Source organism: Spermophilus citellus (assembly GCF_964194105.1).
Source record: "Spermophilus citellus genome assembly, chromosome: 19".
NCBI lineage: Eukaryota > Metazoa > Chordata > Mammalia > Rodentia > Sciuridae > Spermophilus > Spermophilus citellus.
The window spans coordinates 14070660-14192555 of record NC_138201.1 but is presented as its reverse complement, the minus strand read 5'-3'; the positions used below and the strand labels follow the sequence as shown (position 1 = coordinate 14192555).

Sequence of the window (121896 nt, the reverse complement as noted above, 5' to 3'; positions counted from 1 at the left end):
CATTTCATGCCTTTGGGGACTGTGTGGGGGCACCAGGTTGGTCAGGAGGTAGAGAGAGTGAGGCGGAAGCATGCACATGAGTCTTTATTGTGAAGAAACGGGCAAGGCAGAGTTGGCTTGTTTGAATACTTTGGTAGGCTCTGGGAAACAGGAGTGGCACACAGTTGCCTGAACCCTGGTTCTGGTGTGATGTTAGGCAAGTGATAATACTTCAGCCTGCAGAAACTTTATAAAGGAGGTCCTGGAGAAATACAAACGGAAGATTTGTGGGTCTGCATGCCAGAGACATGGTGACTGGCAAGGTGTTGGCCATCTTAAAGGATTGGTGAGCCCTAGGAGGGGGCAGTCCCTCTCTCATCAGCAAGGATCCAGATGCAGACCCACATGGAACAGAAGTGAGCAGCTTGCTTTCCCTGCACCAGCCTGGGAGCCTCCTTGTCCAAACTGGTTCTCTAGTGCGTGGCTCTGTTTCTAAAAGATCTCTCCGGCTGGGTGAAACCACCGAGGCCTTTCAGGAAAATGGCCCCACAAGAACCTTCTTAAGGACTTACAAAGCTCTGCTCTCACCTCTCCCTGGGATGAGAGCACATGGTGGAGAGTTCTGGACCTTGAACTTCCTTTTCACTACCATTTGGGTGAAACAGGAACAGCACTCCAAGCCCCTCCAGTAGGTGCCTTGACTCTGGGTGACTCTGCCAGGGTCTTGTTGCATTTTGTCCTGACTCCTGTCACGAGTTCCAGTCGGAACATATTATATTGTGTGAAATGCCGAGGCCCCATCCTGGTCAGTAGCTTCCCGCCATTGGCTTTAGGCTTCTTACCTTTCTGAGCCTCATGGGCAAAAAAATAAATAAAGGGCCCTAGTCACACCCCTGCTTCTGCATAAGTCAAAATACTGGGCCGGGGCAAGGTGCTTGGAACACACTATTTCTAGGCTGTGACTGTCCTGATATATATTTTTCCTATTCTAATTTTCCTTTGTGACCTGCTGAATATCAGGTCATCTGTGAAAACACCCAAGGAAGCGACACTGTTGTATTTGGAACAACAAGTGCTACTGGGAATGTCAGACTGGGCAGAAAGCAGGAGCAAGCAGGTGCCCCCGTTGTCGGAGCCCAGGCGCCGCGGTCACAGTTCATGGGTTCATTGATGTCATTTCCTGCTCCATGGTGGTGGTTGATGGTGCAGAAAGGGGCCACCTCAGGGTGGACTTTGGTTCCTTCCCTGACCTCAGCAGCTTGGGTGGGACACACGCCCCACGTCTCCCATCCACACAGCTCTGGCATCTGCCATGGGAACCGACAGCTCCCGGGAGGAAAGGTCGCGACATCTGTCTGGGGTGGGTTAAGAAAAACAGACACAGGGCAGTGTTTCTCTGGCCTCCTGCTCATCACCATGTGGATTGTCCAGACAGAGCGTGGGTGGTGATTTTCTCTCACATCAGACATGGGGGAAGGTGGGCTTGGGAAAGCCTCGACAGTCTCTGCACAGATTTCCAGCCTCTTCTATAGCCACTGGAGTTTTGCAGTCCCCCATCCCCAGGGACACCCTTTTCCCTCTTCTCCCTGAGTTGAACCTTCCTGTCAAAATGCCTCCTCTTCCTTCTCTCTTCTCTCAGAGTTTTTCCTTAAAGGACTTGCTGAAGAGTGGCCTGGACAATCGGGAGGGACAGGGACCATCTCCTCCTGTCTCAGGTTTAGGATGCTGTCTCTAGGATGAGCCTGTGGTTTAGTAGGTCTTGACCCTTTCCTGGCTGATCTCCAGGGTCCCTGGGGGTCTGAGAAGGGGCCTCAGAGGCTGCCACGAGAGGCAGGTGGCCGTGTCAGGGGGCAAATCTCTAACTCCCCTTTCCCTAGTTCTATGTCCTGCTTTTATTTATTTCAAGAACACTTCACAAAACTATTTGAGCCTGCCTGAATCTGCCCCTTGGGTGTTGCCAGAAGAATGTTCCTCTTAAACCAGATTAGGGGAAAGCCCCTACCAGGTTGTGTGTGGCTAGGACTCTTTGTCATTTACACAGCTCACTCCTCTCTGCTCTCCCATTTACTCCACCCGAGATGTCATCAGCCCATTCTAAAGGTGGCGATCAGGGCTTAGGGAGGTCTTGTGTCTTGCTGGGGTGTGGTAAAGCTCAGGTCTTGGCCAGAGCTTCTTTGTTTTTATGTGTAGAAACCACGAGAGAGGAACTAGAGAGCCCTAGGCTGCTGTGAGAGGGCCCTGGTTAGAAAAAGCCTAAACTAGCTGGGCACGGTGGCACATGCCTGTGATCCCAGTGGCGCAGGAAGCCGAGGCCGGAGGATCTCAAGTTCAAAGCCAGCCTCAGCAACAGAGAGGTACTAAGCAACTCAGTGAGACCTTGTGTCTAAATAAAATACAAAATAGGGCTGGGGATGTGGCTCAGTGGTTAAATGCCCCAGGGTCAATCCTTGATATTAAAAAAAAAAAAAAAAAGAAAGAAAGAAGGAAAGGAAGAAAGAAAGGAAAGGGGAAAAAAAAGGCCTAAGTTACTGAGCTGCAGTGCCCTGATGTCAGGGTAGCGATAGAAAGATGCAATGAGAGAATTAGAATGTGTTGTTGCCCTCAGGAACCTAAGAAAGTTAGGTTGACCCAGGCACTGATTTAGGTGGGTCGTTTGGTGCAGGGTTATAGTATCTGCTGTTTTCTCCATTCTCAAACCTTTTCCTGAAACCTTGTCATTGAATGTAGGAGAGAACAGCCCAGACGTCTGGGCTCAAGGGGTGTATACGTGTGTGACCCCCTTTTTGCCCTTCACAGAAAGAAAGTCTGACACTAACACCAGCTGGTTACTCGCTCACGTCTGGGCTTTTCAAATAACTGCCCAGTTGTCTGCTGATGACTTGGTCATCTGGAAAATGCAATCATTGAAGAAAATAGCTCTAATTCTGTATTATGAATGACCCAGACAGGATCCAGATTAGCTCTGTCTTTTAGGTTTATGTTTTTCCCTTTGGAAAGTTTCCTAGTGTGGAAGATGCTATATTGTGTCATTAAAACCTTCGTCTGGAGCTCAGTTTGTTTTTGAACTTGGGAGTGAAAACAAGTTTCTCAGAGCCAACAGTTCCCTGACCCTGAAGCAAAATCAGTCCCCAAGTCACTCTCCATAGGAAGTTAGGGCCATCAAAAGAGTCACATGTGCCTTCTCCTGAGAGGGAACCCTCTTCAAAATGGTAGAGGGCAAGGGAAATGTTGGCAAAATCTGAAGAACTGTTGGTTCATCATTCCAACATGAGGCATTTTCATTTTAGGCTGTAGGTAGGTGTTTCGTCTAGAACTTTTGGTATTTTCTTCCAGGCCCCTATTTTAACAATGCTTTGTTTTAAAAAATGCTTTCTTGACTGGGTGCAGTGGCACACACCTGTAATCCCAACGACTTGGGAGGCTGAGGCAGGAGGATTACAAGTTCAAGGCAAGCCTCAGCAATTTAGTGAGAAAAAAGGGTTGGGGATGTGACTCATTGGGTTGAGTGCCCCTGGGTTCATCCCCAGTAACTAACTAAATAAATAGTAAAATGAATTTTAAAATGCTCTCTTTTAAAAATATGAATGTGGTGCATTCTCTCAGACTGACTGGCTAATTTGAAATTTGGGACCATTCAGCCATTATTGAGTAGGTTTCCTTAAGTATAGTGACACTGGCTGTAGATGATATTTAACTTCCAAAAGGAAAGAAAGATTTTTCTCCTGCTGGTTCCAAATGGATCAAATCCATTCACTAAAGCACACCATGAAGTTTCTAGCAGGTGGACAGGCACTGGTTGTGCTGACTTTGAATTTCTGCTTGCCATCTCCTGTCGCTGTGAACCAAGGAGTCAAGTGATTCAGTGTTTTAAACCAGCACCCTCCCTGAGGCTGGTATTTTGAAAAGAGCTGCTTCAAGTGATTGATGTCCCCATATGCATGGTTTTCCTCCCTGTGCATGCCCCCTCCTTGAGGACAGCCTTGTGAGGTGCTGGGGGAGAAACTGCTATGTTAAGTGAATCCCCATTTTAGAGAGCTAAGAACTTCAATTTTGTATCCTTTGGAACTGAGGACACAAGACAGTAACTTCTAGAATATTTACTATCTGCTCTAAGGTTATAGGGGATGCAAGGCCAGCCTAAAAGCATTGAATAGGTTTCCCTAAGTATAGTGATGATGTTTTAAGAAATAGAAGAATGAGTGTGTACAGAGGTGCATGCCTGTAATCCCGGGAACTGTAGAGACTGAGACAGGAGGATTGCCAATTTGAGACTCACACTTGGTAACTTAGCAAGGCCCTAACTAACTTAGTGATACCCTATCTCAAAATTTACAAAAGTAAAAAAATGTTTTAAAATTGTCTTGGGATGTGACTCAGTGTTAAAGCACTCCTGGGTTCAATTCCCAGTACAAAAAAATAAAAATAAAAATAAAATCAACAGACATTGTAATTGTAAGGAAAATGATGATAGTCACCATTATCTTACCAGTTGGTGATAATTGTTAGCATTTTAGTCTGAAGACCACTTTGAAATGTTTATTGACCATTTATTTGTATGCTGTGTGCATGTGCATGAATTATCTGTTCATAGTCTTTGTTCATTCCCTTAGAAAATTTTTATTTTTAATTGAATTCTAATACGCATTAAAGAGCATTGACTCATTGTCTATAATATTTATGACAGAGCTTATTCCAGTTTGTTATTTACCTTTTAAGTGGATATTTTCTATATCTTTGAGGTTTCCTTCAGTAGTCAAATCTATCAAACTTTTTTCTTTAACTTCTATGTTGCTTTTATGTTTAGAATCTTCCTTATTCAAGTGCTAGTAAAAAAGTCATACCTGTGCACATAATTCTATTTCTATAAATATATCTTTTCTCCACTTAAATTTTTCATTTAACTCTTCAATTCATTCAAGTATTTGTAAGTTTTAGTTGCCAGTAACTCTTAAAAGAGGAATTTCACATCATTACCCTAGGTACATATGTAAAGACAGGAATGGTATGATTCTACTTTATGTACAACCAGAGAAGTAAAAAAAATTGTGCTCCATTTGTATACCATGAACTGAAATGCATTCTGCTGTTACGTAGAACAAATTAGAACAAATTAATTAATTAATTATTTTAAAAAGGAATTTTAATGGCTAATTTTCCTATCTGTCTCCCCTATTATATGGGAAGATCCTTGAGCCAAGACATGCTTTTTGTTCAGCTTTTAATCTCAAATCTCTTTTATGAGGCTGGCATCTTATTTTCACTATATGTGTGTGTGGGTGTGTTTAATTGAACAATGAGTATAATTATTAGAATAAGTGGACTACTTGCTACCTTTTAAAGTTAAAAAAATAAATAAATAAAGTAATGAGCTTAGTTCCAGCTGCTGGTACCTGGGCTTCTCTGTGCATTTACCAAATTGTGTGGCTCCTGGAGGTCCGGGGATCTTGTCGTGGGCTTGGCAGATTCAGAAAGGCTATTGGTGTGGAACTAGAGAGACCAGGTTGCAGTCTCAGCTCTGCTTGGAACTTGCTTTGCGATGCTGATAAATCTTCTCTCCTCTGGCCCTCAATTTCCCCACTTCTTGGGGGAGAGGCAGACCCTGGGGCTCTCACCTGTCCTTCCAACACACCCCCACGATGCTCCTCCAAGTGTGGCCTCAGACCAGGAACGATCGGGGATACCGAGTCTCAGGCTCCAACCAGCCCCACAGAACCAGATCTGCATTTTAACGAGCCCTCGGGAGGTTTGTCATAAACACTCAGGTCACCATCCTGGAGTGACATGAGTGATAAACACTGGCTTTCATTTTGTAAACTTGAGGCCTTTGGGGATTTCAGTTCCTGAGTTTTAATCCTGCTTGGAGTGAGGCGAGATGGAGGGGACTGTGCCCTCTGTAGAGTGTTCCCCAGCCTGCTCCCAGGTGGTCTCTTGGGGCTTTATGGGGACCCACAGTGAGTCTGAAGGTCCATCCTGCTCCTTGTCATTCTTAAAATGAGTCCCCCACAAATCCAGGACAGGCAGTGCTTGGCTGTGAAATGGCAGGAAGGTGTCACCAAAGTGAAGTGACTTTTCTACCAGCGTCAGGATTGGAATTCAGGTTGTCTAGTGCTAAAGGCCGTGTGGCTAAGGGCCATGCTGAGCTGTGCGACATGCCGGGTCTATATGGGGGGTGAGGGGGAAGACCAGGCCTGGAGGATCCCTGGGAATGGAACATAGTCTAGAAATGTGCTGGGGTTCAGGCATGATGGAGTGGACAGTTATCTGTCAGTTCCTGCTCCCATCCGAGAGACTGCAGCTCCTTTTAGGCAAGAGCCATATCTGCTTTGAAAAAAACTCCACCAGAGTGCGAATGAGTTGCTCATTGTTTGGGACACAAACTATGGAGTGTTAATACAAGTACAGCCTAAACCAGGGCCACGTCTATCATACAGTTGGTTGAGACTCTGAGAGCTGTTAGGAACCTCTGGAGTAATCCCTGAGGGCTTCCTGGAGGAGGGAGCTTTGTGCTGAACATTAAAAACAAAGGCAGCTGTGAACAGGCTGATGGCTCTGTATTTGCAAGGTCTGGTCCCAGATGTCACAGACACCTCCCCTGTTGACTGGACCACACAGGCAATGTCCTAAACAGGCAAACATCTTCCTGCTTGGGCCTGGGGCTTGGGTCGAAGCATGTCCTTCCATCCAGCTTTGGCACCTCGTGGTCCCAAGCTGCCTGCCCATCTGCTCCTTCCCTCCTGTTCCCTTATCAGCTGAAGACGGACTCCACAGAACTCTTCTGTCAGCTGAAGCACAAACCATTCCCTTGTAGGGCAAAAGCCTCGCAATTCCTTGTAACAATATTTCATAATTTATATATTTGATTAAAAACCGGAGCCCGTGCCAGAAGCCTGCATAATCTAGCATATTGGGATCATTAGCTGTCTGTGTCACTCTTCTATTTTAAAACTTTCCATATTTGAACACATGGAAGCCCATCCTTCACATTTATTAAACTTTTCCCATAAAACAGTTTAGTAAGGCTCCATCATCTTTCACAGGATTTAAAAGAAAAAAAGAAAAAGAAAAAAAAAGGACCCCTATAAAACCCTCTCCATAATTCCTTCAGGGAATGCCATTTTATTTAGGCCTCTTAAAATACATTTGTCTTATCTTGCCAGTAATTAAAAAAAAATCAAGACAAATGAGCGGTTTAGTGGTGTTGTAATTACTTTAAGATGAGCCTCGTGACTTGTCCTCCTTCTGTGCTCCGGGCAGGAGCTTCCCCAGTTTCCTGTGAGCCTCTGTTCCCAGACCTGGGACAGGCTTCGTCTCCTTGAGTCTTTGCCCCCCTCCAACATTTTGGATTGTTTCTCTGCTTTGCTTCTGTTTGATTTACCTGAAGTTCCCTGCTGTTCTTTGGCAAACGGTGCCAGCTCTCCTTTGCCCAGAGGACTTTCTCTTCCACCTCCACCTTCTGTGTTTTACAAGGAGCCTGTTGCTTGTGCTGTGCAATATGGCTGCCCCTTTTAATCCTTCCCTCCCTTCCTTAGAGGTTGGCCAGTTGGCCCATTTCAAGGCAGGGCCATTCAGAGCAACCCAGAGCTATGGCACAGACATTAGGCAAGGGATGGGCGCATGATTCTGGTTGGGTCAAAGTCATTCCTGAAAAACAGACAGTCCTTTGCCCTTGGGCTTACTCTACCAAAAAGGACCACAGGCCTAGCTGCTGGTGGTGGCCAAATTTGCTACCATCTGTGTGAGCCTGCCTCAGAGTGAAACCAACATGGAGGAAAATCTCTCTTTTCCTCGAGAGAAAAGAAGCCAAGTTGTGACTCGTAACTTGATTTCCTGGATCTAGTTGTTCCTGAAGCTGGAAATTCTTTGACCAGAAAGTAGATTCTAGAATGTAGATCCTCTCTCACGGTTTTCTGTTTGAAATGGACTTCCCTTACTTGGCAACGAGAGAGAGAGAGAGAGAGAGAGAGAGAGAGAGAGATAGATAGAGATAGATAGATAGATCTGGAAGTCCAAGTTTCTGGAAGTCCAAGTTCTTTTCTGTCTTTTAAGAACCAACGCTGTCCCAAAGTCAGGACAAAGGAATGCTTTATGCCCATACCTTCAGTTTCTATTATTATCAAACCAAGAAAGTCAGCCCAAAACTCTTGTGCTTGAAACTAGTAGAATCTGACCAAATACAAACATTGATTAAGGAAAAACAAAAACAAAAACATAAAAACCCCACACACCTCCTTGCCTCAGGAGGCTGAGGTAGGAGGATCTCAAGCTCAAGGCCAGCCTGAGCAACTTAGCGAGGCCCTAAGCAACTTGGTAAGTCCCTGTCTCAAAATAATAAAAAGAAAGAAAGAAAGAAAGAAGGCTAGGGATGGGGCTCAGTGGTTAAGCACCCCTGGGTTCAATTCCTGGTATCAAATCAAAAAGAAAAGAAAAAAAAGAGGAGGAGAAGGAAGAAGAAAAAGCAGATGGTGGCAACGACCCACACAGGCAGCCTTGTCTCCGTTCTTGTCTTGTCCAAGGGCAGGGAACCATGTGAATGGCTGACCCTCCTGCTGCTGTGCAGCCTCATCTCTCCTGTAACTTTCTCACATTGGAAGCCAGACTTTTGGAGCCAAAGCATGATAACCCAGAGCATGCGGCTTTCAGTGTCACTATGGCTAGTGTCCCCAGGGGACAGACTGGATTGGACGTTGCTAAGGCAATAGACTCAAAGTGTTCTCACCACGAAAAAATGGCAAGCACGTAAAAATTGCAAGTCTCAGAGATGTGGATGAGCTTGATTTAGTTGTCCCACGGTATATGCGTATGCGGCCACACGTTGCCTGAGGATGTCTCAGAGAACAGCAGGCCTCATATAGGATAGTGGTCCCGTAAGATGGCAGTGGAGCTGAAACAGTCCGTGACCTAGGGATGTGGCTGCCATCGCATCATAGTTGCATTACTCCTATGTTTGTGGTGACGCTGGCACCAAACAGCCTACTGCCTCACAAGTCACATGAAAGAGGAGCACACACCATTCTGTACATACTGCTTGGTAACAACTCACGCTATCATTGGTGTATGTATTTACATTATTTTAGAATGTACTTCTTTTACTTTTTAAAAAAAGTTCACTGTAAGCTGGGTATGGTGGTGCACGCCTGTGATTCCAGCAACTCAGGAGGCTGAGACAGGAAGATCACAAGTTTGAGGCCAGCCTCAGCAAAGTTGAGACCCTGTGAGACTTAGTGAGACCCTGTATCAAAATGAAAAATAGAAAGGGCTGGGGTATAGCCCACCTGGGTTCAATCCCCAGCACCACTACCTCCACCAAAAAAAGAAATTTATGTTAGGACACTAGGCATGCTACACTGGCCGCAGCCTCCTGCATCTTCTGTTGACCAAGTCTCTTGATTGCATCTAGAGGGTCTGGGCCACCTTGGTTTGTGTAAATGCATTCTATGTTTGCACAGCTCCAAGATTGCCCAACAATGCAATTTCTCAGAATGTAAGCCTGGGTTAAGTGACAAGTGACTGTATCACAATACCACGAGAGCATCATAAAAATTGATGATTTTTTTTCCTGTCAATTAAAAGAGTCTAAATGAACTAGGAAAATATAATGACTTCAGAGATGCATCATTCACACAAGCTACAGTGTGAAACATCTCGGGTGTCAATCACAATTCTTTTGGCTGCAATGAACAAAATCCCTACTGATTGGGCTGGGGTTGTGGCTCAGCGGTAGAGCGCTTGCCTTGCACATGCAAGACCCTGGGTTCGATCCTCAGCACCACATTAAAAAAATAAGTGAAATAAAGGTGTTGTGTCCATCTACAACTAAAAAATAAATATTAAAAAAATCCCTACTGGTAAAAAACTATATGAAGAAGAGATGTGGAGTGATGAGAAAATAAATGAATCTTCTCCATTGAGCAGGGATTTTCCTGTACAACAAGACAGGAGGCTAGTTTGCTGTCTTGGTGTAACTGAGGACCTGGATCTGGGTAACCCCAAGCCCTGGCCACCTCAGCTCCTTGGCATGGTTCCCTTGTCTTCTCCAGGTTCTGAGATGGTCTCAGGACTTACCACCCAACGACACCCAGCTGAAGAAGAAAGTTCTAGACTTTTTATCACAAAAGATGTTACTGGGGTCATTGGTGACCCTCTGAGTTCCAGAGCTGGGGCAAGGAAACACCAGATGAGCCTGCAGCACTTTGTTAGGCCAGAATATCAGGTGACCAAGGCATGATGGGGACAGTCACAAGGCAGAGCAGATGATGGGAAGGTGCTTTCTTTGGCTGCATTTGGGATAATTTGAGAATTAACTCATTCTGTTCCACCAACCCAACTGTGGACCAATGGCTAACTGTGGAACCCCTTTAAAAACTTAAATGTAGTATATAATGTAATTATATAACAATATAATTATAATAACAATATAATAATTCTTATACCAATATTAATGTAAATATAATTAACAATGATTATTATATTGTTACTATATATTAATTATACATTATAATAAATTTATATACAAAACATCACATAAATATTTTAATATAATGAATAATAATGAATTAATAATTATTAATGTTTTATTTTATTTACCTTTCTTATTTTATATCTTTTATGTGTTCCTGAGGACCGAACCCAGTTCCTTACACTTACTAGGCAAGTGCTCTTCCACTGAGCCACAACCCAGGCCCATGATTATTGATATTTTATATCAATAGAGCTCTAAGCTCTAGATTATGATTTCCAATCTCCTTTAAGGTGCCTGTGTCGATTTTGTTGCAATACTCGCAGAACTGAAAACTTGGGACTTGATGGATTGACATAAATAGGAATAGTAATAGTCTATAATTGATATAATATATGTATTAAATAATATTTGTTATAAATAATATATATATATTTTGTTATAAATATAATAAAGAAATTCATAATCCCAAACCAATATAAATAAATGAATTAACAAATGGGGAGTAGAGCTTTTTCAAATAATAGAATGTTAGTTAATAAATGTTAAAGGAATGACTGGATTAGAAATATCAGCATTTGACAGCTGGCCTTAATCAAGAAACAGCAGTGGCCAGGTGTGGTGGTGCACACCTGTAATCTCAGCAGCTCGGGAGGCAGGAGGATAGTGAGTTCAAAGTCAGTCTCAGAAACTTAGTGAGACCCTATATCTAAATAAATAAAATTAAAAAGACTGGGGATGTGACTCAGCAGTTAAGTGCCTTGGATTCAATCTCTGGTACCAAAAAAAGGAAAAAAAAAAAAAAAAAAAAAGAAGGAACAGCAATGGATACTGAGAGACCCTGGAACCAGTGGGTGGACTTTTTACGAGGACGAGGATATTGACATGGTTTCAAAGATCTCCCTACAAAAAACTTATTAAGTGCAAAAGGAGAAAAAAGTAACTTTCTGTGGAAAAACTTGGCAGTTACTAGCATACACAGTGTTCAAAGTTAAAATTAAACCTGTGCTTTCTGATTTGATGCAACAAAAATTCAACAGCACCACTTCTGCAATATTCCTTCCCCAAAGGAGTGACCTGAATCTCGGGATGAGCAAATATCAGACAAACCCAACTGATGGACGTTCTACTCATTAACTGGACATCCTCACATGAGTATTAAGGAAAGAACTGGGGACCAGTGGCTAAAGAGCCAAGGCAAATAAATGGAACGTATGAGAATCTGGACTGGACCTTTTTATCATAAAAGATGTTACTGGGGTCATTGGTGACCCTCGACTTGGATCTGAAGGTCACATGGTAGACCTGTGTCAGTGTTGATTTCTAAATTTGATGGTTGTATTGGGGTTACAGAGGAGAATGTCCTTATTTGTAGGTATGACACATGGGACTATTAGGGGTGGGCTGGGGTGTGACTCAGTGGTAGAGTAGCATGAGTGAGATCCTGGGCTCTGTCCCCAGTACCCCTCCCATAAATAAAAATGAAAAAAGAAAATATTCAGGGACGTTGAGGCACCATTAGCAATGTCCTCAAATGGTTCTTTGTTCTAACTTTCTTTTGCTAAGTTTGAAATTCTATCAAAACAGAAGGTACAGGGAGTTGTGGCTCAGTGGTAGAGTGCTTGCCTAGCATGTGTGAGGTACTGGGTTTGATTCTCAGTACTGCATGTAAATAAATAAAGGTTCATTGACAATAAAAAAAAGAAGGTAAAAAGATGAAAGCAGGTTATTACCTCTCTTCATTAAGGAAGAAAATGTTTCTAAAGAAGCACCTGATGGAGAAGCCCCTGACCACTGCTGAGCCCTTTCTCTCACTGAAAAGGATGCTGGGAAAGCAATGGGAAGTGGGCCTTTCCCATAAGGGAAGGGGAGCACGAGTGTAGACAGGCTGCACACAGGCAGCCACCAGTGTCCCCCCTCAGTCTGGAATCTTTATGTTTGGTCTTGACCATCTGGGAATACAGCACCATTAGTATCACTATGTCCACCTTATAGCATCCACCTTTCTCAGCTGTCCTTTTCTCCTGTGTAAAATGCAGACCCCGATAGTCTGTCTCTGGAGGATCATTGAGAGATAATAATGGCACATTATGCCTAAAGTACGGAACAAATTATTATATATATATATATATATATATATATATATATATATATATATATATATAATTAGTTTTAGACGGACACAATGCCTTTGATTTATTTTTATGTGGTGCTGAGGATCAAACACAGTGCCTCATGTGTGCTAGGCAAGTGCTCCACCACTGAACGCCAACCCCAGTCCAACAGAGGGAGCTATTTAAGAAAAAGATCCCTGGGGTCTGGACTGAGCATCTAGGACTCATGTCATTTGATCCTCATATCCCCAGTGGAAAATAATTTTTTTCTTTTTTTTGGTACCAGGGGTTGAATCCAGGGGTGCTTAAGCACTGAGCCATTTCCCCAGCCAGTTTTAAAATATTTTATTTGGAGACAGGATCTCACTGAGTTGCTGAGGCTGGCTTTGAACCTGGGATCCTCCTGCCTTAGCCTCCCAAATGTGTGCCACCACGCCTGGCTGATTTTTTTTGTTTTGTTTAGTAATTGTCGAAAGGAAGGAAATTAGATCAAGGGCTGAAAATACAGAGACCACAAGAGAGAGGTTAAAATCTGGCCTCAAGGTCTCTGACATTTGCTCACTCAATCAATGATCAGTTGGCAGTTTTTAAAATTGAGAGGTTTCTCATAAGTCCCTATTTTTTAAGAGCTATGCATACTGTTCCCATGTCCCCTGTGGCACCCTATGGTTGGGCTTAGGTGGATTTGTTTGAGAGCTGCCCACACTCTCTGGGTCCTACTTCCACAAGGGTTCAGTATCTGTCTAGGCTCCAAGGGCAGTTGGGTTGGGTCCCCGGCTAAAGAGAAGTTCCTCAGTTCCTGGGAGGCCACTTTCTGATGTGCCAGGAAATGGGAAGCTGTTTTCCATCCGTGATCTGGAAGTTTCTGTGATGGCAGGACAGGAGGGGGGGTCTCTGTCTGGGGAAATGTACATCCAACGGAAGTCCCGGGAGACACTTGATGAAGGGGCTCATGAGCATTTACCGCATTTCCTGCTAGCACCATCCTTGAGGAAGATGGGGTTAACTAGATGTTGCAAAATCACTGCTGTGTTGTAAGTAATTGGATAAAGGTATCTGTAGACTTCATAAAACTTTTATTGATATGTTTTTCAAGCCAAAAATAGTTGTTTATTTAAAAATCCAAATTCCACTTGAAAGAAAGAGACAACAAGTGACAGTTGGGATCACAGCCTGTTCCCAGGGGAGCTCCCATGTCCAAAACACAGCTCGCATCCTACAGCTACGTGACGGGCTCACTAGGGAGAGAACTGCATTCTGGGAAATTCCCCCTAGACTCCCTCTCCGGGTACCATCTATGTCTTTAGGAGGCTGTAGCTGGGAAACCACCACCACCACAAAAACAAACCATTCTAAGAGTTCTTAGAATATTTCTGGTTTTGCAACTACTGACCCTCAAGGATCCATCACCACTCAATCTAGAATATTCGTATATTCCCACTGGAAAAAAAAGAAATCACTGTTTATGTTTCTTCCTGGCTGTCCCATCTGCTCCTGAGGATGGCCTCGGCTTCTCAGAGGGACCTGGTGGTTTCTGGCTGTGGGCGGGCTGCCCCTCAGGAGCGTTTGGACTTGCTGCAAGTGGGGCACAGGAGCTGGCCCTTGGTGACGATGTAGGCCCGGCCACTCAGCAGCTGCTCACAGCCCTCACAGACAAAGTGCTTCCGGTGCCAGGCCAGATCCTCCACGCGCTGGTAGTCCTCTGAGAAGATGATCTAGAAAGGGAAGCAGAAGACACACGGATCAAGTTTTGTCCCCAGGTGGAGACAGTGAACCCAGGGCCTGTTTGTGGGCTGGTGGTGCTTCCTCCCATCCCATCTTGTTTTGACCTTTAAGTGCCTCAGTGGTGAAACCTGGTGCAAATCTGATGTAGTCAGGGTACTATTTGGTGGCCTCTTAGCTTCTCAGATGGACAAAATAACAAAAAACTTTCTGTTAGAGACAGGTTTTTATTTATATGGCACCTGGGATGTTTGTGTGAAAGTGCAAAGGCTGGTTGAGACTGGATTCTACATCCCCCGTGAGGATGAGGACAGTTCATGACAAATAAGCTGCCACTCTTCAAGAGCAAGAATCCAGAGGGTCACTTGGGCTTGCAATAAAGTGACACTCTGGAACAAACATACTCGAAGAGACCTGAGGCCCAGGAAGAATGGAGTAACATGCTTAGAGACTTTGGTGTGAAAGAGGAATCAGGAATGAGCTTTCATATAGACATTTACCAGCTCCATGACTTTGTCCAAATTACTTTCCCTGAGCTTTAGCTTCCATGTTCGTAAAATGGGAACACATATATTTCCCATGCCTAGGGTTTGTGAGTGCAAAATGAACCATGATACACGGAATGCTGAGGGAAGGGAGTGGCCCAAAGTTTGACTTCTGTCTGGGTACCATCCACCTTTCTCAGCTGTCCTTTTCTCCTGTGTAAAATGCAGACCCCGATAGTCTGTCTCTGGAGGATCATTGAGAGATAATAATGGCACATTATGCCTAAAGTACGGAGCAAATTATTGACACCATTGTAAGTCTTCAAGGAATGATGGAGGGCTGGGGTTGTGGCTCAGTGGTAGAACACCTGCCTAGCATGTGTGAGATGTTGGGTTTGATCCTCAGCACCACAAAAAAATAAATAAATAAAGGTATTGTGTCCATCTACAACTAAAAAAAAATGCTAAAAAAAATAAAAGATGATGGACAGCTGGGTGTGGTGACGTGGGAGGCTGAGGCAGGAGGATCAAAATTTCAAGGCCAGCCTCAGCAATTTAGTGAAGGCCCTAAGCAACTTAGTGAGATCCTGTCTTAAAATAAAAAAAATAAAAAGGGCTGGGGATGTGGCTCAGTATACAGTGCCCCTGGAGTGCATCCCCAGTACAACAACAACAACATCAAAAAGAGAAGAGGGAGAATTGAGATTTTGAGTATCCTGTTGTCCCCTCGATAATGAGGTGATGGGGTGCGCCTGCCACAGCCCTTTTCCTTCTTCATGTCACTCAGAAACAGTGCAAGCTTTTCCCTTCCTGTTGGGACCAACAGGTAGAAGGTGGCAGGAGATGGCAGACTTTGGCTCAGTGTGAGAAAGACATCCCAGACCCTTGCCTGTGCCAGAGATGAGGGGAGTGCGTCTTCTGCCTCCAAAGAACATACTGCTATTGTAATCATATAATTATCATGATAGTTGTCATTATTGGTATACTGTTACGGCTCCTTTCATCTCCCCTACTGGAGACTGGACTCTCTCCGACGCCATCTTTACATGTGGTGTTGTGTTCCAGTAGTTCTACCATCTCACATCCCATCACGTTCTATCATATGTCATGGTACTTCATGGTGAGACCAATAGTGGCTACCACTTATGAGCAGCCAGGTCAGGCCCTGTGCAAGCATCTTCCTGAATTATCTCCTTTGCCCCCATAGGGAAGGTCCTATTCTCATTTACGCTTTATAAATGACAAGGACCGAGGTGCAGGTGTTTGGGAAGCACAGGACTGATTTGGCCCTGGGGCCATCTGCCTCCTGTGTACCCCACAGCGTTCTTCTGAGAACTCACTAAGTGCTGGACGGTGTGCCCAGGACAGGACCCCACAGGACTCTGTGTGACCCCTCCCAACCACCCATGGGAGGGAGCAAGTGTGAGTCCTGTTTGGCAGAGGAAGAAACGGGGGCCTTAGCGGGGGTCTACCTCGGTTTCCCAGTCTGGAGAGTGCATCCCCAGCAGAGCCACCAACCCCCAGGCCTCAGGTTCCCTCCCTCAACAGTGAGCATCCCCTCTCCCCACCCGGCCAGCTGGTGCCCACCTCATCGCAGCCAGAGCACCGGGGCCGCAGGCTCTCGCAGTAGTGACGGCCACACCAGGGTGCACCGTCCTTCCAGAAGTAGATGAGGTCCACCAGCGGCTCGGAGCACTTGACACACACGAAGCAGGCTGGGTGCCACTGCTTGCTGTAGCCTGCCCTGTCTGAGTAGACCACAGGGCTGTCGGCCGGGGTTGCTTCCTTGCAGAGCTCACAGAACTGGAAAGGTAGGAGAGAAGCACAATGATACAGGTAGTCAGGAAAGCATGGTGACAGTGAGCTTGAATCCCACCCCTCGCCTATTTCCTGTGCAACTTTGGACAAGTTCATATACCTCTCTGTTCCTCAGTTTTATCACCCTCAAAGAAGGATAATTACATTGTCTACCTAATAGGTTATTTGAGAGGAGTAAATAAAATGCTGTAGCCCAAGAATTCTCAAATCATTTGGTCTCAGTATTCTTTATATGGCAGAAATTATTGAGAGGTCCCAGTACAGTTCTTGTTCATGTGGGTAACAGCTATTGCTATTTATCATAAGAGAAATAATAACAGAGAAACATTTAAATATTTATCCAATTAAAATGACAACCATGAACTTAAAGAACATGCTAACGTAGACATGTATTACTAAAATAACTGGGTCTGGGAGTGCGCTCAGTGGTAGGGCGCTTGCCTTGCATGAGCAAAGTCCCTGGGTTTAATTTCCAGCATCACAAAAATAAGCACCACCCCCCTACCCAAAGCTATGTTTTCCAAAACTAAAAATTTTAGTGAGAAGAAAAATTTAAAAACATTGTTTGGACTTTTTGCAAGTTCTTTTTAATGACTTAGGTAAGATGGCTGGATTCTTCTTTTTTTTTTTTTTTTTTCAGTTGTACTGGACACAAACCTTTATTTGATTTATTTTGATGTGGTGCTTAGGATCAAACCCAATGCCTTACACATGTTAGGCAAGTGCTCTACCAATGAGCCACAACCCCAAGATGGCTAGATTCTCAGAGCTACGGTGGTGTTCCGGCTTTTGTTTTACGTTCGTTTTGGTTGAAATATATGAAGGCTACCTGGCCTGACACTGATAGAAAGTTGGAAAAGGAAAAGAGGTGCCTTTTTGTAGCCTTCCCAGATAACTGTGGATAGCATTCTCTGGTAGCATGTCAGAATCAGACAGGAGATGGTTTCTCAAAAGTCACTTGCAGCTGGATGAAACAGCACACGCCTGTAATCCCAGTGATTTGGGAGGCTGAGGCAGGAGGATTGAGAGTTCAAAGCCAGCCTCAGAAACTTAGCAAGACCCTCAGCAATGTAGGAAGACCCTGTCTCAAAATAAAAAACAAAAAGGGCTGGGGCTGCGGATCAGTGATTAAGTGCCCCTGGGTTCAATCCCTGGTACCGAAAAAAAAAAAGAAAAAAAAAATCAGTTGCAATGTGGAATCTGAGGCCTCTCAGTAGACCACTCACACTTGGTTACATTCTAATCTCTTGCTCTACCTTGCACCATTATTTTTTTTTGACAAGCTTTTTAATTTTTATACAGTTGTAGATTTACAGGGGAAAAAATGGTAAAAAGAGAGGATTCTCATACCCTACACCAAATTTTTTTCTGTTCTTTACATTTTACATTAATATGGTATTAGTGACACAACTAACCAATATTGTGCCACATCAAGTGCAGTACAAACTTTATTCAGATATGCTCTGATGTTACAGGTTTCTCCACTGTAAAGTGACTCAGTTTCCCCTCTCTGCACACTGTCCCCTTTGGAAGGAAGTCGTGTACTGGAAATAGTGCCCCACCTTCTCGAGTACCTATATGCTGCGTGCTTGGGTGTCTGAGGGATGTGTATCTGTCTCCTCCACCTAGTGATGGACTGGCCACAGGGGGTTGTCTGAAGGGCTAGGAGAGCGCATTCTGACCTGGCAAAGGAAGAGCTTCTGCATGGCTCAGAGAAGCAAAGCAGTTTCCCAGAGGCCTCGGGGCCCTGGCTCTCTCTGGTCCTCTTTGCATCGGGCACTCTGCCTTTCATTAGCAGTAACATTGCCACTGGCTGGCTCAGGAGCCCTAGTAGAAATCGCCTCCTGCTGCTCCCTGGCTGCAGTTCCTGTAAAGTTCCTGGGGAGGGCAAGAGAGCCCGGGAACCAGACTCCAGGACTCTGCCCTCTCTCCTGCCCTCTCTTCCCCAGGAGCAGAGAGAGCTAGCTACCAGAGTTCCTCTGTTGGTTTACTTCTTCACATGTTCATCCAACACACATCTCTAAATTGCCTGTTTCCATCCTCTAAAGAATGGGAACATGACAGTTTTATCCTATTAAATCTTTTTCTTCTTCTTTAAATTTTATATTTTAATTTGTGCTAATTAGTTACACATGACAGCAGAATGCATTTTGACATACTGTACACAAATGGAGCACAACTTCTACTTCCTCTGGCTGAATATGGTGCTGAGTCGCGCCAGTAGAGTAATCATACAGGTATATAGGGTAATAATATCCATTGCATTCCACCATCCTTCCCTTCCCCACGCCCCTTTCCATCTGCTCACTCCCCTTTGCACAATCCAAAGTTCCTTCACCCCCATCCCATTATGGATCAGCAACCGCTTATCAGAGAAGACATTTGGCTTTTGGTTTTGGGGGTTTGGTTTATTTCTGTTAGCATGATATTCTCTAGTTCCATCAATTTACCTGCAAATGTCATAATTTCGTTCTTTTTTAAGGCAGAGAAATATTACACTGTGTATAAGTACTACATTTTCTTTATCCATTCATCTGTTGAAGATTGGTTCCATACTTTAGCTATTGTGAATTGAGGTGCTATAAACATTGATGTGGCTGTGTCACTGTAGTATGCTGATTGTAGGTCTTCTGAGTGGGATAGCTGGGTCAAATGGTGGTTCCATTCAAAGTTTTCTAAAGAATCTCATCCCTGCTTTCCAAAGTGGTTGCACCAATTTGCAGTCCCACCAGCAACGTGTGAGTGTGCCTTTTCCCCCACATCCTCGCCAACACTTATTGTTGCTTGTATTGCACATAATTGCCATTCTGACTGGAGTGAGATGAAATCTTAGAGTAGTTTTGATTTGCATTTCTCTAATTGCTAGATATGTTGAACATTTTTTTATATATTTGTTGATTGATTTTATATCTTCTTCTGAGAAGTATCTGCACAGCTCCCTTTAAATCTTTGAGCCCCTCTGAGTCCTCTTCTGCTCCTGAAAGGCCCGGCAGTGATGACAGATTCCATGCCCTTAGTTCCCATCTGGGACCAGTACTCAGCTCAGGACTTGGCCCTCATTGCTAATACCCCAGATGCAAATCAAAGAATTATTTCTCCTCCTAGAGTTATCTCCACATTAGGAGAATCATTATATTCCCCCTTAGAGATGGCAAAACTGAGGTTCAGAGAGATCCAGGATCAGATCCCTAGCACAAGGGACAGAAGGCAGAGCTGGGGTTGGAGGGCCACGTCTGCATTCCGTCTTTTGTATTACATTGGTTTTGGGTGAAATAAAACCTGACTCCAAAGCCAAGTTCTCTCTACCACATCTCGTGGCTTTTACATCCTGATCCGTAAATGACACCCTGGCACTCTTCAAGTTAGTGACACATTTTCTCCCCCCCCAAAAGAATTTGGCTCTTCTCATTAGTAGATCTAGATTTCCAGACTAAAATACATTTAATGATTGCTGTATTTTTAATTTCATCTATAAAAATCTTGTAGAAATTTGTTTTATTATGTAAGGCGCTTACAGGATGCCATTAATTTGGGCTGGTGACTCACAGTGCCTGAAATATTTACTACCTGACCATCTACAGAAAATATTTGTTGACCTTGGACTTGAGATGATAATTTTAACTTAGTAAGCACCAACTATGGTGTCAGCCAAAATAGAAATGGTTATTATTTTTCTTTGTGCATATAGGGAGGTAAATGTTAAAGAGTTTGCTGAAGTTCCGATTGGGAGTGTTCCCTAAGGACGAGTGTTAAAGGCTTTGTCCCAACCTGTAGTGCCACTGGGAGGTGGCAGAACCTCTAGGAGGTAGAACCTGGTGGACACAAGTTCAGTCACTGGGGAGGGGATATTGGGACCACAGTCTCTTCTTCTTTCTCTGTTTCCTGGCTGCTGTGAGGTGGGAAGCTTTGCCCTGTCACCCATTCTCGCCCTGATGTACTGTCTCACACAGACACAAAACCAGTCACACTGACCAGGCCTGAGACGTCTGAATCCAGGATCCAAAATAACCCTTTCCTTCTTATAAGTGGATTATCTCAGGTGTTAGTGACAGTAACAGAAAGCTGGCTTGACACAGAGCACAGACGCTAGCCAGTGTTCTCACCTTGTGTCATTTCCATGTTTAACATACTTGTGTATATGAAAGAGGACAGAAAGATTAAAATGGTGGAAATCGGGGCATGAAAACCATGTGACAAAGAGCAGCCTTGTACACCCATCTGACCCTGAGCCGAGTAGCAGCCGTAAAACAGATGTCTAGACACGGAACGTGTCTGCTGAGCTGGGAGGGTCCTTGGCTCCATCCTCTCTGCCTGATAAGGCCCCTCAGAACATGCTAGACTTGCGGTTTCCGTTCTGCCCACGGGAGCAGAGGGCGTCCGTCCCTCACCTAAATGAAATCTCTGTTGCTCCTGCCATGACTGAGCCCTGCCGGCCTGGAACTCGTCAGAGGGTGTGAACCAGAAACAAGTGATGAGTCAGCACCCATTCATGGCCACCAGCCCCGCCGCCGCCAAGCTGGGGATTGTCAACGATTTGGCAGGGACGGTTAAGAGTACAAAGTGAGCTTTCTGTCTGTCTGGCTTCTAAGTTTCACAGAGTGAAGTTCGCAGCCCTTTTCCTCCTACACAGAAGGGACTCACTGGCCCACGAAATTACACCCAGGTGGTAGCACTCCAAGTCTCCAGATGTGGCTGAATATGGAAGTAAGTAGAAGCAGAGGGCCATGAAAACACCTGGATTTGTCACCGTGGCACATTGACAGGCACCCTTAGAAGGGAGTCCAGGAAACAAGGCCCAAAGACAGCCTGGGTGATGGCAGGTCAATTAGAATCCATGGTATTGGAACTTCACTCTGGAGGCAATAGGGAGCCACTGCAGGTCTTTGAGGGGAGGAGTGGCTGGGAGAGAACTCTGGTGGTAGCTTGGATGAAGGGAGGGAGATTCTTTCATGGAGCTGAGTCTCCACCTTCTCAACAGTCTGAAAGTGCTTCCTCAAGCTCCTCTCTCTCTCTTCCCTTGGGGGTCTCCCTAATATATCTGGCTCTTAGCTCCATTAGCCTTTTCAACAAATGGTGTCAATGGTTGTTTCATGAAAACATTTTGGGTGCTGATTGTCACTCTGTCTCAGCAAACAATTTGCTCTTCTTACCTCTGAGCTGTTTTCTGGGTCCTTTCCCCGGTCATCTCAAAGGATGAGAGATCTGAGGTGGTCCTAGGGCTGTCCATCTGGTGGCCCCTCAGCCACCGGGAACAGGCTGGCATCCCAGAGTTAGAACCCCCAGCTTATTTGGGTCCTAGGATCCTGGTCCCATCTGTCTCTGCACAAACTTAATTAACCTCCTACCATGATTTTTTGTACTGAGGTTCACTATTTCTAAAAATGCATCGGGTGGTCAAGAAGGGAGTTCTCAAGTCAGACTGTCTGGACCCGTTGCTGTGTAACCTCGCAAGTTACCTAACCTTTCTATGCCTTGGGATTTTTTTTTTAACTTGCCAAATAGGGATACCAGTAACAACAGCAGCTTAGGACTGTTATATGGCTTAAATGAGATAATGAAATCATTGGACTTTTTAAGCAATCAATAATGATTAGTTGAAATCACCTTTTATCCAAGAGAGGGAATTGAGCTGACTATCTGTTCATCATCAGCCACTACCCAGGTCCACAGCAAGCCTCCCAGCTTGGAAGGTCTGCTTCCTGCCTCTGACTCACCCCTCCTCCACCAGAACCCAAGGTGGTGGTTGTAGGCTTAAGCCTGCCCCAGATTCCTATAGAGGGTTTGTTAAAACAGATCATAACTCTCCTTCCTTTGCATGTCTGTTCCAGGAGGTCTGAGATGGGGCATGAGAATGTGCACGCTCCCCAGGGACACTGGGATAGTGGGGCCTGCACCCTGAGAACCACTATTGTTGAGTGCTAAAACACTATTTTATACATATGTTCAGCAAAAATGATATCACCTATTTGGCTCAGTTCCCACAACGGTGATTTTGAATCCTACAATGTTCCAATCTGGACTCGCTCTGAGCAAGCCACGTGACCTTTCTTATGCTAAGGATGTGGTACAGGCAAACACCTTTAGGACCAGTGTAAACAGTGTAGAGGAGAATGATTCTTAACATATTGGCTGGTTCTTGGCTCCCAACTATCTTAAACCAGACTTTGGCCATGAGGGATATTTTCACCACTTTCCATAGAACCTTGTTTGCAGAGTATTTTTTCCTAGAGAGAGAAAATGTGGAGGAAACCTTTCATAAATAGAACATTGGCCTCTGCTGACCTCAGTGCCAATGAAATTTTTCTGTCCTGTTCCTATTCAAATGAAAGAAGATTCCTAGTTGAAATTGTTGAGGTGAAAGGTGTTGACTGTTCCATGCGTAGGGCCTTGGAGATTTGTAGATAGTGGCTGTCAGCAAGATGAGATGTGGATTTGATTTGTTGCCTCCAAAGCTGAGCCCCCGTGGGGTTGTGGGGTTCCTGCATTTCCCATGTTTCCAAGTCCTGTTGGCAAATCCTTGGGTACGTTTCCGACCAACCTGGAGTTGAATTCCCTCTCCCTGAAAATAGTCCCAGCTTGGTGACTAAACTGAATGGAACAGAAAGTGGAGGAAATAATGCTTCATGGTGTCCCAGATGTCACAAGGCAAAGAAGTTGCTCCTAGACTTACAATGGGCTTATGTCCTGATAAATCCATTGAAAGTCAAAAATTTTGTAAGTTGAAAATGCCTTGACGATTCCTGACCTACGAGCATCCTAGATTACCAGCACCGTCCTCGGGAGTGCTACAGTACATCGACTGACTAATGTCATAATCGAGTAGCTGACGGGGGCCGTGGGTCTCAGTTATTGCCTGAAATCACAAAAAAGAGCAGTTCCTATTCCTGTCCCCGTAGATGATTGGAATTTGAAGTTCAGTTCCTCCTTGAATGTGTGTCATTTTTGCAGGACTGCAAACTCAAAACAATTTTAAGTGGAGCCACTGTAAGTCAGGGGCCGTGTGGGTAGCTATTCTCTGGGCCCTCTGAGCACTCACCCTGGGGGAGCCCTGAGCAGACAGGAAAGGAGGTCCTGGTGTTCTGTGGCTCCTGTGCTTGGGAAATCACATGAAACCACCTTGCAGAGATAGAGGAAGAGATGCGACGATGCTCTGCCCACCCAGCCCAGCTGTGTCCAGCCCAAACACCTCCATGATGAGAAAAACACACACTGGCATCCCTCGATAAGCCCTGCCCAAGGGGACAATTTGTGAGCAAAATCAACACTGTTGATTTAAGCTACTCGCCTTGGGATAGAACCCTATGCAGCATCAGGTAACAGGGGCGTTAAATGTCGACACGCAGAATTATCCCAGCTTCCGAAATGAAGCAGCCAAGATACCATGTGATTCAGGCCTCAGCAGATTCAGGAAAGTGGCCAAAGCATACACGGCTGAAGAACCATCCCCAAGGACTGAGCCATGCTGGCCTTCAGAGAGCGATCTGCAGATAAGGAGAGGCCTCCGACCCCAGTAATAATCTCTCCCTCGGGCTTGCCAGAAATCCTGTCTCAGTCATGCTGTTTTCTTCTGGAAGGTTCTTATCCAAAAGCCTACCCAGTCTAAACCCAGAGCGCCTTGTGAAAATCTCACCATTACAATACAGTAAATATTAACACAAGGGCCTTGAATCCAGGCGCTGGGTTCTTTCCAACACAAATACTCACAATTTATTTATAAACAGCATCTCCCCAATTCCTCTTATGGTGATCAGGCACCATTTTTGCTTTGTGGCTTTTTGTATCCCAGAAGGGTTTTTTTTTTTTTTTTTCCTTTTCTGGCCTAAATCATTTCTGCAACCTTAGCTCCCTTATGTTTTGTGTCCCCACACCACAGCCTTTCTGAGGTTTCTCATGGTGCAAAAGGAACAGGCTCCCCATTCTGTGGGTAGGGCCACAGGCTTTGGAATGTGGTTCTCTGATCCAGCTTTGGCCGGCACGGGCTCCACGACCAGCCAGCAGGATGCTGTTTGGTCCATGGTTCAGTAGGAAAGTCTTGATGTGTCCTGCTCTATTGGAGCCTCCTGGGTGCTCTGGAGATGGGAGCTGCTGTCATTTAGGGTCTGGATGAAGTTTGGGGTGAGGCAGGTCTGGGTTCTAATTCTGGCTTAAGTGATCAACAGCAAAGTGACTAGAGAATTTTATGCTTTTCAAAATTTTTGCTCTTGTCTGTGATACACAGTAGAAAATACACTTTATATCCTAATCTGATCATATACATAGCCCTGAAATAAATGTTTCTAGAAAAAAAAATCTTTACTACCCCGACCTACTCTTTCTACTTTAACTATTTAAAAAGAAAAGATTCTGGTTGTAACACGCTGAATTGATGGATTGTATCCTCTAATGGATTGGAACCTGAAGTTTGTAAACACTGTTAATTTTACCAAGAAATGTCTCAATTTCCTTATCTGTAAAAAAAAAAAAAAGGAGATAATATACTTTTTAGGACAATGCTTGGGATTAAATAAAATGAAATGGGAAGTCTCTGGAACACAGTGCCTGGCACAACCCAGGTGGTAAAGAATGGCAGGTGATGACATCATAATCAGCACCAACATCACCATCACCATCATAACCACCATCACCACTTCATCACTATCATTATCATCATCACCATCACTGTTATTCTCACCATCATCATCACCACCATCAAGACCATCATCACTATCACCACCACTACCCTATCATCATGATCACCATCACCATCACCACCACCACCATCATCATCATCATCACCATTATCACCTTCATGATCACCTCCATGGACCAAATCCATCTCCTTGCCTGTTTTTATAAATAAAACTTTATTGGAACACAGCTACAGTCATCTGTCTAGATACCACCTGCAGCAGCTTTAGTGCTAAGTCTGCAATCCCTGTTTTAGTCAATGGAATATTATGTAGCTACTCAGAAAAAGAAAGGAGAAAAAAAGATGCTTCTGGAAGCCACCTGGAAATATGGAAAAGTATTTAGAGCATAAAAAAAATGGGATAAAGGAAATTTTCTTTAGAAAAAAGACCTCCTTTGAATGTCATTAAAATACCTCCACTAGAAAGAAAGAAAGGGAGGGCGATGCTGAGAACTTGGTAACCATGGTGATTTTGCAGATGGCTCCCAGGTCCATGGGTACCTGGGTTGTGGGTGGGAGAAGAGAGGGTACCAGGGATCCCTCTGGCTGAGTGCCCACCAGGTTTGTCTCTGCACCTCTCATCCTCCTGTCCTCCAGCTCAGAAAGAAGTGGCTCACAAAGTGGGTGGGGTGATTTCAGATTCCCCAGTGGGGCTGGCAGGAACGCCCGTCATTCAACCCGCAGAGCCCACAAGCCAAACATCTGCTCGGACAAAGACTTGGAAGTCCCTTGCCCACAAATATGTCCCTCTGTTGGGGCTGGAGTTGGGCTGAGCTGCCAGCTGCTGTAAGTTTCCATCTGAGAATCAGCCCTGTGGCAGGAGGGGTGGGGGCCAGGGCCTCCTGTTCCTGCCCCCCCCCCTTTGCATTTTTTTGTGGGAGATGGAGAAACAGGATCCAGGCCTGTTCTCCATGGCCCAGCAGGGAGCTTGGAGCCCTGCGAATACCTTTGCTTCTCTCAGTTTACTCTCCTCAGTCTCTCTTTGGGACAATCCCTTGGCCTGAGATGATGTAGCAAGGGGCAAGGTGGGGACAGGCCCCTGGCAGGAAGGAGAAACACTGCAGAATGGAGATTACATTTAATGCTATGTTCTGGCTTTCTGTCCCCTTTCTTCAGTTACAAGTTTGGGTTGTGCGGAAGGGCGGAAATTCCTGGGCAAAACGACCATGCCCAGGAAATCTGTATATTTCATTTCCAAGAAAAAAAAAAAACATCCACAAAGCTCTCTGAATGCAGGGAAATAACTTGGAGGAGCCTTTACAAGTCAGAGTATTCAGATTGTCACCCACACTGTGCAGGTGCCTGTCAACCTCACTCATTGGGAGGAAGGGGAGAGCGGAGGGCTTGGGAGAGGGTGAGGACCTCTGGACCAGACTGGGGTGAGAAGGTGCAAAGAGCAGGGGCAGCCAGCAGTTCTGTGGCCCTGCAGCCCTCTGATTCTCCCAGGTCCCAGTACATCACGTGGGGGCCAGAACTGGGTGGGGCAGGAAGCCCTGCTGTTCTTGGCAAGCAGATAAAAGGCTCAGATTCCTCAGTTGGCTGGACTGTGAGGGACACCAAATGCTGTTGTGACCCCAGAACATAAACGCTCTCAGACACACGCCTGCCCTTGTGTGGTTGGAGGCCCTGCCAGGCTTCCCCAGGGCTGCTGGACCCTCAAATCCCTGGCGAAGCAGAAAGGTTGGAATTGGAGCCTGAATTGGAGCCTGTGGCTCATCAGCAAGTGGCTAACCTGGCTGAGCTGCAGGTTCCCTGCCTGTGAAATGGGTATGACAACCCCTCTCATGGTTGCCACAAAGACAAAGAGATGGAGATGCCACCCAGGGCCCCTGAGTAGGACACAGTGGGGCATGAGAGAGAAAGAGAGGGAGGCTTCATAGTCTTGCATGTAGAAGGCTGTGTTTCTCCTTTGGGGGTGACAGTGGGTGAGTTCCTATCTGCGACTGGGGTTTTTCTGCTCTGTTTCCTCATGGGGAGGGAGGACTCTGGCGCTTAGTGGCTGCAGGCATTTCCCATGGTGTCCCACCTCTGCTGACCTCAGTGGTGTGATCATAACACTTTGAGAAACTGCTCAGAGTCAGGCGTAGCCTGCCACGACTCTTGGATTTACTGTTCAGGAAGATGGACGTACCATGGCTAATTGTAGGTCTTCCTGACTGTCCGTAGCACCTCTCTGCAGGTGGCTGTTTGCAAGCCGAGGGTGTGGCAGCTCCAGCCATTTGGATGAGCAGGGGTCAGGGAGCATTGTATCCTGCCACCTGGCTGGCCCACTGTTACCCAGTTCCCTCAAAATACCAGCCCATTTAGGAAAAGCTGTGGCAGTCAAACTCTCCTGCCCTGGATAATACTTTCCACTGGGAAATATTTGGTGATGGGTCAGGGGTAAGGAGGCTGCAGCAGCCCAATTCCACCATACCTGCGTCCCCCTGAGATGTGGGAGGAAGAACACCACTGTGGGGCAGGGCTGACAGGTCAGTACACAGGGCCATTTGAGTGCATGGCTGCATGCATTGTAGACAGAGGCAGCTCGTGAGCCTCAGATGGCTCAGATGTAGTATCTTCAAGGACAGGAGTGGTTGGGGGTGGTGCCAGGTTCCATTCCTGTGTTTCTATAACCACGGACAAGGCAAAGGAACCAGGACACATTCTCCAAGCGGGGCTCCCTTGCAGTGATTCACCAAAATGAACGTAAAGCCAGGAGGCCATGTGAATTTAGAAACCTCCCAGGTTACTTACCTCTTGGATCCTTACTCTTTACCAAATTAGTATCATCTTTGCTGAATTTGCACATGAGGGAATTTTAAACACTTTTTCGCAGGGCATCTCAAAGTGTGGCCCCAGACCAGCATCCATTTCAACTGGGGACCCGGTAGAGATGCAGATTCTCAGGCCGTGCCCCACACCTACGAAGATGTGGACTCTGGGGCTGGCACCCAGTCTTCTGGAAGACTTAGGTTTAAGTACCATTGCATTAGCCCACTAAAGTCCTGGTATAAAGAGGCCCAGGTAGTTTACTGCCTCTCCAACTTCCGTGGCTGTGAGACCCTCTTATGGCATGACATCTGTTTGCCCTCCTAGGAATAAGGTCTGGGAAATGGGAATGAATTTGGCCTTGGAGTCTGGTCTCACTTCTGAGGCCAAGCAACCTGGGGGTGGGGGAGAAGCGAAAGCTCTTCGCAGCAGTAGGGGGTTGTGGGCTCTGTATTGGATACTAGTGTCAAGTCCAGTCCTTGAGCAGAGAGCAGTGGCTGCTAAGCTGTAGCTGCCAACATAATCACCCCTGGGGCGAGGATGGTCAGGTGCCACCAGTCTAGTTCCAGTATGTTTCATATGGCTTCTTTTTGCCCTTCATATTTCCTCTTGCCCCTGCCCCATAAATCTCTGCTTTGGGGATGTCCAATTGTCTTCCAATTTCTTCTGCATACTCTCACCCTCAAGGTGAATACCCTGACCACTTATTGCAAAACTCATTGCCCTGCACCCGAGGAACTGGGATCAGGCTTCTTTCCTCTGTTCTTCAGGACAGGGGTTGTGGCTCAGTGATGGAGCGCTCATCTAGCATGTGTGGGGCACTGGGTTTGATCCTCAGCACCACAAAAATAATAAACAAGTAAGATAAAGGTATTGTGTCCACCTACAACTAAAAAAATAATAAAAAACACACACAGTCGTCTTCTTGCTATTCTTTTTTTTTTTCTGCAGCTAATAACAAGTAAGGCGCTAAAATTCAACATCATGCAGATGCTGGAAATAGTGGGGATTTGGAAAAGAGTCTCATTGTCTCTGATCCTCAGATTCCTGCCCTCTCTGATGATTCTGGTGAAATTCACCCTAGCAGGCAACTGTGAGAATTAAAGACGGACTCTGGACTTGTGAGCCTGGGATTTGGCATGGACCAGATGCTCAATCAATGTGGAACTGGAATCATACCACCTTTTAGGCAAAATTGCCATGCAAATTGTGGCCATCTGTCAGGACTCAATTGAATTCAAACACTGATTTTATTTATCTGAGGAGCACATGTTTTTCTGAGCATCTACTATCTATATCTATGACATCTACTGTAGATACAAAGATGAACAAGACCTCAGTATCTTGAGGGGGTGACAGACATCAGCCCCCTAATAACATAATTGGGTGTTGAGTTCACATTGTGGTTAGGACAAGAAAGGAGAAGTCTATCTTTTATAGACAGCCCAGCCCAGCCCAGGCCAACTAATAACTGCTTCCTTTGGATAACCTGCTTTTTCTCTTTTTGGTACTAGGGATTGAACCCAGGAGCACTTTAACATTGATCCACATCCCCAGCCCTTTTTCTTTTTCATTTTGAGACAGAGTCTCCCTAAGTTGCTGAGGCTGGCCTCCAACTTGTGATCCTCCTGCCTCAGCCTCCCGAGTCACTGGAATAATAAGCATGAACCACTGCACCTGGCAATTCTCTGCTTAATTTTCTAACTGTGGATCTGACATTCATTGTCTAGCAGTGTTATTTAAGCAATTCTGAAGTATCACAAGTATTTTCTAAAGTTAGCTGTAGGCAAGGACCCGGAATCCCAGGCCACCTTTGCCCCAGTTCTATGCTGAACAAATGAGGGGAGCTCATTTGATAGTAAGATCTGCTCTCAGATCAGCCTTTCTCTCCTGGGAATGGCAACTTGGAAGAGTCATGACAGCCTCAAAAAAGTTTCCTTCCAACATGGAATTCTCTGGAATTATGCCTTACAGACAGCTATTCCGAGGGTGGACAGAGGGCAGAACTGGGGTGGGATGAGGAAAGACCAGTTTACAAAATGTGGTAACTGGAGCTAATTTTTTTAAAGGGCTTAGGACCTGTGTTTCTCTTGAGAAATGGGTCTTTAAATATCATGGCCAAATCTGTAGTGGAAGAGACAAATTTTGTTCTTTCATCTTAGAATTCTTGGCTACAGCATTCTGAGGCCACAGTTCTTGGATGGCAATCCTAGATCATGCTAACGACATGGAGGCTGGAGATAGAGGGCACTCAGGGGAGACAGTGTCCTGCTCTCTCTGGTTCCAGCAATGGCATTGTCTGGGTGGACATTTCCCTGGGTTGTTGGATCACGGCTTTCAGCCTGTTCCCAGGGAAAAAGGTGATGAGGACCCTGCGAGTTGGAACTTTTATCTCAAATAGGGAAGGATAAGGTCACAAGGCTGATGGGTGGAAAGAACTAAAAAGATGTGAGGGGCACTAGGGGCTGGACATGAAGTGAATGTCCATTAGCCCCATGTGGTCTCAGCTTGTCCTTTTGCCTCAGTTTCAGACAAATCAGGCTAGACGCGTTTGTGGTGCATGCCTGTAGTCCCAGGGTTTGGGAGACTGAGGCAGGGGGACTGCAAGTTCAAAGCCAGCCTCAGCAAAAGTGAGGCACTAAGCAACTCAGTGAGACCCTGTCTCTCAATAAAATACAAAAAAGGGCTGGGGATGTGGCTCTGTGGCCGAGTGCCTCTGAGTTCAATCCCCAGTACTCCATGCCCCGTAAAATACAGACAAATCTATGAGGTTTTCATCTCCTTAACACTGGGTTCTCCAAACATCCCCCAGTGCCTCACTTTCCAGTAGCACTTCTGCTCCTTGCTCTTAGAGAACACTTTCTAAAACAGAACTGGGCTCATGTGCACTCTCTGACTGAAAATCTGCCTGTGACCCTTATGATCCATGGGTTTCTCCAACATGGGGACAGTGTCCTCTGTTCATCTGTCTGACTCCCTGGGGCTTGGCAGATAATACAAGGTAACCAGAATTTGATTGACAGATAAATGGACAGCATGACTCTCCAGGAAGTTCCTACTTACTGACCTCCCCAGCCTCACGTCCCCCATTCCCATTGCACGCCATGCTGTGTCACATGAGAACAGGAGACTGCTTTTAGTCCTCTGACTCATCTCTTGAACTGATGATTTTTTTTTCACGTTAACCTCCTTAAGGGGGCACACACTGTCCCCTCAAAACCTGAAGACTTGGGTGGCTCCAAGCCTTCTCCAAGTTATTCTCTCTCTTTTTTTTTTTTTGGTACCAGGAATTGAACCCAGGGTGCTTTACCATGGAGCCAGCCACATCCTCAGTCCTTTTTCGTATATTATTTAGAGACAGGGGCTCGCTGAGTTGCTTAGGTCCTCACTAAATTGCTGAGACTGGCTTTGAACTCGCAACCCTCCTGCCTCGGCCTCCTGAGCCGCTGGGATGATAGGCATGTGCCACCAAGTCCGGCTGGCTACTAGTTATTCTTCAACACCAGCTTGTGCCTCATCAATGTCTTGAAGTTTACTCTCATCCTCAAACTTGGTTAGATGCCCTTTCTTTAAGCTATAGCAGTCACCTTCCCGTGGACTGTGACCTTGTATTATTTCCCATGGGACAGCACCTGGGACAGAGTAGACGAGCACCAACTACCTGCTAAATGAATGAAGGTACAAATGGTTACATGAACAGTGTGGCACGAGGGGGCCCTGGCCCTGCAGCCCTGCGCCTTGGTCACTTCAGCCAGGCCAGAGGCAAGGGGACACTCACGTATTCCACCTCCTTGGACGGGTCGCCCAGGCTGCCGTTGGTGGTGGGCGCGGCCTCTGTGCCCTCTGGCTTTTCCTGTTGCTTCCCCTCCTCCTTGGGCAAGCCGCCCTGGCCCGGGAGGGCCACTTCTCCCACACCCAGGGCCTCGCTCTTATAGTGCTTGACAAATTCTTCCATCACTTTCAGCTCATTCTCCAAGAGTCCGCGGCAGCGAGAGGGGTCCTGGTCGTAGATGGGGAGCTGGTGCATGAGCTGGCGGCGGCGATAGTAGGCACCCTCGGTGCCTGTCACCGGCTGCTTCTCCTTGGGGATGAGTTCCATGTACTGTAGGCCCTGGGGGAGGGGGAGGAAGAGACATTGTCACGTGGATGGGGCTCCAGCAGTCAGAGAAGCTATAACAGAAGCCACCTAAAGTGCCAAACGCAGTGTCTTTCAGTGTTCTTGGTGACTAAGCATGCACAGTCTTTATCTTTTAAATTTAATGTAGCTTTTTTTTTTCTTCAAATGACAAAAGCAATACCTACCTGTCTGTCATCAACAGTTAGGAAACAGATGAAAGAATCATACAAGAAATGTGCATCTTCTAACTTGTGTGTCTAAGAAATATTGTGTATCTTACTGCTGGTGACATGGAACTGTGGAAGTCTGTCTCAGAGTTCACCAAGTTGTAACTTCGGGATGCCTGCCTTTACTAAATGCACTCTGGACTGAGAGTTAGCATTTATACCTGGGTGTGGTGATGCATGCCCCCAACCCTGGGGACTTGGGAGGCTGAAAGCATGAGGATTGCCAGCCTCAGTAACTTGAAGCCTAAACAACTTAGTGAGACCCAGTCTCAAAATAAAAAAAAAAATAAAAAGGGCTGGGGATGTGGCTCAGTGGTTAAGCACCCCTAGGTTCAATCCCTGGTACCCACAAAGAAAAGAAGGAAGGAAGAAAGGGGGGAGGGAGGAAGGAAGGAAGGAAGGAAGGAAGGAAGGAAGGAAGGAAGGAAGGAAGGAAGGAAGTCCTCTATCAGTAGGTTTCGGTTTTCTGATGATTACAATAGACCATGTTCACACTATGGGAGAGAGAATAGTTTATTTATTTATTTTGTGGTGGTGGGGATGGAACCCAGGACCTCACACAAGATAGGCAATCCCTCCACCATTGAGTTATCAGTCTCAGGAGCTGTCTCGTGTGTAGAAAACGTTCTAGATCTTGCTCTTGGTGAGGGTGTGGTCAGGTGAGAAAGAAAACCTTCTTTGCCTCTATTAATTTATACTCCATCTGCTCACTATCTAGCCACTTCTCCACTGCTAATAGTAACTAGTAGCATTTTATTATTTATTCTTCCCAAATTGGAGCTGTAGCTTTCATTTTTGGATGGCCCCGGGAAGAGAAAGGAATCTATGTCTACTCCTTTATATTCTCATCAGAACGGTCAATAAAGACCATTTTGCTTTGTTCTCTGACTTGCAAGCAATGGTAACAATTATGATCACCACTTTTGTTCCTGTCTTCAAGTTGCTGCTTTAAAGCCTGTTTTCTGGTATCACTGGATGGACAGTAGTCAAAAGAGAAAACTCTTACAGTATAATAATTACAGTCGTGCGTTAATAACCGATCTCATATAATCCATACCCACCCAGGACTGTCTCGTCACTCATCCCACGATTGATGTCCTTAATTTCTGCCTCTGCTCCTAGAGGTGCCCTTCATGGAGAAAGGAAAATCCTTCTTTCCTCTTGCCCCTTCTTACACTCAGTACCATAGCTTTGGCCACTCCCTCTTCCTTAACCATTCCTGGTATGTTCAAGTTCACCCTCTAAGGGGACCGTCCACTCCCAAAGGCAGGCAGTATCCTTTCTACTTTAGTAGCAAGAGGGAAGGTTCTAAAGATGGCCTGTCCTGAACCAAAATCCCAGTTCTAGGCATGCCTGCTGTGTGACTACAGCCATCTCACACCCTGTCTGTGCACAGGTTCCTCAATTGTAAAAGCAAGGATCATAAAACCTAGGGTGGTTGAGGGGTTCGGTAATAGAGCATCTACACTGGGTGCATTATTGATTTTCCCCTTCCTTTGCCTTCCTCTCTGTGTCTTTTCTATCTTTTTAAAGTCTGTCACTGCAGTCAGAGGTACCAGGAACACCCTTCAAATTGGTTTTTCTCAAGAGACACAGTGTTTGGGAACCATGTGAAAAATTAAATGCAGATTCCCCAGCCAAGGCCTCAGTTTAGTAGGAAAGCTGTGGGGTTCGGGAATTTGCATGTTGGAAAACGTCTTATTTCAAAATGGAGATTCCCTAGGAAGAAGTGTGAATTTTATTAACAGCCAACAAGGTTCTAAATGAGCTCTCATTCTGTCCCAGGCTGTAGCCACAGATTCATGTTCTTAATGAGACTAGTACAATCTAAGTAGGGGTTCATTTCGATTTGCTGGCTCTGCAGTATGGATCTTGTTTCTTTCAAAGAAGGATATTTTTTACTTCATTTACCTCAAGGGCAATGCTCCTAATTAAAGGGAATAAAAGGCAATCCAGTTTAAAATTGCTTTTCTTAGAAAAGTGTAATTAGATCATTATGGGCATAAGGTATTTCACGGTTTATTAATTTTAAAATATGCAAAGACACCTTCTCAGAGCAGAATCCACAACGTCTCAACTCAATAACATTTGCATATTGAAATGACTGGTATTTATCGGAATAATAAATATATTAATGTGTTCACAGACAACTGTCTGATTTAGCTTTGGGGTGTATGTGAGTGTGTGTGTGTGTTTGTGTGTGTGTATTTTAAATCTTTCCCTTGATGAATCCCAGGGATGAGATGCTGCAGGGAAGATGAAGGTCTGAGGTCACAGTATGGGAAACCAGGAGACAGAATATTTATCCTGGATGGTGATTTCCCATTTCTGCACCTGGCCTTGAGTCTAACCCTCACCACCAGGTGGCCTGATTCCTGTCACACAGGTGAGAGCAGCCACATTGCTCCTCTGTGATCCTGCCTGCCCATATCTCATCACCTGGGGCTGGACTCATTTTGGAACTGGGGGAATCAACATGAAAATTCAACTAAAGTCCATCAAGAACAGTCCCGGATGTTGCCTGATTTTAGAGCACAAGGATGGTATAGTTTGGGTCTTCAGTGTCCCAGCATGGAGCTCTTGGGAGGTGGTGGAACCTTTAAGAGGCGGGGCCTAGTGGGAGGGGTTTAGGTTATTGGGGGCATGTCCTTGAAGGGGATTGTAGAAGGCTTGCCTCCTCCTTACTCTCTTGGGCCTCCTGGCCCAGGTGAGTTGAGTGGTTTTGCTCTGCCAAGTTCTACCATGATGTCCTGCCCAAAGCGATCATGGACTAGAACCTCCAAAATCATGAGCCCAAACAACCTTTTTGCCTGTATAAATTAATTATCTCAAGTGTCTGTTACAGTAACAGAAAGCTGACCAATACAAAGGAGGAAAGAATCTGGGAGTGAGGCAGGTATGAGTCCAGAGCCTGGTACTTGCCAGATTTCCTAATGAATGAATTCTGGAGAGGAACATTCTTAGAAGCAGAGAGGCAGGTGCTCTGGGTCCCTGTAGGAGTCAGATGGAGGGTTGCTCACTCTTAGCCCTGAGGGCTCACAGCATACCAGTTAATCAATCCCAGGAGCATCTGTGTACTCCCAATTACTTTTCCAGGACACAGGAGACAGCCAGGGCAGGGGACAAAGCCCTGGGGTGGGGGTGAGGGTGTCATTAACTCTGAGTTCACGTCAAGTCCTTCTGCTCTGTGTCAGACTGAGTAAGTATCTAATCCTCTGGGCCTTAATTTCCCTATCTGCCAAGTTCAGGGTACACTACCTGATCATTAGGGTTCTGAGCACTGTGAGAAGCTTGTGGCCTTTTCTCTGGATCCATCACAACAAAGAACAGCAACACTGCTGACTCAAATCCACAGCCCAGGGAAGGATCCAGTGGTAGATCATAATCTGTTTCAGGCACTTCCCAAGTGCTTTACATATGTTTACCCATTTAATTCTCAGGGCAACCTTGGAGAAAGAGCTATTGCTACTCCTTGGGAAACTGGAGCTCAGAAAGGGTATGTAACCTTCCCAAAGCCACACAGCTAATATGTGACAGAGACAGTCTTGAAATCAGCAGCTTGGGTCTCATGCCCTTCTCTGCTATGCCACCTGGGCCAGGATTGTCAATTTCCTGAATGTGTCTGTTTTCCTGACCTTTAAGGATACACACCCCACCATGCTCAGCTTTATAAATAGACTGTCAGGAAGCCTGGAGCAGTGGCCCAGACAGCCAAACCATTTCTTGAACGTTGCACTCACGGTGTCTATTCACAGCTCCGTGTGGCCCTGGGTGTTTTTGTAGCTGCAGATGGGTTCCTGGCTGGGGCCTGAAGAAAGGGAGATTTCCTTCTCAGGGCCCAGTGTTCCTGGTGCAGCTCAAACCCCCAGCTGAGGGCTGGCTGCTTGTCTTTGCCTTGTCAAGGTCACACATCTAACTGCCACTGGCCCTGCCTGGCTGGTCTGAGACTCCTGTCCTCAGTACCTTTCACACCCATGCAGACATTGCTAAGGGATCAAAGCTGAGGATCTCAGGGTCTCCCTCCATACATCCCTTCAGGCAATTATTGATTGGAATGGACTTGGGAAGGGGATGTTAGGGACAGAGCTTTGGGTCCCAGTAGCTGCCTGGTGCTGCTGTGACACTGTAAGCAGATTGCTAGGAAGCTAACCTCATGGGCCCAAAGTCTTTAGCAAGAAGTGTTTCCTCAGACCAGTTGGAAAGATTGCTTCAAGTTTAAATTTTCCCCAGGGACGTGTGGCATCTCGTCCTCTGCAATCTGGTTGGGACATTAGGGTGGAGAGGTGTCCAGAATCTCTCTGTGTAAGGGGACATATCACAGTGCTAAGAGGAAAGTGACAAGGGGCCCTATATTTCAGTTTGGGCAGTAGGTCACATCAGTCCCGAGTCAGGGTGCTCTGCCTGATTCTCCTGTTGTCAGCTAATGACGGTCACTGGGTTTCATGGCACATGTCAACCGCAGTCAATTCCGGCTACCTGGAACTCTGGTGTTAAGAAGGATCCCGAGGCTAGGTAGGACTCATTGGGGACAGTGCTCTCAGTGGCCATGAATGTCTACCACGGGTATGGGAGTAGAGGTGTGAAATCAGTGCCACCCTGATGTAGGCTCTTCACGAGCCTCTGGTTGCTCCTCTGTGAAATGGGTCTATAGCATCGTACTCAGCACAGGGGGATTGATGGTTGGTCATGAGGTACATTTGCAAAATGTTCAGTAGAGGCTGGCTACCTTCATCTTCTCCCTCTTGCCTCTCCCCAAATCCTGTGAGCTTGTCAGACCTTCTCAAATTCCTTTCTTATCTTGAAAACCTTCCCTAAAAATGCTCACCCAGGGACTTGTTCCTTCCTGCCTCACCTCCCACCTGTGAGCTCTCCCCATGGTCCGATGAGGAAGCACTGAGTTTGGGAGGCAGGGAGGCTGGAGCTCAAGGGCTGACTGTGTCATTTAAATCATGGGCGGAGCATTTGACTAGTTATCTCCTGAGCCTCTGTTACCACCTCATAGATGAGGGTCATGGCATTACCTTCTACCAGAGCTGGGAAATTAGATGAGGTGGTAGGCAGAAGGCTCTTAGCATAGAAACTGGCACAAAGTAAATCCTCAATAAACAAGAGCAGTTAGGCTTATTGTTTCCAGCTTCTGAGGCTGATGGATTTCTCTGGCCTGCCTTCTGGTTGGGAGGGCCGACAGACAGCAAGGTTCTGTTCCATTTCCAAAATATAATCTGTCCCCATCACTTGGTAATTAGGGGGGAAAAAAGTTGGAAGAGGTAGCGGGAAGGGAGAATTGGCGAGTTTCAGACATGTGCCTTGCCTCGGCAGAGCAGAGGCCCGGCACACAGAGGGGCTCTTTATAGCCGTGTGGTTTTACGAGCTGGCATTAATCACCGCCTCAACACGCCTAGCCCTGATTACACTGGGGCCGAGGCATTCGGGGTTTTCACCAGCCAGTTCCTGACACCTACAGCCACTCTTTTATGAGCTGCTTGCTTAGTTTCCACTGACATGTTGGAGAGCCACTTGATACCTCACCTAGACCGGGAGCGGGCCCATGTTCCGAGCCACCTGGCCTGGCCTGCTTCTGCTATTGCTCCAATGCCACCCTCTAGGTTTGGGGATCAGCCCCTGCCTAAGCCCCACAGACATGAAAGGCCAATGATTTATTTTTTTTTGCTTCCTCACATGTAGGACAATTCCCACCTTGCAGGGGGGTGAACAGTGAGCTCATGAATGCTTAAGTATTCTTTTAAATCGTGCTTCATGCTTTTCAAAGAGTGCAGTTAAAAAAGAAAACAGCAGGGGCTGGGGTTGTGGCCCACCGGTAGAGCGCTTGCCTAGCATGTGTGAGGCACTGGGTTTAGTCCCCGGCACCACATAAAAATAAACAAAATAAAGGTATTGTGTCCATCTACAACTAAAAAAATATTAAAAGAAAAAAGAAAAAGCAACTTAGCTTCTCTTCACTCTAGGAAGACTCCTCCACCCTCCCCTGGGGGATAGAACTGTGCTTTTCAAACTCCTTTCGGTGAAGGATCATGGCGTGTTTGGTTTTTCTGCTCACTGTAGAATGATGTGTGGTCTCACTGCTTGTGATTAGAATGTGGCTCATGCTGCATGAGGCCCCATGGGGGTCACCGAGATGAGTTTTCCTGTGATCACTTGGATGTCAAGATGCTTTCAACGCTTTCCACCATTTATTCTTAATTTCTGTACTGTTTTCATTGTGCACCCATCTTAAGGGGCTTTGGGAAATGGTTTGGAGTATCGCTGGCTGGAGGGTGACCTTCCAACAATACACCTATCACGTACCCTGCTGCTGAGGTTTACACCTTGAATGTCACCCAAAGACCTATATTAAAGGCTTCATCCCCAGAATCATGCTCTCAGGACTCATGGACCTTTAAGAGGAGGAGCCTGTTGGGAGGTCTTTAGGTAACTGGGGACATGCCTTGGAAGGGACTATGGGATCCTGGTCTCTTTCTCTCTCTCTCTTTTTTCTCTCTGGATCATGAGGTGAGTAATCTTGCACTACCACACTGTCACCATGATCTGCAGGCTCCAAATCAACAAGGTCAATCAATCAGGGACTCAAATCTGCAAAACTGTGAGCCAAAATTTAACCTTTTCTCTCTGTAATGTGATCATCTCAGGTATTTTGTTGTAGCAATGGAAAGCTGGCTAATACACCTGTACTGTATTAGTTATGGGGATGTCCTGGTGTGACAGGATGCATGCCCTTAGGCACTTTGCCTCACTCCAGGGTGGAGAATAGGGGCTAAATGAAGCACTGAGGGATGCACAAGATCTTTACAGCTTATAATATAAGCTTCTAAGGAAGCAGGCCCTGAGAATGGGCCACATCCACTGTAAATTGGGCATTTAGGGAAGGCCTGCTTGACCCCTGCTTGTCTTGGAAAGAACTTGGCCATGCAAAGAGAAGGGAAAGGACTTTTCAAGCAGAGGGAAAAACAAGTGAGAAAAATAAGTTCTAGAACTGGAGAGAGGAAGTCACTGTGGAGGAGCCGTGGAAGAAGCAGGCAGGGATAGAACATGCAGGACTTCAAAGCCTCTTCTTTTCCTCCCAGAAAGATTTAAGAAAATGCCAGACTCAAATCTCTCAAATTATTGAGTCTTTTTTTTTAAGTACCAAGAATTGAACCCATGGGCACTTACCCACTGAGCCACATCCCCAGCCCTTTTTATTTTTTTATTTTGAGACAGGGTCTCACTAAGTTGCTGCGGCTGGCTTTGAACTTGCAATCCTGCCTCAGTTTCCTGAGCCACTGGAGTTACAGCCATGCACCACCCCACCCAGCCTAGTGAACACTTTTGAATCTCATTCCTTTGTAGAAATCATCTGGCCTCTTGCTGTTCCCAGAGAGGTCTGGGGACCAGCAGCCTCAGCATCACATGGGAGTTTGTCAGGACTGCAGAATCTCAGGAGGGGACCTAAACCTACTGGATGTATTTTCATGAGCTCCCCAGATGATGTATGTGGATGTGGACACTTGAGAAGCACCACTTGGGTGCTCTGGTTCTTGAAGGGGACTACGGGTTGAGTCCCCTGGAGAGTCATTTCCTAAGCTCCCACCTGATGACTACTTCTTGCATGTGGAGGGCATATCTCAGGCCACAATGCTGTGAACACCTCACAGATAGAGATAAGCACTCAGAGAATTTTAAAATTTCCTGTTCAGAAGTAAAGAGCCCCTAATGGGACAATGAGTGCCCCTGTGTTACAGCTGGAAGGCCCTTCAGAGTTCATACAGATGCCTCTACCTATTACACTGATGAGGAAAACTGAGGCCCAGACAGCCTTGACTTCAACATGACATGGTGTAGGAACAGAGTTGAAACCAAAGCTGGTCCTACCATTTGGCAACCTTGCCCTCTTGCCCCCTCATCTTTGAAATTCAGGAACCCTCAACACAGCTCCTATTTACAAGGGCAGGAAAACAGCCATTTGATTGGAAACAGCTGTCTTACCAGTTTCTGGGTGACTCCAGGGGGAGCCCACTCATAGGTGATGGTATCAAAAGTGGGATCTTTCCCGGTGGCGATGGGGTTGGTCATGATCATCCGGTTCCTCTTGTAAATCCGGATGCCATCCCCGCCTTTCACCCGGGCAGTGAGGGTGGAGTACTTGGAGTCCATCAGCAGGCGGCCAATTTTCCGGTCATCTTCTAGGTCGGAGCTTAGGCAGTGGTCCTCCTGACTGCATTTGCACGACTTGCATATTTTCCTGGGGAGTGGGGACAAGTGACATCAACCTCTGGGAAAGAGAAGCAGAGTCTCCCCTTGGCACAGCAACTACCCTTTTGAAAGCAAGCACCAAGCTTAACAGTAGTACCTGGAAAAGGCTAGCAGCAGAGAAGCTATAACCTGAGACAGAAAGGCCTTTGGGATTTGGATTTGTGTTTGGGAAACACCCCTCTGTCAGTCAGTCTGTGGGAACGTGGGGTGTGAATGTTGTGAAGCTTTGCAGTCCAAATTTGCTGGTAAGAAGAGTAGCCCATTTTCCTCCTGGTGGTTGCCATGGCAAAGGCTAATTCATTCATTTGAGATGCTGTTAGGCTAAAGTCTCTGCATTCCTGGACCTGAACCTGGCCCACAACTTGCTTTGTATAAATAAAGTTTTATTGGAATACAGTCGTGATCATTCACTTGCATGTTACTGAGGCTGATTTGGGGTTGGAATGGTAGACTTGAGTAGTTACAGTAGTGATTACGTGACCCCCAAAGCCTAAAATATTTACTATCTGAACATTTATAAGAAAGTTTATTAACCCCTCCTCTGAAGAATTGGTCTCTCAGGCTGGGACTGTAGCTCAGTGGCTTGCCTAGCCCATGTGAGGCACTGTGTTGTATCCTTACCATCACATTAAAAAAAAATGAAAACAAATAAAATAAAGCATGCTATCCATCTACAACTACAAAAAATTTTTTTGTTTTGAAAATGGTCTCCTATTATTCATGAGCCCCAGACCTCCAGCAACTTTCAAACTCTTTAGCACGCACACTAAAGTGAGACTCCAGTGGAAATTTTCTTTAAGAAATGTGATGACAGCCAGGTGCGGTGGCTAATATCTGTAATCCCAGTGGCTTGGGAGGCTGAGGTAGGAGAGCCTCAAGTTGGAGGCTAGATTCAGCTTCGAATTTACTGAAACCCTTAGCAACCTAGCAAGACGTCGTCTCAATAAAAAATAAAAAGGGCTGGGGATGTAAGCCGATGGTAAAGCACCCCTGGGTTCAATCTTGAGTATCAAAACAACCAACCAACATGTGCAAAGGAGGCTAAGGGAGAGATGAGCTGAGAGACTCCCTCCAGTTGGGAGACTGATGTTCTGTTCACTGGGAAGACTTTGGCAGGAGTCTGGGAGAAGAAAAGACATCTTGGGGAAGGTTCAAATTGCCTTGAAAGTCTGATGCTTCTTTCTGACAATTAAAGAGTGGCTGCTTTGTGTCATGGTGTTAAAGTTGAGAAATCCAGAGTTGCATAGTGTGAGGGCAAAGGTGCTCCCATTTTATGGGCCTGTCACCATAAATGTGCTGTGCTGTGTCTCAAATGTTCTGATTAAAAAAAAAAAAAAGCATTCGATTTAAGAGCTTGTTAAGCAAAGTAAGCAATGTCAAGACCAGCTGTGGGGACAATGAAGGACTAAATAAGGGAGCTTTGCTGCAGTTGGGTCACAGCAAACCAGCCCCTGGGGCTCTCCTTTTTTTTTTTTTTTTTTAATTCACTGTTTTTTTTTCACTGTTTTTTTTTATTGGTTGTTCACAACATTACAAAGCTCTTGACATATCATATTTCATACATTAGATTGAAGTGGGTTATGAACCCCCAATTTTACCCCAAATGCAGATTGCAGAATCACGTCAGTTACACATCCACAATTTTACATAATGCCCTATTAGTAATTGTTGTATTCTGCTACCTTTCCTATCCCCTACTATCCCCCCTCCCTTCCCCTCCCATCTTCTCTCTCTTCCCCATCTACTGTAATTCATTTTTCTCCTTGTTTATTTTCCCATTCCCCTCACAACCTCTTATATGTAATTTTGTATAGCAATGAGGGTCTCCCTTCATTTCCATGCAATTTCCCTTTTCTCTCCCTTTCCCTCCCATCTCATGTCTCTGTTTAATGTTACTCTTTTCTTCCTACTCTTCCTCCCTGCTCTGTTCATAGTTGCTCTCATTATATCAAAGAAGACATTTGGTATTTGTTTTTAGGGATTGGCTAGCTTCACTAAGCATAATCTGCTCTAGTGCCATCCATTTCCCTGCAAATTCTATGATTTTGTCATTTTTTATTGCTGCATAGTACTCCATTGTGTATAGATGCCACATTTTTTTTATCCATTCATCTACTGAAGGGCATCTGGGTTGGTTCCACAGTCTAGCTATTGTGAATTGTGCTGCTATGAACATCGATGTGGCAGTATCCCTGTAGCATGCTCTTTTAAGGTCTTCAGGGAATAGTCCGAGAAGGGCAATAGCAGGGTCAAATGGTGGTTCTATTCCCATCTTTCCCAGGAATCTCCAAACTGCTTTCCAAATTGGCCGCACCAATTTGCAGTCCCACCAACAATGTACAAGTGTACCTTTTCTCCACATCCTCGCCAGCACTTGTTGTTGTTTGACTTCATAGTGGCTGCCAATCTTACTGGAGTGAGATGGTATCTTAGGGTGGTTTTGATTTGCATTTCTCTGACTGCTAGAGATGGTGAGCATTTTTTCATGTACTTGTTGATTAATTGTATGTCCTCCTCTGAGAAGTGTCTGTTCAGGTCCTTGGCCCATTTGTTGATTGGGTTATTTGTTATCTTATTGTCTAATTTTTTGAGTTCTTTGTATACTCTGGATATTAGGGCTCTATCTGAAGTGTGAGGAGTAAAAATTTGTTCCCAGGATGTAGGCTCCCTATTTACCTCTCTTATTGTTTCTCTTGCTGAGAAAAAACTTTTTAGTTTAAGTAAGTCCCATTTGTTGATTCTTGTTATTAACTCTTGTGCTATGGGTGTCCCGTTAAGGAATTTGGAGCCCGACCCTACAATATGTAGATCGGAGCCAACTTTTTCTTCTATCAGACGCAGAGTCTCTGATTTGATATCAAGCTCCTTGATCCATTTTGAGTTAACTTTTGTGCATGGCGAGAGAAAGGGATTCAGTTTCATTTTGTTGCATATGGATTTCCAGTTTTCCCAACACCATTTGTTGAAGATGCTATCCTTCCTCCATTGCATGCTTTTAGCCCCTTTATCAAATATAAGATAGTTGTAACTTTGTGGATTAGTCTCTGTGTCCTCTATTCTATACCATTGGTCCACCCGCCTGTTTTGGTACCAGTACCATGCTGTTTTTGTCACTATTGCTCTGTAATATAGTTTGAAATCTGGTATCGCTATACCGCCTGATTCACACTTCCTGCTTAGAATTGCTTTTGCTATTCTGGGTCTTTTATTTTTCCATATGAATTTCATGATTGCTTTATCTATTTCTACAAGAAATGCCGTTGGGATTTTGATTGGCATTGCATTAAACGTAGAGAGAACTTTTGGTAATATCGCCATTTTGATGATGTTAGTTCTGCCTATCCATGAACAAGGTATATTTTTCCATCTTCTAAGATCTTCTTCTACTTCTCTCTTTAGGGTTCTGTAGTTTTCATTGTATAAAACTTTCACCTCTTTTGTTAGGTTGATTCCCAAGTATTTTATTTTTTTTTTGAGGATATTGTGAATGGAGTGTTTTTCCTCATTTCCATTTCAGAAGTTTTGTCGCTGATATACAGAAATGCCTTTGATTTATGCGTGTTGATTTTATATCCTGCCACTTTGCTGAATTCATTTATTAGTTCTAGTAGTTTCTTTGTAGACCCTTTTGGGTCTTCTAGGTATAGAATCATGTCATCTGCAAATAGTGGTAATTTAAGTTCTTCTTTTCCAATTTTTATGCCTTTAATTTCTTTCGTCTAATTGCTCTGGCCAGTGTTTCGAGAACTATATTGAATAGAAGTGGTGATAGAGGGCATCCCTGTCTTGTTCCAGATTTTAGAGGGAATGCCTTCAACTTTTGTCCATTCAGAATGATGCTAGCCTGAGGCTTACCAAGGATAGGGGGCTCTCCTTTTTTATACCCAGCAAATTAATATGTTTGGTCATATATCACAAATACCAATTGTGGGGCTGACGGAGGCTTGCTTGCATGGATGGTCCACATCAGTAGTTCCCCAACCTAGATCAGTTCTGTTCCTCAGGGGCCATGTAGCCCACGTAGCCCATGCCATAATGAGGAACAAAGGGTGCTATTGGCATCTAGCAGACAGGAGCCCTAGATGCTGCAAAACCTCCTACAGTATGTAGCATGATCTCCAACCACAAGGAATTATCAGACTTAAATTGGCAATAGGGCTAGGGTTGGGAAGGCTTCATTTAATTGCAATCTTTAAGGAGCTTGAGGAAAGAAAGAAAGCGAAAAGCATATGGAAAAAACTGAAAGTCGGATGGGTTGGGCTATGACCGAGTTGCATGAGACCTGGGATAGTTTTGCTGGCCCCAGCCAGCTCCCCAAGGTGTGACTGTGTTGCACCTACATAAGGGCTCAGTGCTAGGTGGTTATGAGTTTGTAGAAGTGTGGGTTAGAGTAGGTTAAACATCTTTCTTTGTGAAAGGCTACTGCTCCCTGTCTTTAATACACCACTATGCAGGGTGGCATTTTGGTGCTATTTGAGAAGCTTGCAGCCCAAGTTCACATTCAGCAGGCTGCAATGTGAGAAATGCTAAAACCATCAATTTCAAGGCTTCCTTCCAGCAGTTCAAAAGGGAAATGACCCTAAGGGTGCTGCAGGATAAACAAGAGAAGTCTTTCCTTTTGGGTCTCTTAAGAAGGGTTTGCTTGTTGTACAGAATAGGGAATGTTGGTTTTTTTTGTTTGGTTGGTTTTTTTGGTAGTGAGGATTTAAGCCAGAGGTACTTTACCATTGAGCCACATCCCCAATCCTTTTTATTTTTTATTTCGAGACAGGGTCTCACTAAGTTGCTGAAGCTGGCCTTGAACTTGGGATCCTCCTGCTTCAGCCTCCCGAGTCACTGGGATTATAGGTGTGTGCCACCATTCCCAGAAGGGAAATTTTATTCATGATCCATATTATACTCTTCCCTCTCCTTGGAGGAGCTGGGCAGAGACTAATTCTCTAAGAGTGCAGGTGATGGCTAGCACTAGAGCTTTACATGTGACAGTGAAAGCAACGGAATTGGGAGGGAGAGGAGGAGGAAAAAGGGAAGCAAAGGAAAGCCCAGGGTGGAGGGACATGGGAGTAGCCTGGATACCAAGTCCTCTGTGTCCTCTGTGACCCTCTTCTCTTCCCCATATCTTCCCTCCATGAAACTGGAAGAGGAAACCGCCCTTTGCTGTTTTGGTTAACATAGAATCCCAGGACTCTATTGGAGACAATGGGGATGCAAAACCGTTTCAAGTGGAAAATGTTAACAAATCTGCGACATTCTTTGAGACTGTGTCCACCTTATTTCTCCTTTTCTTCATGCTCTTCACTTTACCAAGCAATGAGGAAGACTCTCCTCCCACCCCACCCTTGGTCTTTGCAGCCACTCAGACTGTAAGGGACACAGACACATCCCCAAAGAACCTTGGTAGTGTTTGAAATCTGCAATCTTCATCCACAACCTGGGATTGAATCCCATCCTATGGTGACCAGCCAAGAGGCTTCCCTTCTAAACCAGGCTGGCTGGAACCTGAGCTATTGAAATATCTTTCAAACAACTGACAATATGAAAATGTTTGACAGCATCTCCCAACTAAGGTTGTTCGATATCACTACTTCAATAAGGGTGGAATTCAGGTGCCTACTACCACGGTGGTAGCAACCAATAGACCATCTTGATATTCAGGACCCACAAGATGCCATCTGTATATTCCAAATACAGATTCACTTGATGTCCGAATCGTTTCCAGGGTAAGGAGGCCACAGATTTACACAACAGACTTCTTCCAGCCATGAGGAACAGAGTCAAGAACTATTCTTGCATAAACCATTGGAAGAGCTGATGAAATGCATTAAAAGACTGTTTTTAGATGATAGGTAACAGGCTGCTCAGGACGAATCCCTGAGATGAGGGAAAGCAGGATTCAATTCACTTGCTGGCTGTAATTTGGGGAACATTCTCCATCTATTCCAAGAACTGTACAAAGAGACTTCCTAGCCTTCTTCACGGAGCTGAAAAGAACTGAACCTTGTCCGAGACCCTAAGGAAAGAAGCTTTGGTACCAGTGGCATTGAGATGATATGTAAGCTGATTTTTTTTCAAGATCAGGAAGAGCCCAAATGGCCAAAATGGAAATGCAAGGCTCTGTCCCTCCTGGGATGTTTTAGTTGTAGGAGGAAATTTTTCAAGGAATGTGAGCCAGGATGAGATGACCTTGAAGACCTTTTCCATCAGAAGACCTAGAGGGCTCTCCAGGAATGCAGTCCACAGATGGCCTCCTGCTTTGAAAGCTCCTAGTCCACCATATTGAAGACCTGAATTCAAATCCTGCCATTTAGTTCCTGTCTCCCCATCCACCACCCACAGGATCCTGATCTGTTGAATGGAGAGAATAACATCTGCCGCTCAGGGTTATTTCAACTGGGGAGATTTCACTCAGCTCATTTCAACAAGCCTCTTTCAGGAAACACCTTATAAATGTTGATTCCTCCACCCAGTGTCCAGGGTGACACGATGGCTTTGATCACAGAAACTCCTTGCTTGTTACTGTCTTTCACAGAGCTTAGCCTCCCTCTCTCAGGGCTATAGGTGGTCACACAGGCTGTGCCCTGCACAACTCCATCCCTATAGATACTGAAATGAATACCACTGGGGCCTTCTGCAATCTGGCAACCTCACCCATGTTGTCAGAATCTTTGGTGAAAAGAAAGAAAAAACTCTGCAAACCCAGCTGGATCCTGTGGGTCCTCCTGCACACATGTGAATACCAGGTCCTGGTTTTGAAGTTCTGTGGGCAGAATGGCTTTTACTTCCTGCGGGGGCCACTCATAGACCCAAACTTACCAACCAGAATGATGGTGTAGTGGAGTCAGTGAGATTAATCCCCTCCATCAAGCCCCAGGGCAGGCAGCCCTACCCTCTAAGTCTCCCCTGGCCCCATCTTCCCAGATCAGTCCTTGCTGGGCTGGGCTCGGTGGCCTCACCCCTTGAAACTAAGCTCCCCCTTCAGATCTTTGTTCCCCAAGGCTTTTTTCTTGTTCCTGAATTGGGACAGGCAGGAGAACCTTCCCTCCCCAGCCATCTTTCCCCAACAAGCAGTGCACCCTAGGCTGTCCCAGCAGAGAACCACCAGAAAGGACAGCCAAGAAGTGAAGGCAGGCAGGGTCCCCCCAACAAAATCTGTTACCTCCATGAATGTGGCTCGAAGCCTGAACACATCCCCTTACATCTCAGACAAGTCACGCTTCGTGCCGCCTGCTGCTGGCCCAAGGACATCTGGAAAAGGAGAGAGAAAAGAGGGTGTTTTCCTCCCAGACATCTTGGACTGGAGGTGCTTGACCTCTCAAAGTCTTGGCATGCCAGCAAAAGGACTGAACGGGGTTCAGAGGACACCAGATCAATAAGCCATCACTAGCTGTTTACCAAGGAGAGGGAAGACCAGCTGGGAACAGGGCCACAGGGCAGGCAAGTGTGAAGGGTGAGGATCCTCCCAAGAAAATTGCAACTGGTGCTCATTCCCAGGCTCCAGGACAGTCCCCGAACACCAAGCCTGGCTGGAAAGGCTGTGCCATGAGTGACCATCTGCTGCTCACCCACCCGCCCACTCCTTGATCCACTTTTCACCAGAATGACATCTTCCCACTCAGTGCCTCCTCTTCCCCATTTACTTCTGATTTATCAATAAAATTGATTAAACCAGAGCTACAGGCTTAAGTATACATGCTGCCAGATGTTTATGGCTTAGAGCAAACCTTAAGTATTTTGTTAACACACTGAAAAATCTCCCGAGCATTTACCATAAAAATCTCCTTTGGAAGGAGAACGATGCACACCACAGGTTTGATCAAAGTGCGTTTGCCTGCTGCTGCTGCTAGGTTTGGACCTGAATGGGGTCTTAAACAAGCAGCCTCACAAAGAAGCTTGCTAAAAATGGTAGACCTGCATGTGCTGCTGCCATTTATTGAGCATCTACTGTGTATCAGGTGCAGGAGATATAACATAAGCTTCAGGGGTGCCATAGAGCAACTCACAGTCTAGGGGGAAGCGAAAAGGGAAACATACTTGTCACCTTGGAAGCCCTGAGGAGGAGGAAGGGAGGCTTCTCCTCTTGCAAGCTGCAGGCTTCAAAGACTGAGATACCAGAATGCAAATCTAGCTTTTGGGTTGCATGTAGCTTATTGGTTGCACGGTGTTGGAAAAACTGAGCCTCAGTTTCTTTACCTATCCAATGGGTTTAGAGATAATATACATGAAATACTAGATCATATTAGGCACGAGAAATGGTCACCACTATTAGTTTGCACATAGACTTCAGAAGTGCAGAGAAAGGTGTCAATAAATCCATACAGGGAGGATCAGGGAGGCTTCTTGACGTGACTTTGGATTTGGTCTATGCAAATGAACAGGCAGAAGAAGAGACCAGAAGATGCCTGCAGAGGGCAGAAAACAGGCAAGGGCCAAACAGTAGCAAAAAGGTACAGTGGGAGGGGTATGGCGATCTGATCATGCTCTTTGCAACACTACTTTATTGGGTTTGCTTTGAAAGGGGATAAAAGGCATGCTGTGAAATTCATGAAGCCTTCCTCATGGTTAGTGCTAGAATCCAGAGAGAGATGTAAGAACTGTTACCCTTCACAGTACTTCTTTTCTGCACCCTAAGACTCCCCATGATAATGCCAAGCTGGACACCCCTACTGGCTACCTGCTGATTGTGCCATTTATCATGCTGCGCTCTTCTGTTGTGCACATTCAGGCTTTAGGGAGCAAGACCCAGACTGCACATATCTGGAGTGGAGTGTGTTCATGCTTGTCTCAGTATTAGATCCACATTAAACATGAGAATTAATAACTTAAAAAAGCTGGGCACAGTGGTGCACACCTGTAATTCTAGCAACTCCGGAGGCTGAGGCAGAAGGATCCCAAGTTTGAGGCCAGCCTCAGCAATTTAGTGAGGCCCGAAGCAACATAGTGAGGCCCTGTCTCAAAATAAAAAATAAAAAGGGGCTGTGGATGTGGCTCAGTGTAGAGTACTCCTGGATTTCATCTCCAGTACAAAAAAAAGCAAAACAACCCACTAACTCCTCATTACCCTAAGTGGGGGAGCCTCCATTCATAGGCAGACTTTTACTCCCTAAGGGCTGGGGTTGTGGCCCAGTGGTAGAGCACTTGCCTAGAATGTGTGAGGTACCATATAAAAATAAATAAATAAAATAAAGGCATGTGTCCATCCACCATTAAAATACAAGAGTCTTGTTTTCTAAAGCCTTTGGAATCTAGTGTTATGAGCTTCCACCTCTTCTTCTTGGCACCTTGAATTCTACTCATTGAAATGCATAGATCTTTCTACACTTAATCCTTGAGAGATTCCAAAGTTACTTTGGGAATTACCTCATTTACAAATAGGGCTTCATAACAGAAGAGACCTGGAAGCATTTTGTGCGGCCCAGCCCCTGGCTTGCCTGAGCACAGTTGTTGTTCCAAGAGGAGGCACTGAGTCGTCCTCCTAGGAGGGGATGGGTCATGATGCTTGGCCTGGATTGCTGCCCTCCGCTGCCTCAAGGTTTGATTGAGCAAGAGTGAGGCAAGGAGGGTGGTACTGCAGGCCCTCAGCCCGTGATGCAGGGCACCAGCCTCCAGGGCCGACACTGGCATTTATTAGCTCTGCAGCTAAAGGCAAAGGCACATCTTGGCCCAAACTAGAACTTCATAAAATGAGAAAACTGGCCTGGTTCGGAGTTGCCTAATTCTATTCTGAAGGGATGCTCATCTCTGATCCATTGACTTATCTATTATTTTTAGTATGCAATTTTATGATTTTTTCCATATTTTTTTTATTGGAGCATGACTGTTGTACATCATGTTGGGATTTGTTGTTACATAGCCGTACAGGCACACAATCTCACAATATAATTTGGCTAACATCATTCCCCGGTATTTCCCCTTTTCCCTCCCCTTGGTCCTTTCCTCTACTGATTTCCCTTTGAGTTTCATGAGATTCCCCTCACCTTCCTCTTCCTATTTCTTCTCTAGCTTCTGAATACAAGAGAAAACATGACCCTTGACCTTCTGAGTTTGGCTTATTTCACTTAACATAGTGTTGTCAAGTTCAGTCCATTTTCCTGCAAATGATATACTTTTGTTTTTCGTTATGGCTGACTAAAACTCTGTGGTATATCTATATCACATTTTCTTTAACCATTCATTTATTGATGGACACCTAGGCTGGTCCCCCAGTTTGGCTGTTGTGAACTGTGCTGCTATAAACATGGGTGTGTGCGTGCACCACTGTTGTCCGATGACTTTAATTCTTCAGGATAAATACTGAGGAGTGGTAGAGCTGGGTCCTGTGGTGGATGCATGCCTAGTCTTTTGAGGAACCCCCATACTGAGGTCCATAGCAGTTGTACTCATTTACAATCCCACCAACAGTGTAAAAGTGTTTCTTTTTCTCCCTGGCAGGATGCTTAGTTTGTGAGATGTTACAAAGTGGTTCCTGGTTGCAGATGGGAAGGAGGATTACACCAGCAAATAAAAGTGGCAGCTCTAGCTGAGCAATGGCTTCCCAACCTTTGGGGTGCCACCCTGTGCTTCTAGAAGCAAGGAGAGAGGTGGAGAGCAGGCAGCTGTTTCAAGTGGGAAGACCCAGGCTCTGGTACCAGGCTGCTCAGGGTTTCTGCTCTGGCTGAGCCAGTGACTAGACTTGGTGATTCTCTGTGTTCTCACTGTGTCATGGAGGTGACAGGAACCCAGCCTTCCTTTGAAGGTTTCATGAAGGAAAGGACTTAGCACACACTTATTATGCACTTGGTGTTTATTGTTGCTGTTGTTACTGCTTGTGAAAAATGGTTTGAGAGACCTTGAACTTGATGTTCTCAAAGCATCCCCCCCACCCCAGCTTTATATTTTTTAAATAATTTTTTTTAGTTGTGGATGGACACAATACCTTTATTTTATTAATTTATTTTTATGTGGTGCTGAGGGTCAAACCCAGTGCCTCACATGTGCTGGGGTAAGTGTTCTACCACCGAGCCACAATCCCAGCCTCAGCTTTAGTTTTCTAAGGAACTTCAGAGGAAGTTGTTTTCTAACTGCACACTCCAGTTAGACAATATTTTACTATCTTTCCCCCTGTATATAAGTTTTGCCAGCAATATTTTACTATTTTTCCCCCTGTATATAAGTTTTGCCTCTCTGGCTAGATTTTTATAAAAGCAAAAAAAAAAAAAAAAAAAAAAAAAAGGCTTACACACATTCTGTAATTTGCAATTACCTCATTAACAAAGCTGTCTCTAGCCTTTGTCCCGGTAGTGATGTACTACTCATCCACCTGAATAAAATCAATATGACAAATCCCCCAAACACCGAGAAAGCTCAATGGAGTCAGGCAAGTGACAGTCAGGAGATCCAGCCTATTTGGGCCAGATCCTTAAACTAAATGTGGGTATAGGAAGCAGAGAGTTGGTCCTAGCATACATCTTGCTAATGGGTCAGCTTCCATGCCAATAGAAGTCTGTAGGAGAGAAAAATAAATGGCCTTACAAGGAGAAATAGCTTGGGCCATCAAGCCACACTTGCAGCCAGTTTGGGGCTGTTTAACACAATAAATAGTCATTTATTCATTGCATGCCATTTATCCAGGAGTCAGGCCCAACTGTGTTCAGTGAAGAGAAAAATGATGATCTTATTTATTGAGGAAGGGAAAAAAAATCAGCCAGAAGTAGTATTCCAAGCAAGACCCTCTGTTAGTGGCTTTCTCTGATGTGGACTCTGTTTCTTGCCAGAGAGCAGACACGGGGCCCCCCAGCATCTCCCAGTAGTTGACTGAGATGAGCTTAAAAGGAACCATTAATTCTTGAGTGTGGTGATGTACACCTTTAATCCTAGTGACTGGGGAGGCTGAGGGAGGAGGATCACTAGTTCAAGGCCTGCCTCAGCAACTTAGCAAGGCCCTAAGCAAATCAGCGAGACCCTGTCTCAGAGTTAAAAAAAAAAAAAAACTTAAAAAAAAATCAAAAGGACTAGGAATATAGCTCCATGGTTAAGTGCCTCTGGGTTCAATACTTAGTAGCTTAACCCCCTGCCCCGCCCCTCCCCCCAAAAAAGTGGTCTTGAAATGTAGCACCTACTCTGTCCTTTCTCCTGAGAGGCAGAAAAAGAAATGTTCTGACAGTTTTTTGAGGGACTCATGTAGATAGGATGTGGGTTCATCTGATGTCACCAAACTGAATCATGTCAGAGGACTTAAATCAGATGGGTGAGTCCTGGGGATGCAAGGAACAGGGGCAAAGTTAGGAGTGTTCCTTGGACAGTGGCTTAGGGGACTACATGTTGAAAGTTCCTTCCTAGAAATTATAAAAATTAGAACAACACCCAAAATAACCAGAAAGAAATCATTTCTGGTTTGATTCCTAACTGTTAATAGTTTGTCTATATTAAAGATACTAGTGTCCATTTCATTTGGAAGTTGGGCTGGATCACTTTTCAAGTGGTAGGATCATGGGGTTAAATGTCATTAGGATCCCCTGATAGAGTGCACCTCACCTGTCCAAATTTATCTATTTCTATTTCCATGATATCTCCTGATTCTATCTGGATTCTCTCTCTAATCATCTGGGTCTCTTAAAGTCTTCAGGGAAAACACCAGCTTTTTGCTCTGGCTTGCGTAAACCTCACAGTGCCACAATCCCATAATCCTTTAGGGACCAACTTAAGTCCCATCTTTTCCATAATAAAAAGAAATAGCATCTGTAAAACAAGTACAATCAGCTCTCCACCCCGGCAGTTTCCACAACCACACATTCAACCAACCTTGGATCAAAAATATTACAAAAAAGAAAAATTTTGTCTGTACTGAACATGGGCAGACTTTTTTTCCTCTTGTCAAATTCCTTAAATGATACAGTGTAACAACTTATTAAGTAGCATTTACATTGTATTAAGTTCAGTAAGTCATCTAGAGATGATTTAAAGTGTATGGGAGAATTGCGAAGGTCATGTGCAAACACTAAACCATATTTTTTAATATTTACTTTTTAGTTGTAGTTGGGCATAATACCTTTATTTCACTTATTTATTTTTATGTGGTGCTGGGGATCAAACCCAGGGCCTTGCACGTGCTAGGCAAGTGCTCTACCACTGAGCCACAACCCCAGCCCCAATACTAAGCCATTTTATGAAAGGGACTTGAGCCTCTGCAGATTTTGGTGTCTAGTGGGTCCTGGAACACTCCCCTGCAGATACTGGGGCACCACTGAACTAGGATTTGTGGTTTTCCAGGCTTCTTGCTAAGCCTAAGCTCACGTACATGCTACATTTGAGGTGGGTGTGCAGCCTTGGAACCCAAGGTGTGGTCCCCCAGCAGCCGCTGTAGCAACACCAGCAGTTCCTGGGAGCCTGAGAGCATTGCAGAATCCTAGGTGTCACCCTAGACCTAGGAAATCATTCACTGCAATGGAGCCCAGCTGTCTCTGTTCAAGTCCTCCAGGTGATTTTGATATGCAACGGAAGTTTGAGAACATGATATTATTATTATTAGTATCCCCAACTTGCACACAAGTCACCTGGAGGGTACCTGACTGTCCTGGTTTTGCTAAGTCTGTGTAGCATCTCACATGGAGAACTTAGCACTGAAACCAGAAAAGCCTGGGAAGAACCAGTACGGAGCTGTTTTTCCTAATTCATTGAGGTTCCCAGGGTTCAAACTAAAGTACTTGAGTTGAGTGTGAACAGGGTATCTGAATTCAGAAATCTACATTTTAATATAATTTAACAAAATGCACTTTAGTGCCATGTCAAGAAATTGTTTTTCTAGATATGTTGAGGTCTCAGGCTTTTTTCCTCAAATAACTTACAAAAATTACAAGGGCAGACAGTGTCAGGAGGATAAAAACAGGGTGCCATGAGGCTGTACCTTACTAAGGAGATGTGGCCTGGTCTGGGTATGTATGGAGCACAGTCAGACTCTCTGATTAACAAAAAGATCAACCTGGGATCTAGTTCCAATGCACATTTTGATTCCACAAGTCTGAGATAAGCCTGACATTTCATAGTCCTGCCAACCTCTCTGGGGAAGCCAGTGCTTCTGGTGCAGGACAAGGGGGCTACACCCATGGTCCTCAAATTTCTCTGCACATTGGAATCCCTTGGGGGAACTTCAGTTACCTCTAAACCCAGGCTCAACTCCAGGCCAAATTAGCCTCAATCTCTGAGGGTTGATCACAGGCATCAGTACTTTGGGAAGCTCTCCAGGAGATTCCAGTGTGAGATAAGTTTGGGAACCACTGGGTTCCCTTGGCTGCTCCAACTGGACTGTAAGGCTCCCAGCGCATTAGCTCAATAACTCACTCTCCTGAACCCTTAGACACTGTGGGTGGGAATATAAATTGGCACAGCCATTATAGAAAACAGTATGAGGTTCCTCAAAATATTAAAAACAGAAGACACAATGAAGCAATCCCACTTCTGGATGAATATCTATATTTATCTATCTCCAAAGGAATTGAAATTTTTTTTAAAGAAGAGAGATCTGTACATCCACACACCCATTTTTATTGCAACCTGATTCACAACTGCCAAGATATGGAAACAATCTAAATGTCTGTCAAAAGATGAAGAGAGGAAGAAAAATGGGTGTGCACGTGCGCGCGCGCACACACACACACACACACACACACACACACAATGGAATATTATTCCAACTTAAAAAAGAAGATAGTAATGCCATTGAGTGACCACATGGATCAACCTGGAGGACATTAGGTTAAGTGAAATAAGCTAGGCATAGAAAGTCAGATACTGCCTGACCTCATTCATACATGAAATCTAAAACAGTCATCTTTATAGAAACTCAGAATAGAATGTTGGCTTCCAGGGGGGTGGGGGTGGGGAAAATGGGGAGATGTTGGTCAAAGGGTCATGCACAATCAGTTAAGTTCTGGGAGCCAGAGACTGTAGCTAAGTTAGTTCTGGATTGCATAATTGACATTTTCCAAGTGTGTAGATGTTAGATATCCTCACTATAAGAGGCAACCTAGTTTGATTTATTCAAAGTGCATACAGATATCAAAACATCAACCTGCACACCTTAAATACATACATATTTTATTTGTCAGTTATATTTCAAGAAGTCTGAAAATCCCTTCTTAGCACGTGGATTGTCATTCCCTAAAAGAAGAGGTTTTCTCAGTAAGTCTGACTTTGTTCATCTTGTCATTTGGGTCACATCTGTACTGGCACAAACCTGCTATAAACTGTAGGGCCAAATGCAGTAGTTCTAACAGGGACAGAAGGAAACCACAGCCCTTCCTCTTCCTTGAAATGTCCCTGTCTGGCTGATTCCCTTGGGCCTCTTGCTTGTACTAAGACCCTGTCCCCAGGCTGAGACCAGGGGTGGTCCTCACACCTCCCTAACTCCAGGCCAAAGGTAGCCAAGCGATCTTCCCAGATGGAGAAGCCCAACCTGGGAACATGGAAGACCCAGATGGTTCCAAAGTGTATGGGAAATCATTGGGGTTTTTTTCCACTTTTATTTATTTTTTCTTAAGAAGTATGATCTTTTCCAACAGTGGTCTGGTCTGGAAGCCTTTTCTCACTTTTGCACTTAAGAATGCTGAGGTCTTGGGCTGGGGCTATAGCTCAGTGGCAGAGCGCTTGACTGGCACATAGGAGGCACTGGGTTCGATCCTCAGCACCACATAAAAATAAACAAAGGCATGCTGTCCATCTACAACTACAATTTTTTTTTTCTTTTTAAAAGAAGTGAAGTCCAAACCTTTGTTAAGACCCCAGGATTCTTTTTTGTAGTTGTAGATGGACAGCATGCCTTTATTTTATTTGTTTATTTTTATGCGGTGCTGAGGATCAAACCCAGTGTCTCCCATGTGCCAGGCAAGCGCTCTGCCACTGAGCTACAGTCCCAGCTCTGGACTTCACTTTTTGAAATTCCCCAACAATTGAAGCAAACGAGTTGTCCAAATGGCACCAAATCTTAATAGAGTAATGAAATAAAAACTACTCAACTCACAATACAATGTACAGAATTTAAATTCTACATTTGCTGCTCTTCTTATATGTGGTTAAACCCTCTGATCCCTCCTCCCTGGGACAGGTCCTTAAGCAGGTCAGAGGGTGAACAATCCAGGGATGGTATAGGAAGGTGAGCAAAAGACCCTTTCTAATCACTTTGCTCATAAACACTAGGGTGACTTTGTATCCTAGTCCATAGTATATATATGATTTTTCCTAATGCAGTATGAAATAAATGCCTCTGATCTTGCTCCCTCCACTCCTAAAGCTGATCTGTTGCTCTGTCTTTATCCTCTGGCTCCTCCTCACTCACCTCTCCAGCTTTGGAAAGACCCCAAGCTATGATTTTGGCTTATGACTTAGAGAATCCTGTTTTCCCAAATGTTACGATTTAGATATGAGGGGTCCCTCAAAAGCTCACGTATAAGGAGATGCAAGAATTTTTAAAGTGAAATGATTGGATTATGAAAGGTGTCACCTAATCAATGTGGACTAACCCACTGACTTGGATTAACTGGACAGTAACTGTAGGCAGTCAGGGTGTGACTAGAGGAGGTAGGTCACTGGGGGTGTGCCTAGGGGGTTTATATTTTGTCCTTGGTGAGTGGACTCTCTGCTTTCTGGTTCCCTTGTCCTGAGTAACTGTCCTCCCCCAAGCCCTTCTGCCATAATGTTTTACCTCATATTGGGCCTAGAGCTAAGGGGTCTGCTAACCATGGACTGAACCTCTGAACCCCTGTACTACAAAATAAACTTTTCTTCCTCTAAAGTTACTCTTGTCAGGTCTTTTGGTCACAGTGCTAAAAAGCTGACTACCACTAAAAATGGGATTAGAGAGTGGGACGTGTGGTCCAAACCCTGAAGGGTTCCATGTTTCACTGTCTCGATCCTGAAGACAGCTGGCTGAGAACAGAATGGCAATAGGTAAAGAGATATGTAGAGGTGGCTGTTGTCTTTCTCTTTCTTTGAGCTTTCTCACCATTTCTGAATTTCTCACATGACATGGAAATCAACCATGGAAATGGCTTTGGATAAAATATTTCCTGAAACCACACTGAGTCTTACAAAGACCTTTTCTTCCTTAGAGGGCCTGCAACAGATTTTTTTTTTTTTTTTTTTTTTTTTTTTTTTTTTTTTTAGGGAGCTCATGTGTATGGGAGTATATCCAAATCTATGGTTTCCACCCTGGGGTAGCTATTTGGGCATTTTGATTTCTCCATCTGTGCAAGAATGGATGTGAATAAATCCCTTCAATTTAGCTACTCTTGTCTCCTGAATTGTGTAATGAGGATAAAAACACACAGATTAAACAAATTGAGATGGACTCTACTGAGATAGCACTTAGAATTCTACAGACGGAAACTTGTCCCCTCCTCCCAATCATTTTTATTTAAAGCAACAGATAAGGACAACAGATGGCGGGCGACAAGCTGGGGCAGAGCCTCAATTGACAGCACTTCTGGGGAAAGGGCCAGTTGTTCTCTTTAGTAGACTGTATGTTAAATTCATCCTGTGAACTGGTTGCAGTTGAGAGTCAGATGGATGTGTCTCATGATAGGGAAGTTTCTAGTGTCCCCCAACATAATTCTAAACAAATGCCAAACAAAAGAATATTTTTCTTTCTTTGAGAAATATTTCCTTTCAAATATTATGTTTTTCATTCATTTACTCATTTTTGTCTGGTACTGCAAAATAAATAAATAAATAAAACAGAGATTGAACTCATAGGCACTTACCCACTGAGCCACATCCTCAGCCCTTTTTATTTTTTAATTTTGTGACAGGGCCTCACAAAGTTGCTTTGGGTCCTGGCTAAGTTGCCCAGGCTGACCTCAGAGTTGCGATCCTCCTGCCTCAGCTTCCCAAGCCACTGGGATTATAGGAGCGTACCACTGCACCTGGCTTTCATTTTTGTCTCTTAAGATAATTTTTTCAGGGGCAGGGGCAGTGGGTCAGTGATAGAGCACTTGCCTAGCACATGTGAGGCACTGGGTTCCAGCCTCAGCACCACATAAAAATAAATAAATAAAATAAAGGCATTGTGTTCATTTACAACTAAATATTTTTTAAAATATTAAAAATAATAATATGTTCAGGTTCAACTTTAGTACAGGATAAGTTTGGGGCAAAATATATCATGATCTCCTTCCTGTCCTCCTCTTTCCTAATTAAACACAACCATTGAAAGAGGTTTTCAACTCTGAGCAAGTCCTGATATGCAGGACATCAGGGCAGAAGAGCTACAGAGTTCTATGAAATAATTTGCATGGCTGGTTTACCTCTCCCACTTTGTATTGGCAAAAGGCCCAGAAAAGGCATAACCTGGAAACAGTCCCTGAATATCTCTTGTATCTTTCAAAGGTGACGAGTTTGAGGTCCACTTTAATAAGACAGTTGACATAGAACAAGGCAAAACAAAACAAAAAAACTTACAAAACCTAAAGGGTGTGATTCAGGATTGGGGGATCAGGTCTGTGTGATGGCGCATGGAAATATCTGCGAAGTTGGCAGTCCCTGCCGGGATGCAGACTTCTTTGTTTAACATTCTACTGGCAGAGTACAAATGTTGATGACCCAGGAGAAAGGAAACCAGCCTCTTTGGCTGCCAGCATCTTGCTGATAGGCCATAGTTTACACATCCTCGTATCCAAAGCAGGTCCACAAATCTTATGTCTAAGACCCCTCTGGACCAACGCAATAGGACTTTGAAGACCAAACTCATATTTTCCTTTGTCACTTAGCTTCCTTTATACAAGCTACAGACACTACCCAGGCTAATAAGAATAGTGAATTGTGCAAAGGCAGACAAAACCAGCCAAGAAGGGGCAAAATCATTCTCCTGTGTATGACAGTTTCCTAAGTTTCTAGAAAAGTCGGTCTCCCCACACCAGGGGCTGGCCTTTAATTAATCAGTGAGAGGATGGTGGTTCTCCTACCACCTCCCACTTCTGAACATGTTAATGGATCTTTCCAGACCACTCCAGAAGGGCATGGTTTTAATTGACTAACTCCTTTAGAACTAAAGAAATGTAATTGACTATGGGAATTTCTTTAGGCAAAAGTCGACCTTGCATTTCCTGCATGTTTGTAGACGTTCCTGTGTAATCTTTTCCCTTGATTATCTTTCCTTCCTTCCCTGCCAGCTTTTTGGAAGATGTAGTAAAGTTCTCAGTCTTATTCTGAAAGTTATGGAAACCCCTTGGGAATCTTATTCAGAGATTTACCTAGTACCCTAGGGGAAGTCCAGATAGGAAAAAATAAAGTCCCTATGGAATTCCTTCCTTCCTTCCTCACCCCACCCCCACTTCCTAAATGAGAACAAGCTGTTGGGGTCTGCAGGCCTCCTGTCTTCTAGTTACCCCTGGAAATTAAATTCTAATTGGTTTCATAGTTCTTAGATTTCACCTCTTCATAGACATCTTCTCAAATATAAAACTATAATCCTGGGGCTAGCTATACTTATTTTACCTCCCAGTTTTATGAGACACTTCTGATTTTAGCAGCCTGAAATCTTAACATCTTAAGAATGTCATTCTGTAAAAATGTAATTTGGGTGTGTGTGTGTGTGTGTGTGTGTGTGTGTGTGTGAATTCTAAATTTGCAGCATTACTAATCTTTCCAAGGATAACATACTCTTATTGGAGTTAATTTTGGAATGGGGGAAGACTAAGAAAACCAAGTCGGAGGATTTTTTAAAATCTTTCCTGTCTGAATCTTAATATCTTAAAAGAAAATATGCCATATAAATGTTCAGCTCTGTTTATTAAAAGTCTGAGGGCTTTTGCTTACACAAATGCTTCCTGCTGGGAATCTCAGACCTAAATTGCTGGTTCACTGGCAGTGGAAGCATACACACACACACACACACACACACACACACACACACACACACACTTCAATCAACATCAATGGCTCCATGGTAAAAGATTCTGTAAAATAACACTTGTGTTTCAGGGCTGTGCATTTAGCAAGATGTTTTCAGGTTTAAAACAAGCAACCTACGTATCAATGACTCCCACTTCTCTCTTTTTTTGCCAACATGTTTTTAAAACTAACACCAAATACACTTTTTAGTTCAAATATTTGTTCCTTCCTTTGATTGTTCTCCCTGCATAATGTGTACACACCATACACAGTTGGATTCTGCATGTAAGAAAATCACAGGTTCTTAGAAGTGAAAGACCTTTATAGAACTTATAGGCTATCCCCGCCCCCCCCACTAAGCCCAGTTTTATGAAAGACATTAGTGGACGGTCAGTCACTTTGCAAATAATTCACTTGCAATGTCCCATTTTTTAAACTCACTGGACTTAGTTCAAATGTAAAATGAGAATTGCAGAAGCCAAGTTATTTTCCAGAAAATTATCTCTTGAGTAAATTCAGCCTATTCCTTTTACCATAGCCCACCCCTAGGAAAGATGCCAAATTCCTGTAGAACACTGAGCTCCCCCACTACTTTCCTCTGCTTGGACCACTTCTTTCTCCCTTCACCTAACAAATTCCTCACTGTCCTTCAGTTACCTCTATGATATCATCTTTAAAAACCTGGGACCTAGCACTTGTCTCCAGTACCATCATGATGATAACGATTACTTCAGGTCTGTAATTCTCTAATGTTACTCTTTCCTGCTTGACTATAAGTTCCTTGAGGGCAGGGCCCCGCTATGCCTAGTTCATTGCTCTTTAGAGTAAAGCCTTGCACATAGTAGCTTCTCAATTAAAATGTGTTTAAACAGCTCCTTTGATAGCAACTTTTATTTTCTCTCTGTATCAGTGTTTCACATCAAAAGCTAAAAATGTTAGATAGCCTCCATCTGAGACTGATGTCTGCAGAGGAAATTGGAGGAGGGAAAAAAAGCCACCCTGGTTTCCTCTGGTTTCCCCAGTTGTAGCCACCCTTAGCCATCCCATCCTCTCTGCTGTCTTTAGTGGCTCCCCTCTCACCCCAAGATTATAGCAACAGGCTTTTGGGATTTACCCAAATGGATTGAATTCTTCCAGGCAGTTCTTATTTTTCTCTCCAGGTGCATCTTTCGCACCTGGAATCTCAGTGCCTGAGCACATGGGATGGCCACTTGTCCTCTTTGGCAGCAGAACCTCTGGTTCTCCCTATGTCAGTGGTGTCCCTAACTGTCCAGTTACCTGGATGTGATGGCTGAATCTCAATCACCACTCATGGTAGACTTGTAAAAAAGAAGAAAAAAAAAAGCTTTTCTTATTATTTAAGAACCTGAGTTTTCTTTGTTGGGTGGTTCCTGACTACTTCCTGTCAGCCCTTGCATGGTCATACCCAGAAGGTAAGAGATGATCCTCTGATGAAAGACTCAGATCCTTGACCTTCTGGAAGGTGACTTACTAGAGAGGGGAAATAAGATTTCTCTAAAGAAGCTCCACTGTGGGCTTCTTCATGAAGTGGAATACATTCAACTACTGGGAAATGGAGAAAACTCAGGCCCGTTCTAGAGAATCATTAAACTTTGCAGATCTTCCATGACATTTCTGGTTTTGGCTCATTGCTTTGAAATATCCCTTCATCCACTCCTGCCCTTGAGATCATTTGCTGACCAAGGGTTGGGGTTGCTCTGTGCATGTTGGAGCCCAGAACCTTTAACTTGAGCTCTGGCTACCCTATGTACTTATCTATGTGACCTCAGCGAGCAGCTTCTGCTCTTTTGACCTCGACTTTTTCCATCTTTAAAATAAGTCATAATCCATACTAGCCTCACAGGGTGGTTGTGAGAATCACATGTGATGATGCATGAAAGGTGGTTTGAAAACTGCCAGGTGCCATAGAAACCAGGGAGAATCAAAAACAAGATGTTTTCAAAATCCTGCATTTCTCCTTCATGGATTTTTATACTCCTGTGTACCACCTTGTAATTACTTACTTATGATTTTCCAGTATGCAGATTACTTTATAAAATACAAATTACAAATGTATTTCTTGAAAAGTAACCTTACCCTTAAAGTGCATTAAAAAGTAGAAGGTAGCTGCACAAAAATACAGGAAGTGATGAGAGCACATAGTCCTAGCCACTAGAGTACCAGGAAGGTTACAGGAAGTAATGAAACAACATCATTAAATTCTATGTGGATATAGCTGCCTTGGAGAAGCCCTGAGCCTGCTCACCCTCTTTACTGTGAATTTAGGCAAATATTTAAAGGCATCATAAATATCACACAGACACTTTCTCCTTAATAGAATCAGAAGGAGGGAAGACCAAAAAGTTGGAAATGTCCTGCCTGATGCGGTTCAGTGTCTTGAATGCACATCTGAGTATTGACTAAATTCCACTCGTGGCCAAATTCTTAACATAAGCTTCTAGAACACTGGACATGGGTTAGGTACAGAGGGAAGAGCTTTGGATTAAATTTACTATACTTTATTCCTGTTCATCAATGACTAATTTTATCATGGTGGCAATTTATTTAATCCCTCTGAATCTCAGTCTACTCACCTGTAAAATGGGATTATTATAAAGTTGAGGGGAAAATGACATAGCCCAATTCCTGGCACATGGCCCCTACATGATAAGAGCCATTAACAGGCCTCCTGCAAGAACAAGGCTTCTATTTGACACCTTCATGTCAAGGACAGGTAAGAGGGAAGTTTCTGGTATCTGGGCCTTGAGGAATAGAAAATGATGAATAAATACTAAGAACACCCGGGGCCATTTCTCTACAAGCAAAGTAAAGAGGGCAATAAAAGTGATTCATTGGATCATTTAGCTCTTTAAAATATTTTCAAATATCAACCATCACAGCCATTTCACCCTGCAAAACTTTGACTAGACTTATGCAATCCTTTAAAAGAAGGCTCTTGGTTAACATGGTGTCAGAGACTTAGCTAAAATTATAAAGCACCAAGAGGTGTTGATATTCAGCATTTTTTTTTTTAAAGAATGCCAACTTTAAATCTTCAGGATAAGAAGAAATATGACGGCCCAGGGGCTTCTCAGAATTTCTTGCACTTCAAAGAGCACGGACTTGGCAAAGCTTCCCCCACTTTCCTGAGTTTGGTCAACGTGGCTGAGGAAAGGCAAAACTCTTAAAAATTCATGCAGATGGAACTTTTCCACTGGCCCTATTTTGGTATAAATATTCATCGAGGACTAGAAACTTAAAAGTAGATATCAGTCTGAGCTAGGAGTGGTTTGGACTCTTCTTCAGCCAGTATTTGGTCCTCTCCCTGGCTCCTATCTCTCGGGGGGGGGGGGGGGCAAGTCTTCTGAGACGTGGGTGCTGTTGTCCTGTGATCCCAGCCAGCTGCCTCCCCAGCCCATGGAAACCATTAGAGTTTGTTCTCTAGAGACTTCCAGCCAGAAAGAGAGGGCCCCAAGTTTCGGAGGAATCTCCAGTGCCTTGTTTGAATAGGGGAAACAAATCAAGGGTTGGCTCATCCACCACCCTACAGACAGCCCCTTGGTAGACAGGTTTGAAGGAGGTTCATAAAACCTGGGGTGGGTAGAGCCAAAAAATTCAGGGTCTGTTTTGGCAGGAGGCCCTCCTCCACCCCTCTCACTTTCATTTCCTTTTCATCTTAAGATCCCTCCTAAATCCTACCAGGGAGGCTCCCTCCTATTTCTTCACCCAATTGCTGTCTCTGGCCCTGGTTCACCAATCACGGGGCTTGAGAGAAAGCCACATGCATGGGGGGCCCACTGAGTGGCACTAAAAGAGGTTAATGGTCTCCCCTACTCCATTCCTCATCTGCTTTGTATCCTCCATGCTCCTCTCCTCTTTCTGTCCTCTCAGGGAGGGAGGAAGGGAGAAGGAAGCTCTTCTTACTCTTCCCATATTTTTCCTTCTCTTTTCTTTCTGGTGACATTTCTGAGGGCCAGGTTTCCAGGGAGTGTACAAAGGGGACTAAGGCATGGTTTCCATCCCTCAAGGAACTTCCACGTGGAAAATTCCAGTCTAAACAGGGTATTAAGGTCCAGGAGGTCAGCAGGCATTACAGTAGTTGTGGATGGTCGGGGCCATTCAGAAAGTTAAATGTTTGTGGAGCAGAAGAGTCCCAGTGTGCTGGAGTTCAAAGGTGAGAATGTGGTCTGAGTTGGTGGCCTCATGGAGGAGAGCGCTGAGGGGCTGGATGGAAATTGGGCCCAGGGAGGATGAGGTTTTCTCAGCATGTGTGTGGGCAAGGAATGATATATTCAGGGAATGAGTGGAGATCGTTTTGGGGGAAGAAGAACGTTGAAGGGAAACGCATGGCTAAGAACAGACTCACTGTATAGAACATTAATGCCCATGGAGAGATTTGGAAGAGTCTTAGTGTGACAAAGAGTCTCTTTGGGACAAAGTTCTCCCTTAAAGTGATAACAACCATGGAGCTGCAGGAGGAGCTCTGCCCTCAACCCTTCTGACCCACCTCCTGTGCTGCTTATATATACACATATGTGTGTGTGTGTGTGTGTTTAGATTTACACATCTATGTATAGCTATGTAGATATATAGAGACATGTATACATATGACCATATGTATTTTTCTTTCCTACTGATTATCAAATATTGCCTTTTGTATTGTATAGCCATACCTCAAAGTAAAAATCACATAACAGTAAAAGTTCACAAGTCTCACATAGGCACTTGATTACCTGTAGATTCCATGGGACCACCACACAACTAAAAATAAAAAACACCTCCTGTGCTCCAGAAGGTTCCCTTGTGCCCCTCTCTTGTCAATAACCTCCTCTTTTTATAAAGGTGACCGCTATTCTGACTGGTGAGTTTTGCCTGATTTGAACATCATGTAAAAGAAATTACAGGGTGTCATACGGCCTTGTGTCTGGCTTTTTGTGTCCAGTACAGATTGCCTGTATTGTTGCATATGTCAGATGTTTACAAATGACTTATTAGTATTTTGTTGAATAAATAGAAAACATTTTGTTTACTTATTCTCTTGCTGATGGTGATTTGAATAGTTGGGACCTACTTTGGGTACTGGGGATTGAACCCAGGGTGCTTTACCACTGAGCTACATCCCCAACCCCTTTAATTTTTTAAAAAAATTTGAGATGGGGTCTTGCTAAGTTGCTGAGAATGCCACTAAGCTGCTGAGGCTGGCTTCAAACTTGCGATCCTACAGCCTCAGCCTGTGAGCCACTTGGTCTGGCAGAAACCCATATTTTCAGACAAAGTCTGAAATAAGGACTCTGTGAAAGAGGTGCTTTCAATGCAAGATTCTGTTCCCACCAAGTTCCCATATTTCCGAAGGCTGATTTTCATCCTCACAGTGCATCTAGACTCTTACTTGAGATTTCTGTTCCCCTAATTGTTTTAAGTGACACTGAATTTTCAAGGTGAAGCTGGGGGTTAATACCTCCCCTGTTGTACTAGAGGGTGCTTCCTTGTCGCATGCATAGCATGCATATCACAGAGGATCTATTTCCTTCTTTTCAAATATTTTGCACATGATCAGTTTTTTCTCTTTTTTTTTCTAGATCTTTTCACAAAAATTCAAGTGAGTTTCCTGGAACTCCGTTGCTGCACTTGGGAGACTCTCAAGTCAAATGCCATAAGAAGTTTTCTGCAGGCCCTGTGGCAGGCCCTGTTGTCCAACTACCCCAAAGGGCTTTTGTTGAGGAAAAAGAATAAGTTCTCAGATAAGAAAATAAAATATATATGTCTGTGAATGGATGGATGGATACCCTGGAATGTATCTCCATGGTCTAAGAGAAATGATACTCCTAAGTTAGACGTCAGCTATGATGGAGAATATGAGTGTTGGATTTGGAAGGCACCAAACTGGACTGTGACCTGATCCTCATTCGTCTTTGTCTTTCAACACTGGGCTCAAATATCGCCTCTTTTGGAGGCCTTCCCTGACCTCCCCAGGTAAGATTAACTACTTCCTCTTCTGCTGTTTCTCAGTCCTACTTTCAAACCTCTAGATTCTAATAATTCGACAAGGCTCCTCTGATTTAGGGATTCCTGTACTTTTATTTCTCTATTTCCCAAATGAAAATATAATAATTGTATAATACACATTTAAACAAACTAAATTCTTAAAGTTGGCTAAATCTGGTAGGTAAGAAAATTTCATCAAAATAATGTTTGGGATTTTTTTGGACTGGAAATTTAATCACGGGCACTTTACCACTGGGCTACATCTGCAGCCCATTTTATTTTTAATTTTCACAGACAGGATTTCACCAAATTACCTAGGCCAGCCTCAAACTTGTGATCTTCCTGCCTCAACCTCCTAAGTAGCTGGGATTACAGGGGTGCACTACCACATCAGTTTATTAGCTCTTTTAATGGTAATGATAATTATGTTTAACACACAGTAACAGAATGACCAATTCTGTACTAAGAACTTAACAGGTTAATGAGTACAGTGGTGTGTAGGCCCATTTTATTGAAGAAACTGAGGCTCAGAGCAAATATTACTTGTTCAGTGGGAACAAGGGGCAGAACTAGGATCTGAACCAATTTTCTACGCCAAGAGCCTCAGATCTCAATCCATCATAAATATATATATACACACACACACACACACACACATATGGACATGTATAAACATAAATACATATGAATTTTTGTGTATATGTATAATACCATTAAAGCTTTATCTTAATGGGGATCTTAATGTTTTGGGGGGCTCTTTTGGCTGACTGGATACAAAGTATCTCTTCTCAGAACAATGTTTTAAATGCACAAAATACAGTTATAAAGGAAACCAACGGTACTGAAGTAATATTCCCATATAAAAGCATCCTCTGATTTAGTAACATATGTGCCTTTGTGAAGTTAATTATCAAGATACAGCTGTGGACCCGATTACTGTCACTTCTGAGCAAGGGAAGAGAGAGTGTAAACGGCATGTCGAGGACCCATCTCATCTGGATAATAGGACATGAAAATACCTGATTTCATGGGTGTCAAAGGCACAGGGGCTGATAAACTTTTTGCCTTGATGCATAATAGGAAAAAAATGCCAATTTCAATTTGAGGTTATTGATATAAAGATGAATTTTTTTCCCTCTCATTTGAGTTCCCTGACACACTTAATTCTACTCACAGATTCCTGGTTAAAAACCTCTCCTGTGTCAACTAGCAAGATTTCCAAAAATGTCCCTCCCATTCTTCCTCTAAAAGAAGGAGCCTCAAATGCTGACCCCTCCTGCATTAGAGGAGACTGCTGACGACAGAGCCAAGGCTGGGGTGGGGAACCCAGGCATGCGCTGGTAGGTGGGCTGGCTGTCCTCCAGGATGAGGTGACACTGGGATCCACTTTCCCCTCCACCCCTTTCAGCCAGCAGATCACTTGGGTCAGTCACCTGGGTGGTCAGCCTCATGAATCAGTACCTAGAAACGCCACTTAGTCATGCAGCCCAAATAGATACTCTCTTCTTAAGGGCAAGTTTCTTAAGGGGGAATCAGTCAGCCACCCTATGCTTTTGCCCTTTGGTGTCCTAATATCAACACCGTGAAAAGAAAATAGAGCCCAGGGTGTTGGGCTGTCTCTGAGGACACATGCTGAGAGTGGACAGCTGGTCTACCTCTGTGTGCCTCTGTGTGTGTGTGTGTGTGTGTGTGTGTGTGAGAGAGAGAGAGAGAGAGAGAGAGAGAGAGAGAGAGAGAGAGAGAGAACGAACTGGAAGGGCTACTGGGTTACCAGAGACACCTGAGAGCCACCAGGAGTCGCCTGGCCTCAGACGTCCTATTGCTTAATGCCCGGGACGTGTGAGTGTTGGGCAGTGGCAAGGTCAAGGAACACACAGAATCATTTTGTCATTATTTGGCCTTCCTCCTGCTGAATGTTAAATGAATTCCACCAGATTCACATTTACATGGCAGAGTCCAAAGCTTTCTTATATACTGTCTTGTATGGCTAGCATATAGTAGATGCTAAATAAGTATTTGCTGCTTGAAGAAACAGACGACTATTACCGTACCTTATAAGGAAGACATCTGAGGGTAAACGCCTATGTAAGATCACAGAGCTGGGGTCACAGACTGATACAGGACAAGGTGAAGGCTGCTTTTGTCAGGGGAGCAGCAAGACACCCAAGGGGGAACTGTCATGATTCTGCATAATGATGTAGTCTGAGTGTATTTCTGGCTAAGGTCAAGCGAAGTTACAGAGAGAAATTCTTGCAATTGGATAGCTCAGAAACCACATGTGATGTATATAAACTACACTTGGTCTTCCAATATCCCAGCCCTTAATGACCTAGGAGATTTTTGCTTTGTGATGATGAGAGGGGGTACCAACAAGAGCAGGGAGAGGTATACACTGAGTACTTACTGTGCATACAGGCACTTAACCTGCTTTATCTCATCAAACCTTCTTTGAAATGCAGAGGTATTGTTAGTTTTTGTTCTCAAGTAAGGAACCAGGGGTCCAGGGAGGATTAGAAACCTGGCAAAGACTGCAAAACTGGCAAATGGCAATACTGGCAGATAGATCTAGATCTATATGCTTGCAAATGTTGTGTGAATATTTTGCTCCTTAAAATGGCCTCTGAGGGCTGGAGCTGCAGCTCAGTGGTAGAGCTGCTTACCTAGCACATGTGTGGCACTGGGTTTGATACTCAGCACAAGGAAGGAAGGAAGGAAGGAAGGAAGGAAGGAAGGAAGGAAGGAAGGGAGGGAAGAGAGGAGGGAGGAAAGGAGGGAGGGAGGGAGGAATTGTGTCCATCTACAATTAGAAAAAAAAAAGAATTATAAAGAAAAAACATGGCCTCCAAATCTTGTGGTCAAATCTCAGGTCCCAGCGAAATGTTCACCTGAACTTCTGAAGTTTGAGGACATGAGGTTGACACAAAATTGGGACACTCTGGGTTTGGAGGTGACAGAGAAGACACCTTTTTCTCCTTCATTCAGAAAAGTTGCAGGTGAGCTGAAGTGTCCTGGTCCTGGGACCACTTAGGTTTTTCAATGTAAATTTCAGACATAGCATTTGATTATTAGCATCTACTCAGCTCTTTTATACAATGATTCATGTGCATTTTTCTCCAAAGATAAATTTTTAAAAGGATCCAATATTTTCAAAGAAGAGAAGGAAGGGGGAAAAAAAAAATCAATCCATAAACAAATCATGTAGATTTGAAACAGCCGCTGGGGGCCTGGAAACTGTTCCCTCTTTGTCCTACAAAAGAGTAACTTGCCAAATGGAGACTTTGGTTTCTTCCCCTTTAGCAATTTTATTTCCTTTTAAAATATGTCCTAGTGGGGGCCTGGGCTATGGCTTGCTTGTCTGATCACATGTTATCTGGTGGACTATGAGTCAGGCTAACCAGGCAAGTGGAAATTGATCAGCATTCCAAGGCAAAGCCTGTTCCCCATGCTAGAGCTTCCTAGAATCTCTGGGCATAGAATCTCTAGGATATTTTTTTCTTTTCAGTATAAGGATAACAAATGCAATTCCTTAAAAGGTCCCTCTACCAGCCTCTTGCCTAGAAGTTGTATGAACCTTCTGGAAAAGCAGGAGAAATCTAGAAAGTCTTTATTCAATACCTGAGAAATGGCTTTGACCTGGTAGGGGTGACAGTGTACCTCTGGTGGTGACCAAGAAATATCAGAGGGGACAGGTGCCTGGTAACATTTGGATAATGCTGGGCAGCTCCCCTTAGGCAGTCAGTGAGTTTAGTAAGTTGGGAGAACATGCCCGGTGTGTGAAGTTCATGGTAGTAATCGCTGTCCTTCTCCATAAGATGTCTGTTTCTGATGAATAAGTCTTAGGCCAGTTTGACTTCTTAACCTGTCATCATGTAGACTTAGGCCAGTCATTTTAAACTTAGTCCTAATTTACTCATGTGTAAAAACAATACTAATGTTTGTTTTGCACAGCATCTAAATGAGATAATGTATGAGAATATGTCAGACAACCTCTGAGTTCTCAAAAGATGTCTGTCCTGCCTCTCTTGCTTTTCCCTAAACTTGGCTGTCTTCACAGAGAACAGATAAGTTTATCAGGAGACAGGAATCCAAACAGTTGATCAAAGTAAGAACAAACACATTCTTTCTGAGTAGAAAAAAAATATGAAAGGCTTCACTTTTCATCCAAACAAGCAGATAAGAGTCAAGGAGTTGATTTGGGAGTTTCACAAAGCTTAGCAATTGCATTTTCATTTCTGTTTTTGGAAAAAAAATAATTCTGCATCAAATACTTGGACACTAAATATATGTTTTGGCCACTCAAAGAGTCTTAGTGCCCATGTGAGTCCCAACTTCCTGTCTAACTCTTTCTATAAAAGTTTCATAGAAAGCTGGAGCTTCTGTGGACTCATGCTGTTGATAGGTGGGACTCCAAGAAGGGTTCACAACACCACAAATCTTCTATATCTATGAAGTTCAGGAAATGCCCTGGTCTTGAGGGAGCCCTCTAGAAGTGTCTGGTGGCCCTGCCTCTGTGAGGTGCTAGCAGTTGCCAGACATGTTTCTTGCTAATATCAAATGAAAGGTGAGGGGGCAATATTTACAAAGGAGGGCGCTTCAAGAGTGACAGCTGTCTCTTCCTCTGGGGTGTCCTAAAAATGTCTCTGCGATTCTGCTTTCAGTACAAGGGACTTGTTATGTGGAATATGGCTGTTGTGAAAGGAGGGTCAGGATGCTGCCGGCAGAAGCAATCTTGGTTTTCACCCAAGTTCTGCTGCTTCCTAGGAATTGTGTGTGCATAGGCACCCGGTGAGTAAATGCCTGGGTATTGTAATGACTCATCCTCCCCACCCACACACACCAGAAATCTATTCTTGAAATAAATATTTCATTGGTGTTGGATGAATGTTGGGGGATAAGGACTCCTGAGGTCTGCTATACATCATGGCAAATTTCCACTTTATTACCCTCAAATAATTTTGAAAGCTTGGGTTGGAAAGAAAGGATGATTCTCCCTCCCAAAGTCAAAGTGAATAATACCTCTTGGGGAGTCCACTCTTTCCTCACTTCCAATTACCTGACAGTTTCCTCACCCGAAGTGCCCAGAGTAAGGGTGGCAAAGAAAGACGCACACAAGTGCCACTGTGGCAGCAATCCCTTCCTGTTCCCCACCTTTGCTGGATGCAGCCTATTCTTCTTCCTCTGTATCACCTTCAGTCAGTGAATGTGAAGAGAAGATTAAATTACAGTATCCTTAGAGGCCACCACTATCTTTCTCTGCTTTCTGCCTGCATGAATACCCGCAAGTCCTGTGCTAGTCTTTTGGCTTTGGAGCTAAGATAGCTCACATTCAAACCCAGAGTGACCTGTGATCCAATCTTTCCCTGCCTTCCACCACCACCAGGGGAAGATGTACTGGTGAGAGTCAACCATCAGCCCCTGAACTTACCTATTCAGACACACCTGCAGGCTAGGACGAGAATCTGCACTTTACAAAGTAATGGATTCAATATCTGTTTTTTGGAGATGCTTTAAGACAAACTTGAATAATTCCCTCCACTTCCCTTCCCTTCCCTTCTTTCTTCCTTTCTTTGAAATAAGGCTCTCTTTGAGGCTGAGTTGCTTATACACCTATGGGCTTGTCTCCAATGTGCTGGCTATTAAGATCTTTAAGTGACAGCTTAATATGTTTTTAAGAGTGAGGGAGCCAACAGCAATGCTTGGGGAGCTGTGTTTACATTGGACAGGCTTCCCTGGGCCACGTGCCAGCAGTTTTGCACACTGCAGGAACTGGAGGTGAAGGCAGGAAGGGCTGAGGACAGAGGGGAGAACTAACCCAGAGGGCAGGAAAGCCAGGAGGGATATGACGTGAACAAGTGTAAAAAGAGAGGCCCAGTTGAACCTGGCAGTGCACCCAGAGATCCAAAGGCCTGACCACATCTTGACTGTGCTTGTGCCCAAGGACTGGCTCCACAGATTAGGTTCTCACCCCTCAACACAATGCTCAAGGAGCATTAAAGTGACAGGTCTTCTTTGTCCTCTTCCCGTCCAAATTCCCACAATGGCCCCTTGACGTCAGGGGATTCTTGCAGAACCTATTAAGCTTCAGTATGCCTTCCCAGCAACTCCCAAGCAGGAGTTTGACCTCTCTAGTCTCAGTTTCCTTATCTAAAAGGTGAAAGGGAACTCCAGGTCCTCCTCCAGGCTGCATAGTGACATGCCCATGCCTGGCGATCCCTGTTCAGAAGGAGACTTCATGCTTGTGAGCAGATTTTGCCTCTGTTGATTGAGAATGAAGGCGAGCTCATTGTTCATCATCCTTGCTTATCAAGGCTGAAAAACTGGCTTGGGTTTAGCTGAATGAAAGTTGGTTGCTCTTCAGATAGGCAGTCATAAATAAAAGTGCATCATCCATTCATTAAAAAACCCTCTCTCAACATCTATGTACCCACTGAATATGTCATCTCTGCCAAGAATAATGATGGGTCATTTTAATTGAGTGCTCATGTGCTGAATTTTTATGTACATCATCTTCTTTAATTTTCACAATCACTTTGGGAAGCAGATGCTGGTGCTGTCTCCTCAATTTTCAAATGAGGCAAGGACACAAACTCAGAAGTTAATAAGCGTGCCCATAGTGAATAGCTAGTGTATGTTAGAGCAGGGATTTGAACCCAGATCTGAGATGGGATACGGCACTAGTGACCACTTTACTTAATAAACAGTAGAAGCACAGATCCATAATTATGGTTGGTTCCACCAAAAGTAATGGCATTTGGCCTTCAAGGCTCTCTGTTACCAGGGAATGTTGGCAATTTTACTAGGTTCAGCCAACTCTCTGTGCTAGGGAAGCTTCTCTTTCCTGGTACAAAAGCAGATGACAGCTTAAGAGCCATCAGTGGAGCATTTGGCTCAGTGTGGATGAGACACTCAGAAACTGCCACCCAGCTCATGAATGTTTGTGATCCCCACTGAGTCCCACAGCCTGTCTGGGATTTAGTCAGATGATCTCTAAGGCTACTCCAGTTTTGGATTTTTTGTTTCTCTCTTGAAGACCTTTTTATGACTTTCCAGCTGCTGGGGATTCCCACCCCTCCCAGTCCTTTGGTGTAGGACAGCAGAGACAGTGTGTGTGCCATTTTAAGCCATTTCTCATTTTGTAAATAGGTCCCTTGCAGCTTGAAGAGTCTATGGAATTGTTTCAAAATGTCTAAGTGTGATTATGCATCCTGAAGCCAAATGTTGTAACCACCCCCCACCGTTGCAGATTTACAAAGTAAATATGCAATAAAACTCTCTTCAGTGTGCTGTTGATATGACACAGTTCTTAGTCACTGCTTTGCAGTTCAGTAAGGCGAGCTACTCCCCGGCTCCCTTCCCAGCCCTCCACTTTTTGGGTTGAACACATTGGATAATCTACAAAGTGGATCTTCCCCCCAGATTGTTGAAATCCCATGAGGTAAAAAATATCTACCCTTTCATCTCTATGCGCCACATTCTTTCTTTAAGCCTGTAATTGGATCTAAATGGAAAATAAACCTTTTGCAGACCAGGGAAATTGGCACTAGAGGGTGACAAGAAGAAGAGCATATTCCACCTCTAATTCAGATAATAACACTCTTCTATGCAAAGGAAAATAAAAACAAGACTTCCTCCAAGAGAAAAGAGGTTTCCACAGATTTCATCCGTACTTCATATGCCCACGAGATTATTATTAAAATAGCCAGGAATCATTTTACTTTCCAGAGGACAATGAAACTGTCACCTTAGACAGTTTAGCCTTGGACTTTTTGGAGAAGCATGTTCAAACATATATACTACAATATAACAAGTTTAAAAAAATGCATGTAATGTCACATGTAAAAACATGGGGGGCCAGATATTGTCAGTGGTTCACTCCGTTCACTTCATTTCTTTAAGTTCTACTGTGTGTGGTGTGGAGTGCTAGGTTGGGGGAGAGATCATCAAGAAAGGTCTGCCCTCGAGGGCTTCAGAAAAATGTACAGACATGAGCGCAAAGCACGCATAACTCTCTAATAGGTAGAAATTGATAGGTATCTTCTAAAGGCCTAAAGTGTTATGGCAATCCCTTAGAAGGAGAGATGACTTGATTCTGCAGATAGTCCGAGAAATGCAACGTGGGGCATGGTACATTCCAGAGAGATGCCCAGATTAAATGTGACTTGGCATACACATTCACAAGGATTCGCTGGCCTCTGAGGAGTTCTGCGGCAGGTCATCTATAGAAGGGCACAATTCTAAGTTGATAAATGTTGAGCCTCTAAGGAAATGACTGTCATTTTGATTCTGATGTGTTTTTTCCCCTTATTCTACCTCACAATTAATGGCAGATATCTAAGGAGGACTTTGTCCTGAAAGACTGAATTCTCTGAAATCAGAATTTAATAATTACTGCTTTGTGTAATTATTACACAAAATGTTACCATTTGCTGTTTTATGGCTGTTCTGAGGGAGGTGGGGGTCTCTCAAACCTACTTTAGAGACAGGAAAACAGGCTCAGAAAAGTAAGTTGGTTAACATTGTGTATAGCCTAAAAAATGCCGGGCCAGGGTTTGAATACCTAAGTCTGTGGCCTGATGGAGCCAACTCTCTGTGGCCCTGACCCTCAGTTCCTCCATCTCTCAAGCCTAGCTCGACTCTCTTCCTTTACTGTTCACGACTTTTCAGCCTCTCTCCCAAGTGCTTTCAGGTGAGCAACCAGAGGGTTTTGGAGCTACAGGGCACAGCTGCACGTTCTTCCTGCAGTAATTTACCCTTGACCTTCTGGGCTGCCAGCCAGCCATTCTAGAAAGGGGAACGTGCAGACCCTGGGGACAGAAACTAGTTCCCTTGTGCTAGAAATGCCGCCACTACCAAAGCACAAACTGAAGAAATTGTGTGTGTGTGTGTGTGTGTGTGTGTGTGTGTATAAAATTGGTGGAAATCCACAAACACTAGGATAGCAGCAAAAGGGGAGTCTTCTCCTGAAAATATATCACATGCCCCCAATTCTCACGTTAACCATTCCAGAGGTGTCCAGGACCCGGGAAGCTAGGACTTCCCCCTCCACAAACCAGAGGAAAAACCGCCCTACAAGTTTTACCTTAATTCAGTCTTAATTAGCATCATCAAAGATCAAACACACTTTGCAAATACTTTTCATAACAATGGCTTAAAGAGTGGATTTGGGGGTGTGCGGCCTGTTAGCTCACACCAGTATTCCCAACTATTTTTGTTTTCTGCTAAAGTCTTGGAATTTTACGAATTCTTTTCTCTTTACCTCTCTGCTCACTGATGGGAAGGGGAAGCAGGAAAAATAATCTGGGAAGCTACAGACAGATCTCTGCTCACCTTTTGCAAGCGTGGGCTGAGGTTCTTCGCCACTTTTGCCATCTTCGTCTGGGATGGAGAGGCAGCGCCTGGCTTCTCAGGCAGAGGCGCAAGGGCGCGCGGCAGCGACAGCGGGTGGCTGAATGGCCAGGTTCGCTGGCCCAGGTGGGGGGAGCTCTGGGCTCCGCTGGGCCCAGCCGCGCTGCTTTAATTGGAGAGCGGGACTCCCTCTAAAACCTCTCCAGCCAATCTACGTGGCCACTCAGGCTGGGCCAGCCAATCCCAGCGCGAGGCTGCTCCCCTCCCTTTGGGTGGCCTCTGCCGGGAGGTTGCCAGCGGAGCCGAGCTCTGTCCTGACGTCAGTGCGGCCGCGGGCCCCTGTCTGCCCCGGGCGGCTCACATCTGTCCCCGCTGGGGCAGCAGGAATCCGTCCCCACGCCCTTCTCCTTTAAAGGACAGTGAGCAGAGGGTGGGGCTGGCGACAGGCTGGGCGACCCATTCAGGTCAAAAGGGAGAGTGATCAAACAAGAAGGCGGAGGTATTTTTAGTGAGCTGGGTCCAAAAATAAATTCTGAGCAGTGTTCCCCTTGCCACCCTTTCTGCCTTGTCCCGGGAGGTGTGGGGAGGGAGGGGCAGAGGCAGGTGGCTTGCTGCAGCGTTAACTTGGGCTAACTTTTCCCAACTTGGGCAAACTCTTCAGCCACCGATAGAAGAGGAGATTTCGGATGAGTTTTTTTTTTTTTTTCCTTTTAAACTAAACATTTCTAAATTACTAAACTGTCTTCTTGTAACTTGTTTGAATGCAAATATTATCTTTTACTCCCCGCTTTTTATGCGAGTAAGACAGCCCCAGCCTTATTTAATAGATGCCCCTGTGGCCTCATAATTGCCTCATGGATTATTAGGATTGCAAATAGTAGATGAGGAAATTTACCCTGAAAAAAAAAATGAGATTGGAAAATTATCTGGGGGAAAAAGGGGGGGCACAGGATTACAAACTATAAACTAGGAAATTAATAATGTCATGCAGGCTTGGACAAGCAAGTTCCATCTGATTTTAAGCATCCTTAGAATAAGGTACCCCAGTGACATCTAACATAACTAGTCTTATAAGACAGAATTAGCCAGGTTTCCCTTACTGTGCCGTGATATTAGCCTGTAAATCCACATCTCTGTATTGAGCCAGTTCTGCAAACTAGGATTTCCAGAGGCATTTTCCTCTCTTGTCTTGACAGTGGATTAAACCCAAGCCCTTTATCCTGGAGAGAATATTGCTCTGTCTATGGTGAAGTGTTCATCCTGTAGCCAGTGGCAGTGTCTCCTGCTAGAAATTGGACCTTGGTGGGCTACAATAAAATCTAGTTGGAGGGAGACTGAAGAAAACTACATCATTTAGTTTTTTTTTTTTTTTTTTTTTTTTTTTGTACAGGGAATTAAACCCAGGGGGGCTGTACCTTTGAGCCAATTTCCCAGTCCTTGTAATTTTTTTTACTTTAAGACAAGATCTCGCCAAGTTGCTGAGACTGGCCTCACACTTGTGATCCTTCTCCCTCTGCCTCCCAAGTCAAATACTGAAAACTAGTTTTTAACACATCATCAACTCCAATAATCTCGAATCTTGATCTGGGACCCCAAATTGTGATTCCTTTTTTGACATCCTTCAAAGGGCTTTTTTCCATTTGTGATTCACCCTTTTCTAAGATGAAGGGTGGTCCATTGCTCTCTTCATGAAATTCAGCTGTATTTAATCTTTGTCTTGCTTGCTTTCAGCTGTAGCATACAACAGAGAGAACACAGTTTTTAAAAAAAATATTTATTTTTTTAGTTGTAGTTGGACACAAACCTTTATTTTATTTCTTAGTTTTTATGTGGTGCTGAGGATCGAACCCAGGGCCTCGCACATGCTAGGCGAGCCCTCTACTGCTGAGCCATAACCTCAGCCCCAGAGAACACAGTTTTTGAATGAATGGAGATTGGGTTCTGCCTTTTAATCAGCTTCGAACAGCTACAGTATGGCTAGGGAGAGATGGCACAGGTTGTGGGAGGACTTGGAGGATGGGCTGCATGTTAAACCACTATGTCAAGAGACAGTGGCCAACAGAAGAAGCCTGCCCTGGAACAGAAGGTTTCCAGGTGAATAGCCCTAGAACAATAGCTCTGAAAGTGCATTGTCCTGCTGGAAACCATTATATTTCAGAGTATGGAAACAGAAGCCAGGAGTGTAACAAGGGCAAGCTTTATCCCTTTCAAACTGGGCAAAGGCCTTCTCAATGAAGTCATTTCCTACTTCTTTCCCAGCCACCCTCCTTGCCCCATCTTGAGAAATCATTGTTCCACAGATTAGTGCTACTTTTTAAAACTTTCATGCTGCTTAGTTCCAACCACATGAACTCCCTTCACTACTTCTTATCTAATTCATTAAACTATTTATTTATGTAGCTAAATAGGAATGTATTTATTTATTTATTGTGGTACTGGGGGTTCAAACCAGGGGTGCTCTACCACTGAGCTACACCCCCAGTCCCTATTATTATTATTATTATTATTATTTTTTTTTTTTTTTTTTATTTTGAGTCAGGGCCTCAAGAAGTTGCAGAGGCTGGCCTCAAACTTTCAATACTCCTGCCTGAGCCTCCCAAGTCTCTGGGTTTACAGGTGTATGCCACTGCACCTGGCTCCTCCTTATTTTTACCCTTAGCTTTGGGTACAATAATGGAGGCAGGTATTGCGGCTTCTCTCAGAATGTGAGAATTTGGATCTGCTGGTATGAGAATCAGGAGCCTCTGGTTGGGGTGGTATATCTCCTCTTTTCTGCAAAAGGCCCTGCTGTAGGCAGAAGAGGGGCCCCGAGCTCTCTGCTACAGCTTGCTCTCGGCCCAGCTACAGATCTGACTTTGATCCTTTAACCCCAACTCTCAACCCATATATTCTGGAAGTCCTATGGTCCCACACCTGCTGGGACACCTGAAAAAGTATTACAATTTAGGATTACTCAGGAACCTGGAAGAGATGTGGGCATTGCACCACAACGTCACTCTAGCTCTGAGGTCATTCTTGCGTCTTTTTGGAAGAAAAAATAGGGTCTATTCCAGATTGAAACTGTAGCGAGATCTGATTTCCCCAAACTTATTTATTGTGGTGCTGGGGCTTATTGAACGCATTCACTCATTCATTCTTCAAGCAGTTTTGCCTTAAGCCAAGCCCTATGCTCGGTGCTGGAGACACCCCACAGAATCTTTCCCCTTGGAGAACACATTTGTCTGGTAACTAACATTGGGGCTCTCTGATTGGCAAAGCTGCATCTTACTGGAGCTTCAGGATGACCACTCTCAAGAGAAAACAGATACTCAAGGGCTTTCTCCAAGATTGTACATCCAGACAGTGGCAGAGCTAAAATTCACATTCTGGGTTTCTCATTCCAGATTGTATCCTTTCAACTGTCCCATGTTTCCTCCTATAAAGATCGAAAAGGATAGATTATAGGGAAAAGACTGAGCCCTAGGCATAAGATGAGGCCATCCATTGTCATTAACACCCCTGGGTTTGTTCTAACTGGGATTTTTAAATGAATCACATGCTCTTTTAACCATTCACAAATTAATGAAATAAACATTGGAATGGGAACTAGTGTGGATTGAGTCCTGAGCTGAGATACAGCAACAACTAAGACAGGAAGGGTCTCTGCCCTCACACAGGTGAGGTGGCCACAGCCTGATGTGTCTGAGAGAGAGTTAGGTCAGTGTGGCTGGTGCATAACGAGAGTCAGGGAGAATGACCTGAGGTGTCCAGGAGGAGTTAAGCCGGGCTGGATCTCTGGATCCTATAAGCCACACTCAAGAGCTGAAACTCATTCTGAGAAAAATTGTATTTTCTACATCAGTGTTTTCTAACTGGACCATACCATGAGCCACATAAGCTGTTCAAAACTTTCCAGTAGCCACATTTTTTAAAAAGCCAACAGGTGAACTATTCATAGAGTATTTATTTAACCCAGTTTAACCAAATGCAGTCATTTCTACTGGTGATTGATATAAGAAATTTCTGAGATGTCTTACATTCTTTTTTTTTCTTTGAAATTTGGCATCTTCATTCAAATCTGCCACATCACAAAAGCTCAATAGCCACATGTGACTAATGGCTCTTGTACTAGACAGGGCGTTATATAGAAGTCATACAGTCGAATGACAATATCTGACCTATTTTGTAACGCATGGCAAAGACACGAGGAGTTGTTGGTGGAAACCTGGCAGGTGACAGCAGGTGGAAAAATTGAGGGCTGGGAACTAATATCGATGGGTCCACTGTGTGTTTCCAACAGTGCACTGGGAGGGACAAATCATTTGCCCCAAGTCACTAGAAAGAGGCAGAACAAGAGCTTGAACCCAGATCTTTTAGTATTGTGCCAGATACTTTCATAAGTCCCCAATAATCATGGCTCACAATGATGACTTTGTTACAATATAGTGACCATGACCCAAGTTGCTTTAATGTGCCAATGAGTTACTTCTCTCTGATTAGGATTTGTTCTTACATATAATATTCATTAAAAACACCTAACACTTAAGGGTAGATAGATATAAGTAATCCATGGACCATCTATTACATTTCAATTGACTGATATAAATATACATGAGCTGCACAATACACTTTATTTTGAATCAGCCTGAACCATATGTAACTGAATTTTTCACAGTTCAAGTTTTTATGTTTGTTTCTTTCCTTCCCCCCGAGCCCCACAGGAACTTTAATTTTCAAATAACTTGTCTATAATTTCCCCCAGACTTTTGGTAGCCTCCTAGATCTGGAAAGCCTTTGTCTATAATACCAAAACATCTGGATAAAAACAAAACATGATCATTGCCCAGGTCTGCCTTCTAGTCTTTGACAGGGAAAGACACAAAGAGAATCTGCCTGTTATAAAATAAACAGTGGATTAGGAGTTGGAGTCCTGCATTTGGATCCCAGTTCTGCTAAAATTGATGTGGTGGCCCATCAACTTGCAACTTCAGGCGCCATATTTATTTCTCCCTCTTCTTCCCTGTTGGGCTGGGCAGGGTTTTGTGCTTCTTGCATTCATTTCCTACCTACTGCCATAGCTCCCACTGGTCTGGTGACAGCTCTGCCCCTTGACCCCTTCAGATCTCTACTATTGCTGGCCCCAGATGCCTCCCTCTTCCTTAAGGATTCTTTGAACCCTATTTTCCCAGTTATGAACAACTCCTTTATTTTCTCCCCTTTAGTGATTCCAGCAAGGATACTGACTTGTGCCAATGATCCTACTATGGCATCTGCTAGCTGATCGAGGTACAGCTTGCCCTGTGTGCTTCTTGTACATTTTCTGTGTCTGTTGGTAGATGAATTAATTAAAAAATTGGGGGGCCTTGGGAATTAATTAGAATGGGAAAAAACAGAAGTTCTGGGAAGGCAAGAGGGAAATTTGAAAGCCTTCTCCTGGGCTGGACTGCTGGCTGCTGTGGGATCAGGATAAGACTGACTGTGATTTCTCCTTTTGCCACCAACAGTGATTTTGGCACTTAAGCCCTTTGAGCCTTCGCTTTTTCATCTTTAAAATGGAGTTCATTCTAGTAGAGGAACCTCCCTTAAAGGTATATGAAGAACTTAAGAGATGCAGTTAGTCCTTACCCCCTCTTCCCTAGTTATTTTCATGGGTCATAGCAACTGGCACCAGGGCTTATCTTATTGGGCAATAGGGTAATGGGTGGTCAAATCCTTGCAAAGAGTTTCCTTCTTTCTCCTCTGTACTTTTCCCTCAGGAGAAATAATGTCACCTTGGATTGTCAGATTCCTCATGCTCAGGAGTGCCTGCACATAGAAACGATGTTTAAGTTGAGGGTGTAAGAAAAAAAATATTGCTATTAAAACACTGTCAAAAAGAATTGCCAGGCTGGGGCTGTAGCTCTGTGGTAGCACATTCATCTAGAATACATGGGGCACTGGGTTCGCTACTCAGCACCACATAAAAATAAATAAAATAAAGGTATTATATTCATCTACAACTAAAAAAATATTTTAAAAAGGAATTGCCACTAAAAGAAAGGGGTCTATTATGAAAACTGAATGTGGGGTTGTAGGTGGAGTATCTTCATCCACTATCAGTTAGTTTCTTCCTTCCTTCCTTCCCTCCTTCCCTTCCCTTCCCTTCCCTCCCCTCCCCTCCCCTCCCCTTCCCTTCCCTTTGGATTGAACTCAGGGGCACCCAACCACTGAGTCACATCCCCAGCCCTCTTTTGTATTTTATTTAGAGACAGGGTCTCACTGAGTTGCTTAGTGCTTCGCCATTGCTGGGGCTGGCTTTGAACTCGTGATCCTCTTGCCTCAGTCTCCCAAGATGCTGAGATATGGTGTGCCACCACACCCAGCTCACTTTTCAATCAAAATACCTGAGAAGAGGTAACTTATAAAGAAGGGAGTTCATTTTTCTCATGGTTCTGGGAGGCTGGAAATTCTAGAAACGTGGTTCTGGCATCTGCTTGGCATCTGGTGAGGGCCTTCTTAACTATAACATAACATGGAAGAAGGCATCCCATAGCAAGAGAGCAAGTATGTTAGTTTTGGTCTCTTTTCTTCTTATAAAACCATTAATGTCATCAAGGAGCTCCAACCTCCCAATCTTATTTATTCCTGATTTCTTCTCAAAGGCCCCACCTCCAAATACCATCAACATATGAATTGGGGGATTAAATGTGCACATGTGAACTTTTGGGAGACATATCCAAGTCATAGCACATGGTTTAAACTGCCAAGACCTTGTCACATGCATGAAGGTTGGGGGAACCAGCTAATATTAATCTAGCCTTGGTTCTTTGAAGATTAAGCTTAAGTCTACTGAGACACTGGGGAATCCAGAGCAATTTCTGCTCTGGACCCTCTCACTAAACTTGTGTCACTGTAGTTTGCTGACATCTGTGGAGTTTGCAGCCAAGATGTAGCACAGTACTTGGGAGTTAGGTGTTGGTATGACTCACTGAGGGGAAAGCATATTGAATAGGATTAAAAGGCCAGAGTGCAATTCCAAATTCCTGACCTAAGAATCATTTTGTTCCTTGGTGGAAGGGAGGGTTGTGGAGGGTGGAATAGCTTGGATGGGGCTGTCTCAGGGACTTACAGTGGCCTGTCAGAGCGGACTGCCTTTCTGATTGAAGCCATACACACTTAGCATGATTGGTACCCACTGTCATTTCTGAGCTGACACCCACATAGCTTTCCCAGACTCTGTCTGCACAGAATTCCATGGAGTCTTCCTGTGGCCTTCCTGAGGTTGGAGGTCATCTCATCCCCATCTTCCTGAGCCCTGGAAACGTTGAGTAATTTCCCCCCAAGATGACATAGTTGGGTTTAGAGTCTGAATTTGAACTCATGGGTGTCTAACTCCAGAGTTAACACTAATTAGAAACTACAAAGCAACTACTAAGATACCAGCCATCATTTCTTGGGTGTTGGCCATGCGCCAAGCAGCTCTGTGCTGCAGGGCCTGGAACCTTGGCACAGAAATGCAAATCATTTCATCTCACTTAACACCTATGGGCTAATTGTACCTGAACCTCAACAACCTAATTATGGGGACTATTTAGAACAACATTCCATTTTAGAATAATGTTCTATATACCAGATAATGGGGGATCCCACCTGTCCAACCTACCAGGGAATCTCCAATTAGTGAAGGATTGTAGCCCTTCTGATTCCCAGGAGAACTTCAGAGACAGACAAGCGATAAAAATCACTATAGTTAAAGGCTTCATTAGCATTTTCCCCATTATCACATTTTCCATCCTGTTGGCCATGTTGGCATTTTAATTTTCCAAAGCCTTCTGGAACTCTGTTACCTGGTAACATCTCCCCATAGAATATCAAAGTTACAGTTCTCTGGGGAAAAAACAAAAAAAATAGAGCTGATGAAGATGCTTCCACATGTTTTAACAATGGGGACAAAGGTGCCATATGTGGACTTCCTTCAGATCAAAATGTCTGAGGTCCCATCTGTGAGCTGGCCTCATTTGTGATTTGGAAGCATTTCCACTGTTTGAGTCCAGGCCAAAATTAGACTCGGTTGTAAAGGAGGGATATCAGGCTGGATCAGTTTCCTTCTAGGGTCTGACCTATTCCCTTGGGACCTTGCCTATGCTACAGTCTTGTTATTCCTTTTCTATCCATTGAAACTGATCTGTCCTACATACTGGTCTCTCCATGTCCTCCCCAACCTTCTCCTCACTGGGTTTGACAGCCTGCTGTTGAGAAAAGAGAGTTTTCAGGTCAGGCTCTCTGAATCTGAGCCCTAAATCTATTGCTATATGGACACGGGCCAGCTAACTTCTCTCTCAGATTGTTCGAGCCTTAAAATGGGAATGAGTCTCATCTCAAGAGGACCTACCCAAGTGGCTTGAGGGAACTGTGTGCTAAGTATGCTACCCATCGCTTGGCACATGGTAGCTTTTGGAGTTTTCTTCCTCTTCTAAGTTCCCCTTTCCTTCTAATGTCCACTCCATTTTTGCTTATTTATCAAAATAGGTTCAGAATGCCAGGCATGGTGGTTCATGCCTATAATCCCAGTGACGCAGGAGCCTGAGACAGAAGGATCACAAATTTGAGGCTAGCCTCAGCAACTTAGCAAGACCATCTCAAAATTTAAAAATGAAAAGGGCTGGAATGCAGCTGAGAGGTTAAGCACCCCTGGTTCAATCCCAGGTACCAAAAAAAAAGTGTAGGTTGGGTATAAAGATTCCCCATATTCCTGCCTTTCCCCCCAGGAAGACGAATCTGTCATATTCAAATGATTCTACAGAAACCATTCTACATGTATGCCTGTAACAGACGGTGACTAGATGCAGGTAGGGCTAGACTCTCTCAGATGATTAGGGAGCTGGACAGAACCTTGAAGGCATCCCACCTGCCATCTCCATGGTTCCCAGATAGGATATGTTGCCCTCTGCTTAGATGTTTCCTGTGTTAAAGAGCTCATTCTCCCACCAGACAGTTCTGAGGATTTGGGGGACAGCCCCTATTATTAGAAAGTTCTTCTTCAGCTTGCCCTGCCTTCTGCCTTCCCAGAGCTGTCACTCATCTGTTCTTTTCCAGCCTTGGGAATTTATTTGAAGGACTCTCCCTTTGTCACATGATGACAGTTAATCTATTAGCAAACTATGATCATATGTCCAAGAAATTCCCTCTTCCTCTTTCTTCCAGTGTTAGGAACTATTTTATTCTACCTAAGTAGAATTCCAGTTTAGTATTCCACTTTGTTAGCGGGCATTTCTCCTCTCCTATCTTGGTGGGACTGGTACAAACTGTAGACTCAGACCTCAGTTTACCTGTCTATAAAATGGAGATGATACTGCCCTTCACATAGATCATCATGCAGATATATAAAGCATGCAGTCTAGTGCCAAGCACAGGAAAGGTGTTTAATTACCTACACAGATATTTTGGAGGAAAATAGGATAGTCAGCCTACTGTCCAGTGGTCTTTGTAAGCATGTGAGTTCAAGATAGTTTGGAGACACAGTTCAGTGTCTCCTGGCTAGCCATGCACATCCTCAGAGGCCCTCTGAGAAGGCACTGGAATGCCCAGACTGCCATGGGCAGGGTTCCAGCGTCTCTGAAAGATGAGTGTGTCCATGGCCAGCCGATGAACAAGGTATGAAGACACCAAATCCCCCTGATGAGGTCCAGCGATGCCTCTCTGCTGATGAGCCTTTCTGGAAAGACTGGATGAGCTCACCCAGCAGAAAGGAGTGGGTGGGGGGCAGGGGGGACTTCAGGGAAGATTCTTAGTTATCAGAAATTAGGTAGTAAAAGCTCTGGGCCTTCCTGTCGATGTCCCCAGTTGTTGTGACAGCCCAAGATGCACAGTCTGGCAATGATGTCATCGGACACAAATAGACCTGCTGAGGCCAGATGGTGCCAAGTAGATCCTGGCTTGCAGTGGATAGTGGGAGGGACATGCCATTTGAGAGCCACGTGAGTGTAGAGTGTGGAATGATTTCCAGTAGGGACTTATCACCTATCCTGTCAGTAATAGAAACATAAAAAGAATCTGACTCTTTAGGATATTTAAAAAAAAGTTATCTATTCCCCAAAGAGCTTGTTCTTTTCCACTGAACACACAGTACTTGGTAGTCCTACCTTTTTCAATTCCTTTCATGTCCAGTTGGAAGTAGATGACCAATGTCAATCACTTAGTTCATTCATTCATTCATTAACATGTTCAGCTGGACATTTGGTTAGTCATTTGCTCTGGGAGCCTGTCATTCCATTGGTCTGTTGGTCTGTCAGTCACTCAGTCAATATTCCTTGTCTGTGTCTTTCTGTATATCTTTCTCTGTATATCTGAGCATTGGACAGACAGGAGTGAAAAATGGCACATGTAGAGAATCCCCTCTCCTGAGGAAGACGGGCGTTAAATGAGCAATTATAGCAAAAGGTGATGAATGGGAGGTTTTGTGATAGGAAAAGTATGGTCTTCTGGAAAAAGAAGTTCTATGTGGCTGAAGCTTACCATTTTCTCTTATCAAAGCCTTCAAATTCCAGTGGCTTAGCTTCTAGGGGGTCTAAATAAATAACTGCAAACAGTCCTCCATTAGAAAGACTAAGGGCTGACATCTGTGGGGCTCTTGCCATGTGGCCAGGCACTGAGCCAGGCCCTTTACAAAGATAGTTACACTTAATCCTACTGATAATCCCCTGAGTTAAGGCCTGTAAGTATCCCCATTTTACAGATGAGGAGCCTGAAGCTCCAAGAGGGTGAGCAAACTGTCCATCATCACACAGAGCCAATCACCACAGCTGGGAAACATGCATGCTTCCCCTCCCATTTGCAGGATCTGGGAAAGCTTGACCAAAATTGCCAAGAACTCAGGGCAATTACTGTCTTAAAACCTTCCTAGTTTGGTGATTTTGTTGTTGTTGTTCATTTTTGATATGCTGCAGATGGTTCACAGGTGTGCTCTGCCACTAAGCTGCAACCCCAGTCCTTTTTTATTTATTTTTTATTTTGAGAGAAGGTCTTACCAAGTTGCCAAGGCTGGCCTCTAACTTGGGATCCTCCTGCCTCAGCCTCCTGGGTTTGTTGGGATTACAGACAGGTGCCACCATGCCTGGTTTGGACCTTCCTGGTTGAGTCACAAAGAGCCAAGAGCCCTGCAGTGAGACTCAGAGCCTCTGAGAACAAGAGCAAGAACTTGGAGTTGCCAGGTCAGAGAGCATTTGGGGGAAAGCTGTACTCTGCCTCCCAGAAGGCATGAGAAAGCATTGCAGGAAGTTACTTGTGACAGTAGAAAGACTTCAGGCAATCCCACTGTGAAATGAATCAGTCTCATGCTCACGTGAATATCTTGGATATAGCTAGAATAATATAAACCAACTTAGAAAGCCTCAAGTCCACATGACATCTTTATTTGGTTGTAAAGCCATCCGTGACACATGCTCTCTTTCCTTTTCAATCATAAAAAAATGAAAATAAAAAAAATAAAGTGAGTCAGTCAGTCATTTTTATAAAAATAGATACTCTATTTCAAAAGAAAATTAATTGTGTTCTCAGAGAACATGGGCTTCTATTTTTTTCTTCTTCACTCACGTCCCCTTCCGCCAACTTGGTGAGATGGACCTTTGGTCCAGATGTTAGATCATTTTGAACTAATTTGGAAATCTTCATGTTTAATTTAGAAGTGATTCACCCACAAACTGAGTAGTACCTATCTTTGGCCAGAGTTGGGGACAGTTGCTAAAGGTGGCGGTGATTCAGGTTCACCGGCAAGTGACTTGTCTTCTTTTATTTGCCATATTACTGGATGGCTTGGGTGTAGTCTGCATAACTGTGAATACCACGGTGAGCTCCTCACTTTCTCTTGGTGTCCCCCACATCACTGGGGATGGGAACTGCTGGCACGGTGTCCCCTATTCCAGCAGAGGCGTGAAGGATTCCCGTGTCTCTGTATCTCCTTGTCAGCTCTCTCTGGTCATTCTGCAGTTACTGCAGGCTTAGTCCACATCCCATCTTTTTCCCCAGAGGAATTTTTTTTACCTACTATCTCAAAACTGACTCTTGCTGGGTGCAGGAATGCATACCTATAACACCATCAGCTTGGGAGGCTGAGGCAGGAGGATTGCACTTTGGAGGCTAGCCTCAGCAACTTAGACCCTGTCTTGAAATAATAAAAATAAATTATAAAAGTTTTGGGGATGTAGCTCAGTAGTAAAGCACTCACTCCTGTGTCCAACCTGCAGTGCCAAAAAGTAAAGAATAAAAATTAAAAAGAAAAAGGAAAGCTGACTCTTTCCTTACCAGACTCAAAAGTGAACCTCAGAGTTCAACTAATCTATACCTCCTAGTACTAGTACTACTTCTTGACCTTAACTAGTACTTCTCAACTAATGTAATGCAACTAACCACTACCGTCACTACTTCTATTGCTACTGGTAAGCAGTACTTTAAAACAGGTTCCCTGTCACAGGCACTGGGTTGAATTCTTTATTTGCTGTTCCTTTTTTATTTTTACTTTTTGGTACCTGGGATTGAACTCAGGGGCACTTAACCACTGAGCCACATCCCCAGCCCTATTTTGTATTTTATGTAGGGACAGGGTCTCACTGAGTTGCTTAATGCCTTGCTATTGCTGAGGCTGGCTTTGAACTTGCGATCCTCTTGCCTCAGCCTCCTGAGCCACTGGGATTACAGGCATGTGCCATGGCACCTGGCTCATTTGTTGTTTCTTTAATTCACCTTCATACCAGTTCTATGTGGGAGGTGCTGTTTGGATCCCTCTTTTGCTTAGAAATGAGGCTCAGAATAAGTAATGGAACTCCCCTGAGGTCTCACTGGTAGTGACATGTGGCAGTGTTGCCCAAGCCTGACTTATCTGCTTCTATGATGTTAATGATGACACAATGCTTCCTGTATTCTAGTTCTTTCTCATGACCTCATGTTGTCATTGTGGATATTTACTTAATGCCAGGTGGCTACCAGTCATGAGCTCGTAGGAACAAGTCTTCAAGAGCAACTGGACATTTTGAGCCTGTGGTCCTTCTACATACTGATAAATCAAGCCCATGAAGGAAAACAGAAATGTCCACGTGAGGGTGGCCTCAGAGTGTGAGTGGGTCAAGCTTCTGGTCTCTGCTGTGGCAGGGACTATTTTATGGATCCCCAGGCATGAGAGCCATTCTCTAAGTACACTTTGCTATATATTTTCTCTGCTGTACTATAATTTCATTTATCCTAGTCAGAACCTCAGTTCTTTCTAGGAATAGTCTGAGGGCATCTTTAAGGTTTTGTGCAAAATTTCTTTTTCTTTTAGTTTGAATCATTCTTACTTCAGACTGAGGAGCACCTGATAGAGCACTTGGAAACTGAAAATCATCCCATGGTTTCTAATTGCAAAAGGCTGTCAGTGAGCGGTGGCTACCAACATTCCCCATAGATCTAGGCAAGAGTGACTCCAGTCCTGAGGATCATACTCTGGTCACCCACCTTTTCTAGGTCGAACTTTAAGTAACTTGGACCTGAGAATTCCAAGGTATTTATAGAGAAGCCTGACATTTACCCCTAGGCCCAAGGAATAACCAAGAACTGGCTGTTGACGGGGTGTGGATAAAGTAGGACCATCCCCTGTATGTGAGCAAGACCCCTTGAGGTTTAGGGCAAAACAGAAACTGGAATCCAAGGACTTGGCATTGCAAGCTGACCTTCCAAGTTGTTTTGAAAACATTTGTCCTGGGAGGAGGACAGAACATATTTCTATTCAGTCACATGTAAGCTTGATTTATAACTTCTGTATATTTAGAAATATGCTGTGTGGGCCTCCACTTGTACCCTTTTGCCCTGGGTCCCTCAAGGGGTTGGGATATGCCTGTTAGCTATCACTGACATAACCACCTGTCCTGGTTTATTTGAAACTAAGGAGTTTTCCCAGGATTCAGGATTTAAAATGCAGATAGAGAAAGTTCCAGACAAACCGGAACAAGTTGTGTTGTTTATTATTATACTATTATATAGATAGTAGACCACCACAACTATCTATAATATGTTGACTGCTACTGGTTTGTATATCTACATGAGAGTTAGTATTTTTCTTTTGGAGGGAAAAAAAGCCCTTCTATTTCCATATTAGACTACTGTGAATTTCACTCAGTGATAGTTCAGTTCTCATAGTTAGGTTGTAATTACAGGTCCTTTGAACCAGGACAGGACTCCTGTCTTCAGGGCAGGATGAAACATGTTCATAGTGGCCTTTGTGAAATTGCCACCAAAGTCAACAATGAGCATTTATTGACCACCTAAAGAAGAAGCCCCATCAAAATTGTTGCTGGAAGTCAGGATATATTTCTCTACCATGGACTATCTTTTTTTCTCCCTCTAAGAATAAGGAGACTTGGATGGTTTCATGTGGTATTATTTCTATTAGACTTTGATAAAGATCAACTCATGTGGCTCCTTTATAGTGAGCTTCCAGATAACCAAAAGCTATGGATAATTTTGAAGTATTTGGTAGAAAACTGTAGAAAAATATCTTTAACCAGATAACTCTCTAGGCAAAATTGAGAAGTAGGTGAAGTTAATCTGTACTCATGAGGCTGCTTCTATTTTTGCTGCCATCTTCTTTTCTAAGCTCTTAGGAATCAGGTATTCATTGATCCATTCACCCACTTTTTCATCCATTCCTTCTTTCAGAAAATAAGGCTAAGAGTAGTAGCAAAGGGAACTATAAGGACAAAGGCCCTGTGGCAGGTGCATGCTTACTAGAAGACCTGAAAGTAGTCCAGAGGGGTGGGCAGGAGAGAAGGAAGGTGGAACTAGATGGGGTCTAAGAAGTGGGTAGGAGCTGTATGTTTTAGGACCATATAAACCATAGCAAAGACGTGAAGTTCATAAAGTGTAACAGAGAGACAATGTGATAGATTGAATAATGGTCCCACAAATTCTCATCCCTGGAACTGATAAATGTTATAGGAAGCAACAAAAACAGACTTTGCAAATGTGATTTCGCAAAGGATCTTAAGATGTGAACCCTAAATGTAATACACACACCCCTAAAGGAGAGACGTAGAGGGAAAGTTGACACAGACCAAAGAGGTGGGTTAGTCAGTTTCTTGTCGCCGTGACCAAAATATCTGACAAGAACAACTTAGAGGAGGAAGAGTTTATTTTGGCTTCTGGTTTCAGAGATTTCAGTCTATGATTAGCGACACCGTGGCTCCAGGCATTAAATGAGGCAGGACATCATGTGACATGGCAGAGGAAAGCTGTTCAATTCTTGGAAGCCAGGAAGGAGAGAAAGAGAGGGAGAGGGAGAGAAACCAAGGGCACACCCCAGTGACCTACTTGTCCTATGCCCCACCTGCCTACAATGACCACCCAGGAGTCCATTCAAATTATTAATCCAGCAAACGGATTAATCTACTCATGAGGTCACAGCCCTCGTGATATAATCACTCCCTAAAAACTGCACCTCTGAACCTTGCTGCACTAGGGACCCTGCTTCCCACACAAAACCTTTTTAGCGGGTCTTTCCAGATCCAAACCATAACCAGAGCAGAGGGCAATGTGACCAGCAGAGGCAGCGCTTGGGGTGGTGTGAACATAGGCCAATGAATGCTGACGCCTTGCAGAAACTGGAAAAGTCAAGGAGCAGACTTTCTAGAGCCTCCAGAAGGAGCACGTTGATTGGGGTCTGAACCGGGGATTGATAGGCAGGCACAATGTCCCATGGAACCATCCCGTTCAGTCTTTGTTACAGTTGTCTATTGTGACTCCTTTACAGCCAGCCTCCAGGTAACTAAGCGCTGTGGCTATTTTAAGGTATTTGGTAACTGAAAAAAGATTGAGTGGAAACATCTTTAACCAGATAACTATCCAGGCAAAATTGAGAAATGGGTGAGGTTAATGCTTCTCTATTCATGAGGCTGCTTCTAGTTTTGCTGTCTGTCTTGTTTCTTAAATTCTTAGACTTCCAACTTGCAGAAGTAGAATCCAATAGGTTTCTGTTGTCTAAATTTACCATGTTTGTACTGATTTGTTATAGCAACTAAAGGAAACTGATACATGCAATTCTTAGCTTTGGGTTGGAACATGGCTTTCAATGACTACTTTGAGTGCTTTGTGGTGCAGAGGCCAGAGGAGGCAGAAGTAGAAAGCAGGAAGACCAGCCTAGTTTGTTTGCTGTTTGTTTTTAATATCAGGGATTAAACCCAGGGGGACTTAACCACTTGGCCACAGCCCCAGTCCTTTTTTATTTATTTATTTATTTTTATTTTGAGGCAGGGTGTCACTAAGTTGCTTAAGGCCTCACTAAGTTGCTGAGGCTGGCTTTGAACTTGCAATCCTCCTGCCTTAGCCTCCCCAGTTGCTGGGATTCCAGGCATGTGCTAATGTGCCCGGCCAGGCTGGAGTTTTTGTGGGACATGATGTTACAACAGAGATGAGGAGAAGTGGAGCATCCAAGATTTTCTCTGGGCAATGAATGACAATACTTGCTGATAGATTGCCATCAAGTTCAGGCTCTGAACTGTCACCAACTTCTTGTGTTCTTTTGTCCAGGAAAAAAAACAAAATCCCATTTTTTAAAAAAAGAATTACAGAATTCACCCAGTGGTGAGATTTCTGTCTCTGTCCTGCCCAACCTGTGGAGAGCACTGCTCAGAGGATTGACCAGGAGCTTCCCTAGAGCCCACCCTGTTGTGCTGGTCTTCCCAGCAGACCACCTGCTCTGCCTATAAACTGTCACCCATCCTTTTTAAGAAGCAGATAGATTGCAGGTCAACTGATTACATTCTCCTTGCCCTCTCAGATGGCATCTTTATGACACTCTCGGGGATGAGAGGCATATGAAAGACATGGTTCAAAGCTACGGCGTTGAGATTCTCAGGATTTCTCCCAGGTTTCTTGCCTCATCCATCTGGGGAGCTTAGGGATGAGGCAGCTTTGACATCTATCGCTTTAGGAAATCCCATTCACCTGGTGGGGGCATGGTCAAGGATAGTGTTTCTCAAACTTCAAAGTAATGACCAGGGAACTTGTTGAAGTGCCCATTCTGGTTCAAGAGGAGCCTGGGATTCTGCAGTTGTGAGGAGCTGTAGGTGCTGCTGCTGCTGCTGCTGCTCTTTAACCTTCTGGCTCCTGGACCACAGTTGGGCCAGTGAGTGCCCTAGGCTCGTTTTCAGAGCATTCTGCCCCGGTGTGCCAAGGAGGAGCCCAACTCCAGTTTGGCTGTGTCAGGAGACAAAGGCTCTCTTGGACACAGGCCAAGTCCTTCTGTATGATGCTCCAGCTGTGGTCTTGGTTCAGCAGAGAGTCTTTTCCTCTCTAAACCAGTGACACTCTGCTTTCCCTGCTGCTGAGCTCATGAGGGTCTCTTTGCCAAACCCAACAGAGGCCAACTTCCCAGACTGGGTTAGGAGGAGACTGAGGCTTGCCAGGCACACCCCTCTGAGAGTGCCAATCGTGGGCTAGACGACTTCCTCTGCCATGCTCTGCTCCGGCTCCAAATCCTGTCCTGGCTCCCATGGACCTCCCGAGAAGGTCAAGCCCATTGGCCTCTCTGCAAAGCTCCGTTTCCATCCCCAGTCATTTCCATCTCAAACCCACCCCTCTGTAGGGAACCACCGCAAGTTCCTTGATTCACATACTCAGTTGTGTCTCCCCTCCAAGCCCAAGGACTCCCCGTTTAATTCAGAAACCATCTATGTACTCTGAGGAAGGAGCCCTGTAGTAAGGAGAGAGAGGGACAGCATTGGTTACGGCATGGTCTCGTGGTTAAAAGGGTAGGCTTTGGCACGCAGTCCCAGCTGGGTCATAATTCAGCTGTGTGACCTGGGGCTAACTCTGGGCCTCAGTGTTCTCTTCTGGATCATAGGGAACAGGAAGACCTTTCTCTCGGGTGACCAAATGGTCTGATGAGATCGTGCTTTTCCAAGTCTTCACTCTGCACCGGGAACATCAGAAGCATTCACGTTTGCAACCTCTGTTTGCCCCTCCTCTCCCTCTCCCCCTTTTCTTCTTGGCTCTTCCTCTCAGGATCTTGGGGCCATCCTGGAGGCACAATTCTTGGCGTTTACCTCCAAGTGAAATTCCAAGAGAATAGGAAGTATTGATTGTACGCCAGAGGCTGTTGTTGAAAGTTGACCTATGGGAGAAGTGCGGGGCTCTCCGCTGAGTTGCCTTACCAAGCGTACTTTTAAAGGAAATGGATGGAAGTGTTCATTATTCCGGCCATTAGACCATACTTGGAGCTAACAGGGACCTCTAGGCCCAAACATTTCCCCAGTAAAGCTTTGTTTCCCTTGGAGACCAACATCAACACAATTAGGTTTTGACATCAACAACACTGGGAAGGTTGGAAGTCCAGGCCAGCGGAAGTCTTTTATAAATCCGGTGTCCACAGCTGCAGTTAAAACCTGCCATTCCACACTGGGCAAGGTTTCTTTTGCTGCAGGGCATCAGGGGACATTTTCAGGGTTGCTCCATTAGATTAAATTACCAGGGATTGCCACTGGATTCCAGGTATGGCTCTTAACAGAATGATGTGGATGAGGGAAAGCCCTTGATGTGGGGCAGGCATAATCCAGAGATGAGTCCTTGCTAAAGCCCAGCCACATCCATTGCTGACCTGATGAGGAATCATTTCTCTGTGGGTAAGACTGAGCCAAAGAAGTACAGGCTTTGGCTGGGCTTGTTCAACTGCTCCACAAAACTTTTCCAAGTACCTAGTATGTGTCAGCCACTGTTCTAGCTGGTAGTGACACTGAAGTGAACAAGGCACACACAATTCCTTCCTTCCTGAGGCCTACCTTCCTGTGAGAGCATGCCTTTCAGTATCCACCTGCCTCAGCCTGAATTCAGACATATATATAGGAGCCCAGGTCTTATGGATGGGGGAAGCATCCTTAAAGATCATCTATACTATTGAGTCCTTTCTTTGTTGGGGTCACCTACTTCTTTGAGAATATGAAGAAACTGTGAACTTGCATTTGAGCTATTGCAAGCTTGTGCCTTTGGTTTTAGTTCATTCACCCTGCCTACCCTGCATCAAGCCCGGGGTTAAGAACTCTAATATGGTTCCACCATCTTGAGCATATTCCTCAGCAACCTCGTCCAGAGGAACTTAATATGGAACAGGGATTGATTGATTTCTCCCTCCTCCCTCCCTTTCCTCCCCTCCCTTCCCTTTTCCTCCTTTTCTCCCCTCCTCTCCTCTCCCTTGCCTTTCTCTCCCTCCCCTCCCTCCCTCTCTCTCTCTCTTTCTTTTTCTTCTACCTCCCTAGGCACCCCATCACATCCTAGAGCTTTGAATATAAGCTGTACAGATAATTTTGGGGGGTACATGTGTGTCTGGCACTCTGTTCTCTGATGTCCCCAATTTTTTTTTCCTGAAGTACAGAGAGAAGGGCTCATTTCTGCTCTGCCCCCCGAGCTTTGAAGTCTGTTATGGGCCTGGCCACCATCCTTTTCCCTGAAAGGGAAAGACTACAGAAACTTTTCTTCTCCCTGTCTTTCTGTAATGATACTGGCCTGAGCTAGGCCTTCTTAATCCCCTCCACCCTCTGTTTACCTTCTTATCTGAAAATATTACTGGAGTGGCCAATTTGCCAAAGGAAACAGAGACGTGTTCTTAAGGCTGGCGACTTGTTTTTTGAGCCTGCCAGTATTTATAAGGCTTAAATGGCTTCTCTGTTCCCTGCATCACAGGGGAGCGAAAAGAAAACTCTTACCTCCAGCTGGATGGAAGAGCAGCATCCACAAGGCTTCCCCACCCTCTGCACACAGCCTGGGTCCAGGCCAGGTGAAAACCTTCAAGAGAAAAGGGCCCAAGACTAGACTCTGATAGGTCCTTAGGGAGGGAGGGACAGAGCCCACACATCTCAGTGCCTTCAAGAGCTCTCTGTTCACAAAGTCTGCTTTGGGGAGTAACTGGGCCTAGTATCTGTCCGACAAGAGCTGCACAACTTTTAAAAGGGTGGGCCCTGCCAGAGTGGAGAGATGCTATTTACTCATGAAATTGGTAGGGCCACAGGTAGAGGGGGGTTAGAGTAAAAGGATTTTATTTTCCTTAACTCACTTGAAGCTGTTTTTAAACCACGTACACATGTCACAGCCACTACCAATTGCTAGCTCTTATTATGGGCCTACTGTGTGCTGCAGGGTACTATGGGATAAATCTTCCTGGTAACCCTGCCGAGCAGGAATGCTATTGTCATTGATCCTCAGTTTTGCAAAATTAAGTCAGGAATGAGTTTTGGTTTGTGAACACATTGCAGATGTTATATTTTAGTAATGTAGTGAGCTTTCACGTTCTCAAAGTTAAAACCAAAGCTCAGACTTTGACAGTAGCCGACATCTAAGCCTAGAGCTGCCTTCCCCAGCTCATCTCTGTCACCCATCAGAGGTAACTATCATCTTGAATCCTGTGCCCAACACTGCTGGCTTTCTTTTTAATATCATTTTATTATTTATTTATTTATTTTGGTACCAGGGGAAAAACTCAGGGCACTCAACCACTGAGCCACATCCCAGCCCTATTTTGTATTTTATTTAGAAACAGGGTCTCACTGAGTAGCTTAACACCTCACTGTTGCTGAGGCTGGCTTTGAACTCACGATCTTCCTGCCTGAGCTGCTGGGATTTCAGGTACATGCCACCACACCTGGCTCATTGTATTATAATTTTAAAATAATTTTATTACATACATGTTAATAAACACATGTATACATTTTATTTCAGTTGTCTTTAAATTTGAATAAAAAGACAATCATACTTTACATTACTTAGGGACTTAGTTTTTCCATTTAATGCATCAATGAGATCCATTCATATCGTTGCCCTTCTTTATAGGTTATCCATGAGGACAGCTGTTTTCTCTCTTTGTATGTTCGGTGTGCATACAGATTGCATTATGGGAACATCCCCAGCCTATTTATTTTCTCTCTCTTTCACGGACTTTTCTGTGTTTGCCGGGTGTCTGCTTTTGTTAATAGCATGTTAATAAACATTTTTGTGAGTCTCAGTTTTCCAAAATGGTTACATCAATTTATAGATTTGCTAGAAACATGAGAGACCCTTTTTATTACATCCACCCTGTTATGATTTAGATATGAGCTATCCTGCAAAAGCCCATGTTTGAGACAAATGCAAGAAGGTTCAGAGGTGAAATGATTGTGTTATGGGAACCTTAACCTCATCAGTGCATGGATCCTCTGTTAAGGATTAACAGGGTGGTAACTGTGGGCAGGTAAGGTACGGCCAAAGGAGGTGGGTCGTCAGGGGTGTGCCTTTGGGATTTATATTTTGTCCCTGATGAGGTGAGCTTAGTCGCTATCTGCTTCCTAGTTGCCATTTCCTGAGCTGCTTTCCTCTCCCATATTCTTCTATCATGATTCTCTGTCTCACTTTAGCCCCAAAGCAATGGAATCCGCCATCTATGGACTGAGACCTCAAAACAAACTTTTTCTCCTCTATATTGTTCTTCTCCGATCTTTTGGTTACATCAGTGAGAAACCTAACTAAAACACAAAGTCCAGAATTGTCAGATTTAATTTTTTCCAAAAACTTAGACATAACATACGACTGGTCTTTCCTTGTAATCTTGATTTACATTTCCTTGAGCATATATATTCCTTGATATATATTGGATATACACATATGTCTATTTGGGGGTTTTTTTTGCCCACTTTTTCCTGTTGTATTTGTTGTACTTACTGAAAGAGGGACTCTTCATATGTTCTTCTTATTAATCCAAAAAGATAATTAATATCTACATTTTGTCAAAAAAGATACAGAGTGTCCAGTGGTTAAGTGGTTTGCATAAAATTGCACAACCATGCACAGAGCCCAGCATTTGTTCCCTGTCCTGTTAGACTTTGGGTACATCCATAATACCAGGTTTCTGCTATCTTCCTGCTGAGAAACCTATGGACCAACAATGTGAGGGCTGATTCGAGTTCCTGCCATTCCATGAATGGGCTAGGGAGCCAAATTGCTTCACTATCTCTTTGGGCCTTAGTTTCCTTATTTGTTCAATAATAGGTTTCTTTTCCAGGAAAGCTCTGAGGACTAGTTGGCAGATTTTCTGATTCTTTCTGCCTTGAAGTATCATGGGGGCTAATGTGGATGGGGGGAGGAATGTTCCCCACCAGTCTGCACTCCATCTTGTCCTATCCACAATGTGGCCTGCATGGCTTTGGACAAACTTATCCTGACCAGCAGCTACAATGGTTTTCCTCGCTTTGACACCTGGGGGACCTGGGGTGGACAAAGACACTTCTACCATCTCTTTTATTCTTCCTTGGTTATCATTTGCTATGAATGCTTATTTTATTTCCTGGATAAGGTAGTTTCCAGGGAGCCACTGGTGGAACATAGCAAAAGGAATGAATTAAGGATAATCATCATGATAGCTATTTTTTCATATATGTTTAATTGATGCATAAACATTTTATGTATTTATGGGATACCATGCAATATTGCAGTACACCACAATAGCTTTTATTTATTTATTTATTTATTTTCACAAATATCATTAAGCACTCATAGTACACCAAGCGCACTGAGCAGATAGTGCCCTTCGGGTTTAGATGGACTTGAGTTTAAGGGCTTTTACCAGTTGTCGGGACATTCATCGTGTTTCTTAACCTCTCTGGGCTTCAGTTTTCTCATTTTAAAAATGAGAGCAAGGGCTGGGATTGTGGCTCAGCCATAGAGCACTTGCCTAGCACATGTGGGGCCCTGGGTTTGATCCTTAGCACCACATAAAAATAAATAAATAAATAAAGGTAGTGTGTCCAACTACAACTAAAAGTTTAAATGAATAATGAAATTGAGAGCAAATATCCAGGTAGTGATTTTAAAACCTGCCTGGAAATTCTTTCTTCCCATCAAGACGTGGTGTCAGCATCTCCTACCTTGAACCTGGGTGGGCCTTTTTTTAGCTGCTTTGAAAGACAGAGGGGATAGGAGTGACACTGGTTGATACTCAAGGCCAAGTTAGGAAAGCCTGTACAGTTTCTGCTGTTCGGCTAAGAATTCTGGGGCTTAGCCACTAGGTATGGAAACTCAGGGACTCAGAACCTCTCCTGTGAAGACAGGGTAGGGTATGTAAAGGGAAAATGTAGGGGGTGAGAGAGGTCCAGGAGCCCCAGCTCTTCCCACCTCAACCTCAGTGTTGGAATCCTTCCAGACATATCTAGACACAGATCTAGAACAGATCTAGAGCCTTTGAGATGGCTCCATCCCAGCCACCCTCCAGCTGCACTTAGCTCCACAAGAACTACCTCTTTGAGCCCTATCAATCTCCAGACTCAAAAGCCAAATAAACCATAGGTGGTGTTTTACACCGTTGTTTTAGGGAGGTTTGTTATACAATAATCCATAAGTGGGACAGTGCATCTCAAAGATCCCCACCCCAAGGAGACTGGGATAAGAGGTCCCAGAGGGAAAGGGTGGGGGCAATGTGCTTTGTTCCAGATAGAGACTCCTCCATCTTCTTTGACTTCTAGACACTTCACAGAACAGATGGATTCTGTGTTGTGGACCCCTCAGATCAAGAAGGGAACTTGAGGTAACACAGAAATCGGGAGAGTCACTGGGATAAGGAGCATGGGTCCCCACAGTGACACAGTGGCAGAATGAGATGCAGAACCCAAAGTTTGCAAGATCCAGCTTTTTTGAACACAGAGAACATTCTGGCATATTCTTGTTCTTGGACAAGAAGAGACAATGTTATTGGAAATTTGTCACATTATTTAGAGTAAATAGTGTTCCACGATTTTTTTCCCCCTGAAACAAATTATAGGAATAAGGCCTACTATCTCAACTCAGAAATGTCTAACTACTAAGATGCCCAAAGACCAAACTTCTCTGAAGTCCCTGGATGAACCATCCTATTTCCTGTCTCTATGATTTTGTCCACTCTGGGGACCTTGTATGAATGAAATCACGTGGTATTTGACATTTCATGACTGGCTTATTTCACTTAGCACAGTGACCTCAAGGTTCAACCATGTGTTAGACTGTGTCAGAATTTCCTCCTGTGCTGGCACAGTGGCTCACGCCTGTAATCCCAGCAGCTCAGAGGCTGAGGCAGGAGGTTCACAAGTTCAACGACAGTCTTAGCAGGATCCTGAGCAACTTAGAGAGACCCTATCTATAAATAAAATATTTAAAAAGGGCTGGGGATATGAGTCAGTGGTTAAGTGGCCCCGGGTTCAATTCCCAGTACCAAAATATATATGAATCTCTTCCTTGTTAAAACATGTTTCAAAGAATTCCAATGTATCCATTGGGCTCTGGGAAAGCTAGGTTCTTTTGGAATATTCCTTTTTTTCACTTGAACCCCTTTTTGACTAACATGATGGGGCTCTGGTGCATAGACACTAACAATGTGATTGGGGATAGAGACTCTAAAATGAGGCTTCTCTCTACTTTCTGATCACCATGATATGAGCTGCTTCCCTCTGGCACCTTCTCCCACCATGATGTTCAGTCTCACCTCCACCCCCAAGGAATGGTGCTAGCTTTCTATGGAGTAAGACCTCTGAAACCATGAGCCCTCAAATAAATGTTTCCTCCTCTATAATTGTGCTGATTGGGTACTTTAGTCACAGCAGTGAAAAAGCTACTTAAAACATTCACCTATAAAAGGAAGGTTACACAAGTACTGAGAAGACCAGATGAGACATGTGTTGAAAACTTAGTTCATGGAGAAACCAGACCCATTCTCTTGTCTCAAGGAGTTAATAATAAAATAATCAGTCACGAAGCAAACAATCCCCTTTCATATATCACAGCAAGGATGCACACACTGGCTTCTAGGTAAGTCTGGATTCCCCCTCCAGGCTCCCACTTAATTATGTAAGACTTGGGGCTAGTTGCTTTACCCCCCTCAGTTTTACTATTCTCATCAGTAGACTGAGTATAAGAGTATAAACTCAAAGAATCAAAGAAGGAGACATGAGGCAATTTATATAAGCTACTGTACACCATGCCTAGCATGTAGCCAACATCCTTTTTAAGGTGCCGGGACCAGCCCTGATTCCTGGGCTGGGGGGAGGTTGGATGATATTAGTAGAGTGGATTAATTCATTGAGGCTGAGAATGAAGGGTATTTTATAGCTAAGCCAGTACTAGTATGGAAATACTGAGGTCTCTGCATCCAGATATCCAGGAAGTGCTTGCTAAATGATTTTCCCTTTTGAGAGGATTTGCCTGGACAGACAGATGCCACGGCAAATATCACTGAATGCACAAGAGAAGCCAGGTGCCAGATGACCAGGAGTAACCTCTGCTTTCCCTGTGTGGCCAGGACTGTGCCATGGACAGTTAGCACGTAGCCCACATGAATTCTCCTGCTGTCCAAATTCCCAGCAGCTGAGTGGAAGCACACATGGTATTTTACTGCCGTGACCTCATCAAAGAAAGCACTTAAGAAACAATGGATGGTAGTGTGGGAGTCGGGGTGGGATTGCTCGGCCTACAGGGTGAAGAGCTGACTCCACACAAGGAGCAGCCAGCCACCTCCCACCAAGAGGAGGCTGCTGTTCATCCGGGATCTGCTGCAGCTCCAGACTTCCTAAGTAAAAGGCAAATCCTACAAAAGCCATGGCCAGGAGCGAGAGTGGAAGAGATAGGTTTGGTTGCAGCTGAGAGTCTTGCAAATCCCCCTTGGAGGCCATTAGCAGATGCGAGCTGGAGTGCCATGTATGATCCTGGTTTCTCTTCACTTTCTTCCCACTCTAACCATTTCTGCTCCAACTCATCCTTGCCTGGTGCAAAAGTAACTCTCAGGTCAGCCTTGTTCAATCAGCCTGAGAAAAGTAAAGAGCTCCCCATCCCCCAAACTGACCCATCCCCCTAAAATATATTCCTCACTGTCTGCTTGCAAGGGCCTGAAAGTCCCTCTCTGCCAAAAGGTGCTGAGATTTTAATAGGCCCATATTGTAGAGGAAGCAGCTCACTCAGGAGCTAGCATCCAAACCCACTGAGGTTCAATGTGTTGGTCAGCTACTGCTGGGTAACAAATAAACCCAGAATTGTTTATTTTGCTCAGAGGTTTGTACATTGACTGAGGTGGCTGGATTGGATCTGTTCCATATATTCATTCTGGGACTACCCTGAAGGGACAGTGTGAGACTGGGGGAGCCCATCTTATGGGGATTATAGGGGTATGCAAGGTTAAGTACACAAGCACACCTCAAGCCCTTGGTTGAACCAGGTCTGCTAACATCCTTTTGGCTGAAGAAGTCACATAACCAAGACCAAAGAGATCACTGGTCCTTGCCTCCAGACTTTCTCATACAGTTGATCTGAGGTAGGGCCTGAGAATTTGTACTTCCTGGGGATTCCTAGGTGGGGCTGATGCTATTGGTTTAGGAGCTGTAGGTTGAGAACCCAGGAAAATGATTACCAACTGAGCCCGATAGTCATTAGTGACAGGGTCTTCCCTGAGCTCAGTCAGCCTCTGCCCTTGGATTTCATGTTTCTCTCATTCTGACATCTTTTGCTTCTCATTCTCCCTCATCTCTCTCTGGATTCTGTAACCCTCCCTTCCCACCTCCCCCAGAGAACTCCTCTCTCCTCCTTCTCTGCAGCATTCTGACCCGTATTCCTCTTCTCTTTACTCCTAGAAGATGTGAGAAGCCAGAGAGTGTGGGTGGGCACCTCCTGCAGACACACTGGTCCCAGGCCAGGCATCTGGGTCAAACCTCCCATACTCAGGGTAGAGATGGCCCGACGATAGCAGATTATTTCCTAGGAAGAATGTGGCTCTCACGTCTCCATTCCCTGACGGTTTATTTATTTATTTTTGCATCTGCTCTGCATCTTTGTCCTTATGCTTCAAAAACATGCTTGGTGCCCCTGGGGCAGCCGTCACAAGACACTGCTTTTAATGACTTGTGCGAGGAATGAAGATGGTTCCCATGGGGCTGTGACCAGTGTGTCATTAAACTTACCCAGGAGTTTGGCAAGAGGGGACTTGCAACTTAAATTCAACAGAATATTAGCATTTTGCAGAGCCATGGTACAACTCCCAGGGAGACCAGCTCAACTCCCTGGACTGGGCTCCCAGGGAGACCAAGACTGTAGGTGCCTGAGCATGCCCTGGAGCTCCCACCAGAACCAAGTTGGTGATCTGAGAATGTTCCCAGGAAGAGAGAGCGCATGTCTGTTATATCGGGGCCCACCAGTGGCTCCTCTACCACCAACACCCCTTTCCTATTTGGGGCCCACTTTATGCACAACAGATCTTCTTTTTCCCTTCAGCCCCAAAGTCTCAGCCTGCTGTGTTCTCAGTAGGTGTGACCACTTAACCCATCTCTTGGGGCCTTCCCCACCCTGCCTCTCTGGGGAATGGAGCCAGTCTCCCGATTCTCTTTTTCATGCCCCTTCAGAAATAAGCCCATAGGGGCTTTTTGCTTCATTTGATGCAAATTTCCAGGGAAGAACACCACTGTACTACTTGTCATTAACAATCCATCATCATCTCCATGATGGTATCTAGAAGCGTCATGTATTTTCTTTTCTTGGATTTGCTGTGTCTTTTTTAGCACAGGGGATTGAACCCAGGGGAAGTGCACCACTGAGATACACCCACAGCCCTTTTTTTATTTATTTTGAGATAGGGTCTCACCAAATTGCCGAGGGTATCCCTAAGTTCCTGAGGATGGCCTCAAACTTGAGATCCTCCTGGCTCAGCCTCCCTGCTGGGATTACAGGCATGTGACCCACACCCAGCTAGCTCTTTAAATTCTTACAACTCCTGACTTCCTCATGATGGACATCTTTTCTAAAATGCCTTCCTGACTGTAAACAGACCAGCAGAGGTCCTCTGCATTTGTTTTCTCTTGCTGTAGAACAGTGAACCACAGGATTAATGACTTTAAACAGCAGAGACGATTTTCTAAGTTTGGAAAGTTTCTGTGGGTTTGGAGTCAAGGCACAACTTAATTGGGTCTCAGCACAACTTAACTTGGTGTCCCAGCCAACAGTCTATGTGCCAGTGCTCCTTGTCTCACCATGAGTAATACCGCAATAAACCCATTGCAGGTTGAAAATGTAAGTAAGAAATGTATTTCATGCACCAAACCTATCTAATATGCTAGCTCATCAGCCCAAAGCACTTTGGCAGACTGTTTCCCCTTGGGGTCATGCAGCTGACGAGGGCCACACTGTACCCAGCCCTGAGAAGGAACATGGTATCACACGTTGCTAGCCCAGGAAAAGATCAAAATTGAGAATTCAGGGTACCCTTTTACTGAACATATGCTGCTTTTACATCATCATAAAGCATCATTCTAAATTGTAGCCATCATAAGTCGGTGACTTCTCTATTGGCCAGCGCCATGGTCTTATGAGAAGCTCAACTGTAGAAATATCCAACCACTTCTAAGGATGGGCAGGCTGTTGACAGGATGAATCTGTGGTGATTATAGCCCTGAAGTCCCTGTTTTCTGTCTCTTTGTCAGCTATAGCCATCTTGTAGCCCCTAAAGGCCATTTGGAGTTCTCTGTCACGTGACCTCTTCAGAGACTGCCTCACAACATGTCTGCTGAGCTGGAGTCTTACATAGCACAACATATCCCAGGAGTGAGATTTGCCACGTTCATTTGGTTAGAAACAAGCCACATGTCCTGCCTACGGGGGACCTTCCACGGGAGGAAATTCCATGAAGGCATGAACGACAGGAGAGTCTTTCTGTCACATAGGAAATAGGTTTCCAATATGATAAGGTCAGACAGGCAGAATGGTAGGCACCTCTTAGCCCCCAGAGTCACTGTCTTCTCTTGAGGACACCCAACTGGACATCACTCAGTTCCGGAAAGCTCTTGCTGCATTGAGAAATGATACCACGGGACATCTCCATTCTGATCCTACTATTTTATTTTTTTTAATTTTAAAAAGATTTTTTAGTTATAGGTGGACACAATATTGTTTTTTTTCTAAATTTTTATGTGGTGCCAAGGATCGACCCCAGTGCCTCATGCATGGTAGGCAAGCGCTCTACCACTGAGCCACAACCCCAGCCCTTGATTCTACTATTTTAAATATGAACTCCAAGACTATCAGACATCAGACACCTCTCCTTAGTTCAGCCACCTGGCTACCTGTTAGGACTGGGTATCATTCCAGATACTGGAATGGTAAAAGTGACAAAGTCTCTGTTCTCATGAATTTAAGTTCTAGTTAGAGACAATAAATAACAAAGAAGTGCTTAAGTAAGTGCCAAGTGTCACAACAATCATAAAGTATGGATAGAATGTGTCAGGAGTGCTTTAAATGGGGCAATCAAGGAAGGCTCTCAGAGTAAGTGACTCTTGAATTGAGTCTTGGAGGATGACAAGGAGCCAGCCATGAGACAACTTGGGGAAAGGAGTTTGAAGTAGGGAGTAGCAAGTGAAAAGGCCCTGAGGCACAAAAGAACTAGCCTGTTTGAGGAAATGGAAGCCCATTGGCTGGAACTGAGAGAATCAAGAGATGAGTAGAGATGAGGTTCAGAAAATAGGCTAAAGACTGATCTTTGAGGGTTTTAGAGGCCTTGGAAGAGAGTTTGGACTTGATTCTTGTGTGATGGGAAGCCACTTGGAGGGGTTTCAGCAGGGGTCATTGGTAATCTCTTTTATACCTTCTGAGGCTGCTCGATGGAGGACACAGTGTAGGGCAGCAAAAGCAGAAGCCGGAGTCTCCTGGGCAGCTCCCCGCCTTTCTAGGTAGGGATGCCCGGTGGGCTTGGCTGAGGGCTACAGCAGGAGACCGAATGGACAGAAATGGTTAGGGCGGGGCCTTACAATGCCCTAGGTTTAAAAAAAGAATCAGAGAAATGCAAATCAAAACCACCCTAAGATACCATCTCACTCCAGTAAGATTGGCAGCCATTATGAAGTCCAACAACAACAAGTGCTGGAGAGGATGCGGGGAAAAGGGTACACTTGTTCATTGTTGGTGGGACTGCAAATTGGTGCAGTCAATTTGGAAAGCAGTATGGAGATTTCTTGGAAAGCTGGGAATGGAACCACCATTTGACCCAGCTATTCCCCTTCTCGGTCTATTCCCTAAAGACCTAATAAGAGCATGCTACAGGGACACTGCTACATCGATGTTCATAGCAGCACAATTCACGATAGCAAGATTGTGGAACCAACCTAGATGCCCTTCAATAGATGAATGGATAAAAAAATGTGGCATTTATACACAATGGAGTATTACTCTGCATTAAAAAATGACAAAATCATAGAATTTGGAGGGAAATGGATGGCATTAGAGCAGATTATGCTAAGTGAAGCTAGCCAATCCTTAAAAAACAAATGCCAAATGACTTCTTTGATATAAGGGGAGTAACCAAGGACAGGGTAGGGACGAAGAGCTTGAGAAGAAGATTAACATTAAACAGGGATGAGAGGTGGGAGGGAAAGGGAGTGAGAAGGGAAATCGCATGGAAATGGAAGGTGTTCCTCAGGGTTATACAAAATTACATATAAGAGGAAAGGAGGGGTAAGAGAAGAATAATACAAGTGGAAGAAATGATTTACAGTAGAGGGGTAGAGAGAGAAAAGGGGAGGGGAGGGGAGGGGAGGGGAAGGGGAAGAGTAGAGAATAGGATAGACAGCAGAATACATCAGACACTAGAATGGCAATATGTAAATCAATGGAAGTGTAACTGATGTGATACAGCAATCTGTATACGGGGTAAAAATGGGAGTTCATAACCCACTTGAATCAAACTGTGAAATATGATATATTAAGAACTATGTAATGTTTTGAACGACCAACAATAAAAAAAAAAAAAGAAAGTTAAAGAAATGTAAACCTTTCCCGTGCGCCATCGCCTGGCTGCCAACTTAGAGCCTCAAGCCATCGGCTCAGTCCCAGCAGCACCAGAGCTGACCCAAAGCATTAGAAAGGATTGGAGTTCTGCTGACTGGAGAATTGCACTTGCTAGACCCTGGTGCAAGCTGACTTCGGCTCCCGTGGTGCCTCCGTGGGGCTCCTGTAAATCTTTTGTAAATGTGCTCCTAAGTTCACAGGACAAAGGAGGGGGCTGTATTTGGGGTCAAAACTTGAAGCAAACGCTGTTGTCGACATAGAGACACAGTCTGGCTTCCGGCTCAGAACGCAGAGACTGGAGTTGGAACATCTGGGTTTGAATCTCTGCATGATCCTGAGCAAGTTAGTAAGCTTTCTTGTGCCTCAGTTACTTCCTTTATAAAGTGGAGCTGCAGTTAACAAAACAAAATAAAACAAAAAACTTCTAGGCTGTTACTAGAGTTAAATGAATTAACAGTTGTGAAGCACCATTAGAGAGGAAATGTACCTGAGTGAAAAGTGGTAAATTAAGAACAACAGATCAGATTCTTTGGTTCTTTTTAAGATCCTTTAATCTATAAGACACCTATTGCCATTTTCTCATTCTTTACCCTGATGCTAATGCATATATTATGGGTGGGAAAATAAAAGAATATAAGAGCTTAGGGTCAACCCCCAGCCGTGCTGTTTCCTGGCAGTCCTTTAACTTCTCCATCAATGTTATTTTCTTCATGGATAAAATGGAATTATTAGAGCAGTGTGCTCACAGTGATTAATAACTGGCTCTCTAAAAATAAAAAACCCTTGTTGGTAATGTTGGATGATTTCTGTGGTGTTGATGCATCCACTATCACTGATTTTAAGCTACGTAGTGTAATGAAGGCAGAGTTAGGAAGGCCCACACACAGTCTGGCCCCAGAAAACTCATGAAGGAAATCAAAAGCTACCATTTATTGAACACTTAACGTGTGCATAGCACCAAGCAAATCTAAGTGAAATAAAGCCTTTTGCACAATTTTCCAAGCAGCCCTAGGTGAAGTTGTTATCATTATGTTCATTACAGTAGTTGCAATTGACACAGAGCTAAGTAATTTGCTGCAGGTCACACTGCTAGCAAGTGTCTAAATTACTCAGTTCAGTGCCTGACCCCTGAGGATCTCATGCAGAGGTGGATGCTGATGATATTGCTTCTGCAACAGAGGCTGATGATATTGCTTCTGCAACAGAGGGAGAGTGGCTTCTTTTTTATTTTTTTTAAAGAAAGAGTGGGGGGGAGGGAGGGAGGGAGGGAGGGAGGGAGAGAGAGAGAGAGAGAGAGAGAGAGAGAGAGAGAGAGAATTTTTTAATATTTAATTTTTAGTTCTCGGCGGACACAACATCTTTGTTTGTTTGTATGTGGTGCTGAGGATCGAACCCGGGCTGCACGCATGCCAGGTGAGCGCACTACCGCTTGAGCCACATCCCCAGTCCCCGGAGAGTGGCTTCTTAATATTAGGTCATTTCTACAGTGTGACATTGGTTTTCATAAAGTACACCCGCAAGTGGCATACTTTAATGCAACTAAAATATATAGTCCCTTTTGTTAAAATGAGGATGAGATTATGACCTCCGAAGAATCACTCTGAGATATTTGGATATAAGCTGAGCATTTGGTTGTGTTACCTACTTGGAAGAAGTATTTGGGATGGAGAGAAGGGGTGGCTGTTGATAGAATATCTCCTACATGCTGAGGCTTAAATGCATTACATCATTTTAATCTTCTCATAAGTAGAACGAATCATCCTTGGTCTGTCCCTTATTTGACAGATGAAGATAATCCAGTTCAGGGAAATGCAGTAACCTTCCCGATTTTCCATCACTAGTATGCTGGGATTTGAACCCTAAAAAACTGAGGGAACCTGGTTATTTTCTTTGCACCAGGCTGCCACAGTTGAGCTCCCCTGTCTTATAAAATTTGATGAGATTCTTTCCTAGAACTCTGGTCACAACACTATAAAATAAAGAACAGATCCTTGCCAATCCCAGAGCATCTCTTGGTAGCCGGCTCAGCCCTTTTCCCTCTGACCCCCATCTGGAAGAATAGGCACAGGCAATGTCCTGACCGGTGGCCTAGAAAAACACGGGGCCCGCGCTATGGGCCTCTGGGGCTGTTCATATTAAACTGCCTCAGACCATACCCCTGGGATGCCCAAAGCTCTAGCCGGTTGTTGAGAGAAAATATGAGCCAGTGTTCCATTTCTGGTTACCATCTGTACCCATTCCAAAAGACAAACAGTCCATTTTAGCTCATGAGCAAGTTAACTTGGAGACCGGGGTAAGCCAGAGGTACTTGGCAGTGTTCATGGTCATCTTATTTGCTTTAGGTCCAGAGCCTGTGTTCAGAGCCTTGTTGAATTCTTATCTGAAAGGCCAGGGGGCCTAAGTGGAATTGATTATACATGAAAGCACCTTTATAAACACAGACAAAAATATTAGTACTCTAGTATCTTGTGTTTTCTGACCCTGACAATCGAAGAGAATGGGTTGTCTTCAATTCCTGATTATTGGAAATAGCCAGTCAGCTTATTTTTCAAGCTTTTCAAGGAGCCCTAGAATATAAAAAATGGAAAGGGTCTTCCCTCTCTTATTCCTTCATTCATTAAATATTATTTGAGCATCTGCCATATTTCAAAAATTATTAGGTGTCTAGGTGAAAAGGTGAATTTGACATAGTTCCTGTTACCAGGAAACTTCTGGTGTGGTTGAGAAAGAGGCTTAAGTAAGTAGTCCTATAAATACATCTGACAGTGCAATTGTGAAAAATATTATGAAAGAAAAATACACGGTCCCAGGAAAGTAATTAACAAGAGGGTCTGACCTAGATGATGCAGGTCATGGAAGGCTTTCTCAAGGAAGTATCGTTTGAATAATGAAACAGAATGAAGGCGGGTAGGACAGAGAGTTCCAAACAGAAGGAACAGCAAGTTCAAGGTCTGAAGATAAAGCTAACATGGCTCTAGAGGGGAAAGATCAGAGTGGATGACTACTGAGTTCAAGGGAGATGGTAGGATATGAGGAGATTAGACAGACGGGTAAGAGCCAGGTTCTAGAAGGTCTTGTCATCACGTGAGAGCAATGGAAAGGACTATGAAACACCGTGATGATGTGATTGCTGCTGTCCTTATATCACAGAGCTTCTTCAGACAATAGTATGGAGGGAGAGAGAGACGTGGAGTATTAGGCTACTGCTAGATCAGATATATTATCTCAGCAATCAAGGGGAAGAGGGCTGAGGAACAGATAGTTGTTAATCTCTTTTTTTGGATGTGGTGACATTTAAAAAGATAAAGTTTATGTAGTTCATTAGTCAGTTTTGGCTAAGTTATGCAGTGGTAACAAATGATCCCCAGATCTAATAAGTACTTCTTGTGAAAGAATGCATCTAATCATGGCAAGATTCATATGATATACATATTATCATCCTCACTTTACGGATGATGATGTTGAAGTTGAAAATCCCCTCTGGTAGATTTTTTGATTGCTCAAAATATTTGTTTTTGAGATTCCCCAGATCTCCAAAACAAAGGTTTATTTCTTGTTTGTGCTCTATGGCCATGTGGGGCCAGCTGTATTTCTGTTTCACATCATCTTTACTCTGGGCCCCAGGGTGATAGAGTATAGAAAACCATATGCTGGTTCTCAAAGATTCACTAATGACATATCCCTTCTTAGTCTTCAAAGGACGAAGCAAATCACATTGCCAAGTTTGAATGGAGAGTCTTCCTATAGGAAGGGGGCTCTCCGGGGCAGGCAACAAATATTTTGAGCAATCAGAAAATCTACCAGCAGGGATTTCAACTTAAACATCATCATCCATAAAGTGAGGATGACAATATGTGTATCATGTGAATCTTATCACGATCACATGTGTTCATGCACATGAAGTACTTATTAGAACAGGCTCACAATAAACCCTGTGGCTCAGAGATGGACAGAAATTTGTCTAGTGATATTTCCTAATAAAGAACACCTGCTAGACCCAGATTCTGGATGGGTGACGAGAATATAATTTCATCTGGCAAATATTTTTTTTACTCAGCATATAATAGGTTTTAGGCACTTGCCAGTCCAAGTTTTGGAGATTAAGATGGGAAGAGATTCCATTCAAGGAATTTATGGCATCATAGAGCCAAGGGACATGTCAATAAGTCCAAAACCCAAAAGTTAAGAAATAGTGCCACATCTTCATGGTCACGTGTCTGAAATTCCCCACGATTTCTCAGAAGTGATGATTCTTTACCTGGGTCTTGAAACCTTAAGGTTTAATCATAGAGGTGATGTGAGGAGGGTATTCTGGGTAGAGGAAAGAGCATGTGCACTCGAGGTGCCAGGTGACCCTGAAGATGTGGCACTATTTCTTAACTCTACCTGTCCACGGTGGGATGAGCTGAGCATCAGTGTCCTCTCCTCCCCAACCTTGGACTCATCAGGAAGGATGAGTGGTCAGTGATTTTGTCTAATGATCTGGTTTCAGTGAAATTTCTCAGCTAGTTCCCTGGCTTTCACGTTGTTCTGTGTGATAATTGAACTAGGAGAGGATTGAGAAGAAAGCATTCACTTCAATTGGAGAGCAGTTCTGGGATAAAGAGGGAGAGTGACATTTAACAGTTATCATAGGGAAAGGAACTTTGAAGAAATATTTTACAAGTTTTAAAAGGACAAATTTGGGGTTGAGTGATGCACAGAATTTCTTTCTTCAGTTTTTCTCTCCATTGATCTCCAGTAGAATTTCACTTTGTTGTTCAAAGATTAGAGGTGATAGATATGAGTGTCTATGAATGTGTGTGTGTGTGTGTGTGTGTGTGTGTGAACATGTGCATGCTCAGGATGAGGTGATATATTGAACTTGACTATAATGCAGATATTTCAAGTAAATAACCAACTTGCTGAATGAAGAGTGGTCCCCAAGGCATATCTACAGCCTGCCTTCCAATGCCACTACCATTTGTGAATGATGCAGCATATCTTATTTCTATCTGTCAAGTGTATGCATTACATTAATCAGTCACGGTTGACTTTTTAAGGGGTATATTATGCTCCAGTGAACATGAAAGTCCGGTACATTTGGGTCACTGATTAAATCGCTCAGTACTGTTAGCATGTAAAATAAAAATGTAAACCAGGCTAGGCTATGAATATATAAAAGTAGGCTGGGCCATCGTGAATGACTGTGGACATTGAGCTGAGAACTTGGACTTATACCCCAGGTTAAGAACTATAAGTATTAAGGATTAACATCATATGGGGGACTGAGGAGAGCTACAGTCCCTTGGTAAAGGTGGCTAAGTGTCCTCACACACCCTTGAGAGATCGCCAATCCAAGTGTGACTATGGAATGAGAGAAAAGGAGGGGGAATTTAGTTTTAAGATCAACAATGTTGCTTTAAAAAGAAAAGAAAGAGAACCTGCCATATCTCTATGTAATGTTGCCATGGAAAGAGCTATTTTCATCAGATATGAGAGCAGGAAGCCACATAAAACAGAAAGAAGGGGCCAGAATGTGGCCTTGAAACACCCTGGGCTGCCCTAACTTAGCAGCATTTTTAGAGACAGCAGTTTCTTCGTGTTTCTATGACAGGAATGAGAAAAATGAAAGGTCTCCATGACTTATTTCTTCCGTTTTCCCATTGAATAAGAAAACACGCCTACAATCCATGGAATGGAGGAGATATTTCCAAGTAAATAACAACTTGCTGAATGAAGAGTGGTCCCCATGGCATATCTACAGCCTCCCTTCCAAAACCACCACCACCTGTGAATGATGCAGCGAATCTTATTTCTATCTGTCATACGTGCATTACATTAATCAGTCGTGATTGACTTTTTAAGGGGTATATTATGCTCCAGTGAAGTCCGAAAGTCTGCAGTGAAGACATACAGATCTTTCCAACAAAAACATGTTTTAAAAAAAGAAGCACCTTTATAATATTGGGGGAAAAATGAAAGCATAGCCAGAACTCGATACCGGATGCTGGAGCCACCTAGGTGTCTGATTAGAATGATTAGTGCTCTGTGAATGGTAAACTTATGGTCTGGAATTGGAATTGGCAGGGCTTTGGGACTATAGGAGCTGAAGGCTCTTGTTGAATGCACCAGAATCCAGGGAAACAAATAATGTTTCTTTACCACATCTGGCTCCTCTGGGGCCTGTCATCACAACCTTAAAGTTGACACAGTCTCTGGAGCTGAGGAAGGGAAGGGGTGGATAGTTTGAGACAGCAAAAGGCTGAGACATGGGCTGAGGGTGTGGCTCAGTGGTGGAGCACTTACCTGTACGTGTGAGGCACTGGGTTCGATCCTCAGCACCACATAAAAGTAAATAAATAAAATAAATCTCCATTGACATCTAAAAAAATATTTTTTAAAAAATGGCTGGGACATTAGGTCTTGTGTTTTCCAAAGTAGATCTCAGCTTAAGAAGTGAATGCGAAGACGTACCCATTTTAGAGAGACATCAAGCCAGCGTTATTTCCTGTCCACTCTGTGCATTTGCTCTCAGTAACCTCTTTAACACTCACGCTAATAAATATGGGCTCGGAGGGTAGAGCGCCCAGACTAGAACTTGATTGAAAGCAATTCCACGAGTGTGGGAACATGGAGTGTGATGATTTTCTCACAGCTGGCAACATTTCTTCTTCATTTTTGCTCGTGACATAAAGTATTTGGGCTCTTCTTCTCTGCATAGCAGCAGATCAAGGCAAATGATCAAGAAGATGCTCGAATGCTTGGGTGATGTTGGAATGACATCCAGTTGAATTCAACACAAATTTATTGAGCACCTAGTGTTTGATGCAAAGTACAAGTAGTGAGAACATAAAGAGAAACAGAATGTCAATATGTTGGCACAATATGTTGGCCTGCACATCCACAAATGGCTGTGATTAATGCTACAATCCTAAAACAATGATATGAGGTCATGGGGCTGGAGGTTTTTGTTTGTTCTCACTTAGTCCTGAAAGAAATCCTATTGGTTGGTGCTATCATGGTCCCCTCTTCTTAGATGAGGAAACAGAAGCTCAGAAAGGCTAAACATCTTCCTAGGTACCCATAGCTAACCAGTTTAGGAACCAAGATTGAAACATGTGGCTCTCTAACTCAAGGAACTGTGTTATTTCTATTACTCACTGTCATGGGCTGAGGTGGGGATCCAGGCAAGCTACAGAAAGAAGGTGACATTGACCTTTATGCATGGATGAGACTCATCAGATACCAGAGGTGTGAAAGTAGGTTAGGATGTGTGGTCTTGGTAGAGAAAAGGCCTCTGGAAGGGTTTGGAGTCTATGTAAATAGGCTATAGCCCAAGTATGGGTGTCAGTGAGAAGGGACCACAAATAATGAATTCATCTTTTCAACAAATATTTGTGGCCAGTCACTGGTTGGGGTGATGGCCATCTCCTGGTGACTAAGATTGGACCAGGGCTCTGGCTTCATGCAGCCATCCTTAGTCTGCGGGCCTGCCAATAAACCAAGCACACATAGACAGGTGGTCTGCTGAGAAACCGAAGAATGCCATCAGAAGCAAATCATGGGGCCTGTCTCTCTGACAAGGAGGCTTTAAGTTGGGATCTCAAGGCTGAGGATAAATCAGTTATGTGTGCATCAGGTGGGGGAAAAAGGAGCAAAGGCCTATGGTGGGAATGGTGGGCTAACCAAGCCTACAGACATATATGCTAATCTTTGTCCTGTGATCATTCTGGCGCCATGATGCCTTATATAGGCTCAGGGAGGAGGGTCATCCCATTTGGAAATCTTCCCAAAATCACTGCATTTATTGTGGGTTCTCAATGACATAAAAACCTACTCACAAGTTCAGTCTCGCTCTTTTTCCAAAAAGGGGCAACTTGGCAAGTTCCTCGGGCCATGCCTGCCATTGTTTGTTCTGCTCTGGCCCAATCCCCACCCCTTCCCATCAAAACAAATCTGCCAGTGATTCATTTGATGCTTTTTAACTACATGGCGCCAATTATGCTGCTCCTTTATTTTCATTGTGGCTACGAAAAAGAAAACTTCATCCATAGTCACCTATGTGTTCCCTCTCCAAACCTAGATTAAAGAAAGTTTGAGCCACTGACATCATTTCATGACAGTCAACTTCCATTAATTAAGCACAGGTGTCTTTCTGCAGCCTCTCTCCCTGCTCTTGGTTTGGAAGGATTCTTGGAAGGTATTTTTTGTTGCTTAGCAGGGAGAGAAGACTATGGAAAGACACAGACTTTGGGGTTGTTTTTCTACCTGTCAAAGAAAAATCAAGCAGAAGCTATGGATGAACAATGGAAAGTGACACAATCAAGTCACCCCCCTCCCAGGCTCTGTGTCTACTTCTGCCCCTTACTTCTCAGTGGTCCTCCTCCTTCCTCCCCTGCCCATGGTTATCATATGATCCAGACTTGATGAACATGCAACCTAACCATCAGCCACCTTGTAGCCACAGTCTTATGTATTAGGGATGAGAAGGTGGTCTTAGTGGGGGCCATTGAGCCTCAGATTAGGGTCTTGTGCTAAAAGAGTAAAAAGGAGAAGCCCCTTTTCTCTTGAGGTTGTTGGACTGGGAGGACAGAGACCTGAAGTTGCAGATCATCTTGTGAAAAGGCATCATCAACAGAGGAATTAAGACAGATTGCTGAGAATCTTCTGTCCGTACAGCCATACACCATTTAACAAGGGGGGTGTGTTCTGAGAAGTGCCATTGGTGATGTCATCACTCTGTGAATGTCATAGTACTTATGCAAACTAACATAGCTATGGTGTCACAGGAAGATGTAATCTCATGGGACCACTGTTGTATACATGTTGTAATTTGGTGCAAGTCTGAAGGCAGTACAGTCCTGGAGTTCTCAGTTATGTGTTCTAGTAAGTAGAATTGATTCTTCTTTGAATCTAGTTTGAGTAGGTTTTCTGTTTCTTACCACAAAGACGGTTGGATTGAATATACAACTGCAGCCTCTACCCCACCCTCCCTTCTGGAAGCATCCTGTCTTGCTTATTTCTTTTCCTCACACAAAAAACCTACTGAATGCCAGGAGCATGGCCACTGTAGCAGGCCATGGCTCATAGCCACTTCTCACCTTTCCTGCCCGGCCGAGCCTATCCCTGTTCCATTTTGCTCGTCTCTATGGGGCCTTTGGCCGGGGCTGGTGAAGCTTTCTCTGCTTTCTGTGGTGTATCCAGATCAATCAATCCTTTTTCTTTTCTGAAACCAAATTTTGTCTAATTAGAAGGGGCCTGAAATCAATTTTTAGCCTATACGATGTGAGAGGAAATCTGGAGTGACTGTTTGCTTTTGAAAATAAGCACAGGGAAGGGCTGGGGCTGTGGCTCAGCAGTAGAGCGTGTGCCTAGCGTGTGCAAGGTACTGGGTTCTATCCTCAGCACCACATAAAAGTAAATAAATAAATGAATAAAATAAAGGTATTGTGTCCAACTACAACTAAAAACAAAATATTAAAAAAAATAAGAACAGGGCAGGAAACGTCTAATGAATGTCATCTTTGAGGGAAGAAATAGTATAGTAAAGATGTGGGGGAAAATATCAGGGACTTGATGACATCATTGAGTTACAGAATTAACCTTCCCGATATGTGAGACCATAAATCCTCTTGTCATTTAAGAGATCGATTTTTCTCTTGGTAGCGATAGAAAGGATTCTAACAGACATTGAATACATAGCGATGCATGAAATCAACCATGTGCCTCCTGGGCAGATGATCCATCTCAATCAGATAGGTCCCTGTAGAGCAAGGGCACCATGTTCTATGTCTGGGTTCTTGCTGAGTAGGCTTGGACGCTCAGGTGACTCACTGGTGATAACCAAATTCACTTGAGAATTTAGTGAATAAACAATTTTGCATTTGGAATTTCACCTTTCTAGACACACTCTCCCTGTGGGTTAGCCATCAAGGGAAGCCAAGGAAACTGAAAGGTGACCGGGTGAGCTCGAAGCTGGAGCAAGATCTAAGGAACCTAGTGTTAATTGCATAGCTGTAGTGGTTTATGTCACCCAGCCACAGGTGACCTAGGCCTCCATCTCCACCTTCAGAATGTACAGTCCGTGTGGTCCACAGTCGTCCATTCTCTACTTGCTCCCTTTCCTCCATGTGTTGTTCGTTCTATTCTTTCTGCCCAGGACACTTTCCAGAGCCAATCTCATTCACCTGGCTGACTTCTGGTTGTCAGTCAGCAGTTTGGTGGCACCTCTTCCAGGAAGGAAGACCATCTTTATAATCAACAGTTATAAATAATAGAAGTTTGTTTATCTATTGGTTCTGGAGGCCAGGAAGTCCATGAATATGGCTCCAGCATGTTGACTCTTCCCTCCTTCTCTTCAGGCTATACCTAATCTCCCTCTCAAATTGTTGGAGTTCCTTTGACTTTAACATTGGTGTCTCTTTTCTCCCACTGAACTAGAATTGCTTCTTGACTTGCTGACTCCCCCTCAATTCTGTGCTTCCAGGTGGGCAGGGACTGTGTCCATATTATTCCTGTTGTGTCTCTGGTTGCTAAGTTTCCATTTGATGTGCTAAATGACTGACTGTATGTGTTTGTTGAAAAAACAGTGAATGAGTGCCTGGAATCCTAACTCACAGTCCAGTGCTCTTCCCATTGCCAGTGACCTCTGCTGAAGTTTGCATTACTTCTGATATTACTTTAAATTCCTTTAGCTGGTGATTTCCAGGTATTCCCATTCAGTCTAGTCCTAGTTTGGATTCCAGACAAACCTGTGTGGAAGAGACCTTCTCCATCAGTTACTGTATGTTACAGTCCATTTTCTCTCTCTTTTTTTTTATTCAGAGAGAGAGAGAGAGAGAGAGAGGGAGATTTAATATTTATTTTTTAGTTTTTGGTGGAGACAACATCTTTATTTGTATGTGGTGCTGAGGATCGAACCCAGCGACGCGGGCATGCCAGGCAAGCGTGCTACCGCTTGAGCCACATCCCCAGCCCCACAGTCCATTTTTTTTTTTTTTTGCTGTAACAGAATACCTGATACCATCTTTATAATTGACAATAAAAATGGGAGTTTATAACCCACTTGAATCAAACTGTGAAATATGATATATTAAGAACTATGTAATGTTTTGAACAACCAACAATAAAAAAAAACTATGAATAAAACTCTTAAGTAAATAAAATAAATAAATAAATAAATAAATAATAGACTCTTGGTTCTGGAGGCCAGGAAGTCCACAAACATGGCTCCAGCATCTGTTCCACATGGGGAGAGGGACTTCTTGTTGTCACATGGCAGAGGGCATCACATGGTGAAACAAAGCAAGTAAGCCAGAGAGCTCCTTTTATAACAAGCCACTCCCTCAAAATCCATCAATCCATGACTGTCGCCATCTATTAATGAGGGCAGAACCTCGTGACCCAAAAGATCCCACCTCCAGATACTATTAATGTATGAACTTGGGTACATGTGTGAATATGTCTCGCATGAAATTTGGGGGAATGCATGGTTAAAGCTTGGGAGCTTTAGTTTCAGTATCTGTAAAATGGAGCTGATAATGCTGACTTTGTCTCATGGATTACATTGAGAAGTATATGAAAAATGCATATAAAATGCTTGACATGGGTTTCCCCAATCCACTGTCCAATTAACATCCTTGATTTTTATCTTTAGGAAGCTTTATGCCTCAGGGAAAGGGCTGGAGAGGAGGGTATTTTCCCTAGAATGGTAGAAGGCTGACATTCAATGCCCTTCATCATAGAGGGAGAAAGAAAAAACTCTGGGCTTCTGCCCCCACATTTCCAATAATTATGTTTTTCCATAAATAGTTTCTTTAGAAAAACAAAATGTAAGAATGTTTGAGCTCAGCCCAAGAATGTATGTTATGTTCTTTAAAAAAGGAAATGTCAACAGAGTGTTGGGTGACAACCAGTCTCAAGTAAAGAGGGCATTCCATGGAAAGTATTTATAGAGGATTTTGTCTGAAAGGAGTGAATTCTGGTTTCCTTCTCATTCAGAGGAAAAGGGTGGGGACAGTCAGATCATTAGGTGCAGCAGGATGTTTGTAAAAGTGGATATAGCCACTCCCTTGGGAGTATCATGTGGTGGCTCTGGAGAGGCAGCACAGCAGGGTGGGGCACCGATTCCCAACTCTACCACCTCCTGGCACAGGTTGCCATGTCTGAATCCAAATCTCTATTTTTCCATCTGTAAAATGGGCATGATGGCAGGTAGCTTTCTAGCAAGAGCACAGTACCTGGCACACAGGAAGTCGTCAGTAAATTTGGGAGATTTCTTTTTTTTCTTTCTCTTCCTCCTTCTCCTCCTCCTCCATTCTCTGCCCACATCCTCCTTTTCGTTTTTCTGCTCCTGATGACTTCTGCTGCTGTTTCTATTTAATGTCTTCCTCTTCCTCCTCCTCCTCCTCGTCCTTCTCCTTCCCCTCCTCCTACCCCTCCTCCCCCTCCTCCTCCACCTCCTCCCCCCCTCCTCCCCCTCCTCCCCTCCTCCTCTTCTTCCTCATCCCACTATTTCTATTACTAATACTACTTCTTCTATTTATACTACTGTGTAGTTCTATTATTACTCCTCCTACTACAGTGGATTCCACTATGACTTCTAGGTCTACTATTTCTAATAACTACTGTTACACTTAATGTTCATTCCATCAACTCCTTTTATAAATGGGAAAAAAAGAATCTGCCCAAGATCAGAACTTGCAAGGGACACAAATGGAACTAGACATCAGGGCTCCTAGCTCACAGTCCAGTGCTCTTCCCATTCCTTTACCATTTTTTTTTTTTTTTTTGTAAAATGAGCGTTGCTGGATCATATGCTGCAATAATGTTTCATTGTCACTGTTTTTGTTTGCATTTCAGGTATTCCCCCAAAGCTCTTGTTCATGCAACAACATTTAGAGGTGAAAAGATTGGACTGTGAGAGCTGTTAGTTCACCCTAATTTAAATGGACTAACTGGGAGGTAACAGTAGGCAGGTGGGGGGGGGGGGCTGCAGGAGGCGGCTCGCTGGGGTTGTGCCCTGGAAGGGTGCTTCTTCCCTGAGGCCCCTTCACTCCTCCTGTCCTCTCTGTTTCCTGACCCTGCCATGAACCAAGGCAAGCAGTTTTCCTCCACTGGGCCCTTCTGCCATGGTGTGCTTCCTCACCTTGGGCCCAGAGCGATGGAGTTGGCCATCTGTAGACTGAGATCTCTGAAACCATGAGCCCCCCAGATAAACTTTTCCTCCTCTAAGTTGTTCTTGTTGGGTAGTTTGATCAGCTTGATGCCAAGCTGACTTAAACAGTTAGCAAAACTGAAGATAATTGACAGGTTAAAGATGAGACTCAGAGAGATAACCTGCTGGTTGTATGATTGTGGGAAAACCAGTTAACCTCACTTGTTCCACCTACAAAATGGAGAATTTTGTTTATTTCATAAGGCTGTTCTGGGGATCACACGAGTCAATACAGGCCAAGTGCTTAACTAGGGGCTGCCATGCTTCTGAACAAAGAGGAATTCACTCAGTCTTGTCCTCCATTCCAGCCCTCTGCCCTCTATTCTTTCCCCCATTCTCTCTTCTTTATGCAAAAGGAAGGGTTTCCTCAGCCCTTGCTTAGGCAAGTGTTGGACTGCAAGACCAGGTGATGTGGTCCCCTTGTGTGTGGGCACTACTGATGGACAGCTCCAGCTATCTCTCTCTCTGGGTGTCTCCCTGTCTCCTTCCTTTCTGCTTCCTCCCCCCTCTTTTTGCCTCTGAGACCTCCCTTTGATTCCTAATTTTGGCATGGCTGGGACCAAGGGTTCAGACTGGGAATGGCTTTACTTCAGCTGCATTTTAACCCATTGAGTCCCAAGTTTCCAATTCTGTATAGGATGATGGGACAAAATGGATTAATAAATGCTAGTTGGCACATGCCCATATCCCAGTGACTCGGGAGGCTGAGGCACAAGGATTACGAGTTCAAAGTCAGCCTCAGGAATTTAGCAAGGCCCTAAGCAACTCAGTGAGACCCTGTCTTTAAATAAAATACAAAAAAAGAAGGGCTGTGGATGTGGCTCAGTGGTTAAGTGCCCCTGGGTTCAATCCTGAGCACCAAAAATAAATAAGTAATCAAATAAATGCTAGCTGGGGTCCTTGATGCCCAAGTCATCAGAGGATATATTAGTCCATTTTTTGCAACTATGTTAAGATAACCAAGACAGACTACTTATAATATGAAGTTTATTTTGCTCAGAGTTTTGAAGACAGAAATTCCAAGATCAAGTAGCCCCTCACTTAGTCCTCTGGTGAGGGCTAATGTGGATGTCAGGAACGCATATGAGAGGGAGAGATCACTTTTGCCAAGGCATGGTGGTGGGACCAGGCTTGCTCTTTTTATAAAGGCCCTCTGGAGAGAACTAACTCAGGGATCCCATGAGATCTATCCTAATCCCTTTCATGCACACACCCCCATGACCTACAGAACTCTCACTAGGCCCCACCTCTTACCATCACCCTACTAAGGACCATGTATGCAGAATGATTTCCCATGGAGGAAACTCACACCATATTTGATCAAGAGCAGAGATGGGGTGTAAATCCTGCTTTGATAGTACCATCTTTGTGATCTTGGGAAAGGGACTTCACCTCTCTGAGCCTCCGTTTCCCATCTGTGGTGGGGATTAAGTGATTCAATCAACATGCACCTCATAATGCAATGCCTGGCACATTTTAGTTGCAAGGTCAGAAAACCTCCCATTTTATATCCTGGGGAGTGGGGAGGGCTTTGCAGAAGGATTCCTGGAGCAGTTTGCTTCTGCCCTAAAAGTGCACAGAGTGGAACTCCAGCCTTTCTCCTGGGTTCCTGTTCACATCCCTCTGCAAAGCCAGACCGGAGTTGCACAGAGAGCAGTGGTCACCCCTCTGTGACCAATTCTAAGAGGCGATTGGCACACTGAGAAGGAGCAAGAGTACCAAACAGTACATTTGGAAGGGGCTCGAGAGGCTGTTGAGGCCAAATAACTCATAAAAGAAAAGACTGAAGCCCAGGGGGTTGATGACTTAAGTGCTAACAACTCTACTTGGTGAGTTGGAGCCAGGCTCTCTGTGCACACGTCCAGCTTGTGCTGCTTTCTAACTGCAGGACTTTGGGCCAGTTGTTCATCTTCTCTGTCCCTCAGCTCCCTCATCTGTATCAACAGCACCTCATGCACTGATCTGAACACGCATTCCATGAATTAGCATGTGCAAAGCACATGGAATAGCATCTTGCCCCATGTTTAGTGCCAAAAAATTGGCAGCTAGTATGATTGCTATCAGTTATGATTTTGTCACTGAATCTTCTCAAAATCCTTTATTCCATTTGTCTGGCTTTTCTAAGCCAGCCTTCAAGGCACCAC

General features: G+C 44.3%; 1 protein-coding gene across 1 annotated transcript; it reads right to left on the bottom strand.

Annotated features, from left to right (window-relative positions):
• Positions 1-13608: 13608 nt before the first annotated feature.
• LMCD1 (LIM and cysteine rich domains 1) lies at positions 13609-75949 on the bottom strand. Its single transcript, XM_081276155.1, has 6 exons — positions 75757-75949; positions 47744-47832; positions 40321-40576; positions 31772-32104; positions 16344-16559; positions 13609-14264 (listed from the first exon to the last, which is right to left on the bottom strand). The coding sequence occupies exons 1-6, from the start codon at positions 75796-75798 to the stop codon at positions 14106-14108; spliced, it is 1095 nt and encodes a 364-aa protein (XP_081132281.1). The 5' UTR covers positions 75799-75949; the 3' UTR covers positions 13609-14105.
• Positions 75950-121896: the final 45947 nt, after the last annotated feature.

Excerpts from the sequence above, each read along its gene's own strand:
- LMCD1 (XM_081276155.1), bottom strand. The coding sequence starts at position 75,798 with ATGGCAAAAGTGGCGAAGAACCTCAGCCCACGCTTGCAAAAG. Across the intron at positions 40,577-47,743 it reads TTCGAGCCACATTCATGGAG|GAAAATATGCAAGTCGTGCA; the intron begins GTAACAGATTTT and ends CCCACTCCCCAG. Across the intron at positions 16,560-31,771 it reads CGTCCAAGGAGGTGGAATAC|TTCTGTGAGCTCTGCAAGGA; the intron begins GTGAGTGTCCCC and ends CTACCTTTCCAG.